Here is a 144179-nt window from a genome sequence, read left to right as displayed (position 1 = left end):
AGTTACGTCTTTGTCTGGACATGGCCCCTGCTGGCATTTTCCTTGGCACAAATGCAGTGTGACGCCGAACTGCCACAGGGAGTAGCTGGCAGAGACAGAGCGTGGCAGCCTCTGCTGCTCCACCTGAACGGTCAGGCTTCTTTAGCCATGCAATGGGATTAGGGAAACAAATGGCTCAGGTTTATGAAAATTAAGCCTCAGGTTGCTCACAGGCTTCTTGCTGGTTGCTAATGTGGCTGTCGCCTGGGTAAAGCTTGAGTGAGGATCATCACATCCTGCAGCAAAAAGTCCTGCTTTTCCTCCTGGCCAGTTTGCAGTGGGAAAGGAGCACTGGGAAACTGCAGGGAAAGGACTTGGAGGCTTTTTGTGAGGGGAAGGTGAAAGTGAAGTGGGGCATTTGGAAAAGGCCTACAAGAGATGCGTGCAGCAGCTCAATGTGGGGAACATGCTGTGCGAAATGTACCGTACCATGGTCCCAAAGCTCAGAAGAAATGATCCAGATATGGAATGACCCGGGGATACCAGTATCACCCCCCCCTTTGCAGTTTTATCAACAGACTGGTGAAAGCCAGAGTGAGGTGACTACAGAGACTGTGTGTGCACAGGTACAGGTATATATGACTCCTGGTGCTACACCTCTGGTTTTAAAACACTGTACAGCTGCTCTGACAGTAATATTTGAGTGATTTCCTCAGTTCTCTTTCCTTTTAAAAGCAAATTATTTAAAAATCATAAAATGTATTTGACATCCTTCATTGCACCCCAAATCACCAATCTGGTGAGTTAAGAGTCTGAACGACAGCTCAGGAAACCAAAGGAAATTTTGTATTGCTTGCAGATGACAACTGCCCAGAAAATGGAATGGGCACCAAGGAATAAGTGAGATGGAAAGAATCTAATCCTCCTCATTAAACTGCTCACTCTTCAACAACAGATGGTGTGTTTGCGAGTGTTTGCCTTTAAGAAAGTCAGGGCCCTGGACCAAAGGGAAAATATAAGCCACATTTAACTACTTGCATATGTTGACTTTTGGAATAATTTCCAGTCAGATATAATGTCAGATACCTATACACTGACCCCTTTGTTTTGATTGCCTGGGCTCTTTCGTTTGTTTGTCACTATGTTTGTCCTGCGACCCAACATGACAGCAAAATGTTCAGTATTGTTTTACCATAAATAGTAAACAAGCTTGGACAACTACTTAAAAGAAAGGAGAGCTGCAGCTTGTAGAAGATTTTGTATAGCAGAGAAATTTTAATATAGGGAACAATTATTATGTCTGCCTCTATTCAAACAACTATGCCAATTTGCATCACTCGAAACTTACTTTACTGTGTTGCCTGTCTGTTTCAGGCTGATGGAGGTTTTTTTAAACCTCAGCTAAAATTGTCTAAGAATGACGCTGAGCAAAAATATGTTGTTTTGCCATCCTAAAAATTCTTGCCTATGCAAACCCCTTGTGTGTGTACGATCCAGATCATATAGATACATGTGTTCACAATAAATCTACATATCTGTGCATATAGATATATGTATTTTCTTCAGTTGTGGTTATTTTTCTTCCTACCCTGCCTCATTCAAATGGCTCTGACTTGGAGAACATGTTAGGGTTGGGGAGAAAACCATCTTTATGTTTAAAGCAGCAATTCTCAGCACTGGAGAGCTGGATTTGAAATCTGTTTTTACATGGAGCTCCCACACGATGCCAGCCATGTGATGCAGCATGCTTTTCCCAGCTGGTTATCAAAACACATTTACACTGCAGCTTCTTGTCCTGAACCTGCCGGGCAGCTTCTATACTCTCCCACAGGCACCTGCAGCACAGTACAGCCTGGCACTTCCATCCAGCAGCACCCCTAGGTCTTCTTCTGTCCCCAGATCTTGCTCTGCAGACATGCAGTGCCAAGGGGAGAGGGAAATTGCCCTTTTTTCGGTCAGATCTGACCAAAGTCAGGTTATATCTGAAGCAGTGCTCTAATCACTGGGCTGTTTGATTTAAGCATGTGTGTCAAAATGGATTTTCCCCCCTGCTCTGTCAGTACATTTCATCTTATCTTTGCATTGGGAATTTCTTCTGTATATTTTCTGCTGAGCTCTCTGATTCTTCTGTCTATGCTATGATAGATTGAAACTGGTCACGATGCAGGGAGACATACTCCCCCTTCCACTCCATCCACACCTTGCATATAGATCCTCCCAAGAAATGGAGGCAACATGCAAAACGGTTGCTACCAGGTCCCGCTATAAGCACCTGTAGCTCCTCGTCCAATGTAAGTAGCACAGCAGGTCAAAGAGCATTCCTTTCCCAGAAGAGAGCTGGGCTCTTTTTGTCAAGCTGAGCTCCCCCAGCCAAATGTCGCAGCCTGGAACCCACCACCGGTGTTAGCGATGTTAATGGGCAAAACTGGTGGTGTTCCTGGTTACTTTGGTGAGGCTGTGCTAGTATAATTTCCTCTGGAGTTTGTCTCATGTACCACCTGCTGTCACCATCAAAACACATTCTTTAGTATTAGATGAATCCCAAAGGTATTCCTGAAAGATTAATTAAAAAAAAAAAAAAATCAGCCATATACTGCCTTTACTGGAAGCAGAAAAATTATTTCCCTTAAAATACAGTATTAAATCTCACTCTTCTATTCCACTGTGAAGCAATGGGAAAATTATCTCATAAGCAGGATTTTTCTAAGATTTTTTTTGAAATAGCTTCACAGCCTTACCCCTGTCACTGATACTGTCAAGTTGGCATACTGTATACCTTGAAACGCTGTGCACTGAACAGCCATAAATCCCACATGGATTTATCCAGCAGGCTTAGTGTCACTAGCCCCCGTTACAGACAGGCTGCAGTGCTGAATGAGCGCATAATTTGACAGAGGTCATACAAGGTAGCAAAGACCTCGCAAGAGAGCCCAGGTTTCATAACAGCCTCTCATTTTCAGAGCATTTCTGGGTAAGCAGCCTGGATGCAATGCTCTCTTGCTATCATTTCCTTTTGCCTTCAACCATTTCTATTGAGAATGCATCTGTGCAACATAAAAAACATTTATCAGGCATTTTGTTGTCTGTTTTCTGACCCCAAAAAAGTTACCTGTCGTTTTCCAGAGTCATTGCCAAATCTCAGTGTGGCTGATTTTAGTATTTATTGTGTTAACGTGTTTGCTGAGTGAGTGCTCCTAGCCTGTGCTGACCGCTTGGAATTCAAAATTATCACAGTAGTTATATTTCACAGGCTACTGGTCGATGGGAAATTTCACCTCACTTGTGAATTTGCATGTTCTGAAATAGGTGGGAGAAGCAGATGGTTTTGAAAGAAGAAAAAAATCAACAGGCCTGGGAGTCAGTCTCCTGTTTTGCTTATTAGATTAAGCCCTTTCTGACAGCGTGAGTGCTCACATCCAGTTAGGTGGTTCACTAGCGCTGAGTGAATCATCAAGAGTGTCTCTGGAATTTTCCTGGAGGGGATTTTCTGGGTAGCTTCCATTTAGCACAGTGCATCTGAAAGAACCAGCTTGTTACTCACCACAGCTCCATCATCAGGGAGTTGGAAAAGAGCAGCACATGAGCCTGGCATCTAGGAGTCTGAGGGCAGAGGAAGAACAGTTTTCCATTACCACAACGCTGAAGTTGTAATTAAATATAGGTGTTACCAACTGCGAGATCTGTTAGATAACTGAGCAAAAGTACCTCTGGTGAAGCAACCTTGGCTTGAGGTATTTTTCTCACTTCTGTGGACACATGGAAAAGTACCAACATTGCTCTTCAAGCCTTTCTTTGATTATCATTTCAATCCCAACCATTAAGGGTGGTCTCTGTAAGTTAAAATCCCTCAAGGAATGCAAACAGGAGCCCACCGTGTTCCTCTGGTGTTTCAGCACATTATGAGGTGTATTTTCCCACATCCTATGATGGGGTGAAAGACAAATAAAAACACTGCAGGGACACACAACCTACTTCTGTGAGTGCTTTCATGTTGTATGTTGTATGGATTTGCCTCTTTCTGGCTTTCTGGTTTCTCTTTTCCTGCCTTCCTTCCTACATACCCACAAACATTTGATTTATTTCTCAGTTTAATAACATCAACAAGAAAGAAGAGAGTCACTTTAAAGACCAGCCTTATTTTTGGAGGAAGCCAACAGTCATGCACGGATAACCTGTATGTGGAGTCTCCTGCTCAGTGAAGGGGCAGTACCATATGGAAACCTGTCATGATGCCTTTTTATGTCACCTCTTCACTACAAAACATATTCAGAACTATCGCATGGCCACAATATCACTGCAGATACAACTGCACCACCAGTCATGGATATCTGGAGACCACCTGTGGGCTCCTGGTACAAAGATGTATGTCCTTTCCACATACGCTGAAGGAACACACACTGCTGAACACAGGCCATGCTTATCGGGTGGCTGACCATGGAGTTCAGAGGTATCTAAGTATCAAAATTAAGGCTTTTAGTTCCTCTGGGCTAAATTTAACTGGATATGCTAGTGCTGTAATACCCTCTTTCCTCAAAGTCTGCAGGAGAAAAACGCTACATGATTTTTGTTTGTTGTGCTCCTGCCTGTATGTGACAGACAGAGCTCACAGGACCAACCACGTGTATGTCAAGAACTTCCTGCAAAAAGCCTAACCCAAGAATTGAGTTTTGTTTGTCAGTCAGAAAGCAAGTAGTAACACCACTGTTTTCTTCTCTTAGGAAACGAGATCCACCATCTACGTTGACTACCTGAAGCAGGTCTGAATGCAATGCTTACAGATCTCTGCCCATCATAGCACCTCAGACACACCTAAACTTAGCCAAAAGCCAGAGGCTTTTGTGTGTGCTGGTTTATCTGTGCTCTAATTTTATGCTAAGCATTGCAATAACCAAGAACTGATGGTTTATTTATAATTAGTGGGGGGTTTTCCCAAAACTAAGCAATGAATTTCGTAATGACATTCAAGTCGAGAAGAGAAGGCTGAGGGGGGACCTTATCAATCTCTACAACTACCTGAAAGGAGGTTGTAGCAAGGAGGGGGTCAGTCTGTTCTCCCTAGTAACAAGCGATAGAACAAGGGGAAATGGCCTTAAGCTGCACCAAGGCACGATATTAGGAAGAATTTCTTTACTGAAAGGGTTGTCAGGCATTGGAACAGCCTGCCCAGGGAGGTGGTGGATTCACCATCTCTGGAGGTGTTGTACTTAGGGACATGGTTTAGTGGTGTTGATAGAGCTAGGACAAAGGTTGGACTTGATGATCTTGAAGGTCTCTTCGAATTGAAGCTGTTCTATGATTCTATGATTCTATACATTGTGATGGAAATGGAGGATTCTTTTCATAAAAATATCAATAACCCTTGTTAGTGACAGCCTGGTGGCTTGCCTTGTCTGACCATCTGCTCACAGTCTGTGTTTTCTTGTTTTGTTATTTTGATTCCCATTTGAATTATGTATAGAAGAAATAGTGTATCAATGCACAAAGAATGTATCCATGTCAAATGATTAAATCATAAGATTGATATGAACTGCAGAACAATAGGATGCCTTGAGTAATTCATCTTATCATCAGCCTTGAAGAATGGATAAAAACATCTTACAAAATTCACAACAAAAGTTATCTAGGAAAAATGTGACATGATGCTGTCAGCAAAGCCATGTAAAGAAAAACTAAAAGGAGACAAAAAAAGGAAGGAAAAAACCCAAAGGTACTTGATGCTGCATCTCAGGTTCTTCTGCCCTCAAAATTGTTTCCAATGGCCTGTGACTATATTGTTCTCAAATTTGTCAAGGAGCTTAATTCTTCCATACAGCAGAAAGGCAAATAAGACTATAATAATTATTCATGCTGTAAAATCATTTCACTATATTTAACATTGTAGATAGAGCAGATCAGAAAAAATTATAGCTATGTTTTTGCCCTTTTCTTGGAGTCTGTTTTTCATGAACATGATTCCAGCTTAGTGATTTTTGGGCAGAGGCCGGGCAGGTTTTGATCTGCCACCTTACCTACAGAACCAGCCCATGACATATAACCAATCACAGCCCCAGCATCCCAACCCCTCATGGGTAACTGTCATCTCATGAGAACAGAAGATAACCTGAAGGTTTGAAGTCATATTTACATTCTTGTGATAACAAAAAGAAGAGGTTGAAAATGAGATTACCCTGAAAGATACCTGGATGCTTTGACTGTATTAAAAAGTGATGGGTATCACTGGTAGCCCTTATAGGACTTTCCTTGAGAAACCAACAAGAACTGTAAGAAGAAAGATAATACTAATTTGCAGAGATTTGCTATTTTAAGGGTGCAATCTGGAATGACTCTACGCCTGCAGCAGGGCCTGTTGGTACACTCACCCAGACTTTTGCTACAGGTCCAGAGGTCTGGCTCAAAACACACACTAGTACCATATGGACTAGCTAGAATGGGTTTCTTTAGGTGGTGAATCAAAAGCAGCTCAACGTGGTGCTATCATACCTCTAGCTGTCAGCTGCAGAAACAAGCTCACCTCAACCACTCAGCCTGAGGTATCACCAGTGTGCAGGATGTGCCTTCTCAGTGCCGTCTGTGTTCAGAATAATAACAAGAAGACAGTACAGAGAAGCTCTGAGGCATGAAGCACAGAGCCATCATAAAGCATATAAGTGCAATTGATACAGCAAATACATCCCCCAGTCTCCTATTGCAGACTTAGGGAAACACTGAGTATCTGAAGCACACCCAGCACAGTGCTCAGCTCACAAGGAGTGATCTGGTCTCATAAAATATTTGGGGAATTGAGCATATGCAAGAGGCAGGACAATAAATATCACTGCTTTTCCAAGAGAAATCCAATGCTTCACACAGGCAAAGTAACAGCAAATAGGAGCTGCTTACACTCAGCCTACTCCCCAGAATTAGAGCTATCCTTACCAAACAGTTCAGACTGCAAACAGTGAAGAAGTGGCAATGTTACAGTGTATTGAGAGAGACAAGAAGGCAGGGCCACAGTTACACAGCATTGCTTCTGCCAGGTATCAGAGTTCAAGCCACACAGACCTCTTCATCACCCAGCATTCAGCCCGAGCAAGGCTGGCATTGGTTTGTGAAGGCAAAGGGCCTCACTCTTCAGTAGCGTAATTTCTAAGGCTCCTAGCCCAGACTTTACAGACCTCCCTGTATAGCAGTAACAGTGCTAACTGCTAATTTATTATTCATATTTGGTTTTCAAATGTCATAGAGAAAGAGGGAACCAGTCAGTCAGCAAGACTGACATACAGCAAATATCTCCAGGGAAGACAGTGATCTGTGCCATTGCTATCCACTTGTCTGACTGGATTTGACAGTCTAGGCTGCTTTTTTCCCTTCTGCCTTTTGCACAAGGAGCATGAATTCATCTGGTTTCATGCAGGGTTCCATCTGATCATCCCCAAGCATGTGGTTTGAAGTGCTCTGACAGACGGGTCATGGATCCAGAGCCTTATATCCTCATTGGGAGTTGGGGCATGTTCAATGCATATCTGGAGTAGAGGTTTTGGTGCAGCTTCTTTCAAAGGAAGCCTAGTTCCCATGTGCCAAGCAATTCTGTGTACCAGAAGTGGGAATGCCCAGGGAGTTCATTTCAACACTACACTACTGTACCAAATCAAAACGCAACTGTAGATGCAGCCACAGACAAGGCATTTTGTGTTGCTAACCACACATACTAACCATGTATGTGGTCACATTGTTCAACCTTATCTATCTGAAACAAGAGCAAATAACAAAGAAGGATTCAGACTACAGACTGTGCACTTTGGAGGTGTCCTTATTTCCCTCAGGTGACACCTGTGACACGGGTGATTTGGAAATATTGTGGAGAAGCCTGAAGGAATAAAATCTAGAAAAAGCATGGAAATCACCTTAGTAATAAAGCATTCACAAAACTCTCCAGAGCCTCTTGTAGTTTATGAATATTAATGGATTTGTGAATTCTATTGTGTTTTACAGGCTGCAGCCTGTTTGTGAGAAGTCCTTGCTCTAGAGGGAGTTAAGGTTAGAGTTAGAAAGAGGCAAGTGAATGGGATATCGCCTTCCTTTGCAAGACCTCTGTCAAGGCATGTCACAGCTGCCTGTTCACAAACAGCATAGCGACTTTCTTAGCTAGGATGTGGACCAAAGAGGCATATCTCCACTCCCTCTTTCTTAAAATAAAGATATAGCCTGCTCTCATATTAGTCCAGAAGAACAAGCAAGTCACCTCCTTGCTTATGTTTGGGAGTGTCCAGAACCTACAGGAGTTGACGAATTAAGGAAAATAAAAAGCCTTTAAGGTATTTTTGTGATCGCAGAAGTTGTACACTGAGGCTCTAAACTGATTAAGAAATATTGTACTCTCCAGTGGGTTGTCATTTCAAACAGGCTTTATTCAGCAGGTCTAGGATCCCATGAGTCATTTCTCTGGCTCCTTATTCCTGACCAAGGTTTGCAAATAAGTAATTCTCCAGCTCGCCACACCAAGACAATACCCAGGAGTGCCCCAGAACTTTACAGCTACTTCTATCTGTATTTCTGAGCAGTGGTTTCCATGGGGAGAAGCAGTTCAATTGTCCTGTGCTCCTTACTTTTTTCTGTGTTCTCACTACAGCTGACCAAACTCTGAAATGTCTTGGGTTCAGCAGAAATCTTAAAAAAAAAATTCCAACCCTGAAGACTGCCATGCAGTTTTTTCCCCCCAAATTTCTCAAATCTTTGCTGAAAAGCGGGATAAGATGGGGCGGGTGTGTGTGTGTGTGTGTGTGTGTAGAAAATAATTTTATCTTTAGCAAATGAACACAAAATTTCCACCTCACAAATCATTTGGCTCTCAGATGTTTTAGAACCTCTGTAAAAATATCTGTCAATAATCAGATGCATCCTTCTTAAACTGACCTTCCTGGTATTTTAAAAATGTTTAGTTGTTTAACAAGAAACCTTCTTTTGAATTACAATTTCATCTGAGTCTTCAATCACATTTTTACTTGTATTCCATCCCAGAATAGTGGTTGGGTCTTGCAAGATATTTCAATTCTATTTCTGAGTTGGGATCTTATTTATTTTATTTCCCATGGGGATTCAGAAAGTATTGAACATAAAAGGTGTCCTGGTTTGGCTGGGACAGAATCACAGCCCAGCCATGCTAGGCAGGCTCAAGTCAGCCAGGGCAGCCGACCTGAGTTAGTTACAGGTGTAGCCCATCCCATAATGTCATGGTCATTATAAAGGGGGAAGGTTTGCTGAGGGAGGGGAGCTCCTATGGGGTTCTTGCTGGGGTTCTTCTTGTACCTCCTCCTCTGGCATCTCCTGAGGACCGCTCTCTGGTCGGTTGTGACAAATGGATATCCATTTGGCTGAGTATAACTCTGTATATCTCTGTAGTATTGGTGTTATCTCATTTAATCTGTTCTCACTTCCACCCACAGGTCTGCTCTCCTTTTTCCTGATTCCCCTCCCTGGCTGGTGAGGTGTCATTGAGTGATAGAGCCACTGTTATAGTTTGCCACTGTTATAGTTTACCCCTGTGTCCAGGCTAAACGTAGGCAAAAGGTTTAGGTTTTTTGAAGCACTGTTTATCAAAATCAAAGTGTTTCCTCAGCCTGCTCCTCGCTTAAGTGTTCAACCAGCTGGTTCCTCACTTGGCCATTTCCCCATGCAATACAGCTGAACAGGGATTATTTGGGGTGAGAGGCCTGAAGGAAATAGGGCAGGCTACACTGGCACTCAGCAGGACCTCTGCCATGCTGCAGCTGCTTACTGAAGCGAATGAGAATAGTTAACACTAGCTCATTGCCTTTGATCTGTCTTTGCAGGTAACTTATATGAGTGTTTCTGGCTTTTGTGTGCTCTTGAGCATGACACTGGTGGGCCAAGGAGCTCAGACTGCAGGCTGAATTTTATGACACAGAAGAGAAAGCTCCAAAAAAGCTCCAGGTAAAACCAACCACATAATCTAGCATGTGGAAAATGGGGAAGGATAAATGGCTGAAATCAATGACCTTTAAAACTTATTTCCAATGTTTAGCAGTTCCTGTTGTGTTTTGTTAAGAATAGAGAGTGGCAGGCAAGAGTTTGGGCAGGAGGGAGCCATGATTCAAGGCTGTGTGAACATCATGTAAATCCCGTATCCTTGTGCCTCCTCTATCAGGATCAGGCCCTGGTGCTCATAGCTAGGTCCTGAATCTGTAAACAGCCTGAATTTGATCTCATTCTTCCACAGCAAATTAATACACTTCTGTAACATTCCAGACCCGAAATACCTACCCTGGAGTTAAATTCCTGACTGCTGCTGTCCTCTTTCTCCAGAGGGCCTGACATGTCACATTGCCTTCCCTTAGGAAGACAATTAGCTTTGCAAAATGAGTATAAAATGCTGGTCCTGATACAGTTGTGGTTTATATCCACTGAGCAGCTCTGTGTGGTTGTTACGGGCATGATGCTGAACTTGGAAGTTCTGGCTTTGCCCTAATTTGCCCTTTTACTTCAGGGCAATTCCTCCCCTCAGCTTGCTGCTTTTCTTCAACTCTTTATTTCAACCCGTTTGGACTAAAAATCTTTCAGGCAAATGTTGTCTCTTATTACATGTTTGTAAAATCAGGCCCTCAGCTGAACTGCTGCCCTTATGAGCTATTACAAAAGCAGTAAGAGTAAAAATTAGAGTATTTGCACATCATGGAAACACCAGTGGTAAACCAAATTAATGAACTTTAATGCTTCTGATACCCACAATTCTGTGTTGCTTCAGTTGCATGGAGCCACCAACACCTGGACAGTTTTAATGTACTCATCCTGGCATAAGAAGTTTTCTTCCAAACTCAGCAGCCATCAGCTCTCTTCCTGTCAGGATACACCCCACTGGTACTGAGCAACATTTCCAGAGTTGCACATGACATCGACTGCCTGGGAACTAGAAAATTGCATCTATCTAATCCTCAAATCTTGCTTGAACAGATTTGCTGGCACTGTGCCTGTGCTAGAGGACAGGAACATTTAAAATCACACAATTTTTTGGCTCATTGAAACCATTCTGTTGCCCTGTTTTTCCATTGCCATTCAGCCTGATTTGCAAGCAGTTTTCTCAATGGAGCACTTCACAGAGGTTGGGAGTATGCTGTGCTCAATACTACATTCTAGCCATAAGCCTCATTGGTGTTGGTTTATTTTCTAGTGCTGTCACCTTGTGAGTAACACTTACCTTCCCAGGTTTTGACAGAAAACATTTCCTACCTAGTCATCAGATGCCTAGTGAAGCTTACTTCATTCAGACAGATTCTCTATTTTTTTTTTTATAGCTTACTTTCAGGATTCATTTCTGCTTGTTAATGCAAGCCTCCAAGCATGCTGCTGCTGTGCATTTTTAAACGCTTACACAAATGCCATCTCTTATTTCCAAACTCTCAGACTCTTTGGGGATAGCTTAGATGCAAATGAGCTGTCAAATAAAGATTACTTGAACCAACATTCAGAATGACAAAAGGCTTACAGACTGCATGCACAGCACACGGCTTCCAGCTTCCCAGTCAGCTGCTATTTGCCAAAATCAAGGGTTTATACACAGTCAAAAAAACCTGTTCAGCTTTGTTACAATGGGCACAGCTATCCTCCATCAAAAAATTTAAACCTCTTAGATCCAGGAAAATTCTGATTTCCATGGCTTCTCAGCTGTTACTCTGCTACTCATTCAACCCACATGTTCTTTGCACCTAAAAATGCACTTTAGAGCCTGCTGTCCTCTTCATGGTGGAGTTTCTTCCTGTCACATGCTTTTTGGGGTTGTTGCACAGCTGGATTAAAAAATTCCAACTGTACTCACCCTGTGCAGCAGCCTGAGAAACAGTGAGCACTCCTCTGACAGAAGAAACCAGGTCTTCTTTCAAAATGAAGGCCCACATTCAAGAGGCTCCATGGGGAGATGCAATGCAGCCTCTGAAAGCAAAGGCATCGTTTTGTGGAGTCCAGCTTTCTAACTGTAGATGGCACCCCTGATTCTGCTTCAGTGACATACGTTTTGCTGAAGAGCTGATTTCTTCAGCAGGAAAAAAGAGTGCCCCGGAGGCTGAGGGATTTAAACCAAATTCTAACCTGCTTTAACACTGTCTCAGTGTTACACACAGGAGATACATAGACCTATGAACTCATTAAAATGGGATAGCAACCCAAATTCATCTTTCGTACAACTACTGACATTAACAGAAGGCCCACTGTGTTTGAACAGTAGCTGTTCCCTGAATAATTTGTAGCCAAAGTCAAAACTGGACAGAGGCAGCAGGTATTTTGCATATATCCTGGTCTCACGACGACTATGGAGCGAGTCTTAGAAGAGCAGGGTTTGGGGACTGCACGAGATATGCTTAGTTCTGATTTACTCTGTCCGCTGAGAACTCTTCCCTCCCCATGCTGGTGGTCATAATGATGTCTTTTTCAGCAAGATAGTAAAATACAATTTTAAAAGTAAATACATACGCAGCACTCGAGAGCCTACAAAGTGCAGCTGGGCATGGATTAATCAGCACAACATCTCTGCAAGCTAAAGGAATATTTTTGTCTCCTGTGTGGAAACCTAGGCATGAGGAAGCGGAGTAGCTTATAAAAGGACAAAAAAGTTCATCACAAGAGACAAGAATTTGCCTAATCGGTGATATTTGTGGTCTAAGAAATATTCCGTGTAATTGATGAAGATGTGTTCTGTGTTTTTCCTGGTTTATTCCTGCTGAGAGGTGCTCTTTGCCCACAAACTACTGCACCAAGACTGAATGTTAATCAGCATGTCATACCCTGTTGGTGCTCAGCCCAAATCACTGCAGGTTGTATACTCTGCCAGCACATTTTTTTAGCTTTATGGTGCAAGAGCTTCAGGTTTCAAACAGCCAAGACTGTGGCCCACAGTATCTTCAGGGATAGCACCAAAGAAATATTGCAGTGTGGTCAAATTTACATGCTATACACTGCTGTCTTGCAGGACAGTATCATTCAACTGCACAAAAGGGAGTCATGTGTCAACTGCTGATGCTGTTGTTCACAGCATATGGAAAGGGAAGAGTATGGTTTTCATATGTATGTCACTATCCTTGAATGTGTGTAGCAGGGGAACTCTTCATACTTCCAAGCTCATGGATCCCTTCTCATGTCCAATATAGGGCTAGACTGGGGTGTCTACCAGAGTTGCCTCTCTGCCTGGCACCTTGCTTAGGAATCTGCCTCATTTTGAGCAGTGTCTTCCCACTGTGCCCTCACGTGTACACCTTCTGTCTCCTGACAGACTGAAATTGCTTTATTCTTTCATTTTATTCCCATCAGCAGGATGTCAGGGACAAGGATCATTGTTAGCCTTGCTGTCAATAGCAAAGCAGGGGTGTGCAGCACCCCAAGAGGATGGGGAGGGGATGGGGACTGCATCGCCCTGACTATACCAGGTGCCATGAAAGCACAAGCCTCTCCTTTGGCAGTACTAGCTGGGGAAGGGGGACTGCAGGGTAGTGACAGTTCTCTCAACTTGCCTGGTTATATTTGCTCCCTTAAGAATGATTCGTGCTGACCTAGAAAATGTAACAGGAATGGATATGTCGGTTACCAGGTTACTGCTGTGCCTTGCAAAATCATGGCAAGCTCTTTCCTAAGGTATGAACTTCCACTACCCCTCTGCAAGCACAGGGGTAACTGCAGTTTAAGTGGATTTAGTCACAGTGCAGTTGGGTGGATGGAAAAGACAGTAACATCTGTGGAAATAAAAAGACCCTTCTGCATAAAATTCAAATAAAGATTTCTGCAGGAGCTCAGACTACATCTCTCCATCTGAGCACTGGAGAAAAGTCACAGTGGGCTCTCAACAACCCCAGAAACCTCTTCAGCCATGTCACCAAATCCACAAACAAGATTCTTCTGTGTTGCGTTGAACAGAATAGCAGAATTTTATCTTTAAAGACTGAGGAAATGTGTTGGGCTCCATGGCAGTGATTATTACTGACTCCAGTATCAGATTGTCACCAGCGTAGGACGCTCTGCCTGTATTCCCAGGCAACTTGAAACAATAGCTATTAGGATTGTGAAGCTTGCCCATTTGTTTACAGAGTGGTGATAACTCCGAGACTCAAAAGGGACATTATGAATCTGTAATCTGCCGCTTGGTCCACTGCCAGTACTCCTAACCTTTTGTCCTATAATAATTTTTCTAGGGGGTTGTGTTATTTGGGTTCAAAAGGACTGCAGCATAGCAGAAATAGAAAATGTGAGAACTAGCAAAAAACAAGAGAGGGAAGAATTTTTGATCTCAAATATGTAGCACTAAAACTGCAACACTGGATGTATTTTTTCTTTCCATGCTTAAATCAATTCTAAAGAGGGATTTTCTAACTAATCTGCATTTGTTACAGAACTTCGAGGATTTCTAACATTGTGCTACAGACCTAGGAGATCATGTGGCAGAATTTAGGCTTCCATCCCTACAGAGTATACCAGTTCTTTGTTATGGTGGTGATAGAAAAAAAGGACAAAGGCAGCTGAACACAGGCCTGGAAGGGCTGTATACCCCAGGGTTGTGGAGAGTCTTTTCTGGCACAACTTTACTTGCCTTTATTCAGTTAACTTGTGCTGGCAATTGCCAGGACTGCAGGAGGTGGGGCAGCATTCAATTCAGTGACTAACCATACTATTAGCTGGACAAAACAAACACTTTTCACCTGAAATGGCATGTATCTCTCCAGTGAGCCTGGAGACTAGGGGGGAGCTGAGCTTTAAGGGTGTAACACTCCTGATTTCAGGGTTGCGAAGCATGAAAGTGACAGAAATCACCTGGGGGCGGGGGAACATGGCAGCAGAGCTCAAAATCTGGATTTTTTTTTTTTTTTCTGGTGCTACTAAAACTAGCATTACACATTCTGAGATTATATCTGAGGGGAAAAACACAGAAAAAAATGTGTAGATATAAAACAAAAGATATTTCACAAAACTGCTGGAAGTTTCTTCTCATCACTGTTGTTTTGGTTATGACTCAGAAGTTTGACTTGTAAGGCAACTTGGTATTTTGTTCACCAGAACACTTCTTAGTGCTTTGGATAATGTCTGTACAATGATTTGAGAGCTGATTTAGTAGAACTAAGTACACGGAGTCCTGCAAACAACGCATTTTCCATCACTGCTGGCAGTGTCCCAGCTGTATTTAAAGCATTAACACTATGGCTAAGAAGAGCTGGAACTGGAATGTTTGCCGGTGAACTGCCCTGTGGCATACTTGGCCTTGCACATCCCCAACCTGTGCACAGCTCACGTATAAGAACTGGCTCCTGCATGTGGGTCCTGCACGTGTGATGAGGCTCTTTCCTTGCAGGGTGCATGCTTGCATGCAAACAGTACAGACAAGAGGTAAATCCAGCCATGAGCACAGGGTCAGACTTGTGTTTCCCAGCACAGCCTGCATATCACTTGAAATATTGTAGTCCTTCACCAAGAAAGAGGCAGCACACACGTTGTCTGTGCTAAAAGACACCTAAGTTAAAACTGGCACACAGACTCTGGGGTTTGCAGATGATCAGCATGTCTGAAAACCAGGCACTTTATTTTGACACTTGTATACAACCGCCTTAGGGGTCTCATTTCAGAAATGCTATTTGCAAATTTAGTTCTAAATATTTTATCATGTCTATTCCCCTCAGAAGGAGCTGTGCAGATTAAATGCAAAATGCTTGTAGAGTCCTCGGATAAGATGCACTACTGACACAGAACGTATTGTTAATTATGATTAATTATTATTATTCTGCTGGCTGACAAGCATCTGACTGACGGATACTTTCTAATCCCTATTCTCTCCCCAGATTTTCTTCCTAATTAGTGTCCTCTAGAACCTTGTAATCACATGCCATGCAAATGAACTGTATGTTATTTAGTCAAATAGATTGCAGTAGATTGGGTGACTTCCTCTGTCACAAGCAGGCTAGAGAAAAAGAAACAGAGAAAAATTACATGACGTAAACTGTCACTTTCTCTTGTGGGAAAGCAAGACAGACATGAGCACTGCTCTGGGCCTACAATGCAGGAGTACAGCTGCCCTCTGCAGGTTACTCTGCCACACACAATACATCAAGTCACAGCATCTCAAGGGCGTCATGAAGTGGTTCAGAGATATGGGGAATAAATAGCTTCTCACTACGTTGCTGACAGATTATTTTAACCGGATTAAAAAAAAAAAAATAAATTAAAAGCCACCAAAACAGAATCTGGAAGATGTGGCATCACCATTTTCCCGTGGGAATCCCTCTGTACGTTCACACGCTGGCTCCGAGGCAAGGCCAAACGCTGGGGCCAGCTCTCAGCCTGCCCAGCCTGTGGGGTGAGGTGGGTGTCCGGCTCGGACCCCCCTGAGCCGCACAAGCCCTGTGCCCGTGAGCAGTGGTCTGCGGGCTGGTGGCAGTGGCAGAGAGCCAGAGCCGCAAGGATCTTCGCTGCAAGAGCTCACGGCTCTTCGCGTCCCGGTACAAGGGGTCAAGAAAGGAGTGTGGAGCCTCCGACACAGAGAGGGCATTTCTCAAACGGTTTCAAAGTGGCTCCTCCCCCTTCTACTTGTGCATCCCCCAGAACGGCAGCGGCTTAGTTGCTCCTGGCTGCAGAGTTGATGCTAAACCTCCCTCACCTCAGAGGAGACCAAGCTGCTGCTAACGACTGAGAAATTTGCAGTTCCCTGGCTGAGGAAAACACAGCGTACAGTCCTCTGACAGTCACTAATCCCTTCCCACTCACTGACACCCTACCTCCCAACCTGTCTAATACCACCTAACTCATCTAATATTTGCAACCACTTCTGAACCCTTCTGCAATCCCTCTAGCACACCCACAGTTCTCAGAGATGTTGTCGCGTGCATTTCTCCACCGCACTTATGCCTCCGCTTGCTCCAGTGCCTGCATCTTTCTCTGGCCCAGCCGTTCATGTCACCACACACAAAAGCAGGTCAGGGGATAAACAAAACTTCTTTTGCTGGATTATCTTTTAAGTTGAGCAGCACTTCTACTGCAGTGATTGTGCAGAGGCACAGGCAGAGGGACTTCTGCAATGAAAGGGGTGTGGGGAAGCATGGAGGAAGAAGAGGAGGAGGAAAAAAGCTGGAGGGTACTTAAGCTAGGTGGATCAATCGTGTAGCTAAACATGAAACCTGAGCCTGACACTGTGGACAAGTAAGGACTAGTCTTGTTGTGGCCATACTGCATGTAGGCCCGTTCTTTACCCTTACAAGCTCAATGTCACCAGCAGCAACACCCACCTGCCAAAACCCCTGAAGGTTTGGCTTCACAGACCTATTATATCATCACTCCTGAAGCTGTGGCATCACAGACCTGTTACAAGTTGTGCTGTCTCAGAAGTGGAGATGGCTGCTGTCTATCATTGCCCATTTGACGCCTCTACATTATGTAAGAGACTCTCCTGTCAGGTCCTGGTGAGCTTGCCCTGCTGGGTGCTTGCTAAATTGCTGTGAAAGGATCAAGTGTTCATTCCGATATGCTCTTAGGTCCACAGGTCTTGACAACATTTGATGATCTTTTCCAGGTCTTTCATGTCGAGGTATGTAGTTCATTTGCATGTGTACATCACAGAACAGAATGACTGCGGTTGGAAGGGACCTCCAGAGGTCATCTGGTCCAGCCCTCCTACTCAAGCAGCAGAGCAGGTTGCCCAGGACCAAGTCCAGATGGCTTTTAAATACCTGAGCCCTCTGTTTCCATCCAGCTGCTTAGGCACTAGAAGCAGCAATGTCTCCCTCAGGTTCCCACTTCTCCTGAAGGTCACCTCTTCAGGAACATGCACTTGTGTTGAGTGTCACAAATGTGGCACATGTCCCTCAACCATGAAGAGACTTCATGCAGAATTTTCAGCACTGCTGCATCTCCCTTAAGAGACAGAGCACAAAAGGTGACTGAGTCAGAAAACAATCAGCTTCCCAGATCTCCACCAGTCTTTTTCATCAGAGTCAGTGGGATCAGGTGTAATACCAGCTCTCTGCAGCCTGAGGCTGTAAAACTGGGTGGCCAAAATAGAATAGTGCCTGCTCTATCAAGTATGAGGACTTCTATGAGATCATTTTCAGGCTCGACAAGCACTGTCTGATAAATCTGTTCTGGGGTAGAAGCCAGCTTGTTGCCTGAAAGAAACCACCTCCAGTAGCTTCCCTGTCAGGGCAGTCTGATATCTCCAGCTCCTGAGATTCCAGCCTGCCACGGAAGAAAAACAGCAGCAGATATCCAAAATGGAGTCCAGTTCAACCTGTGGTTATGCATAAAGAGCCCCCAGTATAACAGTGAATTTATAAACTGTACATAAATAGCTTCTCCAAATCATTCCATGGGCACAGATTTTGCAGGGGAACTACATAGCTGGCACTCCAGTAGCACGTGATGTGTAACCTACACCATGTAACAAAGGAGTGACATGCAGCCATGCACTCCTGCCTCTCAAGACCTCCTGGCTCATGACAAAACAAAATACCAGACCTATATCCAGCCAGGCTAGAGCTCACCAGCCTGGCCAGCATGGTGCCCAGGGACAGAGCACATACCACGCATGCCAGAAACTTGGTTCTGACCACTCAGTCTAGATGCAGAAATTAGCAAGAATTGAAGAGACCTTTGCAAGTAAGAGGAGATGAAATTCTAGACAAGCTATAATTGGCAAACCTGAATGAGAACAAGGAGTGACTAAGATCTCCTTCACCTGATTAACTGATGCCTGGAAGTGTTTCAATGATGCAGTAGGAATTTTTAAGTAGCAGCCATATGTACTTGTCAAGATTGCTTCATGACAAAAAACAATGCCAAGATTTCTGATCTGCCTGCCACTGAAACACAATCTGACTCATTCAAAAGCAGTTGATCTATTATAAATATAGGGTCTACATCCTTCAGAAGAGCTATACCAGCTAAGGTTTAGCCTGTATTTCCCGGGAACTGGAGTCCCATTCTGTCCTTTGAATACCTACCAGTTCCTAATAATGCCCTCAGTCTGTAGGCTTACTGCAATAGGAGTATTTGTGATATATAGGTTTCGTATGTATGTGCTCTGTGTATGTCTATGTCCCTATTGCTCTCTAAAGCACAAACTTAAACCCACATTATGCTCTGGCATCAGAGGCATATAAGGGAAGAAGGCTCCATCCGTAGCATGGACAAGTTAGACAGTGTCTTGGATTTATTTGCCCTCCAGTCAAGCCCACTACCACATATCCCATCACATCCTGCAATGCTATCATGGGCCAGAGAAACCAATGTCAAGCCCCTTCCTGGAAGGGGCTGTTGCATGAGATGGCTCATTGGAAGCCAGGGGCAGCTGAGCTTTGAGTGTGTCATGGCATTTTCCCTGCCATCTGGCTTACACTCCCCATGGTAGCAGGACACAGTGCTCCTCTCTAGTGTGTTAAGTGGAATCTGCATCGCCACTTCAAAAACGTTTGGTACGCAACCCAGCCTCGCTCCATTACCCTTCTCCTCTGCCACCCAACTCAACTCCAAACGTTCATCTGATCAAATGATTTGATTTAAACCTACGGATTACTTTTTTTCATAGTCTAGAGTGACCAGGGGGACAAATAAGCTGTGTGCTCCATATTGTTGTCATTCAAGAGGGAATTAACACTGTACCCTGTTTCTCCCTTCCACCTCTCACCTGTGTGCAGCCCTGCTCAGCTGAGATTCAGAAACAGACTCAGACTCCTCTCTATTAAACACGAAAATTACCACCAACACTTTACCACTTTCTTTTCTCCAGACTTCCTGTTAGCAGCCTACAAAAGAAAGACTTGGGGTGCGGGGAGGTGAGGGGTGGGTCTTAACATTGCAGAAGCGGAAATCAGCTTTCGTAATGCCGTCCGATGGCCCAATAATTGATACAATACACTCTTGTCATGGCAATTAGATCTGTAGTCTAAGCATTTCTGGACTTTTTGCCAGGAAAGAATTGGGAAATTAATGAAGGCAAATTAATTATTTGTCCTCATGGTTTCTGATGTAAGAATACAGCTGTTCTTTATCAGCATAATTCATTATTAATGTCTCCCAAAGCTCAGCTCGGATATATACCCATGTTCTTCACATGCCACATTTCTGTTCTGATTACATATCAAATGGTTTGTAAACACCAAAATGGTTCTGCATTTCTAAGCTCTGTTCTGGTTGTGGAAAAAATGAAACAAGGACTCCTTTTACCATACACACGAGTTTTACAGTGATAACACTATTACTGGCTCCTACAGACGTAGTCCCAGTTTACACTTGTATAAGTGAGGGAAGCTAGATTCTATGCCATGGAATATACCAGTCTGCTACACCATAGACCAAATGTAGGCTTAGGAACGTAATTGCAAGTAAAGAAAGATGTCTTTTTGCCAAATTGGGCAGCAGATACAGTGATTCAAGTGGATCAGTTTCAAAGATCAGGAAACCAGATGTTTATAGCCATTTATGTATTCCTGTCTTTTCCCCCACATGACAGTGTAGCCACACACATCTCATTTAACAAATTCCACAAGACTTGTTCGCTTGGCCCCAAAGGGACACTGCAGCTCACAGATTTTCTTGACAAGTTCTTGCTCTGGTGAGCGATATATTACCACCTGACAGCAGAGTGTCAAGCATGCAAAGAAGCAGCCCGCAGTTGAATGCAAGAGGGTCCAGAAACATGGGAGCAAAGATAATGGAGTTAAAATAACGAGGAATGAAAAAGGGAGAATGTGAGGAAATGCCCTGCCATGTTCTGCGTTTACCATCTGAGCTCTCTAAGGGCAAATTGTGTGGCCTTGGGTGGGTGTCACAGCAGCACGTGAGGAAGAGCTGGGAGCAGCTCGCTGGCTCAGCTGTATTTACTGTGGGAGGGGCTGCCGCTCTCATACAGTGGGGTCAAGTAAGGGGATTGCAGGGAAGGCAAGGGGCTGCTTGCCCCATAGCTTAATGCGTCTAATTACTCCCTTTCCCACAGAGCTGGGTAGAATGGCTCAGAAAAGCAATTGTGCTTTGTCTCTTTCCTTCTGAGAAGAGAATGAGGTGCTGCTTAGGTAGCCTGGAGAATCTGATTATTGCTTTCCTCAGAGTGCCTTGCCCAAAGAGGAAGAGCCTTTGCCATCTAAACACAGTGGAAGGAAGGAAGACACAGGACTCAGAACTCAAAGAAATACCCCTACACTCGTCCTTTTTGCTCAGGATACAGGATCAGCACAGATTTTACAACGTGCTGCAGGTGAACTGACATGGCAAATGGGAAATGGGACCTGAAAGAGAACCAGAGGATTAGACCTAAGCAAGGAAACTCAAGGGAAATTGTTAGAGAAGCTACTGAGGATGATAAGAAGAAAGAGGCATTTGGTAGTAGGAGAGTCAATTGTGTGCCTGGAGAATAGCCATCCTTTTATAAGGACGGAGCTAACAGAACAGTGATTATGGCTGTGCCTGAAGCAAATGTTCATGGTATTACTGAGATGTTTGACAATTTAGTCAGGGGAGCTCAAGATGAAAGCAAAACCTATTAGCCCTGTGTGTGCTGTGGAAAAAAGGGAATGAATGGTATCTTATATTTATATCGCACCTTTCATCCTGAAGGATTCCAAAGCACTCTGCAAACCACGCGTGGAAGTGACTTCTGCCTTTGCTGAAATACGGATGACAGGGTGAAACACACCAACTCTTTTAACATCAGCAACCAGCATTGCTGCACAGCAGCTCAGGAAAAAGAGAGAGACAGGTAGGCACAAATCAAAATGCAAAATAATACTTTGCTAGATAAGGATGTGGAATAACAGATGAAAAATATGCAGTATTTTTGGAAATATTCATTATACTAATGCAAAAAGACTGTAGTCAGGATCCATGCCTTACTGACTCTGAGTGCTGCATACACACTGACAAATAACATTCTTTCTCCACAGAGTTTCCCAGCAAAGGCACTGTATACGAGACTAAAATCCAAGTAAAGATGTGATCTTGAATTTAGTCCCTTGTTCTCCTACCAGAACAAAATCTCTTAAATTCCTTTGAATTTAATGACAGAACATGACAGAATGCATATCTCTATCTATCACTTTTAAGGATTTCATTTTAGTTTACCCCTGGATATATTTTTTTAAACACATGTGTACACAGGAAGAAAAGACTAGCTAAAGACAATCTGCTTTCTTCCTAAAAAGGAGGAGGGCAATTCATGAGTTTTGATCCATCAGTTTCACATCATATTTGCCGTAATTTGATTACTGAATTATCATGGACATCCAAACTGCATGTTAGATACAAGCCAATCACTACAGATGTGCAGCTACTGTGGCCTCACATGCTAATAATCTTCACTTTTTAAACAGCCTTGCAAAACTACTGCATATTTTACAAGCTCAGGCATTAAATTTTCCCTTACCACTTTATCATAATGATATACGAGAATATTTAGCAAGGTTTTATTTGCTGTGGGAAAGAGAGGCAGCATTTTCTAGGTCATTTTAAGAATAACTTTAGGCAATGAGGAACTACGGGTAAAAAAGGCACAGCGGTGACAACTGAGTTGATGTTAATCATAATCCCTATGTAGGTGTCTAAGAAAAAGTGTGTGATAGCTGACAAATGCAGCAGCTTTTATCTACATCCCATTAAACTCTTAAAATGCAATAAAGGACCAAGCCAATCTTGTTTTCTATTTCCCCATGATAAACCAGGACAAGTTCTGCAGAAGCAAAATCTATTGGCCAACGTGTACAAGGTATTCAAAGTCGTGGGAAATGTAATTTTAAACACAAAAGGCATAACCCACTTATACTTACTGAGATTAAACTGGGAAATCTCACCGTTATTTATTAATTGCAATGATTAAAGAAAGTGCTTAATACAGTTCTAACATTTCATAACATCAACAACATGGGGGGGGGGGGGGGGTTGCCTGTAGATGGTGCAGTAGGGCAGCAAAGTTACTAAGTTTTTCTTTAAATAAAGATTAAATTGGGTTTGAAAGCTAGTCATTACCAGATGTTCATAGTTTAGAAACATTTTTCCAGTTTAAAATTTGTAGCAACACTTCCACTCAACACAAAAATGTCAAGGAAAGCCCAGAAAATAAAGAAAATGCCATTTGGTTATATAAAGGGGTTTTTTAATTAATGATGTGCTTTTCATTTCTTTCATATAGCAAGGGCAGTGCGCTTATTCAAACAGGCTTTGGGCCCCAAACCAAAAAAAAACAATTACCAGGGTTGACAGAGGCAATGTCCTGACCCTTCTCCATAAACAGCAAATGGACTTTCAGGACCTTAGTCTGTCTCACGCCCGAGGGACTGACCAAATCAATGGTGTTAAGCCCAAGAGAATTTTTTTTTTCTTTTCTGTGTTAACCACCTTGGTCCTGAGTAACACAAACTCAGGGACAAACCTACAACTCACTAATTCCACAAGAAACAGGTTTACATGAAGGAAACAGCATGTTGATAAAGGTACAATGAAAATAAAATTTTAAAAAATTGAGAGGCAGACAGCAATATTGGTATTTGCGCTGCTTCAGCAGTGCTGTGACAGCTCTATTGTATACTGCAAAATCAACTGCTGGTGAGAAAAACACTTGTGCAAAATTGCTTCTTGAATCCAGTATTATCCTCTCTTTACACGAGCAGGTTGAATTGACAATGGATTCTTGGTAGTTTCTAGGCTAGAGAGGATGGATGAAGTTCAGCTTCAAGCTTGCACCCAAATTTGAATAGACACTGCGGGGAGGAGGGGGTATGGCCAGACCCAGCAAAGCCTGGCTTGTAACATGGTGAAATTCTCATGCACTGTCATGATAGGTTATTTGCTGAAAAAAAATCATCAGCTGGGATGCAGGCAACACTAGAAGTAGCTCATTTTTGCTGAGTTGTTCTCAGCCCAAATCCTTCTCCAATTGTGCACTGTTGCTTTTATTTATTTATTTGGAAATCTAAGTCCTTATTTACTGAGGCAGTCTTGCTACCTCACTTGTATTGCTGTTTGGTCCAGCATCTTTTGGAAAATATTGCTAAATCAGCTTATGCCTAGTCAAGACAAAAGACCTCCATCCCCTCAATCTGACATGGGGAGGCCAAGTAGCCAGGCCACCTAACAATTTTAAAGGAAAACAGGTGCAAAAACATGGGCACACATGAGGCAAAACAAGACTTGGAAGGAGGAAAACATAGGTGAGGCCCTAGAGACGCCCACCCTGACCAAAAGGAGTCCAAAGAGCCAGGAATGCCACACCAAAGAACTTTTTCAGAGATGTAAGGAAAAAGAATAGACAGGGTCTGTTGTCAGAGAGCCCTTTCCCTTCTGAGCTTTGTGGTGTTGTGGATAACCACATCGGCTGCGGATAGGAAGAGGCTGATGAAGAAGTGACTTTGTGGGCCTGCAGGCAATGTGCATATGAGACAGTGACAAAAGCTCACATAAGGTGGAGCTCTGCCAGGCTGAATATACCCTGACATGAGAGTTGAGAACTGCTTTGTGATTTCAGTACCAACCCTAGGAATGACCCTCTGTATGACTTTGGCCTTGAGGGCTTACAACTCAAGGCCAAATTTCACCATGTTTTGGTAGTAACAAATTCTAAGGATGCTAATGGGAGGCAGTCCGCTGTATTTGCTGTCTGAAGTCATCTTCCTATAAATGCCAAATCAAAGTAGGCTATGGCACTTTACCTCTTGCCTCTGATAAGTTTGCTCCACAGCCTATTTCTCCCTGTGGTGGTATTAAGTAGGGACAACTCCACTGAAGTCAGTAGAGTTTTACTGCTGTAAAGCCAGTGTGAGATCATAACCAGAGTTCTGACGTTTAACTTTGATAGGATTTTGCTTCATCCCTGAATTTGTCTTTTCATGGCTTTCTCTTACGTAAATGAGCTTTAACAATGCTTATGACCATTAAACAATATATTTAATTACTGGAATTTTTAAAGCCTCTTGAGATCTTGCAAAGGAAGATACTCCATAATTACAAAGTAATGTACAGAACTACTGAATCACAGAGTGGCAGAGGTTGATAGGGACCTCTCAGGACTATGTAGTCCAACCCCTGCTCAAGCAGGTTCAGCCAAGGCAGATTGCCAGTCAGGTTTTGAATGTCTCCAAGGACAGACACTCCACAACCTCTCCAGGCAACCTGTGCCAGTGTTTCACCACCCCCACAGGAAACAAAATGTTTTCTTATGTTCGGATGGAATTTCATGTGTTTCAGTTTGCGCCCATTGCTTCTTGTTCCGCCAGCGGGCATCACTGAGGGGAGGCTGGCTTTGTACACAGAGCTCTGCAGCAGCTACAGAAGTTCCATCCTGTGAGACGGCTTAAAATTTCCACAGAGAGAATCTCACTTTCTTTTATAGTATGTGGGACTTGGATATAATTTACAGAAATATCAGGTCACAATGGATACTATACCACAGGTTTTGTCCCATTTAAATAAAATCTACAGACATTTCTCATAACAAGAAAGCCCTATAGTAAACCAAATCGTAAGCTCTACCATGCAATGGTCCATACTCTTTAATTAATATCACACTCCCTTGGACAAACTGGACAGGTAGCACTCTGCCAGGTAGTCTGAGGACAGTTCAGGGAACAAGCATCAGACTGTTTCCAATATGCAGCATGCATGAAACCCCTTGAAGCTCACATATGGCATTTAAACGGATGCTACGTGTGAGCAACACTCTGTCCCTTGCCTTGCAGGGACAGAGATTGGGCATGGTCTGTTTTATTTATCAGCACGGACAGACTCTAATCATATTTCATAAGCCAAGGAAGGTCAGACTCTCATTAATGACTAATTGCTGTGCTTACTGAAATCAAATGGGAATGGATACTGTCACTTACTCCTAAGTAAATTGTACCTTGAATGAGAGGTTGTCCTATGGAATCCAGTGTGGGCCTGGGATTCAGCTAATGATTAGTGGTCTACCAGAAGACCTTTGAATTTAATGAAAATATGAGTCTCTTCACTTCATAACAAGGGATCTTCACGCACGTGGCTGAAGTCTGCTTGACACAGCTGTGTATGTCAGGGGTGTCAGCCCCACTACTCCCATTTCTGGTGTCTATCAAGGCCAGCAAAAGCCCTAGTGTAGATGCTGCAATACTAGCGATAGTTCAGAGAAACCCCCTTATCTCCACAACCAAAAGAAATCTTCTGCTTGCATTTACAGGGTTTGCCAAGTTAGGTCTGCTGATCCATCTACTGGGAAATGCTATTCAGTGCAGACAAGGCCCAAATTCAAACAGAATAATAAAAGTGATTCAAATTTTTCATAAGGAAAACAAGGCTCTTTTCCCAAACGTACTGCTTCTCCTTAATAACGAAATATCTTTATCACACATGTCCTGCAGCATGTTGTTCTTTCCAGATATGGGATTTTGCTGGGAAGTTGTGACACACAGTTTGTGGAAGCACTTGCCAGCTGAGCAATGCTTTCACTACTGCTCACCACACTCCTTAAATACGCATGCTAATTATGTTACAGGCTGTCTGTATGGAGCTATGTGAGGCTACACTATTTTCCTAGGAACCACAGTGAAGAAGTCAGCATGTGCCTTCAGTTGTCTCAGCTGTGCATCTGCTGTGATCAGAGTCTCTGTTGATAAATAAATGACAACCTCATTAAGCATTCACCCTAGAGGTGTTTCTGGTCCTCAGAAGTGCTCATCCTTTAAGGTTATCGCTGAATGCCTTTTTCAACACCAAGGAGTTGGTGAGGAAACTGTTCTTATTTAAATTAGAAGAAATCTGAGCATGGATAAAAAGGGGTGTTTTTAATGCCATATAGAATTAACCTGGTACACCACAAATGGCTGACCTCCAGCTGGACATCATGTCACTGATCACAACCCTTTGAGCCCACAAGTTGAGTCAGTTTTCAATGCACTTCGTTGTCCTTTTCGCTAGTCCACACTTCATCATTTTGTCTATGAAAATGTTATTGGGAGCCTGTTAAAAGGCCTGCCAGAGTCAAAACAAACAACATCCATTGCTCTCTGCTCATCCACCAAACCAGTCATTTCATCGTAGAAGGTAATAAGATTAACTGAGTACGATTTTGTCTTCGTAAATTCATGCCAACTACTTCCAGTCACCTTCTTGTCCTTTGTGCATTTGGAAATGGTTTCCGGAATTATTTGCTCCATCACCTCCCCAGGCATCGAAGTGAGGCTGACTGTCCTGTAGTTACTCAGATCATTCCTCCTTCTTGCTCTCCTCAAAGACAGGACTGACATTTGCTTTTTCTAGTCCTCAGGAACTCCCCCCGCCAGCAACATGATCCTGCTCTTCTGAGCCTAAGTCATCACTGCTCCTGACCTTTCCATGGGTCTCAGGTGCCTGGAATTCCTGAGGCAAATCTTACCAGTGAAAACCAAGGTGAAGAAGCCAATGAGTATCTCTGCCTCTTCCATGTCCTTTGTTACGAGGTCCCATTTGTAAACTCATTTCTACTGTGACATACAACAGCATTTACAATTACCATAGCAGGATGAAAACCACAAGGACAACAATAACTCTTAGATAATCATAGGCTGAATTCAGATAGATATTTCTTCCTGAGACATGGTAATAGCTATTTTCATTATTACGACCACTTCTCCCTCTTCTCAAAACCACCAAGTTTAGAAAACTGTCAGAAGACCTACAAAGCTACACTAGCATTGGTCTTTTCAGCAACAGTGGCTGTTAAGTTCTCTTCCGAGTGCACTGTTCCATCTGCTTTTAAGTATAAATATAAAACAATGAAGTAGAGAAAAGAACAGCTCTGAAGGAAAGTTGCCAGAATAATTTACATATGATAACCTCTGAAATCGGTGATAGCTCATTTGCACTTAGAGGATAAATAGCAAAACTGCATACAGCCTGGCTGAACAGCTCGCTCTTCCATAGCACAAAGAGATAATATGGGATCACTGCAGGTGTAAAGAGGAATAGCAAAGATACATAACGAGATGTTCTTCATTCCTGGCTATGATATTAATGTGATTACTGATCATGTCCCTTCTGGTGTCTGTACTTCAGAAAGCTGAAAAAGACAGAGGTGGTTCAGCAAGAAACCAGAATTTTAATTACAGAAGATACATCCTGAAGTAAGCAACTAGAAGATTTTGTTAATTTTCAAGACCACCAGAGCTGATCTGACAAACCCGACTAGTCTGTTGGTACATGTATTGTCCTGGCTTGGCTGCGACAGAATCCCAGCCCAGCCGTGCTAGGCAGGCCATTAGCAGGCTCAGCCAGAGCAGCTGACCTGAGTTAGCTACAGGGGTAGCCCATACCATAATGTCATGGGCATTATAAAGGGGGAAGGTTTGCTGGGGCTTCTTCCACTCCTCCTCTGTCTTCTCCTGAGGACTACTGTTCTGTCATTTGTGACAACTGGATATTCATTTGGCTGAGTATAACTCTGTATATCTCTGTTGGTATTGGTGGTGTTTTCATTAAATCTGTTTCACTTCCACCCATGGGTCTGCTCTTCTTTTTCCCCGATTCCCCTCCCTGGCTAGTGAGGGGTTGTTCGGGGATAGAGCCACTGTTATAGTTTAGCCCTGGCTATGGGCTAAATGTAGACAACATGTACATTGGGAGAATATTGGATATTAGCAGACTGTAATCTACAGAAAAATAGCACAGTGAGTTCTGTGAGTGGAAACTAACATTAAAATACAGGAAATGAGAAACAGCACCAGGGACGACTTTCTGGGGCTTACAAGTATCACTGCTAGCCTCCATCTCCTACTCCCCATGACAGTGCTGACCTTTTGTGGTGCAGTGGCTTCCTCCTTTCTTCTCAGCATCACATGCCTGCCATGAGGGCAAAGAGAAGACATGGTGCCAGGCACAGACAGAAGGCATTTGTGTTTTTCTTCATTCTCAATCCTCTGCTACAGGCATGCCACTTTCACAGGACCCATTCTCATCAGTACTCTCTGCTCCTGAACAAAATGTTAATTTATTACTGAACAGTAAATGGAGGGAGATGTGGCTATCTGTCTGAAGGATACATTTTTAGTAGTTCTATTATACTGTTGAAGACAGTGGAGAAACCACCAAGTGAATGGCCTCTGTTACGAAGATGAGACTATTATAAAGGGTCCTGTTTCACCTGAATATTTCTGTGGAAAATACCCACAGCAGCAAGGCTTTCCTGGAACATCATGTGGCGTTCTGAAGCCTCGAGGCTTCCTGGAAACCAGGTTCAAGGCCTCTCAACTTGGACATTCAAAATGGCAAGTGTTCAAATGCCCTACCTGCTGTGTAAAGCCTGTCCTCATGCTTGGCTGTATTGAATTATCTGGGACACTTGGGCGAAGAGTTGTAAAAGAGCTCTGCTGGAGGCAGGGTGTGTGCAACTTTCAGATAAAGAAGAGAGCACTACCCCATCCTGCAATGAGTCTGAGGAAGGGAAGCCAGCCATGATCGTCCTGTGCTTCAGTTTCCAGTCACTGACAAAGCTTAGCTCATGTGTCTTCCAAAGAAGTCTGAATCTTACAACCTGCTGACTTCATAATTAAACAGATTTTTAAGGCTCAAAGCTCCTATGAAAGTCACCACATATGATATCTTGTCACCCTGTATTGATGCCTGTGCCAGCCGATATAGATGGACCCAGTATGTGCAACTTTGTTGCTATGGGGGTTTTGAACAGTGCCTAGCCGTTGAAAACAGATCATATAAAGTCACAAATCAAGCTCTGTGCTTCTCTACGTGTACTGAAACAGGAAATTATTGTGCAGAGGCAGCTCCAGGTGGCTGGTGCTGTGACCACTCTCCTGTGACCAACCAGCTGCGTGTTTCTCAACGTTTCTAACGCCGAAAACACACGCGGGCCCTCTGCTTTATAGTCAGATGGGGAACCAGCTCGGAGGGTGCCAGGAGCCAGGCAATGCGCAGTTTTACCAGAGGCTGACGGGCAGGGAGGGGGGCAGGTTTGGGCTCAGAGCCGAGGGCGCCGTAAAGTCGGGTTTCCACTGGAGACCGAAGGCTGAAAGCGCAAAATTTTGGGCCGTCCCGCAGCCGCCCGAAAAAGGCTGAGCGGCGCCGCCAGCCCCCGTCGGTGTGGCCGCCTCAGGGCCGGCCCCGTGGGGGCGGTGGCGGGTCCGCAACCGTCGCCTGCGGCGGGAGGGCGGGCAAGATGTCAGCTCATCCCCTCCGCGGCCGCCCGGCAGTGCCAGCGGCGGGCTCCCACACTCGGCGGCAGCGGCGGCGGGTCTGGCGGCCGCCCGCTCGATCACATGGAGGCGCCATTTCCTCTGCCCTTGCTTTGCCCTTAAGGCAGCTGTGCTGCCGGCGGTGCCCGCGTCTCACCCCGCACGGACGGGCGCCGCGTCTCCGTCTGCCGCCTCCACACACAGGGCGCCCAGCGCGGCGGAGAAGCAGGGCTGGCTACGGCGGGAGAAGGGGGCGGCCGGCTACTCGGCTAAAAACAACCCTCTCCTAATAAAGGGATGGGGCCCCGGCTGCGGCGCCGCGCGCCCCGCGCCCTATAAATACGCTCCGTGCGCGGCCCGCGGGCTTTGGCCGGCGCGGCTCTGCAGGCGGCGCGGCGCGGCGCAGCGGAGAGGAGCGATCGCAGCGGGGCCGCCACTGCTGGGAGAGCCCCGCAGCCCGCCGCCCCAGCAAGATGCCCCGGGTAGACGCAGACCTCAAACTGGACTTTAAAGATGTCCTGCTCAGACCTAAAAGAAGCAGCCTCAAAAGCAGATCAGAGGTGGGGGTGTTCAAACCCAGCATGCTTTTTCTCCGTTCTCAGCGTCTAACTTCCTTAACCCTCCTTCCTTCCCTGCTTTATTTTTATTCCTCAGTCTAACGTAGCAATGCCCTCCCCGATCGAAACGCCCTTTACGAAGCGGGGGGGGGAGGGGGGGGCGGTATGTGCCGCTGTTCCTGGGAGGAGGGGAGGACGGGGCCGGGGTTACGGAGCCGCGGCGCGGCGCCCCCCCCTCCGCCCGCCTTTGGCGGGGCGAGCCCCGGCCCCGGCGGAGCAGCCGGTGGCGGGCGCTGCAAGCCGGTGCCGCGCTGTCCTCCCCCTCTCCTCAGCAAAAACAAAAAAGGGGGGTGTGGGGGGGAAAGCAGCGAATCGTTTGCTCCTAACATTTGCTACTAACAGGTGCCTCTGTGGATTTCTGCAGCGCTGAGCGGGGGGTGACCTCGGGATTCCGCGGGGACTGCCGAGCCGTGAACCGACAGCTCTGCCAGCCCCTCTGCGGGGCGCGGGAGGAGGGGATCCGGTTACTCGTCCCGCAGCTTGGGCCGGCAAAAGGCGGGGGTGCGGATCGGCAGGCATGCTCGCCCTCAGCCTCGGGGGTTGTGGGGCAGTGCTGTTACCCAGTAGTTGACATGCTCTTTTTTTAAAAAAATAATAGTAGTAATAAAAAACAACCAGTGAAGATGCTGGGGAGCACTTCCTACGGGACGGGGCGCCCCGGGTTGGGATCCCATCAAGTGGAAGGCTGGGGCGGGGGGTGCATTTCATCCTCGCTTCTGTTGACCCTCACCACCTGCCTCCTGCTGCTGCGTGGCCTGTGCGGGCAGAGCCCAGCCGTCCCTGAGGCCGCAGAGGCCCGAGCTCTGTGTCCCTGCTGGCCCAGGGCCACCGTTAGCCAGGATATTGCTATAGTTACTTCTCAGCAGAGATCAGGAAAGACCCCAGGAAATCCCATGAGGATTGCCTCTACAAAAAAGATGGCTGCCTCAGGATTGAAGGTGCCTTCTCATTTACCTCGTGTAACCTCAAGGTTAACAAAGGATTTAGTTTGACTAATGAAGGAATTACATTGTGTTGGGGGGTGGAAAGAGGATTAAGCTTTTCTCCAGGGGAAGTAGGGTTGTAAGAGAGATGGAGGCAAATCAAGTGAGGCTGAAAGACAAGACTGGAAAGGGAAGCTGGGTGGTCATGATTATTATTTTGCCTATGGCCAGGGATTTTGGGGGCAACAACTAAGTGAAACTCTTTTGCCATTATGAAGGTGTAAGATTGGAGAGGGCCTCTCAGGTAAGAGAGGTAATCTCAGGCTAGTTGTTTTTAATTTACAAAGGACGGTGTCCTGCCTGAGTAACTCCTCATCGTGTGCAATTACCGCTCATAAGGCCTGTAGGCCCTTTCTGGCCATTTGCTTGGGGACCTATGTCCCCTCTTTAAAATTCACTGTGCTGGCCTGGCAAACAGGTGGAGCTGTGCTCCACTGAGTGACACATGGCTCCTTCAAGTGCAGTGCTTTGTATATTTAGCTGCGTGAAGGCTGTGGAAAGAAGGGCTGCTGGGAAGTGAAAGCGATAGGAGGAACACGAGCTGAATGGGTGGCTGTGATGAACTGTTGAAAACATTTCACATGAGAAAAAGTGCATGTCATGAGGGGGGTCAGTGAAAACCGATGAAGGTTAAGAAATTGGACACCATCACTGAGGCTATAGCAACAGGAATAAACAGTGTCTGTGAGAGCCAGATCTGAAATGGACAGCCCCAGTCTGCTTCAAAACAAGAATATAAATAAATAGTTCTGGCAGAGGAAGAGAGGCAGCATACTACAGTGCCTGTTACCCAGCAAGCTGCTGCTTTGAAGCTTATATCAGCAAGCGCCCGCTTCTCTGGTGTGAATGCCTCTTTTTGCGCAAGGGTAGCTTTTTATGCAGTAACTAGGATTAAGTCAGTTTCTTAGAGAGGCAGTTTGGGGTATTTGCAGCTCTTGTAGGTCTGCTGTGTTGGTACTTGGTTTTGATTCCTTGCACCGTCTTCATTTTCCATGATTGCTTTCTCTTTTTGAAAAGATACCAGAAAATTTGAAGCTTGAATTCAAGTGTCAAAATTGGTTAAAGCAATGATTAGAATGGAAGCAGCATTGTCTGTGGGGTCTTGGTACTCACACAGCCTGCTATTCTTGCCTTTGCTGGACTTGCCTCTGCGGGCTGCCATTTTAAGTTCACCAGGCGAGTGGCCTGTAGGAAGTCTAGTCATTAATTTAAATTTGTAAATTCAAATAAGTCCAGGGAGCTTTAACAGAACAGCCAATGTCTTAGTACTTTCATATGTTGACAGTCTAGGCAGGAATTATAAAATATATTTCATAAATTTTTCTCTAAAGAAACTTACTGTTATTGACTGATGGTGAACAATCCTAGAGTCAGAAGTTATTTTCTTGTAATGCGTAGAACAATAAGCTATAAATTAGCTGTTACCACTCAGGAAAGAGATAAAATGATTGTTAGAAGTGCTGCTAGAGGAGCTAAGGAAAAACAGTTAGCTTTGTGATGCTCCTCAGTATACTCATCTTGAGTATGCAGTTCTGGTGATCTCTTCACAAGAACAGCATAATGGTAAAATAGGTACAGAGAATGGCAGCCAGGATGATCAGCAGTATTGACTGGTTTCCACATGAGGCAAAACCTAAACATACTAGGACTATTTGGTATGGAGAAGCAGCTGTGGAGGATATGCTAGAAGTCTATGAAATGAGGAGTGGGATGGAAGAGGTGAAACTGAGAAGTGGCTGTTGATTGTCTCTCACAAAACAAGAAGTATGAAGCACTGAATGGAGTTGTCAGGCAAAGGTCATTGTTTTTATGCAACGTATAATTAATCTTTGGAATTTATTGCTATGTGTGAAGGATTAAAAAAATTAGAAGGCAAGTTCTTTGTCCTTGAGTGGGTATTCAGCACAATGGATTGGAGGAGACCTTTGGCTTAGAAGGTTTCTAAACATCAGCTTCTTGGGACCTGGGAAGGTAGGCTAGGGAAAGAATCTTTCAAAACTTGCCTTGTTCTTGTGTTTCCTTCCCAGACATCTGGTACTGGCTGTTCGAAGAACTAGGGCACTGCATAAACATCTCCAACCCAATATGCCATTTCTCCTGTTCTTATAGAGCAAAAGCTTCATTAAGGGAAGCCCTGCAATTATCCCTCATAAATGTCTGCCATTACAGTATCATCAGTTGTGTGGATAATTGCATGAGATCCGTCTGGCCGACTGGCTAGAGGAAGTCACATATGAGAAGTTAGAGTAAGTGAAGGTGAGAATCACTGAAAGAGTAGTGGCCTTGTGTTCCATGCATAGCTTTGCGTCTTGGCTCAATCTTTTCTTAAACATACTCTTCTGCTCTATTTTTTTCTTAAGTTCATTTGAAAAAAGTATTTTTCCTCTGTAAAACTGTAAGGCAGTGGTTCTGGTACTATTGTCTGGTAGAACTGGTTGTCTTTTTTTCCCTTGCTTCTACTTAATAAATTGCATTAAAAGGGAGTAATTTTCATACTTATACTTATCTACTTCATACCATTTTCTCAGGTTAGCTGCATCTGAAATTCCCATAAGAATGTTATGTCATCATTGATGGATAGAGAACTGGGCCTCTCTGATAGTAAAGGGTGAGAAGGGTGAGTCTCCATTAAGATATATCTTGGCTTGCTCACCAAAGTGACCCTTCCCTTATGAGCTTATACAAAATGAGAACTTGTTTCATGATATATCACTGAGGCACCAAGTTCTTCCTCTTATACAAACCAGTAATACCCTCCCCCCCCCCCCCCCAATTAATCAATTGGAATGTAGGTTGCAATATGACAGTGCTCAAAATATGTTGTAAATAAATAATCAAAGTCCAGTATTTTTTATATTGCTTCCTTTCTGGTGATGGATTTCAGTTCACTTCAGATCTCTCAATGTCTCAATGTTCTTTAATTAAAGCTGAAGTGAGGAGTAATGAAAACTATGCAAGAGCCTTCATTTTCACTGTTACTAAAGAGACTAACCTGATATCTTACAGTTGTGCATGTCTTAGAGGGTTTTTTTTTTTTCCCTTTTGCAAGATGCTAAGCAGACTAGTGTGAACTGATCTAGGTTTGATATCACCTCTTGCAAATGTAAGGAACAAAATGCCTGATGCTACCATGATCATTTGAGGATGCTGAAGAAGAAATCACTTTGAAGGTGAAGGCTGATGCAGTTCTAAGAAATTAACTTAGAAACTAGCAGCCTCCTCGTTTAATAAGCCAGAGTATGATCATATTGTATGGCACGTGCCAATAACAGAAGCCAAAAGTAAGAGCTTGCTTTATTGTATTGTCATTTACATTAGAGACTGGGGCAAAACCGTCTATGCCCTGGAGACAGAGCGAGTTCCAGTTCTGAATTCTGTGGAGTTAGGTCTTCAACTTGGGTTTCTCAGGCAGACAAACGAACAGCTGAGGTTACTTCTATATAAAATAATCCGCAGTCCTCATTGTCTTTTCTTTCCTTTCCAGCCAGTTCTGACTTGTTTCTTTTTATTGTGTTTTTTTTTTTTTTTTAAATTTTGATTCTCCTTTTCTTCAGCAAGAACTTTCTGTAACACAAAAAATGTTCTTTTATGTTTTCTTTCTTATTTGGAAGGCAGAAGTTGTAAGAAAATAAATAAATAAAGTGAGGTAATAGTAGAATGAAAAGAGGAAGAATAGGGAATGTGAGGAAAATTAAGAAGTGTCCAAACCTGCTGTATCTGAAGTCAGTGGCAAAACTCTTGTTAGATTGCAATCAATTACTTGAAATAACATGTGCGTATTCTTTGCAGGTCGACCTCATGCGCACCTTCACCTTCCGCAACTCCAAGCAGACCTACACAGGAATTCCCATTATAGTGGCAAACATGGACACTGTGGGAACATTTGAAATGGCTGTGGTTATGGCAAAAGTAAGTCTCAATTCTCGTTTCTGCAACGATTGGAGAGCCGCTGGGTGACCATGAGCAGCCTTTGTTAATTTTTAGCTATGTTTGTTGGAGAACAGGCGGGCATGAGTTAAAAAATCAAGAACAAGAAGTTGTGATTTCACTGTAAGGCAGCTTTGCTTTTAGAACAATACCGTTATCGGAGGCAGAGCTGCAGGTATAAGATAGTTTCAGTGGACACACTTATTGGGAAGCTTCCATCTGGGGTGTAGTTCAGCTTCAGGTGGAGCTTCTAGAGCTTAGTTTTTGAGGTCTATATTGTGCTCTCTTCCAGAAAAAAAATATTGGTTGATAACAGTTTTGAAAGTGTAGGTTACTGGATAAAGCTGCAGCAGTCAGGAGTCACTAGTTAATTAGCCTCTGGCCTCAAGGCTCACCCTAAGTTCTTGCAGTGCTTTAGCACTTCAAAATATTGACCATAATTTCATGAAACACATCAGAAACCTGATCCTGAAAGGTCGGCTAAGTTGTCTTTGAAATTACGCTGAGTTACGCTTTGAAGAGTCATTTGGAGTTGCCTGGTTATGCTAAGTTACCTTCTTTCAAGCAGGATGAGCCTATACTGAAAACGGGAATTTCTGGTATCTTGTTATTCTGCAGCTGAGGGAAAGATGACTAACTTGGAAGTTAATATCAGTTTCTTTTTTTTGCTAGCATGCAATGTTCACTGCAGTTCACAAGCATTATTCTCTGGAAGAATGGAAACTGTTTGCTGCCAATCACCCAGAATGCCTTGAGGTACATTTTCATACTGTAAATTATTATGGTTTATTGCTTTGTTCTGAACTCACATACACTGGAGTTTCTTGGGAATACTGTTGTCAAGCGAGGTTTTGGGGAATGAAGATATTTGCTGTTCTTAAATGCATCCAGGGAAGTTGCTTGTCCTGATTTAAAAAGAATAGCTATGTGAATCCATTGTGCAAGTGCTTATATTAAGATGCAAAAAAGCAAAGTTTATGTATGCCTGGAATGGAAACAGAAGTATCCTGAACAAAGAAGAAGGAAATACTTGTGCTTCTGTTGCTGTTGCGGGCTGTGGTAGTGCTGGTGAGGGAGAAGCCAAAGACCACAAATGTGAAGAGCCTTGAGTTAACCCAACTACAAGCTGGCCCTGCAGGCCCTTGCGCTAGGCAGAGTCTTTGCTATCAGGTGCACAAGCAGACCCGGGGCCTGCAGGCTGGAGGGGCACAGGTGCTGGGACCAAGCAGGGATGAGCATTGAAAGTTGTCAGAGCATGTGTCCTCTGTTTACTTCCTCGCACCAGAGCTCGCGCTGTGCTGCTACTAGCTGTGCTGCCCCACTTGTTCACAGGGTCCTAGCCTGAGCCATTACAGAGAAGTGCCATTCAGTAGATTTAAACACTGATTTAAGTTCTGGGTTTTTCATACCCAGATTTCTTCTGTGTTTGAAGAAAATTTTGAAACTTTCTTTGTATAGAAAAGTATACCACACATCGGTATTGTATCTTTACCTGTGGCACATCTTAGAATTATATCATAAAGACTATTGATTACGGGATTGTCTGCAAGCCAGCCTATCGCATAAGTTCATCAGCGTTGCTTATGTGCCATTATAGGGTAGAAAGTGGTCCAGGAATATCCTGTGTCTGAACACTTTGGCACTTAGCTCATTTGTGGTTCATAATCACTGGAATAGGATCTCCTAGTGATTAAATACTTGCTCTGTGACCTTGGATCTCTGTAGAGGTTTTGCAGGCCAACAGCTGTGGAAACTCTTTCTATATTGGGAAAAAACTCAGGAAGACAAAGGAGGAAGCAATCTGTTTTCGATGGTTGCTGACCCTGCTTGAGCGAGGCAGTTGGGCTACCCAGTCTCCAGAGGTCATTTCCAAACTCAAGTATTTTGTGATTCTGTAGATCAAGGGACTGTTTGGTGAACTTAAAGACCCAGATTCCACTCTCTTGACAGCACCCCGAATTTTGCCACTCTGCCTTCCTGGAAACATACCAAGTTAGGGCTGCTTCTGTGTTTCTGTTAATATGAGTACAGCTGAGCCTTCATCCATCTCAGGTGATTATATTTGTCTATGGGAATCCACTCGTGAATGAAGAGCTGATAAAATGCTAATTTTGCTTTATTTTAGAGCCTTTAAACAAAACAGAAGTAACACATTGATACTTCTAGGAAGGTATTTATTTCATATTATGTAGTGTGATTTTCACTAGTTTCCAGCACAGGTCCTCCCGAAACTATGCATAAAAAGTCATAAGATGTGTGTGTGTTTATCCCAGCTTTTACAAACTGCTACTCTCTTTTGTTCTCCCTGTTTTTCTAGCATGTAGCAGCAAGCTCAGGTAGTGGCAAAGCTGATTTGGACAAGTTAACAAGTATTCTAGAAGCCATTCCGCCTATCAGATACATCTGCCTGGATGTGGCAAACGGCTATTCAGAGCACTTTGTGGAGTTTGTGAAGTCTGTCCGTGCACTGTTCCCGCATCACACCATTATGGTAAGTGTTTCGAAAGGGTGGAGAGGATGTGTGGGAATTCTGTCCAGGAACAGGGCTCAGAGTTTGGTTGGTAAGCATCAGAAGCTCTGTGGTAGCTCCATCACTTTCCGAGTTGTCATTTAAAAAAAAGGAAAGCAAGAAAGCAAGCAAGCAAGACTCAAACCTCTTGTCTTCCAGACAAAATCTGAGAATATAGAGGGCAGCTCTATTCATCTACCCTTTCAGTTCAGTCAGTGATGAGTGTTTAATAACATGTTGGCATTGTCAGTCTTGCACTGCTGATAATTTCTGTGGTAATGTTTGTCGTGTGCTCTGATACAGCAGTTTGATGTTGGCATGGCAGGCTGGGTGGATCCAGTTTTTTTCCTACTCCCCTCCTCCTTTCCACACCAGATGTGACCTCTAATCATAAAGTGTGTAGGCTTGTTTTGGTGATTCCGAGCTGAGGTTTGATGTGGGAATGTGCCGATGTTTCTGGCCAATTGAGGCCGATGGCTGGTTTTGTCTATTAGATCACTATGAAGACAGCTGAATGTAGACTAATCCTTGCCTATGATAAGAATCATAGGGGTGTTGTGCAATTGTGGGTGGGGTCATCAGGGAGCAAAACAGTCAATGTCAGGGCTTTTCATCTGCCTTCCATGATGTTACTATCCCTTCTCAGAGCACTAGTGCCATACTTCCTCCAGCCCTTTTGCACTAAGAGTAGGGTGTTTGCATCGACACAGGACTCCTTGCAGCAGAGCCCTACTGCTTCTGCTTGTTTCCCAGGGCCCTTGAAGGAATGGGTCTGAATTTGTTTCCATGAGAATAGCAGAAATTCTTAAACAAGCAGCAGATTCTTCATGAGGCTCCCAGCCTTTCTTCAAGTCAGTGTGGCAAAAAATCCTGTGTTTAGGCAACACTCTCTCACTTTTTCATGCCAGACACAAAGCTTCAAACATGTAAGGCAAATGTGAAGTAAAAATGGTTATAAATGCACACTCTTGACTTGGTTCAATAGGGAACTGCATGTTCAAGCAGCTCAGGGGAGACTACATTCCTTCTTCCCATGTCACAGGAAGACAGTGTTCTTGCCTCTGAATGACAGTGGCATTGGAAAAAGGAAGTGGGCTGGAATGCCTGCGGGGTTCTGGGTTACCATAGGCTAACGAATAGGCATCCTTCAACAGCTGCCAGCAGATGTGGGAATGTTTTGGTATGACCGTATTTCCCATGGCTTTGGGGAGAGCTTTTGCAAGTAAGAAATGATAGATGTGGGCTTTTTGAGTTTCCTGCTCCACGTTCACTGCAGTGAGGGAAGGAGCTGTTTCCTTGCTTTGGATCTGAAGTATTGTCACTAGTGATGTTGTTACTCCAGTGTCTTTGGCTTGAAGAGTTGTGGGAGGGAGCTTAAACCACATCGTTAAAAAAAATCTTCCCTCTCAGGAGTGGAAAGAAAATAGTGTGTTGTCCCCTTCTCCACCTCCCCACAGACTGCTGACTTTGCTGACTGAGGAGGGAACTCAACCAAGATGAATTGCCGAGAAGGAACAGGAGGTCAATGTCAAAGTCGGGTATCAAGCCCAGATTTTAGTCCAAGGTCCTTAAGGCAGTTTCATCCACCTCCCACATCTGTTAAGCTATCTGCTTAGTTTCTCTGCTTCTGTGACTGAGGTTGTTGTTACTTCAGGTCTCAGTGTCCTGACAGCACCACCTGCTTGAGCACATATACAGCCCTGACCTTTTCAATTGCTTTCTCTGATTGTAACTCCTTTCTCCAAATATGGTTTAGTATGGCTCATGTTTTTCATCTCCGGCACAGGGATACTTTCCATTCCTAAAAGCATGCTAACAAACTTGGGGTGTTCAAAAACCTTCTGTTTTCCAAAGCCTCCAGAGTCTGTGCAGTCCTTAAAAGTCCCTGATTCAACTAGAGACACACACCTCTACCCCACTTCCAAATGAGTTTACTTTACAGTCTGTGCCAAAATGGCTTTTTAAAGCTATTCCTGGCTGAAATGCGGGAGCTTGTCTATACTTCCTTATGTAGTACTCTGGAAAACATGTCCTACTGCTCCCTGTTCTGTCTGCTTTGATGTCTCTGTGCTATGCCTGCAGTATGCTCTCTGCTCTTGTGGCTTTCAAACAAAGGGGTTAGCAGTTAAATAGAAGGTATAAAAATATAAAAAGCTTTCTCATAGCTGAAAGTGATCTCCAGGACCTTGCAGGCTGTCTTGTTTGCTTTCCTCAGCATGACCATTCATTCCACAGTCAGCTGCCATGCAGTACATAACGGTAACCCAACCCCAGGTCTCGGGGAATGTATGTTCCCAGGGGCCATGTAATAGTTTCAGCTCTGAGGCTGAAAGGTGGTGTGCAAAGCAACTGTGGTTAATGTAGTACTCTCTGTGGCCGATACTCCAGTGACAATGGAGGATATCGCTTGTGTAACAGCCTTTCAAATGCATGTTTTTGCCTTTTACAATACTTGCTTTTATAATCACATTACCTTACTTTCTTCTGCCTGGCTCTGACACAAGCTCTTTTCACTCCTGCCTTTCATAGTAGTTTACAAAGAAGATCAGTTTATGCGTGGAAGGTAGAGGATAGGGAAGACAAACAGGGACACAAAGGTACAACGTGACCAGCCTTAAATCACTCATTTGATTGAGGATGGGAGGAAGAAGTGGTATTCAAGTCTCTTGAATGTCTTACAAATGCACCACTCCCCCCCAGAATCAAGAGTAATGATCCAGTGGGGTGTTTTGCTGTAGCACAGCATCGTGTGCTTGGGTTGGGCCTACTTGCTGAAGTCTAAAGCAAAACTTCAGTTGACATTCAGGATGGAGGGTCAGAGCCTTACTTACTTACGTACTACAGTAAGCATAGTCCTTATTTATTAGTGTAATTGTAGACATTAGGGTTCTTCTGTTTCACTGTAAGTCTGTTTAGCAAGGTATGATATCTTTGCCAACAAGCTTTGCCAAGTTTTTATCCTGAATTTTTCTTTTTGTAGGGTTCTCTGTTCATTATACAGAAGAAACCCTAGGGATGGGAGCAGGGAGTGTGGCAGGAAGGAGAAGGCTGGGGCAGGAGCACCCACAGGATGTGGGCCAGAGAGGGAGGCAAGCAGAATCACAAAGCAGGAGCAGAGGGAAACAGCAGGGGCCAGGAACTGTTTCTCCCACTTCGAGTCAGTGGCAGAACTTCGCGGGGCTTTAGGGGAGGCAGAATTCAGTCAGAGAAAGCCATGCTGACTGCTCCCAGTTTATCTCTGGAATAAGCAGCAGAGTCAGCGTCATGGCGTGTCCACCAGGGCTGGGGCCTCAGCACAGGGCTAGCTGGGATCCCAGGGCAGGAGGCATGTGATGCTGCCGAGGCTGTCTTGGGTCGGTCACAATCCTGAGTGCAAAAACCCACCTGGTATAGCTCAACCTCGCAAAGGGCATCATCTCTCCATCTTATGGTAAAGCACCCCTTGCTTTGGTGGGTGGGAAGTGTCCTTTGGCAGTGTTCCTGGTAGTGTGGAGGCACAGACTGTGCTTTCCTCTAGGATACAAGAAGAAAGTTTGAGAACTGTTGTCACAGACATTTCTCCTCAGCTTGATCCATTGCCATTTACCAGCAGCTTTCAATCAGTGCAGCAGTGTTCCAGTCTTAGTGTGAGTTGGTATTTATAGCAGGCTTTTATGAGGCATGGTATCAAATGCCTGACTGAAATTCAGAGGCACTGCCCTGCAGTGTTCACTAATTTTCTATCTCTGTCAGAGAAGCTGCAGCCTTTATAATCCTGTTAGGTGAAATCTTGATCCCATTAAAGTCAGTAGTGAAACTCCCTTTGACTTTTCTGAGGCCAGGATTTCCCTCAGGATTGACCCACAGTTCAGTCATCCTGGATAGAGCCAGGGTGACGCTCACATGAAACCTCACGCTGAGTGATGGTACAGCTCAATGTCAACCAAAGTGTGTAAGGCCGGGCCCACAGCCAGGGTGGTTTGTTGTAGCCCCTAATAACTGACCGTGCTGAAAGCATGGTAGTTTATCTGACTTTCGGTTGTTACTGATGCTGTTACTGTAACTGGCAGGGGATAGTGAAGTTAGATTAGGAGTAAGGTAATTACTGGGCTATATCTCTTTAAGAAAGACAGTTCTGCAGCAGATTAGAAACGCACTGGTACATGGGCTCATCATGAAGATGAGCATGGTTTTCACTAATACAGTACTTCCACCAATTACTATGTTCCCTGACTACTTGTCCAAATACACTACAAAATGTATTGTCTGTAACGGCTTCTTTGTACAAGTTAACAATTACTTTACTTGCTTTAAATTCTTAGTTGATTTTAAGGGGGTTTCATCTCTGTAGTCTCAGTCTGTCTATATTCATCTTTTCACATTTGTTTTAGTTGAAGTGTTCTGGCTTTAACTTACAGGTGGGTTTTTCTAAATTCCTTTTGCCTCTATTCAGCTGTCGTACTGGCATCAGTGGTAAAGCAAGCATTGGTTTCAGTGGAAGTAGAGTTCAGCTGGATGTGAGAAAACAGCTTTCCCTGCTCTTCAGCTGTGATACTAGGATCTTTCCAAATACAGATAGCTGTGCCTCTCTCATAGTGTTTTTTTGTGTGCTCTCTGAAGTCTGCAAAAGGTACCTAAAAGAAGCAAGCCTGTCACTAGCAGGTTGAAGTCTGCTATGTAGAGCTCCATGTCTTCCCTGAAAATTTGTTAAGGATCTGCAGATTCAGAAAGACAGAAACCACTGATATGTGTACATGCATTCCAGGAAAAAATGTATGCTGGGGACGTAAGTGCTTTTCCCTGCTAGGATGAGCATTTTGAATCAACATATGTAGTTCCATCATTCTCTAGCAGTAACTTAACATTAAACGTCTGGTTAGCATTTCTGAAGAGACAGTTTGACAACCCACTATGCTCTGCTAATAAGAAGACACTGCTTTTTAAGTTAAATACATATTTGATCCAAAATCTTGTGGAGCCACTGACTTTAATATCCGTTCGTTCCTGTTTGTGAATCTGTCGCATGTACTCCAGTATTTCACCAAGTTGCAATGTGCTGCATGTTGTACTGCACAGGTGGTCATGTGCCTTCCAGGTGGAAACTGCTTCCTTAATGTTGTAAGCAGCATGCTCTCTGTCACCCTGCCTTGGAGTGTACAACACGTAGTATAACAGATTACCACTGAGCAAAAAGGAAGCAGCACTTAGCTGGAAACACTGTACCTGTTATATATTCTTTATTTCCTGACTGTTCTGTTTTATTTTATTTTATTTTATTTTATTTTTAATCAATATCATGCAGTTTTGAGTGAAGTTAAGTGGTCCTGTGTCATAGACCACAAATTGCCGCCTAACAGTATCATTGTTTTTATTAGTGCCTCAGGTGGTGGCTTGTCAGCTGTTTCAAGCTAATAAAAGGGAGAAGTAAAATTCATTAAAAATAAATAAACAGTGAAATAGAAGGCAAAAATCAGTAAGTGGAGAATAGGCGTTGCCCAGCATTCCCTGGGTAGTTCCTGTTGACTTCAGCAGGAGTTTTGTTTCAGTAAAAACTAAGAAAATATTAAGTAAGAATTTTAGGATTTGCCTCCTGCTCTGCCCATATCAGTACTGCCACAAACACTCACTGAGTCCTGGAATATCATTATGTAAGAAGTTTTTTGAACATCTCTAGATCCTAAATTCAGATCTCCACAAATGAATAACCAATCTCAGTACAAGCGCAAATTGGGTGATGTGGGTAACTGGACTCGTGTTTCATGCAGCTTTATTTTGTGGTTTTTCTAGTTAGGAACATGCTGTAGACATGAGACAAGCCACAGAGCTGAAATCCAAACCATACGTGGTTTTCGGATGTCTGATGGGATTCATCCCAGACTACTGAAGTAGCTAGTGGATGTTACAGCTGGACCCGTCTCAGTCACCTACCAAAGGTCTTGGGAGTCTGGGGAGGTCCCTGCTGACAGACAGCTAGCCAGCATTATTCCAATTTACAAGAAGGGTGTGAGGGAAGACCTGGGAAATTACAAGCCTGTTAGTCTAACCTCAGTAGCTGGAAGAATTAGGGAGATCATACTGGGTGCTATTGAAAGACATTTGAAGAACAGTGTGATGTTCAGATGTAGGCAACATGGGTCCTGCTTAATTTAATGCCCTTCCACAATAAGTTCACCACTCACCTAGTGGACGAAGGGAAGGTGGTGGATGTAGTTTTCTGGATTTCAGTAAGGCTTTTGGTACTGTCCCTCCAGCATCCTTCTGGACAAGTTGTCCATCTGTGGGATGAGCAGGTAGACAGTGCGCTGGGTTAAGAACTGGCTGAACGCAAGGCACAAAGGGTTGTGGTGAGGGGGGCTACATGTGGCTGGCAACTGGTCACCAGTGGTGTTCCTCAGGGCTCAATTCTGAGGCCAGTGCTGTTCAATATCTCTATCAATGATCTGGAGGCAGGAGTTGAAGCACCCTTAGCAAATTTTCTGGTGATACTGAACTGGGAGCTGCTATTGACTCTCTTGAGGGACCTTGAAGAGGGGTATAGATAGATTGGAGCATTGGGCCATCATCAGTGGCATGAAATTGAACAAGTCTAAACGTAGGATCCTGCACTTGGGACAGAGCAACACTGCACACAAGTATAAACTGGGAGAGGAGTGGCTGGAGAGCAGCCCTGCAGAAAGGGATCTAGGGGTGCTGGCTGGCAGCTGGCTCAGTGTGAGGCAGCAGTGTGCCCTGGCAGCCAAGAGGGCAAACCACATCCTAGGTGCAGCAAACACAGCATAACCAGCCAGTCAAGAGGGGTGATTATCCCACTGTATTCAGCGTTGTGCAGCCTCACCTTGAGTGCTGTGTGCAGTTTTGGGCCCCATAATTGAAGAAGGATGTGAAGGTCCTTGAATGCATCCAGAGGAGGGCAACAAAGCTGCTGAAGGGGCTGGGAGGAGAGGCTGAGGACTTTGGGCTTGTCTAGTTTGGAGAAAAGGAGGCTGAGGGGCGACCTCATCGCTCTCTACAGCTTCCTGAGGAGGGGAAGTGGAGAGGCAGGTGCTGAGCTCTTCTCCATGGGATCCAGTGACAGGACATGTGGCTCCAAGCTGCATCTGTCAGCATCCCTGATGCATCCTCTGCCATTCGGCTGACAAAGACAAACCTAGTGCTGGTCACTGTTCTCTCAGGCCATGGCAGAAACCAACCCTGCAGCGCAGAGACCACCTGTATTAGCTGTCCCCTCTCTGTGCCAGAGCTAATGTCCATGAGGCCACATAGTAAGGAGGACCAGAGACTTGATCTGGCTGGATACAAACCCTTTTCCAGGAGGGTGAGTGGGGATGATTTCAGCAGATGCAGCCTGGAGAAAAGCCAAAGTGTAACCGGAGCCGGAGGTTGGGATGGATGGTGCCAATAGACCGCCATGGAAATAAGACAGGCTTTGAAAAACAATTGAGCAGAGGTTATGCTGGTGTGGTGGAAAGGCTGATCATTTTCAGACCTAGAACATTTGGATCCTTGCCCAAAGCACAGTGAGGCAAACAATGACTCCTTCAAACTGTGAAAATAGCCCATTGCTGCTATTACTGTCGAAACCCCTTGTCCCACTGGAACCAAGCTGTGCAGCTCCTCTATTAAACACATCACTTGGACGTGTTTATACGGGATAAAAAACGCACTTCAGCCACTTTCACAGCTCATTTGTGACTTTACCGTTTCTGAGAATTATTTAGAAGAGAAGGGAATAGTTGAATTGGAAGGGACCTAAAATGATCATCTAGTCCAACTGCCTGACTGCTTCAGGGCTGACCAAAGGATAAAGCATGGTATTAAGGGCATTGTCCAAATGCCTAAAACGCTGACAGGCATGGGGCATTAATCACCTCTCTAGGAAGCCTGTTTCAGGGTTTGACCACCCTCTCGGTAAAGAAATGTTTACTCATGTTAAGTCTGAACCTTCTCTGACGGACACAGCTTTGAGTCATTCCCAGGCATCCTGTCACTGGATCCCAGGGAGTAAAGATCAGCACCTCCCTCTGCATGTCCCTTCCTCAGGAAGCTGTAGAGAGTAATGAGGTAACCCCTCAGTCTCCTTCTCTCCAAACTGGTCAAATCCAGTGTCCTCAGAGGACGTGCCTTCCAGCCCCTTCACCAGCTTTTCTACCCTCCTCTGGTTACATTCAGGGACCTTAACATCACTTTTAAATTGCATGACACAATTTATGGGATTGCATTCCATTAGTGTGTTCCTCCACAGTATGGGAATGCAGTTAGTACAGTTGTAGGAAATTGTCTCAGGATGTGCTATGTCACCATTCATTTGCCTTCAGCAGCCCTTTGCAGAGAGGAAAACATGGTCTATAGATGCACTGGCTAACAGTTTGTTTTCAAGTGTAACTCAAAGCATAGGTTTTACGTCATAAACCCCATGTCATTTGAAGTCCTTAAAGACTGTCTTTTTTCTAAAAGCCCTCTGGACAGGGGGCACTCCTGGCAAGGGAATTCATCTGTAGCCTCACTCTGCCTGTTGGTCCACCAGATCCACATTTAGGCACATGTAAGGGCCTGTCTCGTCACACTGAGTTTGCATCAAAATATTGAAATTCTTCAGCTGAATAGACATAGTCTGTCAGCTTTCTGCGCTCATTCCACCAGTTTTGCAAACTAATTAACATGTGTGTGCTAGAAGATTATTTTTCATAGTTTATTTTATTAATTAAAAAAAAGTTCCTTTGTATTTGAATAACGTCATCAGTAATTCATCACACTGACGTTCTTAGGTGGTTTCAGGTGGACATATATAAAGCAAAATCTTCAGTCCTTCTTTGCAGATGTCTTACAGGTGAATAGGGACTCTTAAAGTGAGGCAGTTGCTTTTTAGAGAGCCCACCCACACAGTGCATCTGTTCTCACCTGGCTGGTGGAGGGCTGGATCTGCTGGTCATGACTGCGTGGAGCTGGACTCCAACAGGCTACTCATGGGTGAAAGCCTCCTTAACACGTCTCTCATGCTCCACCCTTCATGCTTTGATGTCATCAAATGTATGAAACGGTGAAGTTCATGGTCAGTTCTTTTGAATTAGACTGAAAAAAAGCATTGTTCAAGATATGTAGGCTTCCTTCTCCAGAAGTGCCATGACTTTCTGCTCTGGTTTGTAGACGTGGGAGTAGGCAAATATTCGGTGTTCCTGGAAGCACGAGTAGGTCACAGAGTGACTGTGAGCCACCAGTGAGATACAGGCAAATGCATGCTTGTGTGTCAAGCAAGGTATTTCCATAGGGAAGGCAAGCATTGTGCAAAGCCGTGTTGAGAACTCACCTGTACCACTGTGGACAATTCTCATTCCTTACATTCAAGAAAGAGAAATTCAGCCTGGGGCAAAGGCAGGCAAAGACTGAGCAGCCGGTTAGGGTCATGGAGTGCCTACAGAAGAAGATGACTATAAGGAGCAAGACAAAGGCTGAGGGCTGCCATCACTTTTGAGAAAGGTATCAAGGATGTATGCCAAAGGAGGAAAAAAGCTATTGAAGTGCGAGGAAAAATACGGTAAAGAACACAAAATAATTCAGGACTTCTTTCCAAGAAGATGTCAACATAAACAGCAAGCTCTTTACATCTCTGCAAAGTTCATATAGAGGGAGCCAAATCCCTTTCCTTCACCTCTGGCATCACCACCGCCAAATGAATGTATGTGGTGTAAGTGCCCTTATTTACATAGTCTGAATGTACATACCAGTTTTGGCACCAACGTACAAAATGACAAGAATGGTACCTTCCTTACTCTTTCAGTACTCAAAATACTAAATCCTAAAGGAGAAGGAGATTAGCCAGTGTTTCAAATAAGACCTGAACATCTTCCCACAAAGTGAGGTAGGCAATGGGTTGGAGTGCTATAGGCTGTTCAGGAGGGATAGGCAGGGCAGGAGAGGTGGAGGAGTTGCACTGTATGTAAGGGAGAAGTTTGACTGTATAGCCCTTAATGGTTGGGGATGATGTGGTTGAGAGCCTCTGGGTGAGGATTAGGGAGATGGAAGACAAAGCAGATATACTGATGGGATTTTAAGGATTAGAGTTTACTGGACCAATCATGAAATTCGTTTGAGAGTATACCTGTATGATTTGTTTAATCTCTGTGGCATGCACAGTGAACAATATAGTGAACTATATTCTTCCTGACACTACATAGTTCAACTCATAAAAGCTGTAGATAAAACTCTGTCTTATTGTCATTAGTCTTTGCTACAGTAGTCTTGAAATCTCCCATGTATGTGATACTGTTCCTTCTGTCTAGGCAGGCAATGTGGTGACAGGAGAGATGGTAGAAGAACTTATTCTTTCTGGAGCAGATATTATTAAAGTGGGTATCGGACCAGGTAAGTCAAATCCAGTCAAATACGGGTGACTTAGGGTAACATTGGTGGAGGATTTGTCCAGCTGGAACCAGTGTATAATGCTGTTTGCTCGCCCATTAGGATGCCTAGACCCACTCAGGTCAATAAAGTAACAGTGCCCTTGCACATAGTGTATTTAAGAAATACATGGGCAGGGTGCTAGTGTTTTGTACTGCGAAGTGTTACATCTTCTGGCAGTGAAGATGTCTGTTATTGGAAGCACTGAGTTGCTGACATTATCACTGATAAGATGTGTTGTGTTTAGGGACACTTTTTCTAGCCTGTTGAAAAGAGGCTGAGTCATCCCAGCTAAAGCTCAAAGGATACTGTGTTCAGGTATTCGCTTGTGTCAAGGAAAGATAGGTTTCTAAATAGCCTTACGATTTGTGTTCTGTTAAGCTGAGGATGCCCATTTTGTCAGTGTCTTCAAAGATGAAATGATATTGATTAAGTGTGGTTAACATTGACTCTACCTGTTCCTATTGCCTGGGAGCTAAAACTTAGAGTGATACACTTACGTTACCTACCACTGTAATATTCCCATTGATAAATGGGAGGACCCTAAACTTTTTACAGTGTTTTTCCTACCTTCCCTTCTCTAATTTGTTGTTTGGCTTATACTGCCATATTGTCTTCCCTTTTTTCTTTCCCTCCCTTGTGCATGTCTTCATGTGCTCCTTCCTCTTGTGATTTTTCTTCCTAGATTGCAGCTGGCATCACCATACTGGGTAGATTTTAAACTGGCTAACACCAGTGCCACTGACAATATAGCTGTAATCGGCCAGTGCAGTGCAGGCAGATTGTTTACTGTACAATGCCAAATAGTTATGGTCCATGAATGGATAATTTGAGCAGAACAAATGATGTAATAAAGGTTGCAGTTGGCCCAGGAAGAGAGCAAACGACAATAAATACTGCAAAATAATTGAAGAATAAACAACAGAGATGTCATAGTGCAATTGTCACATGCAAGTTCAGATATAAAAGAGGAATTACTGCAGTTTGTAGCCTCGAAGTGGAAAAAGGAGTAAATACTGTGTAGCCCTTCCTGAAGATCTTCCTGAACAGATCTGTACGAGTTGACCACCCAAACCCACAAGTAACATGTTGCTCACAGATCAGATCTTGAGGCTGTTTTCCAGATGATAGTCCATCTTGTGGAAAATGCAGTGATTCATTATAAAATATTGCATATATAAGTACATACCCTGTGGAGATTATTTTAAAACTAATTTTCTTCCTACTTTGCAGAAATATTTCTCAGTGTTTTCACCTTGTCAGTTCTTTGGAAACTTTTACTTTACTGGTACGTCGAGTATGCCTGGATATCAGCTGGGTGAAAGGATCTAGATTTCACTGCATTTGGTTTAGAATCTGTTTTGAAATTCTTGTGATGATGAAGACCTTTATGGTCTGTATCCTAAATTATAAGACCTGGAAGACCTGGGCTGGCAAAAAGCGGTCCTCATTTTGACTCTTAATTTGAGGAGAAAAACAGAGGAGGTATTCCAGAAGATCTGTAGCCATGTTACCATGTTGAGCTATCATTGAAGTGGGTTTTTCATATATATATCTCTCTCTCTATATATCTATCTCTCCCTTTATTTTTACATATACGTATATACATACACCATGTATAAATAATATAGTTTAATAATCAGATATAATTAGTATATTTCCTATCATATTACACTATACAGCTTTCTAATGATTACTTACCTCACTTTTTAAATGCTGTGTGCTGATTTTCTCATATTCCCAACTATTGCGGTCAACCAAATATTTCTGCTTTAACTATTAGGTAAAAGATGGGGTTTTATCCCTTGTGGAAAAGGGCCACAAAAAAAAGAAAATAAAAGCACAGATTTTCCTTGAGAATGATTTTTAAAAATATATGTAGGAAAGAGAGAAATATTTATTGGAAGAAGTATTCACATATTAAATGCTGCTGCTGAGTCTCATGAGTTGTGACTCTGGTCCTTTTGTCCCCCTTCCCTTCAGGCACCTCAGTCAGATTTACTTTCTCATGATCCAGTAGTTCCTTCACTGGGAAGCATTACTGATGAGACCTAAACTGGGAATTGTGGCCCTGGAGAAGAAAAGGGGGGATATTAGTCACCTCCGTCACAGCTCCCATGAAGTGCTGTGATAGCATTTCAAAACTCAAGTTCCTATGTGTGCCTTTTATCCATGAGAAGCCAACATTGGCAACAGAGACTTCTTGAGGGGAAAAAATAATACAGATAGAAACACATTTTTTTCCACAAGAAAAAGAAAACAATCTGTATCTTTTCTGTCAGCCTAATGGGCTATGTTTTTTCCTCTCATCCTTTTTTCTAGGTTCTGTGTGTACCACTCGGATTAAGACGGGGGTGGGCTATCCACAGCTAAGTGCTGTGATTGAGTGTGCAGACTCAGCACATGGCTTGAAAGGACATATCATCTCTGTAAGTAAATATCATTTACTCTCAGATTCCCACTGTGAAAATTATTGTGGAATAGGAGAATCAAACAGTCCAGTACCCTGCGTGTTAAAGGCTATTCTTCTGTCATCTCCAGCTGACCCCTATACTAGCTCCTCGGGTCGTCAGTGGAGATGTAAATGTAAAGAGACCAACTCCCTCTTAAACTCCCTGTTTAAAAAGACTTGGGCACCTCACTCCTGTTGGTGCATTTGGAAAGCTGCTTCTTGCTCCCCGAATGGGTAGGCTGTTATGTGAACAGAATGGGAAGCTTGATAGTGTTTTTATGTCGAAGCAAACAGTAATTCGTACAAAACATTTCTGAAAAATGAATGAAATGTAAATAAACGTGGCTTTCCCCAGAGAGTGGGACTGAGAGACAGGCAGGCAGTAGAGAGGAGTACAAGGTAAAATTATGTGAGTCCATCTGTCCCCTAGTAGCTGGATTGATTCGGATAGCATCCACACAGAGCTCTCTGTGCAGGGGCAGGACTGTTTCAGAGGTGGCTCTGTTGAGCACAGCTGCACGTGAGCCACTTTATTTCCCCATAGCTTTGTGAGAACATATGAGCCTGTGGAGAAAAAAAGAGCATGTGTCTGTATTGCCTGCTAATGGCAGCTTCCACTCTACCAGCAAGGTCAGATTCACCTCACGTAGCAGAAGTAAACCTGTAAGCATGGCCTCAGACTGAGCTAGACTGCAGCCTACAGCACCCAAGGTCCTGTGTCCTTAGGCATGCCCAGCCGGTCAGTGTGCCTCTGACTGTGTCAGGCTTGCACAGTCTCTGCAGGCTGTCTGTGAGGCAGCTGGTGACAGGAAGGCTTAGGGGCTAACCAGTGTGCTGTGCTCACACGTGCCCTCACAGCCGACAGTCTCCTGTGGCCCTAGAAGAGACCACACACTGAATTTTAGATCTACTGCCAAGTGAAATCACTGATTTGTTTGACCCAGTCGTGACCAGCATCCGTGTGAGGAAGGGGGTGTGTTGTGTTGTTGAGGAAGGAGGGGAGAGGAGAACAAACTGACTGTGGATGGGCAAAGGGCTTGACTGTATTTCTTGGAGCTGTGGGTATAATGGAGCAGGAAAACAAGTATGCGTTACAGTCAAATCTGTCTTGCTCTTTATCGTTAATGCACATGCATTCCATCCTCTCCATGGTTCCCCTATGTGAATTTTGAAGAAAACAAGAAAAGCAGTCTGTGATTTTATGACTTGGGCAGTATTACAAATGCTTATGTCTGTCACAGACAGCAGAACATGTGTGCAATAGTGCATGAAAGACTGACTCATTACTATGAAGTCTGGATAACTATAGGTGTCATACCAGCAGTGGTGCTCAGAGACCCTCCTAGTTTTGCAATAATTATTTTCTGCTAGCAACCCTCAGAAGAACGTTATTATACTGATTTTACAAGAAAAAGGGGAGTGTGTATTTAGACTGTTGAAAAATGAGATCGTTCTGTACTATTCCTCCTTTGCTGCTTTGGGGATGGATCAGTTCCTGACATGCTTAGGTCAGTGAGCCCACACCTGTCAGCCCCGTAGCCATTACAGAAGCAATTCAATACCTGTCTGCTACAACACCTGGGCCAAGACTTCACCTCTAACTGGGGTCTCTAACACTACTGCAGCTCCACTCTGTCACCCAAACTAAGGAGGCTAAAGCAAGTGTGAGGATATTATGCCTGAATTCTGCAGCATCCAGATAGGCATTGCTGTGTTTATTGGGGAAAGAAATGACTGAACTGCATGGTCATTACTGGAGCTCTGGCAAGAGTATCACAAAAGAGAGATATCCTCCTGAGGGAAAAACACCATATGGGAGCAAGCCTAAGTATATAATTTGGTCTAGTGGCAACAAGTATACATGGCATCCCTTAAAACTCATCACTGTCATTATGTAGATTCAGGGAGGGGCACACCCTGCCTGAGCTGAAGGAGACCATTACAGTCAGAGTATTACCACAGCTATTCTCCATCAATTCAGCAGGAGAAAGTATGTCCAGCAGTTTTTGTTATATTGGTATGGAAGTAGCAGGAAGAATGTATAAAGACTGAAAGCCTATCAGCTATCTTCATGTAGATTACAGCTGATGGTATGGTAAGGATAGTCCCTTGGGGCACTTTCTTGCATCTGCTTCTCTCTTCAGTACCTTCATTGCACTGCTCCTCTTTCTTGTTACATTGCCTCAGCTTACATATGAAGGGAAAGAAGTCCCAGTTACGGAATGAGAAAGTGAGGGTGCAGAGCACGGTACAGGCACTGCAAGGAACACAGCATACTTGAAGCCCATTCTGCAGTACCTCTGCTAGGATGGCAGCACAAACTGAGTTTTTAAATGTTTGTGTTACTGAAGTGATCATGTATGATTTTTGGAGCTGATATGTTGACGAAGAAGGTGACAATTTTTAGGCAAACGTCATAGTCCAAGTGAACGCCTGGTGTCTCTCTAGAGTCACTTACACAGAGAAGAGGGAGGTGAAATTGCACCAGATACTTTCCTCATGCTAAATTATCTTTAAGACTCAAAGCTCACCTCAGAAATTAATCTTTCATGACTCACTGAAAGAAGAGAGGAAACCCTGCCTGAGATAGAGGCACTGTTTCTGTCGTGTGCTATTTGTCTGGGAGCCAGTAGTCTCAATTTTCATTCTCGCTAATCCATTGGCCTTGAGAAAGTGCAGCAGTGAGTTACAGTGGAGGGGCCATTTAGCAGGAGAGCTCCTTCAGAAACGTCCTACTTGAGATAAAGTTTCTGTTTCTTGTAGGTCAAAGAGCTACTCTGCTGGATAGAGAGGCAGTCACATATTCTAGTAAGCCAGCAATGTGGGGAATGGAGAGCAGTCTGCATGTGTCCTCTCTCATTTGGCTATCATTTGATAGAGATCTCTCTTTCCCCTTCACCCTGCCTGGGTGATGGGCTACCAGTGTTCAGTGAAAAGGATGACTAAGGGGTTCTTCACCCAGCTACTGCCATACCATCTCTTCCTCCACACAGGACACTTTCCACAGAGAAATATGCCCAGCGTATGTAGTTCAGAATAAAGACCATGTGTATTGTTTCTACTGCTGTATATGCCACTTACTTTATATATCTTCTGCATAATAAATAGCTATCTGTTTGCTGATACTGTAGGAAGGGCTGGTTATACAGTTTATTATAAAGGTTGCTTGAAACATAGAAATCATAGTTATAAACTTATTATAAATTACATATAATACTAAATATTCAACTAGTTCATACTGTTTTTCCGTACTATATTTCTTTTCCTCAGGCTAAATCTTGTTATTGTAAAATGGTTTATCTGTTCAGAGAACAACACAGGGGAAAATAACATTATTTTAGCCACGTTAAAATAATTCTGTTGACTGGAAATCTGTTTTCTTTTAGCTTAGCACCTGGTTGTCTCAGGATTATGCCCTCTACAATCTCCATGGCCACCCTTTCCAGTAGGCTTACTTCAGAAAAATGCCAGTTCTCCTGAATTCACAGGGGTATTTGTACAGATACATTTCCCTAGGGCTCTGAAGTAGAGGCTGAGCCTGCAACAAGCTCTGTGACTGAAGCCCAGCAGTTCTAAAAGTCATCTTGAGTCCAGAGCCCAGCCCCTGTTGGGTTGAGCTGAACTGCAAGGGGAAGCTTCCCAGACAATGCAGCAGAAGCACAGTCTTATTTTCTAAACAGAGTGCTTTTTTTTTTTCACGTGGAATGAAGTGGTTTAATGTCTATAGCTTTATTGTATAGCGTCTTCTGGCATAACTGCTTAGCCTGTCCCCTTTTTGTTTCCCTTTCTGTGAATCATTAAATCTACCTGCTTATGTGAAGTAAGTGGAGACATCTACAGATAAAGAAGTGCTGTGAATCATCATCATCAGTTCCTTTTATCTTAAATGGTAACTTAGGAGCTCAGCATTTTGTAGTTTGACATTCAAGTGGTATTTTTTGAAGCTGATAATGAACACAGTAAGGCCCCCATCCCTGTGGTACTTCCGAAAGCATAAACCCTCCATCATTGCCACTACTGGCTTAAGTATGAAAGTCAGACACTGAGCCACCCAACAAGAACAGACTGAAACCATCTACCAGAGAGCATTCATATCCAGCCTGTCTCAGTCAGACAGTAAGTCAGGCAAATTCCTGACACTACTCTTTGAAGATTATTAGACCCCTCTTTCTGCCTTAGTTCTTCCTCCCCTGGCACATGCACACACACTCACACCCTCCTCCAGGCTCTGACAGACTTTTCAGAGGTAAAGAATTGCACAAGCAGAGCCCTTAACAGGAGAGAAAGATTCAGCTGTCAGCCCAGCACTCCTTTCCGGGGCTGACAGCAAGAGTGTCTAGCTCAATAAAAGGCATAATGTGCTAGAGGTTATCAGCAAATGGAATAAAAGCCTTTAAAGTTCTACCAGGCGCTGTTTGCAGTGGGATGCCCTTTGAAAAGTGACTGACTTTCGGATCCACCTGCTCAGTTTGTGTCTGAATCCTTTTCTGCGCACAGAGAGGTTCTAACACTCAGCCCCACTGCCAGCTACCCGTGAAAGCCAGCTCTAAAATGGCTGATGGTGGGGGTGTCTGGCTGTGCTCAGCCGCAGGTCATACACAGGCATGCATTTCTGCCAACAGCGAGGTGAAACAAAATGAAGTAATCGTACAGCCTGGGGAGTAGCTTCAAAAGCAGGAAAACTGTTGGCAGTCTGCAGCAGATCCTGATCATCAAAGGAATGGGGAGCCCTCTTGGTACAATGAGCAGAAGGAGCTTTCGTCTGATGCTCAGACCTTTATAGAACCTAAAGAACCATAGCACATGATGAGCTCTGCTATCTGCCATTTCTTTTTTACAGCCCTATCACACATACATAACTTCCCTCAGCCGAAACACCCTCATCAGCCACTTCTTTGCCGTGTGCTGAAACTGAAACTCATAGGTCTAAAATGCCAAAGATCTCAAAGTATTGTTGTTTCTTTACCAAACCCATAGGAAACAGTGAGGAGTATGAGGAGAGATCAATTTTCACTTACCAAAGATTAGATTACACAATTTGTTTAGAGATTATCAGATCAAAATCCAACATAGCTGATGGTGTATTTCCTCACCCCTCCCACTCTGACCTTTTAATGTATTGTAAACTGCTGAGAAAGAGATTTTAAATGTCTTTGGAGGTTTAAGGTAGGGGGTTGTGGTACCTCTGCATCACACAGCCTTTCATTAAAATGGCAGGGAATGGTTCAGATCATCAGAGGAAATTTTGTTTTCTAGTTTCTGGGATTTAGGAAATTGCAGTCAGGAGTTTGCATTGCTGCTGTTATCAGTAGTATTAGCTGGAGATTCATGAAGTGAGCCTAACAAAGGAAAGCAATAGAAAGGATTGTATGGATTCCCTAAAAACTCAGCTAAGTTGATGTATACCAATGGTGGACAGTCAGCTCTTGACACGCCCTTCTTGAGCAGGGGCCATTCTGCTGCATGTTGCAGAGTGCCAGTGCTCACTGCGCCCCTGAGTGAGCTCACTGCCACTCATTGTACTCTTTTGCTCACTGGGCCCGTGAGTGAGGTCACTGCGACTCACTGTCCTCTCCTCTTGCTCACTGGGGCCTGAGTGAACTCACTGCTACTCACTGTCCTCTTTTCTTTATGCAGGACGGAGGATGCAGCTGCCCAGGAGATGTCGCCAAAGCGTTTGGTAAGGACAGCGTGTAGTGATACCTATCACACCCCGTGTGTCTCTGCACCGTCAGCAGGGATGCAGGAGTCAATTTGATCCTCAGTGTGTAATCAGCAGTAGGTTACATTCGTTCCTGTGGGTGACTCCAGTGAAACTAGTACACCAGATGTGAATTTGCTCTTTGGAGCAGACAGTGCAAATTCTACAGTGCAAAACGTACCTTGGTTGAAGTCCTGTTTAGAAACTATCTGCCAGGTGTGCATGGGATACAGCCACTGGGACAGTAGTACAAAGAAAACTGATAAGGGTTTCTTCTGGGTAGGGTTCAAAGATGCCTGTAACATCACCAGATCTGGCTGCCCTGGACCTTGAATGGATGAAGTGATGGTGGAATGTGTGTTGGACAGAAGAACAAAACAAAAAGGCAGGCCAGATCCCTGGAGATGTTCTTGGGATCAGCTGTCCGCTTGAAGAGATGAGATTTTATTTATACTGTATCCCCTAGAGCTGAGCAGATGTCTAAAACATCTAAGTTAATAATTAACAGATTTTGCTCTTATGCTATTAGCTTCAGTGCTCTTGCTGACAGAAAGAGAATTTAATCTGTGAGTGTTTTCTGTTGGGCATCAAAGTTACGTCGGGGTGGGGGGTCAAGGTCTGGATCGTCACTTAGCCATAACCTTGCTGCAGCAGCATATGTGAACCTGATGCTAAATGCATCCTGGGCTGACAAGACACTTAAAGACACTCCCTCACCCCTGCAAAATACCAGACCTTTTGGAGATGTCACAGTGGGGTAATACCCAGAATAGAGTGAGACAGCACAGTCTCTCATTGGGATTTCAGGGTGATGCTGAACCAAGAGCTAGGATGCTACAATACAGATTACCTGCTTGGCAGGAAGCTTTGCAAGTATGGAAAGCAGGGGCAGGCCTAAACTCAGATTACAGACCTTCCAAGAAATACTCTGGGCCTCCTGGAAAGGTTGAAACAGAAATCTGTCTTCCAAGTTTGCAGACAGCTTCTGTTTTTATACAGGTCAGATGACAAGGAAGACTTAATTAGAGAATTTTAAGCACAGCCATGGAGTGGTTGCTACCAGCAAGGAATCTGCTCAGTCACAGGATTTCACAGCACCCTTGTGTTACCCAGTGGGTGATGTGACATAGGGAATAGATAGTTCCAGTTGGGTGATTCTGACATAGCTGAACAGTGGCATCCACCCACTTTGACAGCAAGATTGTATTAAAAAAACCCGCCCAAGCTCTCCTCAGCCCAGTCCACTCTGACTTCATGCTGCCTGCAGTGAGGCCTTTGTTCTGCCTCGCTTTCTCTGGCTCTGCAGCTCACCCGGTTCTTGCTGGCATTGTCATGGGGAGCTTGTGAACTGGGATTGCGACCTCACTGCATTCCCAGCTGCCTGCACAGAAACCTGGCCCATGGAAAAGGTCTTTTTTCAGCAAGAGCATTGCCAGAAGTTAGAACAACAGGAAGCAACTTCAAAGTGTTTAAAATGTTTTCTTTTGTGATGTTTATAGCAAGTCTGAAGGGTCCTTATGGTTTCTTTGGGCTAACTGAGCACAAACTTGCTTAAAACCCGTGAAAGGGCAGATTCCGGCCTTGCTGATTGTCAGGAGGTGCTGGGATTCACAGTGGTACGTGTTTGAAGGCTACCACGGGTTGTCACTGGGAGAGAGGAACATCAGAAAGCTAAAAGTGTAGCGGCATTGGTACTACTCTGACAACAGGCCAGACAGATCAGTCTGACCTGTGTGTCACAGGGCTGGAACTGACAGAGATTACCCTGAGGCAATACATTTACCGTATCTGGTTACGTATAATTGAGGTAGACACACTGTAGACATCTGACTAGCTGGAGCCAGGTGTGCATTTGTCAAAGGTGGGTGCCAAAATAAGCTTCTAGATAATGTTAGTTATCTAGAAGTTAGTTATCTAGTAGTTAGTAACTAGGGAGGAGTTACATAAATATATTGGATAGCAGAGACCAGGTGCTAAAACATACAGATGTTCAGTTTCACCTCGGGCTGGAGGCCTGGACAAAGCATGGACAAGAGACCCAAAGAGGACTTTGGGTTAAAGTGATTATACTATTTCCTTTTGGCAGATCATTGTAAAGTCTTCATGACGGGATGTTGAGGTGTTTATTATAAAGCAGTGACAAAGCAGCCATTTGAATCATAAAAAGTGTGAAGGAGTCCCAGATGTGAAGACTAGCATTGAAAAATAGCTGAAGATGTGACTGGAGGAGCAAGTTCATGGGAACAGAAGTAGGGTGATGTGAGTGCAAGTGAAGAGCTGTGGAGAACCATGAAGTAGATGATGAGAAACTTTACAGGTGGAAAGTGACACTATTTACTGGTGGCAGATGGCATTTTGACAGAGGGGAAACAAGGTAGAAGCCTATTTAAAAAAAGCCAGACGCAGAAGCACTGAAGTCGGGGAGAAAAAATGCCAGGAGTGACAGATACTTGGGGATAGACTGCTGGAATTCTGGAACTGCTGGATGGGAACCTTGTATGGATTTAGGAAAGTGAAGATGTTACTGCCATCTAGATATTGGAGATGATAATGGAAAAGATGTAGGTTGATCAGGAGGAAAAGAGGTGTTTTGATACAGAAATGAGAGAAAGCATGAAAGAGCTTTGTATTGGGCTCTCAGATGGTTCACATAACTGCACCCTTGGAAAGGCTGATAATGCAAACACATTTCTCAGAATGCCCCAGGGAGGCACTACTGTCTCCTTTTTTAAAGATGCGAAGCCAAAGCACAAAAATGCTAAGTCAAAGCACAGAATTACTAAGTTCAGTTGCCTGAGGTCACATATATTTTTGTGACACAGCCAGGAACAGAATGTGCCTTTTGAATCCTGTGCCAGCATCTTTTAACGCAATACTGCTGTTTCTTACAGCATTTGTAAGAAGAGATAAAGGAGCAGGGAAGGAAAAGGAAGGAAAAATCATGTGGAAAAGTCAACTGGGGACATTATACTGGTTCCAAAATCTACCCGACAGATCATACTGAGGGGTTTTTTCCTTGTTTTCAATAGCTCTGTGTGTATACCTACTGTTGCAAAGGCTCGCTGGCTCAGCTGGAGCACAGGTGAATGTTGATTCCAGGGCCAGCTGTGGTCCAGGCAAACTTACACTGCATCTGCCTGGAGCGCTGCCCAGGCTACAAATCCGGGCTGACTCCAGCTGAATTTGTGCAGAGCCAATCTGGTTATCAGTAACTTGTATTATCAGGCATACAAAAGACATCTGAGGGACTCCATCCAGATCCAGCAGAACTGTGTGAGCGCTGCAAGATTGGGCTGGCGTCAGCACACATGTTCTGTAATGGCTTGAAAGAGGAGGCACTGTGAAATGTGAATGGGATACAGCGTTGGCCTCAGGGGGGAAGTCAGTGCATTGAAGTGGCATTGTGTAGAAACAAGACGGGTCTAGCAAACTCTGGGAGAGCTACTGGGATGCTTGTATGCAACGCACACCATCACATCCTGTATTTTCTAGGGGGTTGTTGCCACGTGTTCCCAGTCCTCCCCAACCTAAAATAATGGCACGCTGTCTATCTGTACTGGAAAACAAAAGACTGCAGCTGGGTGTTGCAAACATCACCAGTGCTTCTGCTCATACGAAAAACCATCCATAAGTTAACAAAGACAGTGGTAAAAACTACATCCTCCTGGTTGGATGTTAAGTGATACACAAGTAGTGGAACAGACTTCAACTTTCAGACATCTTTGCAGCCACTGAAGCAGGGTGGAAAGTTCTAGAGAGCATTGGAAAAGTATATTTAATATGGGCTTGTCACTCCTGGAGCTGCAGGGCAGTAAGCACTTGTCATTCCAGTGTTGAGACGTGCTGCATCTGCTGTAACACAGCTTCTCTCTTCTGGAAGAGCTTGATGAATTATATTGTAGTTTACAAAAGTTGCTCAAATTGGATGAGTTTCAATCCTGTAATTCAAACATACTTGCTTTCCTCACAAAATACACAGACAAAAGAAAAATGATAAATAGATACTTAAGTGCACAGGAACCAAAATTCTGTGATTCTGAGGTGTAGATTTCATGTGACTGTTTTGCATTAAATTTGGAGGCTGTGAGACCCACAACCAGGGACAGGACTAGAATTTGGGATCAGGGGATAGTATTGACAAGGCAGAGTCCAGAGTGTCCTTTGGCACGCCTTTGACTTGTTTAAGCACCCTCTTTGAAACCTTGACCCCAAGTCTGTCCCTCCTTCCTCTTGTTGTTTTCTTCCACCCATGAAGAAGACATCAACTAGATTTCCCAGGGTACTTATTTTTTGCAAAGGCGGAGCAAGATTGGCCAGGTAACAACAGGAACTCCCCACCAGTAATTGAGAATGTCTTAAAGGATAAGTGTTCCCTTTGTTTTTGTCAGGTTAATAGTAGTATCAGACATGAGCCAAACTGAGGTTTTTAGAACTCGGCCATCTGAAACAAGAGAGCTCAGGAAAAATCTGCCAGGTAGCTGGCTATAAATATTGCTTGTGATGTGCTTAATGGTTTTGCACAAGCCTCATTTTAATATCTCTTTGCCATGGACATACTGTTCCTGTCAAACAATAACCAGGCAGAGGGAGGTGAGGTCAGCAGAGCAGCTGGGTGCTCTGCTCCCAGGCATTGCTGCCAGGTCTGCTCTTTGGCAAAGGGGTGGAGGGAGGGAACTGGCTTTTGTATGGTATTCTAAGATCAAAATATTCCCAAATTCAGGTTTATCTACAGAACTTTTAAACAGATGGCAGAAGTTGAGCAGATTTGATAATGATTTCACTCTTCGGATTGCAAGGTCCAGTGCCATTGTTTGGATAGTAACAGAGATCACAGCAAATTCTAATGCCAGACGTACCTAGCCTGGGGTCTCCCCAGAGTTTGGACATGTTCATAATGGGGCGGGGCATAGCTCAGGCTTGTCTGCTTTCTATGAAGTTAGGTTTATAGCCCTGTTCTTTTGCCAGTTCTGGGAAGAATCTGGGCAGAGGGGAGACCTGTCCTGACACATACACATTAAAAAAGCAGAGAGTCTGAACAGGAAAATGCTTTGTTTCAGGGATGGGTCATCACAAGCTCATGAAAGAGTAAAAGCCAAACTTTTCCAAGCAAGACTAGATATGCCAAAATATCACAGGAGAAGCTGCTGGTAGAATCGTTCCAGCCCAGCTGGAAATACTGGAAATCACAGTAGAAAATCAAAGAGTGATTCCAAAAACCTTCTTCCTGATCTTACTCCCAGTGGAACTGATTTCACGGTTTACAAAGCCAGGGAAGATGGACAGTCTTAAAGGCATGATTAAGTATTCAGTATCTGGAATATATTTAGGAGTTGTAGCTATGGGTTAGACCTCCTCTGTGGTGCATGCTCAGTACACAGAACAAGGTACTCCTTGGCCCAGAGTTTTTAAACAACAGGAAGCAAATACAACCCCATTGAGATCTTTGACAAGGGATCACCCAGATCTACACTGAACACATATGGCTGACGGACTTGAAAAATCCATCATTTCATTAAAAAATCTGCTTGTTTTATGTCAGTGTTGGGAGAAGTACATTACATTCATGAGTATGCCTTCTTTCAGGGGACATTCCCACACAGAGCTTGTAGCCTAGAAAGGTCTTGAAGTAGGAGCTGTCTTCCTCTCTATACAGCATTGAGCTCAAAAGGTCCCAGCCCTGTGATTAGGGCTTCTGAGTACTCCAGTCACAATAGTAGTTAATAAGGAACCGTGCTCAGATACTATTATGAAGAAAAGGATTAAACTGAATTTTATAATAAAGACTGTGTGGGGTGGAGTAGAATAATCTACATCTTTGCCATCACTACAGAAAAGGATTCTTTCTATTTAAAATAACAGAGAAATAAAAATCAGCATTTCTTCCAAGTTTGCTGCGTCTGTTACAGAAGGGGACTGTCTGTACCAAACTATTTAGGGTTGGCTATTGTTTTTGGAGGCCACTGTGTTCTTGCTTTGTCTTTCACCCTCTTCTCCCTTCCCTGCTTGCTTACGTGTCATTTTGCTGATCACAGGAGCCGGTGCTGATTTTGTCATGCTTGGAGGAATGTTTGCAGGCCATGACCAGTGTGCTGGAGAAATTATGGAAAAGAACGGCAAAAAGGTGAAACTCTTCTATGGAATGAGCTCTGATACAGCCATGAAGAAGCATGCAGGAGGAGTCGCTGAATACAGGTACGAATTCCATGCAGGAGCAATTGCAGTGAGCCAGCCATCCAGTAACTTCTGGAGTGGAACTGTGCAAAAGGCATCTCTTGGGAACAGGCCCATGCCTCCATTCCTGTTTAGGAAGCTGTTACCAACATTTATGGCGGCAGATCTGAGGGAGGGATGACGTCAAGGCGGAGACAGGGAGAAGGAGCTGGGAGTGGCTAGCTGAGAGCAACCAGGTTCACTCAATTGCAGTCAGTGCAGTGTGCTGTCACTGCAGCACCACCTGTGTGGTCTGGGAAGTCATTAGGCACCGTTCTGCTTTACGGTTCTCTTGGGATGTGTATGAATGAAATGCTGGAACGTGGCATACAAGGCTGCAGTTTCTGGCCCTCTGCTTGTCCAGGTTGGGTGTCCTGTTGGGAGTATGGGTTCCCGGCTGGCTGACACACTCCCTTCTGTTTGCAAAAAGTGGGTGCCTGGTGAATCAGCAAAGCTCTGCTGGGATTTCCCCAGTATAGAGTTGAGTTACAGCTGTCACACTAATGAGGGCCCAGGACCTCCAAAGCACTCAGAGTCACGGGCGGTAGCCCCAGGTCTCACTCCTGCATTTTTTGGGCAGTCTTCTTAAGCAGCAGAATTCTGCTGTACAGATTTCCCACCCCTTTTTGGGTAATAGAGCACCAGAGTAGGCCCAAATCGTGCAGCATGCGGGAGCTTGGGTTTTGAGCTAAAATCCTCAGGGGAGAGGAAAGGGAGACGGGCTTTGCAAAGGAATCAGTTGTCTATTGCTGTTTTTCTCCAGAAAGTACGGAGAATTTTGACTTTTTGAAAAAGCAGGTGACTCCAGAAAACCTCTGTATCCTTTCTCTCATGAGTGGCAGGTATACTCACTGCCTTTAGACAACATGGTTCTTGCATACTTTGTTAGAGAATGTTTCCCATCTTACAGTATACACTGGTTTATTGAGGGGTCCCCTTTGATTCTTCTCCACTGCTGGGATAGGTTCAGGTTCTGGTGCTATCTGGTAGACTGCTGTTTGTAAAAGTCTCAGAGCCAGTGACCTTACCTACTGTTCCAGACATTCAGGATTGATGGGTTTTGTTGGCCTCGTCTGCTACAACTATAGCTCCAACACGTGAGTTTTTCCCAATGTGTCCAGCTGCTATCATGGGTAACAGTTGCAGCACTGTGAAGGTGACAGTGCAGAACGTAAAGCAGAATGGGATCCACAGAACAAAATGGAATTCACGCTTTGATACAGAGACACGCTGACAGGACCATGTCAATCGCAGACATCACGCTAGATAGAAGGCATCTTTGATCCTACCTCCTGTCCTCCACCCCAACATTGGCTTTTGTGGTGGTTTTTGTCTGCTACTTCTGAAGAGTTAAAATGTGCCATACCAGTGTGCACTAGTTCTCCTAGCACTTCACAAAGTCGTAAGACACAGCCTACTTCAGAGCATTTACATCTGTTTCCTTTGGCCTAAATCATAGAATCATAGCATGACACAACAGTTTGGGTTGGAAGGGACCTTTAAAGGCCATCTAATCCAATCTCCTGCCGTAAGCAGAGACATCTTTCGCTAAATCAGGTCGCTCAGAGCCCTGTCCAACCTGACCTTGAATGTTTCCAGGGATGGTGCTTCTATCACCTCTCTGGGCAGCCTGTGCCAGTGTTTCACCACCCTCATTGTCAAAAATTTCTTCCTTATATCTAGTCTAAATCTGCCCTCTTTCAGTTGAAAGCCCTTGCTCCTTGTCCTATCGCAACAGGCCCTGCTAAAAATTTTGTCCCCATCCATCTTTTATAAGCCCCCTTTAAGTACCGAAAGGCTGCAGTAAGGTCTCCCCAGAGCCTTCTCCAGGCTGAACAACCCCAACTCTCAGCCTTTCTTCACAGGAGAGGTGCTCCAGTCCTTTGATGATTTTTGTGGCCCTCCTCTGCACCTGCTCCAACAGGCCCATGTCTGTCTTGTGCTGGGGACCCCAGAGCTGGACATAGCACTCTAGGTGGGGTCTCACCAGAGCGGAGTAGAGGGGGAGAACCCCCCCCTCGACCTGCTGGCCACGCTGCTTGTGATGCAGCCTGGGATACAATTGGCCTTTGGGCTGCGAGCGCACATTGCCGGCTCGTGTCCAGCGTTTCGTCCACCAGTACCCACAAGTCCTTCTCGGCAGGGCTGCTTTCAATTCTTTCATCCCCCAGCCTGTATTGATACTGGGGGTTGCGCCGACTTATGTGCAGCACCTTGCACTTCACTTTATTGAACCTCATGGGGTTCACATAGGCCCATTTCTCAAGCTTGTCCAGGTCCCTCTGGATGGCATCTTGTCCCTCAGGCATGTTGATGGCACCACTCAGCTTGGTGTCATCTGCAGACTTGCTGAGGGTGAACTCGATCCCACTGTCTATGGCACTGATGAAGATACTAGCTCCTAGACTGCAATAATAATGGAGACTAAGGAAGGCTCGTGGTAGACATTGTGCAGGAGAGACCTGGAGACAAATGAAGCCATTAGCTTTCCTGGTCTGGCAGAAAACCCGGGCTCTTTAAAAGAGAAGCCTATGTGAAAATGGGGAAGCAGCTTGTGGATGCTGCACTTTTACCTGATAGTCTGTGCTGACTAGACAGTTCAGTGCTACTTCCTGAAGAAGACTTACGAAGAGAAGAAAATCGATTGGACAAAAGGATGAGATATGATAGTAAAGAGTTTTCCAAGGGTAAAAAAGCTTGTGATGAGTTTTGGCAAGTTCCAAGGGCATTTGTTTTTGCAGGGGAAAAAAAAAAAAAAAAGATATTTCTTAACAAGCAAATGTATACAGTGAATACTGTAGTTTGAGAAGAACATGTATATCCTGACAGATTTTTAAAGCCAGGATTTTTCTGCATCTAATAGGATGAAAAGGGGACAGGGATACCTCTACCTTCTGCCTGAGGAGGATGTACATGTCTTTGAGTGACATATACCCTTCCTACTTTACCTGAGCTTGTGTGCCTCTTTCTGGGGTTCAGCTCAGAAGCTAGTGAGAAATGTGCAAGGTTTGGGTTTTTTTTAATCTCATATGGGGCTGCATCTGGAGCAGTTAAAAGCACACCTGTCTGCAGGGATCTGGCTACCCTGAGGACAGCCAGTGGATTGCTTAGGGGAGCAATGTGACTGGCTTTCCACCAGGTTTACCTGCAAGACTCTTTTGGCACTGGAGATTCAGCATGCTTTTGCTTTCAATATCACAACTGTTTATTTGCAGAAGAAAGAGCTGCACAAGACTTCATCTACATATGAGACAAGCTGAAATGATGCACCAGAAAGATGTGCTGCATACCTCTGAGCTTTGATTCACTCTGGGTTCATATACCAGTTCCCAGAAGCAGTGTACAGTTTTGGGGCTTTTTTTGTCCACCAGTGAATCTGCTTGTTATTGAAGCCTCTGAACAAATGGTCTGAGTGGACAGCACTAGTAATTATATCATAATTTAAAAGTGGCAGCTGCCAGTTAGACAGAGGTGCTGGCAACCTTTTATCTGAACTACTCTAACTTATCATCCTTTGTTACCCTGTGCGTGTGTCAGCCAGAGTGTGGGAAAGGCCTGATGCTGGTCAGGCACATAGTTAGTGGCAGTCCCCTGAGAGATCGCAGAGCAGCCCAAGCGTGCTGCCTGGATCTCAGTGCAACATAGTCATTTAGGGCCTGGCCACCACAGAGCTGGTGAAAGTTGCAGGAAAAGTTTGAGAAAGCTTATTGTACCAGTGGGCCAAAGGACTAAGGTGGCAGCTGTCAAATTCTGCTCCACAGCTCAGTGTGCTCGCTGCAGAATCAGACTACTTGTCACTTCATCTTCTCAAAATTACACATTTTGGCTGGAGAACCTGAGCCTCCAGCAAACAGTTAAAATTGACAGGTAAGGTGAGATGGGCTGTAGCAGGGAATACAGTCATGAGAGTAATTGTTTTTGTAATGAATATGTCAAGTTGGTCCCATTTTTGTATGAAATCTGTGTACTCAGTTTCATTACTTTTATGTTATTTATATATTGGTTTATTTTTACATTTTTACCTACTTTCATGAGGAACATGGATCAGAGCTGTGGATTTCTGAAAGGCAATTATTAAGTTTCTTTTATGGGAGAAAAGAAATAAGGCAAGCAGGAACAGAGACCTCACACAATATTGTTCACTTATGGCCAATTTGCTTTTGTTAACCCTTTTGAGATTTCACAGGTTTTGTGTGAACGCTGCAGTTCTACTGTGGTCACTCAGCAGTTCACAGCTGCTACTAAGCTGGGTTTTGGCATTTCACACTAACTGTAGGGTGGAATTTGGGCCACAGAGACAGAACAGCACTGGCAGCTGGCTGCTACTTCGGCTTTTTTCTGTATCCTGAATGATAGCCTGGAAGACCTGCCCCCAGTTCCTGCCATTTCTTAAATGCTCCACTCATAAGGTTGCCACGTGCCGGGGCAGCCTGAGCCCTTTCTCCTGACCCACGTTTTGCTGGGCTGACAGGGCACCATCACATGTTCTTCTCCCCATCCATCCTGCCAGGATTCCCACCCACCGTGCACATCCCTCCATGCCTGTAGCAGGCTTGAGCTGGCTGGGAGTTATGCGGCGCACCGCAGATGGGACTCTGTGCAAAGAGTCTAAAGCAAATAGTCCTGCCTTTCTATTCACTGTTCAAGGGCTGAGAGAGGCAGAGTCTCTGCTGAGAAGACCTGAGCACACCTTTCCCAGCTGTTGAGAGTCCCAATTGCTCCATCTTCACCTTTCTTTTTAGAGAAAGGGTTATTTCGGGTCATACTCCAGGAGAGATGTCAGAGCTGCAAATCCCTCAGCAGTCCTGCTGACTTGCTTATGAAGCTCTCTGCCAAGTGTGCCAGCTTTTGTGACACCCCTTGTAATCCCTGCATGGCCTCTGCCCAGGCATTTGTTGCTGGCAAAGGTCTCAACTTGGGGATTTTTTTTTTTTACTTGGTTTCATTTATGGCCAGCTAATAGAAACTTCTGATCACTGTTGGGTAATTAAACACATAAGTAAACACCTTTCCTCCCCCTTTTCCAGACTCCACTTAAACCAGACACTTCTTTTTGCCCCACCATGTCTCAATTCTCCTTGCTTTCACCACAGATCACACTCTGTCAACACTCAGGGTGACACAGGACATTGTGGTAATGTGTGTAATGGTTTCTGTCTGCCACTCCTTCTTACTGTGCCTTCTCCCTCATGGGCTATCCACAGGCCACAATCCCTCTGCTGCTGTCCCTTCCCTGGCATAGGTCACCCGGGGACTACAGTCCCTTTGGGAGTGCACACCTTTGGCATGGAGCATCTCCTTCTGGGAACACATCTTTAGCTGCCTGTCTCCTTAGGCATGGCGAGGTGTGCCTCCTCTCCCAGTGGCTGCTGCTGGTTCTTAAATACACTTGAGCAAAGGTGGCATGTGCTCCCTCGACTGGCTGAAGTTTCAGTGGCTCACACCATTTCAGAGCCAGGTGGAACCATCTCTGTGACTGGCAAGAAGCAGATCATGGCCTTCTCCCACACAGGTCACACCGGCAGCTCTTGCTACCCAACCTCTACCGTCTTTGCCCAGCACAGTACCCATGTGTGTGACAATTGGGCACTCATGTAAAGTAAATGCATGCTTATGCCTGTATTAACGAGGTGCTTGGGCAGAAATTATTTGGGCATGCATGCATGCATGAATTGGACACTTATGCAAAAATTAATTGGGAATTCATGCATAAATTAATTGGGCACTCATGCATTAATTTATTCAGTGCTCCTGCACTTGTGTGGCGTGCACACAAGAACACAGCAAGCCCAGAAATTTACAGCACTCCTCACCTCTGCAGGGCCCATGTCAAAGAACTCTTTGAATGTGAATGCATTATGAACTCTTTCAGCGCCACCACACTCTTAATGTACAGCAGTTACAAACTCCACTCTTCCTGCCTTTGGACCAGACAGTAGGGATCGGTACTGTAACAGTACACTTACTAAAATACCACTCCTCCATCCTGAGGACCACGTTAGAGGGGCTAACATCACAGTTTGGTTATATACCCATCACAGGCTCCACCCCTGGACCAGACTACAGCAGTTAATAGTGCAGCAGCTTACTAAAATTCCACCCACTCTCCCTTGGGAACCTGAAGACAGGACTCATCACCATAGTCTGAGCAACATGTTATCTGTTACAACCTCTTCCCTTCTCCCTAGAGGACTGGAGTATCGGGGTTAACAGTAACATGGCCTGAATACATACTCCTCAAAACCTCCCCTCCTCATCCCTGTGGACAAGACTACGGAGGTCAATATTAAACAGTCTGACCATGTGCTTATTACAAACTTCACACTTTGTTTCTGCAAAACACGTAACTAAGAAAGCCCCAACAGTTTGAGTATATACGCACTGCCAACTCCACCTCTCACCCCTGTGGACCCCTGTCAGGGCTAACACCATCATCATCTGAATACTTGCTACAAACTTTAGGACTTGTCCCTTCAAAACAACCAACTGGGAACATAACGGCAGTTCAGGTTACTCACTTTAGCATAAGATTGTACAAGCAAAAATTACCACCACTGTTGAAGGTACCAGTAGGGCCATGAGTTCAGTAGCTGTAGGTCTTCATTTACAGCCAAAAGTGGGGGTGCGTGGACCATGTTCACATGTGGCAGTGTGGGCATTTCCCCATTTGGGGAGTAAGATGGCACACCAGACAGCTTCGCTGTCCTAGGGCTTGCTCCACAGCCGTAACAACAGCAACTGAGCTCTGACCTTTTTACTGCGCTTGCAGTTGCTTAACTCACAGCTCTAGATTTCTGTCCCACTTCAGCCTATACTCATTTTCCTTCTGGAACATCTGTTATTCCTAGTGTGTAGGGTAGGAGCATGGAGAATTTCCAGACGTTTTGGACACTTTTTTACAAGGATGAACATGAATCTGGACTCCAGGCATTTTCTGTGGAGCTAATCTTACACCTTTCTTTCAGCATGCTTCCCCTAGTATGGTATCTATAGGTTACTCCTTGATCAACCAGTCATCCCACCAGCTTATCAGCCAGTACTAGCGGAGCAGTCTAGCTGTTAGGGCTTTGGGGCTGTGACATTAGGTGTTCACCACTTTTGTAGGTTTTGGACTCCAAAGCCAAAAGTGGCATCCCGCAAGCTCCAGCTTCCTACCACCACCATAACGACTGCAGGGGCATCCCCCCAAGGGCAGTGTCTGTAAGTGTCCCACATCTCTGTAATTTTGCTCTGAAAAAAGGACTGCCAAGTGCTCACGCTCTCGGGAGCAATGTTCCCATCTCTGCAGGGCTGTAGCTGGGGCTGCGTTCGCAATCAGCTCTCTGCTATCAAAACTTTGCAACTTACGGCACAGATGATGCTCAAGCATGAACTAACAGGGCAGTCGTGTTTGAACTGATGGGGCATTCATGCATAAATTAATTGGACTCTCATGCATGAACTAATTGGGCAGCCATGGATGAATGCAGAAAACCCTGCATTTCTTGCCCAGTACAGTCTGCAGAGCTCTTCAGACAGCAGGGTCTGGTAGGTAAAATTCACACTGGTTTCCCCAAATTCCAGACATACACTCTCACAGTCTCGTAGGAAGCTCCCTGGAGCCCGAGCTGAACCTGACTGTGACTGGAGGAGGTGGGCATGGCCAAAAACCAAGCTGCAGAATGGCAGCATGACAACTGTTGTGTTTGGTGGGCCAGGCCTTCTCTTCCTCCTGGCACTGGAGCTGAAAATAAAAGCCTGTGAACTCCCAGCAGCGCAGGCCCTACAACACACCACTGAGCCCCATGGAGTCTGCTAGGTGGCAGCGGTACATACATTTTCCATTGGCTGTTTATTACAGGGTTTATTTAAGAGTTTCAAGAAAGAGTCAATTACTCATCAGATGTAGGGAGATTAATCATAGTTCCTTATTCACATGGCATATTAACACTTCTCCTTTATTGTCTCCCTAGGGCTTTGACCTCACATTTAAACTAGCAGAATGAAATATAGCCAGGCTCACACTGAAGTATCTTGTTGTACTGAGGTAGCCTGAAGTAGCCGCGTTGCTGTTGTTAATGATTTACAAATGGAGCCTCCAAACAGGCATGTCCTTTCTTTCTTGCACTATCCCCTAGACAACTTGTTTAAGGGAGAAGTAAATAAAGACACATTTACAATGACAGCTCCCAGCCGCAACTTCTGTCTCCATTTTGTAGGAGATAAGGAGAGCAATCCTCTCCCCCTTCCGCATTTCTCTTAGACCCCCCTCTTCCTGAGGCCTACCTCTCCAGAGGAGCTAGTGTGCTGTGCAGAACAAGCTTGCTGTAGAGCCAAGTGAGATCAGCTGGTGATTGGGGAACTCTGCTGCAGCAGGAATTGCTGAGCATGAGTCTGGAGAAAGCTGAAGGACTGAAGGATTCTTCCATCGTGCAGCTCTTCAGATGCGCTTTTGGGAACGGCGCAGTCTGCACTGGCACGTGCCTGTATGTGACCATATTTTCTGGCCTTTTTGCCTGGCTCTGAACTGCGCTAGCTCACCGTGTAGTTTCAGGAGACAGCTCTGCAGGGGGATTCTGTGACAGGTTTCCTACTGTGGGCTCTGGAGACTCAGGCTGGTAGGAGACAGACGGAGCATTTCTGTCTGCATCTGGTCAGTGACATGGGCCAGCGCCCAGGGGCTGTGAAGCCGATGTAGAGCTGTGCTGAGGGGTGCCTGCTGAGAAGCAGCTCCAACACTTCTGTAAGGTGCCTGAGCCTGGCCGTTCCTTATACTTTAAAGCTTGCAGCTCTCAAGATCAGATTTACCTTTCAGTAAACCTGGAGGCTTCACTTCCTTCTAGGCAGATGGTGGAGGGGAGGAAGGGGCAGAGCCGTAAAGACGCTTGTGGGATATTGGGGCATCTACAAGATTTGTCTGCTTCTAGTTCCCAGTATTGGTGGTGGCTGGAGCTGAGGCATTTCCATGCTTGAGAGCACAAAGCAGCACCAGGCAAGCAAGCAATGATGCTGAGGGGAACATTTGTAAGCTGCAGCATGCAGCGTATTAAGCTACACATTGCTCCGGTAAACACAGTACTATGTTTTGCACCTAGACATAAGTGCAGTGACTGATCTCTTCTCCAGGGCTTCAGAGGGCAGAACTGTGGAGGTGCCGTACAGAGGGGACGTGGAACTCACCATCCTGGACATCCTTGGGGGGCTGCGCTCCACCTGCACCTACGTGGGAGCTGCCAAACTCAAGGAACTGAGCAGGAGAACAACGTTCATCCGGGTCACCCAGCAGCACAGCCAGGTCTTCTCTTAGCCGAGGATGGGGGGGCTGGAGAGAGAGGGGTGGGGAGAGGAGCAGGAAGGGCTGCTGTTTTGTTTTGCTTTCTCCTCCATGTTGTGTTGGTGGCAAACTCTCCTCTCTGTCTCAGAATGGCAGTGTCATAGCCATCGGAGGGGCTGTGGCAGGGCTTTGGAAGGGGAAGGTCGTGCTGTCAACACAGTGCCATTGGTTCAAAATGTAACAGCCTCATCTTTTATCGTTGTGCCTATTTTATTTTTTAATGAACAGTTCTTCACCTGTTCTTTCCCCCTTCTGATAAATAGCTGCTGAAACCTCAATTAATAAGGAATTGGCTTGTACAGACATGGCTGTTAGGCCTGCACACATACACACGTTCCCTTTTTTAAGACTGACCTGTCACCTGCCACCGCTTCTGACAGTGCACCCTCCAGAAACTGCAGGCTGGGAGAGAAAAAGATGCAAGGAATTGCATGGAAAAAATCAAAAATAACATTCTCTTGGTCTTTGTTCTGGCAAAAGAATGGATGTTTGTGGCACGGCTGCCAGCCTGCAGAACGGCAGAGGTGGATGCTGGATGAGGCCTGGCTGCTGGTGACTTCTTACTGTGGTGATCAAAATGCCACATCTCCTCCACGGTCAGTTCACAGGGCTGGTACTGCCGTTCTCACTTAAATCTCCCTATTCAATGGGCTTGCCTTTTCAGAGAAGCTGGCATTGAATGTAGCAATCCTGTGCTGTCCCCCTGCCCCCGTCTGTGGGGATCATTCAGGAGAAAACCTCTCAGAGCTTGCCTGCTTTTTCGTGCATGTACTTACTGAATTACCTGGGTTCCTGCTTTTACCTGCTCTCTGTGAACCGATTGGTAAGACACTGAAACTCAGCAACAGTAACCCAAGGGGCGGGTTTTCTCTGCAGCCCGCCCTGTTCCCATCCATTTAGCAAAGATGTGAAAATGCTGCGCTGTGCATTGGCTGGGGCTGGGTGAATGAGGCCAGAGAGATCAAATCCACACTTGGTTATTTGGTACCGCTCCTTTGCGGTCCTTGACACCATGAAAAGCAAAAGAGCTTTTGGCAGAACAGCCCGCTTGCAAGACACTGGTTAGCTGAGATGGAGTTAAAGCATTTGCTCTAAAGGCAGTAATGAATGTTTAAGACTCTGGGTAACACTTTAATAAACTGTAATGGCCCGCTAATTAATTGATAAATCACAATGAAATTTCTTTGGAAATACACATCATGCAGCCACATGAATACCACAGTAGCTCATTATGATAAACGATGTAAAAGTGAGCACCAATGAATTAATAATGCTGTGCCACTTACTTTAAAGTGCTGCTGAAACTGCAATATAGCTGCTGTTACTTCAGAGTCTTACTTTCCTCTCTTGTAGACATCTGTGGAAAGAGGCAGGCTTCCTTCCTTTGAAAAGCAAAAGAGCAATCTGTAGGAAGAGGAGTAGCAAAGAGAAACTCTAGAATTCAACTCGTGTGCTGGACTGCTCAAAAAGCCATGCACAAGGATTGGTACCATTGACCATGCTGAGGAGCCAATCTAGGCCAGAAGCTGATCCCCGGTGATTCTGAAGTGTGTTGTGCATGTTAGAAGAAGCACGGAGTATCTTCTAAATAGCCTGGTGTTTTAAATGTCTTCCATTTAACATGTAGGGCATAATTCTTAATTGTGGTATGACCCCTTCCTCTGCTTTGGATGTGAATGTGAGTGCAAGTTACGCTTGTGCTGGCTTTAAGGACCGTTCGTCCTGCCCACATACCATAAAGGAAGCTGAATGCAGAAGAGAAGCAGGCCCTGTGAACAAAGGAGCTGATCTCTATTCCCTCCAGCCTGAAAGCACCACGTTAAGAGGATGCCAGGCTTCTTTCCTGCAAACCCTTCCGTGGACCACATGCTGCTCTTACCTGCAGGAAGCCCGGAGCACAGGCAGGATTCCTGCTTCTCCGTATGGCTGTAGGAGGGCACCGTTCCTTTAGTTATGCGATGTGAAGGGTCGGGGTACAAAGGGGTACAAAAAGGACAAGAACACCTCCGTCAGGAGTGGGATTAAGCCTGGCCGCAGGTGTGTCTCCACACTCGTGCCTTCATACGTGGGAAGCGCAGCAGCCTGCTGGTCTCGGCCTAGGCTCGCTAATGCTTTTCTACTTTTTTTTTTTTTTAGCTACATTTCTAAATGGAATTTAAGAAAGACATATACATATAAAAATATATATATTTGTAAACATTTTTTAAAAAGACCATAGACATGCTGAGCAGAATAGCTTCATGTTTTTGGCACAGTTTCTTCTCCAAAGGGCGAGGGGTGGGGGCTGCCACTCTGCAGGTGTGGTGAGTGTGGGGCCTCCTCCCCGGGCAGGCTGCACACTCCCACAGCCAGCCTGTTAAACCCGCTTTCCTCCTCCTTCTGTACATCCCTCTGACTGGCCAGTGACTAACAGGAAGGGACGGGAATAGGCTAATCTTAAATTGTCCCAGGCTGTGAGTGACAGTGACACTAAGAATAGTTACTGATGAAGCTTTGACTTAGGGTAGGTATTTAATTTTCTACAGAGCAGCTCTTACCATCATTTTGATAAGCAGCATGTTTTCTGTTTCATTTTCTCCTTCTCTCTCCAAAGTGAGTGGGAGAGAGAAATTGGCTGCAGAAAGGCTGAACTGGTGGCATGTCTGTGTCTCACCCACAGTTATATACAAGTTTTGTTCAGGGATTAACCCTCAACTATGCCCAGCGCTCACCATTCACACGGTACATGTCCAGCTCTCGGACAGGCTGCAAAATGGAAAAAAAGACGAGCTTGAGCCCTGCCTTAACACCCAGTCCTGTGCTCTCGTAGTTGCCCTGATCTTCACTTAGCCCCAGGTCCTGCGCCCTGCTCAAGCCCGCTGCCACTCTTGCAAGGAACTGGGGCAGAGCAGGAGCCAAGGGCACGCTATGCCTGGCAGGGTGGTGCGAGCAGAGACCACAACCACTGACAGCTGCCATGTGCCATATGTGGATCTACCTCACCTGCACATTCAGCTGGGTTCCGTGTCACTTGGTGTCCTCCTGTGGGAAGCATCATTCGTGAGTGCTCAAGTGTTGGGTGATTGTGCATAATGGTCTTCTTTAACCCTCCCACCCCAACCCCATCCTGTGTAGAGGAATGCTGCACGTGCGATAAGCTGTGCCACAGGCCTAGTTCAAGCCTGCTTCCCCCAGCCGGCCAACTGTTGAGCACCCAAGAGCAATGCTGAGGTCCGGCCTGCTGGCTCCACAGTGATCTAGTTTAACACACCAAAGATCTATGAGCAGGGATGCCAAAAAAGGCAACATTAAAGCAACCCCTGCTGAGCGTGTCCGTCTCTGGCTTCTTGAAACGTCAGGAGATGTAAGACACCCCCACCGCTCCCAGCCATATTGTGGGGTGGCCTTGCTGCAGCATGTTTGGCCGGGCAGGCCAGCTCACCGCGCTTACCTGAGCTCTCCTTGGGGACGATGGTCCTGGCACAGCAACAGCCTTGCTCGCGCCCAAGTGACTGTGTGGTGGCTGCGGGGAGCATGGGTGTAGACCTCCCCATAGGTGGGAGGCCAGCCTGTTAGAGCGGCGGGCCTTGAGCCAGCATCCTGCCAGATGCAAAACAGCCACCCAGGTCTCCTTTTGCTGAAAGAAATGAGTGCTCACGCCCAGGGGGTGCACATTCCCCCTCCCCGCCATTGGCACAGCTGCTTGCCCCTATCTGCCATGGGGCAGGGGCTTTGGCTGGGCTCTTCTGTGCAGCTTTCTTCTCACCTGGCGTGGCAGGGGGGGCATTGAATGTAAGATGGGGCCACCCTGTAAATACAAAGAGTTGTAGGCAGGGCAGGAGGAGCCTCTGCTTGCATTTGGAGGGGCTTTTCCCACACAAAGTGCACTTGTGTCTTCCTTTCAGCTAGTCAGGGGGAGAAAGAATGGGGGTGAGCGAGAAGCACAGCAGCAATTAGCCAAGCCCCACCATGCTGGGACAGGGGCTGGTGTTTTTCAGTCATGGACACGATGAGTTTGAAGCCTTTTCTGAACCAAGCACCCCCTAGTTTATGCCTGTTGAGCTCCACCAGCTTGAACAGACTTGCTGCTACAGCTTTCTGCCAGCGTGCGTGCAGCGTCCGTCTCTTGCTGCCTCCCACCCCTCTGCCTGGGGGATGCTTTTTAGTTGCTAATACTAGTTTTATACCAGAAGTTCTTTGTTGGAGCCAGGAGGGCTTTTGCAACCAGTGCCATGTTCAGCCTTGCTTGTGTAGAAGAGAGAAAAAACCAAACGAGGCAAGGCCCAAGAACAGTAGTCTGCCTTCTGCAGCAGCCAGGGCTGGCTAGCAGGAGAGGGCAGGGCCCTTGCCCGTGGGCTGGGAGCTGCCGGGGGGGCGGAGGGGCCGAAGCATGGCTCTGTTAGATGCTGGCACAGCGGTGTGCTCCTGAACACACCACAGACCACCCCCCTGCAGCCCTCGCTTCGCTTGTGGGCATTCGGATATTGAAGCGAGCCCTCCTCAGGATCTACTTGACACACTGTTTACTGGTTGACATTTTCATACATAAATAAGTAATTCAGAGCCCAAAACTCCTCGGTGTTGCCTATGATAACTGAAACGCTTCTGCATAATCGGCCAAGAAGAGCCGATGAGCGCTTGGCCTGTTCTTGCCCCACTTGGCCCTGCTGAGATGGCGACGACGAACACTGCCTCCCCTCCCCAGCGTGTGCAACGCCTCCAGCGCACATGGCTCCATCAGTTAAAGCGTTCAAAAGTTGTAAATGGGAAGTTTTTGTTACGCAATAAAGAGCTTCACTCTGATGGCCTGGAAAGGGTTTTACGGCCGTGGACGGTTTGAGGCATTGTTTCTGCGTCATCGCGAATGAAAGCAAAAAAAGCAAGCGCTCCCAAATGCGTTGCTGGGGGGGAAAACTAAATCGGGCAGATGACTTCCCTCGGAAAGCTCTTTCCCATTCAGGCATAACTCATAAAGACGAAACATGCATTTGCAATTGGCACTGTTATTTTATTAGTACGAGTATACTGAAACAATAAACTTGTACTGGTATACAGACAATTTCTTTAAAACAATTTTGTTCAAATTTTGAATCAAACATTGTTTTATTATAATAATGAAATAATTTCTACCTAGAAAACCTGCAAGCACCATCAAAGAAAGGGACCATAAAATTCAATAAACAGACGCGAGTGTATCCTACAAATAGACACACCACCATTAGAAAATAGAATATGAATTCTTCCATTTTTTTAATATTTGTTTTAAAAAAGCTAGTGCAAGTACAATATTTTACACTGGAATTACAGAGAGTATGCACGCATATGGAAAAAAGTTCTCCTGTCACAATAAAAGCTCTTAACTATGTCTGTATGCACTTAAAATCTTCTCCTCTTTTCAGTAAGGTGCAAAACGTTATTCCCTCCCTATTTCTCCTTTGTACTGGCCATGTCAGCTCAATTTCTCCCCAACACAAAGCTGCGATATCCCTTTTACTGGGCCTACACTAGGAACTACACTGGAAGTGTGATTTGCAACAACCCTCATTAGTAATAGCGACAATTTAAAGAATAAAACAAAAAAACAACAAAACACCTTAAAATCTACTGCGGTAGAATGGCTAAACCTCACCCCGGCATGGCCAAGCGCCGCTGCCGGCTGCCGGGAGTGGTGACATAGCTAGTACAAAATGGTTTTCAGTAGCTCACCCGAACTGAAAAAGGTTGGGAAATCCCCCTCCCCCGCTTTTGTAACACTGTGAAAAGAACAGTGTTCAACAAGTTAATATATTATTCCAACAAAAACAAACAAAAAAAAAAAGAGCAAATACATACATTAGTGAGTTTCAACATTAGCTGACTGTCGTGAAGAGTCGTATCTATGCCCTAACAGATTAGTAACTTCGCTAAGAGGCCGGTCAATGGCCAGACACAGGCTGAGCCACCTGCAGCCGGCCGTGGCCCGCTTTTGCCCTTGGCTACCCAGATCCAAACCCGACTGCCTTGGAGAGGAGTTCTGCAGAGCATGTTCAAGGGGAGAGTGCGTGGGTCCTGGATTTTAAAGCCAGCACCAGGGTGGGATCCCCTCACCGGCTGGTGGGGAAGGGGCAGGGCGGTGCTGCCCAGGCAGCCGGCGGTCCCACACCGGCTCCATGCCAGCTGAGAATCTGGGCCCTGAAGTTTCTGCTCGTCAGCAATCCCGTAGTAGTACAGCAACGACAGCTTCAACGAGTGACTAACGCTCGCTGCAAACAACACTTCCAATGCATACCTACTGCGTGGTCGAGGGAAAGGGCACAGGAGCTTTGACTGCTCAAAATAGAAACGAACAAAAAAGAAACAACCTTGGATGAAGCCTCCATAAAATCCTCAGTGGAAGACTTGAGTCCTTTCAGCTAACGACAAGAAAAAACTACAGAAACCTTAGAGACTGTTATTGTATAAATACTACCTGTTGGCTGAATGCACTTCACTGTAACACAGCTGGGGCTGGTTTGCTGAGCGCCCAGGGCTCACCTGGACAGGGCGAGTTTTTCTGCCCCATGTGCCTGCGGGAGCCAAAGCCTCGGTTACCCTGGAGGGAGGGGGACGGCAGCAGCCTGAAACTTCACCCGCTCCGCCCTGCTGCCGGCTCCCAGCTGCCCAGCTCAATCTTTGGACAGGAAAAGGACCTGCCTCAGGATCCTCTCCTTTTGGCTTCTGAAAAACACCGGTCTCGCCATTGGTCAAGACCATCACTGGAAACGTGCTCTGTGTGACTAACTGCTCCCCGGTGGCTCTGACAGCAGAGGTGGGGGAGAGGGGCAGTGCCAGGGGTGGGAAGGCCGGGTCGCCTTGGGTATCGCTCTGCTGTGAGCACTGGGCTAGGATCCCTTGTTATAAGCACTTCTTGCTCAGGGTTATACTCTTTGGGTTTCGTCTGGAACAGGAAGTGCTGAAAAAACGTGGAACAGCATCCCAGAGAGAGAAGAAAACGGGACCGAAAGGCTTCAGGCGGGAACTAGGCAGGTCGCACTCAGCTGGCTGCAGCTCTCCACCCGAGGGCTTCTGCCGGCCCCGGCAGGGGTGCGACACCTGCGAAGGGCATGGCCGAGGCCTCCCCCAAACCCGGCCTTGCCCTGTGGGTGGGCTGCCGGGGGCTCCCTCGGCACAGGCAGCAGAGACTTAAAGCCGAAATACAGCTGGAGAGTGAGACTCTGGTTTTGCACAGTCGCCACCCTTTGAAGTGCCCAGTAGCTGCACTTGAGAATTGCTGCTCCAAGGTGTATTTTCAGCACAGGAATAAACAGTGTGAAGCGTGACTCCATTCCCCAGAAATGGGACCCATGTAATACGAACAGAAAATTAAGCACAGTTGTTCTTTAAGAGCCTTTTAAGTAATAATTCTTCTGGCCAAAGCCAATACAAATCAGATCATCTAGACATGACATTTTCTATATACAAAAAACATGTAACTTTCAACCTTTCTCTGCTTTTGTATTTAAAAATTTTTTTTTTTTTTTTTTACAAACAAGGTATGAAACTCACTGTTCAAACAGAGCCATCTCTTTTTCAAACACTGAATGAATCATTCCAACATTCATTTTTCTTTTGTGCAATTTTTTAAAACATTACCTGTACTCCTCAATGTGAGTGCTTCAAAAAAAGTTTCTATTTTTAATAAGCTTCTCAAATTAGGTTTACATCAAAAAATATTCCCACAAGGTATAGTGCTACAAGAAAAGATCCTATCAGTAAAGGTAACACATCTGAAGCGAGGTCGTCTATGTAAAAGAAATTGAACTCTGGAGTAGAGGTGTGCAACGTGTTTGGAATTTCCCTACGGACACAAAGCAAGGCTGCCCTCAGGACAGGGAATCAAGTGGACGTGTAAGCATACGCGCCAAAGAAAAATTCACACATACTTATTCGTGTGCAAACAGACACTCCTGTCTGGGGGTGTGTACGCACGTATGCATATCTGCATCAACAAATTCTCATTTTTCTAGGTGTTTCAGCGGGGGTGTGTGTGTGTGTGTGTGTGGATAAACCAGAGGAAAAGGAATTACTGCCTGCACCCTGGTGGTGCAGTCCTTCCCCTTGCTTTTCACATCAGCACTGGCCAGAGCCCAGAGCGGACTCTGCTGTCACCTGTGGTGATGGGGAGGGAGGAGCTGGAATGTCCCGTTTTGCCATTTGTTGAGTTCCTGGGACTGCAGAAGTGTTTAACGGGCCAAATCCCCAGCCTCCCCACCCTGCCTGCCTGGGGCTTCTGCCCTGGCGAACCTGGACAAACCCCAAGATTTTTCCAGCTGCCTGATTAAGGTCAGGATCTGGCCCTGACTAAACCAAGCTTCAGTTCACAAAGATTTATGCTCGTGCTTCACCACAAGCTCCCGAGCGGCCTTCGCTGGCCAGCCCGGGCCTCCCGTAAGCACGTGCATAAGTGTTTGTGGAATTGGGTCCCAGGCCACGCAGAGCACTGTGCCAAGAGCCCCCCTCTTTGAAATGACACCATTAGTGTTTAAAAATACTGACTCGCTCTCCTTGACACAGGCTTTTTTTTTTTTTTAGCAGTTTCAAGTATTAACAGAATTCCCCATTTCCTTTTTACTATTGGCAACACACTTTAAAGTAAAATCAATCTCTGCAGAGAGTGAATTTTCCTGACAACCAACAGCTACAGGTCGCGCTGAGCCTGCTGCCTTTGTATTGCAATCTAAGTGAGATCTACAAAGTTCAAACCACGAGATGCAGGAAATCCAAACTTGTCTGTAACATTGTACATCCCTACTCCGGAGCAGTAAAAGTGCTGCTTCTGGTCACATCAGTGTACCACACATATGCCAGCCCCATCCCTGAGTAATACGTGTGAAAGGTTTCTAAATGTTCCTTGATTTAAGGGAAATGAGAGTAGTGATGTCACTTCCCCATGCTGAGAAAATGACGGGAACGACAAGTCAAACGAAGTGACAGCGGGATGAAGGGATCAGAGGAATAAAAAAAAGGAACGCGTGTCCCCCCCTCCTCCCGAGGTCTGCGTCTCTGAGGGAAAGCGAGCCTGAGGGCAGCGTGCGAAATGGTGAGACAGGTCAACAGCGACCCCAATTTGGGTCTCGACCAGAGGACTCGAGGTAAGTGACATCAAACTCAAATTCCCCGTGATGTGGCCCAGACAAACTGAAACAATGCCTAAGTTAAACACTATAAGGAACAGTCATTTTATATATATAGATATATAGATAGATTAGATAGATAGATAGATAGATAGACAGATAGATAGATATTTTTTTTTTAGAAATTCCTATAAAGAGGTTCTTATTTTTCTTTGCCCTGACTAATTTCTTGGTGATTGTATGCATTTCGTTGTAAACTAAACAGGCCTGCTACAAAAAGAAAAAAAAAAACCAACAAAACCACAACTCCTGTCAGTTACTATTGCAAAGTGGACGCTGCGCAGAAGCAGCGGCTAAACCTCCTCCTGCGGCTTCGCCTCAGCATTCCTGTGCCTGCGAGTGGCATTTTTGCAGGCGCCTGGGGATCGATGGCACTGCCCGGGCGTGGAGACTCGCTGCAAAGGATGCTCGGTGCCAGTGGGAGAGGCAAAGCCCCCCCTTTGCAAAGGACTTGGTCCCAGGGGGGATTTTTCTCTCCCCCGTGGGAGTCAGGTCTCCTCCGTATGCTGTCCTGGTGGAGGGCTGTCCGGCCAAGTGCCACCCTCCGCCTGGACAGCACGCAGGCATTAATACATCTGGGTTTTTTCATTTATTTTTTTTTTCTTCCTGGATCGTTTTTAACATGAAATACAAGGGTTTGTGTTTCCCGGGGCAAGGGATGCTTGACCCTTAATCTGTTTTTTTTTTTTTAGGGGGGAGGGGGAGGATAGGGAGTGAGTTATTAATTGGGGAAAAAAAAAGGCAGAAAGAAAGAAACAATTCAAAAAAGAACAAAACCAGGGGAAACCAGAAGTGGGTATGAGATCTAGCTAACACCGCACGGGTGAGTCTAAGTTGGCACGTAAAGTATTGCACATCCTACAAAAGCCAAAGCATGGAAAGGGACAATTGTTTGGAAAGAACCAGTTATTTCAGAGTTCCTCAGTCTGAAATATAAGCACAGAACTAATACATTCCTATTGCTCCAAACGTATTCTTTTATTATTTTTTTTTTTTTTTAGTGTTAGTTGAATAGATCCAGTCAGTTTAACAGCCCCTGTTTCCTTATTAACCACAAATGTGTATGCGCATGGTTTCACTTGAGACTTTTTTTTTTCCCGAGTACATGTGAAGTATGGAAAGAGTGGTATGACTGTGAACTAAAATCTGTAATTCCTTCTATTCCTTTACCATCAAAGCTTAAAAACAAAACAGGAAACAAAATGAAACAATAAATTGCAAGTGCCCTGAGCAGAGTATATGGAAGATTAAGCAACATCTCTGAGCAGAAATATTAACAAATAAGCACTAACTAAGCAGTGTGACTGTGAGAAGAAACCCACTCAGCTATTTGGTAGCCCGATGAGAGGTTAATAAAATTCAAGGAAATTCAAGAAAAGTTTCAAGCTATTTTAAACGTATTTCAACTTTTTGGTGCACCCCAGAATATGGTATAAAAACAATTAGTTCTGGTGTGAGCTAAATTTCAAGTAACAAATAACAGAGTCAAAGCTGGGGTTTGGGGTTAACATTTCTTCTCTTAAATAAAAGCACTGTATTTTAGGGGAGAGGGAAAACAAGATTTTAAATACATTTGTTCACTTCAGGTTACCGCGTCTCTAATGATGGACTTTTATTTCCTTTTCTCCCTATCAGTACAGATTCTTCAAAACTACCTGAAGGACATGAACTCGCCGACCAAACCCGACAGAAACGCTTGCTCACAGAGGGCCCAAGCACAACCCCACCGAAAGCAACGGGATCTTTCTAGTGGCAGCAACAGGCCGCAGCGCTTAGCCCTGAAGTACTTCACACTTGCACCTCCCCGAGGCTTGTGCAGGAGGCTGGGTGCACAGCACCTCCAAGGATCTGTCCCTACCTGGGGAAAGTAAAGACTGAACGGCATGAGTCCCCCCCGCCCTACTTGGTTTGTACCAAACTCTTGAAATCTCACCTTTCCAATGGAAAATAATGCAATTAAAATAACAAATAATAATAATAATAAAATAACAACAGGTTTGTTTTCAAAACAAACGAACACCTTGCTTACATATAGAAATGTTTCTTGTGGAAAACTCTCTCAGCAAGTCTGAAGAAAAATTCTCAGAGCTGTCCTGGTAGGACCTGGTTCTGTGTGGCAGATATGGTAGAAAGACCAAAAATGAACTTTGAAAGGAACGTAACCCTATGAAATGGCCTAGAGCGTAGGCAGGTTAGTGAGTAATTGCTACATTTGTTTATGCTCTTTCAGACCCGCCCCCCCCCCCGCCCCAACCCACAACGTTATTAGGTAAAAACTGCAGGAATACCACACAAATGATAAACTCAAGATGTGCAAATTGCAAGATTCTTTAAAGTCCATCTATTTCAAAAACACTGGACAATGATTTTTTTTTTCCTCTTTCCTTTTTCCTTTCTCTTATTTTTTTATTATCTGTCAGCTCGCATATGCCTTTAACTCTTTCTCAAGCATTAAAGTTTAAAAAGTGCCTCCTATTAAGTAGTCCTTGTGGACAATGACTGTCACATACTAGTTCAATAATTCACATTCATCCCTTTGAAACCACATTGAAACTTTCAGCATCTTGCCTGTGAGAAATCTTTACATAGTTGCATGTAGTTACAGTGTTGAAGAGATTTGTTTGTTTGCTGTTGTTGCTTTCCGAGCAGATTAAAGTGAGATACAGTACTTACTGAGTGTTAGACCAGGATGCTCAGCAATAAAGTGTGAACAGCATTTTAAGTGCTTAAAGACATTCTAGGTTCATCTTCAACAGCGGATTCCTGTGTCACATCGAAATTTGAAAAAAGTGGCACCAGTTGTCCATAATTATGAACTAAAAACAGTACTAGAGTTAAAGACAAAGATCTGCAACCTAACTGCGAACAATGGATGCCTGTGATCTCCAAGGGGCAGTACGCATCTACCTTGTGGAAGCAAATGTCAATGGCGTAACCCGGTCGATTTGTCTAACACTGCACAGAAACAGGAGTGAGCCTGAGCCAGGCGCATCCACGGAGCCGGAGGCCTCCTCGCGCACACCCGCGCACACCCACGCACACCCACCACACACGCACGCACCCACCCACCCACCCCACTGCCACGAAGGAAAACCTTGCAGGGCGACTGGTGCAAGAGCCTGTACAGCCTCCCCGTCTGCTGGCTCCGGGCAATGGAACTGCACTGGCAAGCAGAAAGGAAATGTTGGTGTGGCAGTCGCTTTAGGAATAAAAATCAGTGCAGTCAGACCCCATGGGGGGAAAAAATATATATATACATATACACACACACAATTTTATTTTTATATATATATATATACATACATATATATATATATATATATATATATATACACTGTAGAGCCTTGAGTAAGAGTTGGCTTGTTGTTGAAAACGTCAGAGACTGTCTGATCATTTTCAAGAACACCCATGGGTTGTGTCCTCAGCATCCACCTGGGGTGAGGAAACCTCTTCACCAACCTGCCACAGAGCCGCAGCCCCTCCTCGGGACTGGCGTGCACACACAAACACGCACACATCCCACGCATGACATACACCTCTGCTACAGTTCCCTTCTCCTCACCCCCCCCCCCCCCCCCGCCCCCCCCCCCCCCCGCCAACTAGAACAGGAACTGAAACAACAAAACAAAATAAAAAAAACGACAACGAAAAGAAAACAAAATCACAGCTGGACCCTGTCCTACACGAGGTGTTAGAAAACAGGAGCCATGACAACACATTCATTTCCACTAAGGGTGTGTGAAGCAGATACTGCCCCTTCTGTAGCTCTCGATAAACCTAGTCACTGACAAACACTTGTGGAAAAACATATGCACCAGTCTCCTGCATAATACCAGCTGCAACTATAACAACAAGGTTATAACATAAACCTAAAATAAGATGATAACATGTAAATACTGGGTTATTTAGTCTACAGTACAGTAATCTGGATAAAAATGACAAGGGATAGCCTAATTTTCTTTCCCCAAACAACTTTTACTTTCCTAGGTTGGATCGACCTTCGATGCAAATCTTAACCTCCTGAGGAATAAAAGAAGGCTTGGGAAGAGTCAAAGGTGGTTCCTCTTCTGATTTCTCTAGTTTTCGTGTTTCAGGGGCTGACCACCTCCTCTTCCTTGTTGCCGGGGGCTTGCTGGGTTCTGTTTTGGTGAGCAAAGGTGCTGCAGGCAATCCTATTTTGTCTGGAAACTTCAGTTCACCGTTCTCAGCTAACATCTGTGCGCTTCCCTGATTAATTCCATTTTCCTGCTCCGCATACCTGTGTCTACTTCCAGCTAGACTGTCATTCTTTGAATGCTTCAGCAAGATACTAGCTGAGTCCATGGGCTGGCCCTTTTTAATAGAGCCGTTCTTCAGGTTCTTGAGCGTGAGCGATATGCAGACATCCCCCACCGAGAGTTTGGAGCATGGCAAATCAAAGAGCTGGTTGGTTCTCTCGGGGCAGCAGGATGACCAGCCTTGTCCAAATACAAAAAAAGGGTATTCTACCAAGACTTCCACGCTGACCTGCAGAAAGAGAGGGGACAACAGAGAGAGACAGAGGGAGAGAGAGGGGAGAGCATGAGATCACCCATGTGCTCTCACGCACGTGCACGGCAGCAGCGCTTGCTGTCGGGGAGAGGGATACAGCTGAAGTTGCAAAAGTGCTGTTCAGTTGCTGCAAAATCAGTACATTGACCACCAGACTTCACGCCTGTCATTGTCACATGGGTGTTAATAGTTTCTCTGAGCTCAGCTCTTCTTAGTGCACGACCTCGGCAGGAATTGAGCTTTACCTTTGTCAAGCCGCTCAGAGAGGCCGAAGAGGCAAAACAGCTGCGGCATCTGGGAAACACTGTTCCCCACCATCCCCTTGTGGTACCTAGAGCCTGTCACCCACATCTAAAGATGCTTTCCAACCAGAGGACAGCTCAAGGGAAGCTTTCTGTTCTGACACACAATTTCCTAAACAACCATGGGAATATCATCCTCACCTCTGCCCAAACAAGCATATACTTACCAACATGAAAAGGTTGAAGGCATGCCGATTTCCAAGGGAAGGCCATGAGTACGTACAGAGTTGTGGCCGTAAGAGCAGTGAGCTTGTACCTGCCTTCCCCGAGCAGTCCTGTTACCAGGCCAATTCCTATCATTCTCACACCTGCTCTCTCACTCTTTGAGCTGAGTTCACTCACACACTCCCTCAGGGAGAGGATCGTCTCTCCTCCTCCTGCAGCTCCTGCACTGGGTCTCCTTTTCTGCACCGTGTCCCCTTTACCCCCCAGTTTTAAAACACATCTGGTCACAAATCCTATCTAACCATCTTACAGGGAGCTGCCATAGCCACAACAGAACAGCAACAGGTGTTCACCGCTCCTTGACGTTGCAAATGCTGGGCCTTGAGGTCCCAGCATGATAAAGCACCTAAACACAGAACCACGGAATGGCAAGAGTTGGAAGGCACCTCTGGAGATCACCTAGTTCAACCCCATTGCTAAAGCACGTTCACCTACAGCAGGTTGCAGAGGACTGTCTCCAGGCGAGTTTTGAGTATTCCCAGAGAAAGAGACTCCACAACCTCCCTGGCAGCCTGTTCCAGTGCTCTGTCATCCATAATGTAAAGAAGTTTTTCCTCATGTTGAGGCAGAACTTCCTGTGCTCCAGTTTGTGCCCGTTGCCCCTTGTCCAGTCACTGGGCACCACTGAAAAGAGCCTGGCCCCATCCCTTTGACACCTGCCCTTTAGATATTTGTAAGTGTTGATAAGGTCTCCTCTTGTCTTCTCCTCTCCAGGCTAAAGAGCCCCAGTTCTCTCAGCCTTTCCTCACAGGAGAGATGCTCCAGACCCGCCATCATCTTCGTAGCCCTCTGCTGGACTCTCTCCAGTAGTTCCCTGTCCCACTTGAACTGGGGGGCCCAGACCTAGACACAGCACTCCAGATGTGGCCGCAGCAGCCCTGTCGCTTCCCTGCTAGTGCTGCTTACCCTCAGAGGTGCCCTCCCTGCAAGCAGGGCCCAAGGTAGCTCCTCTCGCGCCCCACCGGCTCCACATCCCTTTTGGGCAGGAATGTCTCACAGCTCAGAGACAGAGGCTCCAGAACCAGGAAACCAAAGATTCTCATCAGATGTTGACTGTGCCTCTGACCGGTTAAGCCCATGCCATGCACTAGCAGTCAACTGCAGTTTATGAGACAGTTGATTCTCCTGGAAAAAACTTTATAAATATACCTATGTACTTCTGCAACTAGGCCAACGAATAACACTGCATGTATTATCCCGCCACTCCATCTGCCCAACATAGCAAGCCACTGTACAAGGAATTTCAAAAGGAGCATCACAAGATACCCCCCATTACCTCAATTTCTGTCATATTAAACCTTTTCTGACCAGAACTGTCTGCCAGAAGTCAACTATACACACAGCAATAGTAGCCAGGGACTTGACTGTAGGCCTGGTTTATGCTCTGAACTGCAGAGAAAAGTGGGGCAAGGTAACCATGAAAGTCCCGCACCCCCATGTCACTGAAACACTCCAGAGCCAGGCTGTGCAAAAATACCTGCCTAGGGTTTGGGATCCTGTTCCACACATATGCATCTCAGTAAGGGGTCTGACTGGGAGAAGCAGTGAATATCCAGTATCTCCCATGGATTTAAATGGAAACTGCTGTCTACACAGAGCTGCAGGCTTCTCTCCAGGCATGGATCATCTGGTGGACACAGCTTTCTCCTCTATATTGCTATGTCTCTCCTCTTTCTTTCCTTCTTCCTTCCTGCCTGCTGTACTTTTTTTCCCTTTCTTTTTCTAATTTCCCATCTTTGTCAAAAGCTGTTTGTATCTGCAGGGATCATACATGCTTGTGTGCATCATCCCCACCAACACACAAGGTTCTCTTCATGTGAACATGCTTCCACTGCACATTACACTTTTTTTTTAATCATGGCATCCAAAGCACTTGTCTGAGCCATCAATCACTGAAACAAATCCCAGAATTGGTGGTGGTGATCATGAACAACACCAAACAATAAAGATGGTGAAATGCCAGAATTTCCCCAATCTGGTCACGGTGTGTGTGTACCACTATCGACTTGGAATGGGTTCCCTCATGGATTATCAAGGTCAGTTTTAGCTGGTTGCTTCTGGATTCAGCAAACTTGGGATTTAGGGTAACCATTCTCTACAAGCAATAGTAGTCAAAGAACTTTAAGTGTGAAAGTTCAGTAAAAAAAAAATGCTCTTTTTTTTTTTTTCTGGCCACTGCACTGAAACACAAAAAATCCATTTTAAAAGCTCCCTCCCCTAGTATCTTGCCATGATTATTGTAGGAGACAAAGAAATTTGGAAGAGAAAGGAATATGGAACTTGTTTTCCAACTACTAAGACGATAAAGCAAGAAACCAAAATGCTGGTCCCTCTTCAAGCACACCGAGGCTCTACTGCAAGCTACATTTCTATTTCTATTTTATAAGACTGACTAGTGAAAACACCCAAAACTCTTCAGTACAGCTGCTAATATCTGCAATTTGCTATAACCCTTTATAATTTCATTCTCAGCCAAACTTGGTAGGTAAGGCAGGCAATTCGGACTGCTCTCCACAGCCATCTGATCCCACCATTTCTCAAGAGAAGCCACCTCTGTCCACCAGACCACTGGCTGACAAATTTATCACATAAGCTTCTATCTGCTGCACTCCCAGAATTCAATAACACGCACCCAAAGACAGACCACGGCCGCCCCACCACTCAAGAGGAACAAGGACTTACAGACCCCATGACCAGGGGACCCAGAGATCACAGGAAGGGAAAGCTGTGAGAGATCTCCATCTGCGGCAGTGAACAGAGTCAACATCTTTCTTTCCTTCTGAGTCTGTTACGGTGCCAAAGATAATGAAAAGGAGAGCATGGAGCAAAAGAAAAAGTAACTGGTTTGTGTGCACGCAGAAATGTAAGGGGAAAATGAAACTAAATGATGGCCTAAAAAAATACACACTAAACTAAACCAGTTAGGGCCTCTAACTAGATGCTCTAACAGGACTTTTCCATCTCTAGAGTCTATGATTCTGTCTTTTTAAAAAAAGGAAAATGAAGAACTCTAAGTTCATCTTTTGTTTTTAAGCTATACTTTAGGAATGATTAGCAACTGAAATGCAGGGATGAAATCAAGCATTTCAGAGAACTTATTTTGCATCTCCTGTGTGTTTTGAGCTTAACATCAATGGAGGCGAATTATGGGCTTCCGCTTGCTCCTGGCAGCAAAAGAAAGGACAGGTAATAACGAGAAAAGCGTTATTACAAGAATAATATGTAGAATTGCAAAGAGATGCAGATCAGTAGGTCTTTTCTCTTAGGCAACTTGAATGCAGAAGAGTAATGGCTGGACTTTGGGTTCTGGTCCAGTCGACATTAACTTGACTTCTTCCTAATCCACAGCAGGGATGCTGGGAAATGGAAACCCAGCATCCCTCCAGGGCTAAGTTATTTCACTGAAAAGGCACGTAGCTTTAGGACGGTTATGTTTCCTCGAGGTTTCCACACCTGGAAGAGGGTTGGATTTGCCAGGTGACTGGAAGACGGGGAAAGGAGGGAGGATGGCCTCTTTCTGCCTAAGTGCTGTGCTGCGGAGGGGCAGACGCGGGCTGGCAGTGATAGGATACAATAGCAGCTGCATGGTGCCTCCCTATTTATATTACAGTTGTGTATGCTCAGCTAAAAATAACCTCCTACCTATGTCCCTCAATAGGTGAGAAAATTAGCTAATGTTTGCACAGTGTCTGAAAATACAAATTCATCAATATTATAATGATTTCCCATAGATCCCTGGGAGGAGTACGTAAGTGAGCCAAAGCTAATAACAACGCTATTTTAGTATGGCACTTACTCTTTAGAACTTACACTCCCTTGTTAATACCATTCTAAGAGCTCCCTCCTTCTAGAATTATGTGTGCAACAGAAACTACATTGTAATGAAATACTTTGCAAAGCTACCCTACACACAGACATATTCCTTTCACTATACTCCACAGTCAAGATATATTTAAGTGCAGCAGCACCACAGTGCCACTGCTCAAAGCAGTGCAACTAAATACTGTTCTTTCAACGAGAAGACTAAGCCCTCTTCACGCAGGCAATTTTCTAACGAGTAATGACTGCCACATGCCTGCTAATAAGGCTAAATGCTTTCATATAGCCACGTCGGGCTGAGGGTGAGGTCACAGAGACTTCAAGCACATAGGCATGGTCTCTCTCTCTCTCTCCCCAGGCAAGGGAAAACCAGCACAGCCATCCCCGCTACGCAGGGACACAGCTGATCTGGGAAGAGACCCAAGTCCTGGAATCTGCAGGAAACCTAAATTAACCCCCCCATTTCTAATCATATCTCGCCCTCCATTCTGGAAGCATCCCCGGTGGGAAACACAGCTGGGGAGTATTTCGGCTATGATGATGTCAGCCTGCTCCTGATAGGCTTCTCCCTAAGGTGACACTTTGCTGGCAAGACCTGTGTGCCAGCCCCGGATTCTTACAGCCTCAGACTTGGCTTGCTTTCTGCCAGAGGATGGCACTCCACCCCCTGCAAAGGCACTCTTCCCCGCACCCGGGACTACAACACATTGCCTGCGTTGACAGATCTGCGAACAAGATGTGACACAAATGCTACCTGCTAATTTGTACCTCTTCAGCTGGTGCAGAGACCGGTGGCCTGGCTGCAGGGAGAGAAATGAGAGCAAGATGAAAATTGCAGATGGGATATTGCTACTTTTGAAATCTCATTATTCAAGGCACCAGGGCAAATTATAGTAACTGGTCCTGAGCCAAGGACAGTTCCTCTAATCACGAAGCCTGCGATGCACCAGAATACAGTTGAGCGGTGGGGAAAAAAATCCCATCTTTTTACTGAAAGCACCAGAGGCCCAGCTTCTACCAGCTGTGCAGATGCACGCACATATGTGAACAAAACCATACAGGGAATCTGCACGTTTGACATGAGAAAGGGGATGGGTCCTACGTAGCGATTTACTAGGTACGCACAATTGGGGAAGGATGGGCCGCAGACTGCTGCAACTGCAAGAAATTTTTCATGTAATCTGCTCCTTGGTATTGTCGCTGTTTGTTCTTCTCCCAAGTGTCAGCCTGAGGTGCTTTATTGCAGGTGTCCACGTTGAGCTCCTCTCTCCCCCTCTCTCCTCCTGATGGTGCAGCATCAGGGTTGCAGATGCTGCAGTTCACAGCACTCAAACCAAACCAGTAAGATTTGCAACAAGCCTATTTAAACTGAGTACCTCTAGGAAGCAAAACGCTATCCAGCATACCTGAACTGCTCCAGCCTCAACACAGCAGAATCTAAATTGCTCAGAAAATGGACAGCATCAGGGTAACACTTTATAATCAACAGATACTCATTCTCAACCTAAAAAAAAACCTTTGGAAAGTTACAGGTTTTCTTCCTCCATTGTGAACCAATGAGAAACAAAGGTCGGAAGCACAGCCTGCCCAGCCACCTAGATGGGGTTTTTTTCCAAATTTTCCTTGAACACACAGTTTATGTGAGCCATGCAGTGTTTAAATCACCCAAAGCCGAAGCCTCGGTAAAACTCTGTAGTGTGTTTCAATAACTTACATGTGTGATGGAGCCATTCCCAGGCAGCTCCAAGTTTTCAAGCCATGGGAATTCACTGCTTTGTGCCCCAGGTAGGGGTAGGATTTGAGCTGAATCTAACCTGAGCTTTCTGGTATGGAAGGTAAAAATGACCTATTGAAAAGCAAAATATACCCTCTCGTACTGCTTACACCATTTTATATTTTAATCAAAACCCATGAAGATCATGTAATTCTTCCTGTGGGTTCTCCAGCTATAAGAAAGACCCATTTTATATCCAAGAGACCACATTTAGCATCACTGTGACCCTGATGGCTCCCCCAGCAAGGCAAGGCGGATGATTTTTGGACCAGAGCTGGTCTCACAGATCACAGAATCACAGAGTGGCAGGGGTTGGAAGGGACCTCAAAAGATCATCTAGTCCAACTCCCCTGCCAGAGCAGGACCACCTAGAGTAGGTCACACAGGAACACATGAACGATGAAGAATCAACCCCGCACTGATCCAAAGCAACAGATGTCCTGAGGAAAGCTGCACTCATAGGTCCACGGCGTGCACCCCAGTCCAACCCCCCCACACCACCATGCATTGCCATTACCTGTGCTCGATGCTCCCCAACTGCAAACTGTATCACGGCAATGCCTGGGCTATGGCTGTCTTCAATCCTCTCCACAGTGCTGGAGTCTATTTTCAGGTCATTGCTAATTTCTGCACTCTGTATGAAGTCTTCTGTTTTCAAGTCCTCTACTTTCTTCAGTTCCCCGTTGGCCAGCTGAATGATCGACCCCTTCATGAAGTAGGGGGGCAGCGTGGGAGGTGCGGTGGCAGGGGAAGCGATGGACTGCACCACGGGCAGGTGGATCTGTGCCTGCACCATGGTGGCCTGGTAGGCAGGCTGGGTGGTGAGGGGCTCCGCGCTGAAGTTCTCGCTCTTGGGGACAGCGGTGGTGACGAACGTGTGAGGCACTGCTGCAAACTGAGGAGATGATGTGACGATTGCAGGCGCGACTCCTGACGGCTCAACGTCCGCACTGCCGACTGGTATCAGCAGGGACTGGGTGCCAGGGATCACCAGGTGCTGTGGCAGGCTGCTGGGGTACCCGATGGCTTGCTGCTGACCACTTAGGTAGCCAATCACCGGTGGCTGGGTCCCAGCGTAGAAGGCCGTCGCTGGCAGCCCCACGGGGAGATGCTCGGAGGCGCTGTGGGTGGTCTGAATGACAGTGTGAGGGGACAGTGTGGCCACCGCCTTCACCCCCTCGTGGCCCAAAGCCTGCTGTGGAGACAAGGCATACGACCGGTGGGCTGGCTTTCCTAAGTGCAAGCTTCCCTTGTCGTTGAGGGTTGAGGGAGAGGTCTCACGGTTGGTGGCTTGCTGCACCTCCATGTCTGCTGTGGGCGTGCTGCTGTTTGGGACCACCATGACGGAGGCTCGGACACCTGAGGAATCCCGTGCACCGTACTCAGCGGGGCTTGAGTGGACCACCACGTGCCTGGTCTCATAATGATGGGGAGCTGGTTTATTGCCTGCTTTGACCAGACCCATGTCGGCAGAGGGTGAAATGCCGTACCTCCGGCTCTTCTCTATCTCACCATTCAGAACCTCCTTGGCCTGCATTGCCTGTAGCCGGCTGCTCTCAGGCTTCTTGGGGGGATCCCTGGTGACAAAGTGGCCCCCTGAGTCGGTGTACTGCACCACCACTTGGGAGGAAGGGCCGAGAGTAAGGGTGTGTGGGAGCACTGTCTGATGGGGGTGCAGGGGGACCGGGATGGTTGGAGGAGAGACATTTCTGACAGTGCTCTGGGAAGAGCTGGAAATGTGGACGTACTGGTTCTGCTGGGTGGGTGGAGGAGACCCGGCGGCGATCAGCCCAGGTGTCCTGACCAGGTGTGGCTCAACTTTGTGCCCCTGCTGGCTTAGGCCGCTCATGCTGGCCAACAAAGTGGAATAAGCCTCCAGCTGGGAGCGCTGGGATGGAGTGGTTGCAACAGCCGTGGCTGCCGCCACGGCGCCGGTTGCAGAATTGGCTGTTGGGGAAATCAGCTGCGAGGGGATGAATCCGGTGTATGATCCACTGTACTGGGGCCCGACGAACTGGAAGGTGTGTTGCAGGTGTGTATACTGCACGGGGGAAACAGGGGTCCCTGACTGGGAGAGGGCGGGCGAATACACCGTGGGAAGAGTGGTGGAGGCCGGAACAGACCTGGGCGCGCTCGGCGGGGAGTAGTCCAGCCCTGCAGACAGCGACTTGTGCAAACCCTGCTGCAAACCCGCCTCCACTGACGACGTTCCCCCGGGCCGGTGCCGCCCTCCCAGGCCACCCTGGCCACTGGGTGTGCCGGGGAGCCATGCTAGGTTATCTGCACGGTGGTTTTCGTTTGGTAGGACTGGCTTGACCTCTGAAGGCAGGCTGGTGGCAGGGATTTCTCGCTTCTTGGGCGGCAGGCATTCATTGCTCCGCTCTTGGTTGGATTTCATCTTTCGCCGTCCCCCCTCCACTGTGCTTGCTTCACTGTCTGGCTGGCTCTGATTTCAGTCTGATAAATGGAAAGTCACATTTGATTTCTGCAAGGGATCCACTGACTTCATGAGGAATCATCTCCCCGTGAGCACGATCCTCTGACAGCTCCTCTGGATTCTGCAACGAGAGGGGGCAAGGGAGGAGGGAGTCACATCATCAGCTCTGGGAAATGTGAACAAATGAGCAGACACCCCAAAACAGCAAGCGAGAAAAAGAAAAACCTCTGAAGAACAAAAAAAAGGTCAAGCATTGCTGCTCTCGTGTCGAGGAGCAGCTGATAGCTGTGCTGTAAACAGCAGTGAAAATCCTGGGCATGTCTGCTAATCCAACACGAAAATGATTAAAACTCAAGGCAAATCAGAAACTCTGTCCATAACTTGCCACATTTAGCGTCGGTCACTGATTTCCCGAGGCTTATTTTCTCCTTCCTCTGGGAAAACCCTTCGTGTCTCTAAGGTACGTTGTTCACTCTTCCAGCCTCTCCTTTCCCTGCAACGACGACGTTGCCTTCACCCTGCCATGGCCTAAAAAGCATGGGGGCGCAGTAGGGAGCCCCGAGGAACATGCATGCACAGAATATTTACATTAGCAACAAGTAGCTGTTAGCAGTGCAGAGGGAAGGTGGTGGGTCACTCCTGAACCCCTGAACCCCAGAGTCACCCACAGGGTGACTTCACGTCACACTGGGCAGGGCTGCCCCCCTGCCCCATGACTCCTTACAGGTACACATGCCCTTCATCTACCAGTCTGGCAATGAACCTTAGCCACGTGACGTGTTTACAGCAGCAGATCAGAGCCAGAGATGGCTCCGAGCCAGGTTTTTAATGTGTGCGGGTTTTTTTTTCCCCCAGTGCTTTGAAATCTCTCTGCTACTGTCACCTCTTGCCCAGGTGCTGGCATCATCTCCATCTCCACTGGGATCCGATCCTCCTGTTTCTTAACAACTGCCAGACCAGGGGTACTGCACTCGTGGCCATGGCCACAGGTCCAAACCCTGAGCAAACTCGGCCCTGGGGATGCCCTGCTAAAACCGCTTAGAAAACCATCTTTGGGTTTCCTGATCCAAACCAGGAGCCCCCACCACTGCAAAAGCTCATGATTTTATATTGGGCTAATTTTGCTGTTGGAGCAAAACAGTTGCTTTCTCTGCTCTGCATCTTAATTCAGTGACTTCAGCCATCCAAAGGCAGCTAAGACAAGTCTTCCTAACCCTTTCATTATCTGCTAAGGAAAATATCATTAACTATAACATCACACTTTGAAAAAAAACAAAAGGAGCTGAACAGCCTCCCCCTACCTTCCTGAAATCTGCCTTGCTTTGTCCCATAACAAACTTTACAGAAAGTGAAACCCCTCCCCAGCCCCTGTCCAGCCACTGCTTGTTATCTGCATTTCTGGCTGTTTTGAAAGATATGCAAGAATGGGTGCTGAGAAATCATGCACCTCACGCAATCAGTATCCTAACAAGAACAGCATGCATTATATGAAACAAAAATGGAGAGAGGAAGAATTAAGAGTGGATGTGAAAGAAGATGGAAATAGGATATAGCCCACTTTAAAGGGAATGCGAGCAGCAATAATGATACTTATCTTATGGCAAGTACTATTCCTTTGGGGGATTTCTTTCCCTGCTGCCTCGCTCCTAATGAACAATAAGCCTGATGTTTATATGCTTATACAGTACTTTGAAGACATACTAGACTAAGATTAAACCTATCTTTAAGAGCACTCTTTATGTTTATGGTCCTCCAAGCTGCTGTAAGCCTGCAGGAAAAGTCCAAACCTTCTAATGGTTTGATACAATCAGTCTTAAGTTAATTATTCTGTTGTTTAAATATTGATAAACAGTAATGAAACACCAACAGCCACAGAGCCAAGGGTGATAAAGCACTAACATTTTGGGGTGGATTCCCTGGCTTTGAGGTGAGAGAGGACAAAAGGACTTGGGGCAGCTTCAAAAGAGCAAGGGTCAGCAACACCTTGAGCACAACAGCTCAGGGGCAGCGGCCCTGGCTGAGTGGTGGCTCGGCACCACTACCCTGACCTGTCCCGAGCTGCTGGCACCGCCACCTCGGCGCTGCAACCACGACCAGACCAGGACAGCCAGGAGACAGAGTGCCTGCTGTATCAGCATGGGTCTTCCCCCCTCCTCCTAACAGTTGCTCAGCATGCCTTGGCAACAGCTAAAATTATTATATTACACATGACTTACAGATTTTTATTTTTAAGTTCAACTAAAAATAAAATTGCCAAGCTCACATTTGCGGAGTCATCCTTGGTTAACTTTAGCTCACTGTAGCCTTCTGCCCCGGGCAGTTGGCTTTGGCAGGTAAGTCAGCAGCTCCTGGCTGAGTCGGCTGCCTGGGGACGCCCTCGACGTGGGGCGCTCGTCCCGTCCTTTGAACTCTCGAGGAGATGGATATGAGCTGCAAACCCAGAATTTAAAAACACTCCTATGGGGAAAAGCTGGAAGGCAGAGGGCTGGCCCCACTGCCTCCAACACAGCAAGAAGCTTCTACATGGGACTGGACAGGGCCAGTCTCTTTTGCTGGACCAGGCTCCCCAAAATTAGTTGTTCCAAAAGCCCGAGGTGTCTGGATTCAGCTTCTCTGCATCGAAAATACTATCGTGAAGCTGTACGAAACCTGGTGAGGCTTCACTCTGCAGAAGCTGAAGCAAAAGTTTTCTTCTGCTATTTAGCATTGAACCACTGATCTTTTGGTAGCCTCCAACGTCAAAGCTAACATCCTTTAAAAATACCAAATACTACATCTTTTGGGTTTTGTTTTTTTTTGGTGTAAATCTTTCATATGGCTGACTTCATCATCACCGGTAACAAAAGGGCTGCCCAATTCTCCTGGAGAGCACAGAAGGAATGGATAAGCTTAATGAAGACAAAAGATGAGACAGCTGTAGAGCAGTGTAGACTGCCCCACTTTTCCAAGCCCAAGTAGTTCACGTTGAGACTTTGAACTCTAAGACACAGGACTGGATTTGCAAAAATGCAAACATGCAGCATAAACCAGCCTACTTCTACTCCAAGACTTAAAAGTAAAATGGTAATTTTTCAGCATAATTCAAGTTCCAGGGACAGGAAAGGTAAGACAAGACTGATTTTGCTCGGAAAGCAATGAAAGAGAGACAACCCAAACAGCATGTCCCAAAGGCAAGAGGTACAAGACCTGGTTAAACTGTTCTTAGCTGGCTGCCCTAGAAAGATGAATGCCTGCCTTCTGCGGTATGCCACAGGGTTTGTTATTTGTATGCCTTTTTTTTTTCTTTGGAGCCAAGTAATTTTTCTGGCTCTCGAGATTTCCTTTCTCTTTAACTTCAGAGCTGTTGATCACGATCTGCAAGATGTGCAAACAAGCAGCAACCACCAAGTGATTTTTTGCACCCACTTTGTACGTGTGTGTGTCACACAAGTGTGTGCGTGCATGCACGCCTATGTAATTATGGCTAGGAAGGTAAAGGGGACAAAGAGATCAGGGACAGCAGCTGGACTTTGGTATCTCTGGCAGTGAGTACACATGGAACATTGCTAAAGTGTCTGGACAGCCAGTGTCCGCTGGCAGCCTGCCCACACTCAAATTCCTGGAAAGGCTTAAGGCAGAAAAATAATCGCTTGGAGTAGTCACCATCTGGGCTTGCTCTGGGCCCAAAGGGATTGCTCACTGGAGCTCAGGATGTACACTTTTCATGCAAAACTCCAGCATCTCTCTGCAAGGCACTTTAAACCTCACTATGTCTCCCAAAACAGTATTTTTCTGTTTATTTCATCTAATAAATTTAAAACTCATGACAGGATACTGGGTTATAGCTTGAGGGCCTGACCTTCTTTGTTTATCCAGAGTTCATTGCAGCAAAGGTAAAAACCAGCAACACAAGCCTCCAAACACACCGTGACCACACGCTGTATCCCACCACTCAGGACTGAGTGGTGGGATACAGAGAAGCTGGGGCCAGACACACAAACCACAGCAGCACCTGGCTATGGAAATGGTGGGACTTTCACTGCCTTCAGAAAGCAGGCACTTTTTGCAGTCCCATGATGTAGCTAACATAGCTAACATAATTTTTAGGTATCTAAAATGCCTTCAGAAATCTGTCCCTCATTCTCTCTGGTCCCTGACCTTTCTGCAGCTGGTGACAAGCTCACACCGACATGTCCCACCAGGACCACCTGCTCATTTGCCTTATTGTGTGGAGCAACTACCCACGGGGGGCAGCCGTCAGCCTCCAACTTCAGGGGTACTGAACTCAAAGCAGTCGCTTATTGTCCAAAAAAGCTCCTTTGATCCCAAACATTAATAACACACAGATTATTATGACTTTTCAACTTTCACCTTCTGGCTCCAGGTATGACTGGTAAATTCCCACATTTATCTGTGCAATAAAAAAACTGGGTCTCCTCTCTGTCAGACACTGTTGTCCTGCCTGGCAAGTAGGCATCAATGCAATATTTAAAGAGTACACCAAAAAAAAATTCCTTTGAATCGAGCGTGACACACGGCTCTTTATGTCTGGGGTGTTACCAAGCAGAAGCAGAAGCAGCAGCGCAGTCTGATGCTCCTGCCTCAAATCGCCTGCCCATCCTGTCATGATAGGAGAAGTGGGTAATTTCAGCAGCACTGGACACCAATGGGACAGAGGGCACTTTGTCCCACCTCTCCCCTCCCCTCCAAGGAGGCTGGCACCTTGCAGCAGCAGGTTCAGAGAGATGAAGAGACAGACACATTACAGAGGGCTCCGCAGCTGCATTCTGGCTCTCAGATCTATATGGCAGCTTTCCCCCCGCCGCTCTACACCCTGCCCGCTGCCAGCTACACAGTTGTAGTTGTAACTGCTACAGAGTTCATTAGCCTTGCCATGTGCAGCTCAGTGCATGCCAACGGTAGCTATAGGAGTTTATTGTCCAATCCAACCAATTTCACAGCTCTCTGGCAGATTTCCCAGGAGAGCCAACTGTAGAGATCCATTAATAAGAAACATGAAAACCTCTAACAAAATTTGAAATTCTCCTCCCAAAACAAAAGGATTCCCGATCAGCACTGCATCTGCAAGACAGATAGTCCATTGCAGTGTTAGCTCTTATACTTCTGGGAATCCGCCACAGCAAATTGCTACAGGTTTCTGCAGAGCAAGCAGCTATTCTGCACATCCCTCCTCTCCCTGGTCAGATCAGACAGCCTCCACGCAACATAAAAAGCAAGCAGTATGAGCAAACCTCAGCAAGCACATCACTGAATGTGAGGTACCAGCATTAAGAGAGGATGATTTAGGAGGAAAAAATAGTGTAAGATATACTCCCAAAAGGATGGACAGATGATGCAGTTCCAGGACAGCCATTTACACGACGACATTCACAAATGCAGGTGATACAAACTGATTATTAGAAAGCTACTCCAGTAATTAATTATTCATTCCTGCTACTTAGCTCCAAAATTTTGAGGAGAAGGGGAGATCTGCAAGTTCTAAGCAGGGCATGTGCCTCCTGCAGTCCTGTTTTACTAGAGTTACACTGTAGTTAGGTACACACACAGCTGTTTTCTGTGGTGGGTGCTGGTGAGCTGCACAAGAGCGACAGCTTCTCACAGTGCTAGTATAGCTTAGGTTTCAGTTAGGCTAACTGCTGAATTAGCCAAGAGCTGGAATTAACTTCTGGAAGTTTGCAGGTTTCTGCCACCAGTTTATCTGTGTGCCATCACCTGGTTCTGCAACAGAAAAGGTGCCTGGATTTTCAACATCTCATGCCATGCTCCGGACATGTGGCATACCTTGCCGTGCACATCTATAGCGACGCAGCTACATGTACGCCCACACCCTGTAGGACTGCAGGTGTCATGGGTGATTTGAGTTATTTCTCAGCTGCCTACTCATTTATTCCATGTTTTTTTTACCAAGAAAGTTATTAAAGTGATCCCTTCTTTTCCAGCACACTAGGCAGAGAGGTGGTACCACAGAGCGCAGCAGGCAGGCAGGCAGGCTGGAAGCAAGGAAGCACTTGCTCCAAGAGCCACAAGCCAGCCCCGTGGCAGGGCTGCCATCAGAGGGCTGGGCACGTCGGCTGGATCGCCCCTCTCCCAGCCCACCCCATGGGCAGCATCCTCGCTCCTTGGCGCAGAAAACCCCTGTCTCACTGTGCCAAACCTGGGTGCTCAAACGGAATGAGTCAGGCCCTGCTTCTTGCCTCTGAAACACATGATACTGGTTTACAAATAGATGTCTTGAAATTATAATGGTGGAGGTTATTTGCTTTTAAATTATTTTTTCTTTTAACTTGCCCTGTGAGGCCTTTCAGGCTCGTGGTCTTTAGCTTTTCTCTGCAACTGACAAGACCAGCAACTTACTATTTCAGCTGAAAGTGGAATTTCCCATCTCATCATTTGACATCAGGAACTGGAGTTTTGTGAAACTGAGTAAGATATCTAAAGACTAGTGATAAAAATGCAAGAGCTGACAATGCTGATTACAGTAAAATTTCTTTGAGGGTGAAGCGCTGGAGTCCAGAGCCCTCTGCCCCCACAGAAGAAGGGAGAGAAGGATTTAACTGCTAAGTAAGGGCCTGAGCCCTGGGGCAAAGCCACGTGAGCATGCACAACTTGACGCATGGCTTTCTCTCTCAGCTGCACAGCAGAAAGTGCACCTCAGCTGACCCTATGAGAAGTGCCTCTATCTGCAGCCATGAAGGAACGACCTGGGGCTGCTTGGACCTGGGGTTTCAGCTCAGGCTGGCTGCGGACCGCATGGTCCCGCAGGCAAAGCCGACCCAGATGTGATGCTGGAGCACATTCCAGCAGCATGACATTTTACCATGACACTGCACTGATGCCTTTACAACCTGACAGAGGTCTGCCAAACCCCTCCAAAGCTCTGCTCTCAAAGCCTTGGAGATGGCTGTGCCTCCTGATGGAGGAGCATCAGGACCACCAACCCAAGATGCTTAGCAAGGCAGCATTCCCCTTCACACGCACCCAGCGCCTTTGGTGGCAGCGCGGACACCAGACACATTTTGAAGCGTTCCTTCAACCCCATTGACAGCAGGACAGAAAGGTGGATCCTACATTGCTCTGCAAGGGGCCCGATGCAGCATCTAAGGTTTTATCTCCTGCACCGTACTGACTGCTGCCAGTGCAGGACAGCAGGTTTACAGGACCAGCTTGTCTGACACTGCACAGCAACATCCTTCACTTACACCCATCCCCTAGAGGCACTTCTGCAGCTTAAATGAGTGAATAGAGTTCATTTATAAACAAGTATAATACTCAAATTACTTTGTTGATGTTTTTCATTTATCTAAAATGTGCCCGGCTACAATGGGAGCTGCCTACACAATTTTCCATTGAAAATTTCACGAGTGACTATAAATGTAGCGACACCCACTCACCGCTCATTTTAACTTGTGACAGAAACTGTCATGCCTGTACGAACACATTTGCACCGCAGATATGTCACACAGGTCTCCTTCCATGTGTCTGAAAATGCTCGCTAACATTCTCTCCCTCTGCAGCAAAACAAATTAGAGAGATGCCTGGCTTCACTGCCAGGAGAGATGAATACAACCCCCATGAAAAATTACAGAAACTGGGGGCGTTTCACCCCTTTGAAGATCCAACCAGCAACGCCAGCAAGCAGCAGCCAACTTGGAGCAGCCATTTTGCAGATAAGCACAGGCACTCATGGCAAGAAATGCACCTTTAAGCCTGGCTGACAAGGGGATGGTGTGAGAGCATGGCTTTAACGGCAGATTTGGAAAGGTCAGCTGCATGCTCGATGCCCTTCCTTGGAAGTCCTCCCTGCAGATTGCTTCTCCAGTAGATTCCACATGCTAGCAAATTAGACTATAATTAGTCCATCTGTAAAGTGCGAAATGTGAAGTGATGTTAAATTCTCCTTGAAATGGATTCCAACACCTCACCTTCTCTCTGGCTTCATTCAGCAAAGCTTTAAATTAAGGCAATTTTGCACAAGCCCTTGCTCATAGCCCCAGCACACACTCGGTGCCTCAATGAATCAGGATCACTGACCATCACCACCCACAAATCCGAAATGCTAGCAGCTCACCCCAGCCACAAGGCACGCAGCACACTCCGCCAGCGCTGCAGGAGGCTGAGAGTGCGTTCAACCTCCGCTCCCCCCGGCACGTCTCTGGTCTTTCTCTAATTCATTCATTTTTTTCTTCTTCGTTCAGCATCAGCTACGTTTCAGTGTGCCCTGCAGCACTGCCCGCTCATTCTGCCCAGACCCACAAGCCAGCAATCTCAACACAGGCAGCGTCGTAGGGGTCAGCGCACATACGAATGCATGTGGGCAAAAAAAAAAAAGGTGGACCAACTCTTTTGCACTTCCTCTCCCCATACAATGCCTCTTCTGGCCCTGCAGCCCACAAACCCAAGTGATTGGTTACTCTTCCTGACTCAGATTTGTAAGGAGCCTCTCTCCTGCTCCATGGGGAGTGCGACAGGCAAATAAAATGGGCACGAAGAGACAAATCCATCACGCGTGTCACTTGACTGAGGCCAGTGCAGCGAGAGTAAGATTGCCCCGACAGTTCTGAGAAGGCAATGCAGAAAATAATTAAAAAGAAAATGAAATAATGCAGGTTTATAACAACTTAGCAGTCCACAGTCACAGGCTCCAGTTACAATTAACCCACCCATTCCAACTAAGAATGCAAATCATCAGCGTCTCAAGCAGGGAAAGTTGACAAATGAAGGCAGTGTGCTACCAGGCAGTGCCAGTACTTTAAGTATGTGAGTAACAAAGGTATGTACCATCCAGGATTGCCAGAAAGAACTCGCTTTAAAGAGCAATCGGAAAGAACTGGAAGGGTTTAAAAATTACTTTTCTTACAAAAAACAGATATAAGAAAACCCTTTGCTCCCCTTCTCCCAGCCTACTGAAGAAGGAATGAGAAAATAAAAATCACACAGCTCCCATAAATGTTATTTATATAGGAGTTTTGAACTCAGGAACTAAAAACATTCCTCCATCGGACATGTGGGTCCAGTGAATCACAGCTTGGAAATCTGAATGGATCTTTCATTAAAGCCACTGAGCCACAAACATGCTTTCTCACCACTGTGATCACTTCTGTGAAAGCATCTTACCCATCTGCCACTGGAAATCCACGGCGCAGAGACAAGTGACTCCCCAACACCAGTGAAATGGACAAAAGGATGACTAGCTACCTGCAGCTGGTTTCAATCGAAAAGCAGAGTAATTATTGCAGCCCTCTCCTGTGGCTCATATGGAGCACAGCATGGAGCTGTAAAGCATTATGCAAGTCTAATGTGCTGCCAGATCTCTTAGAGCAGGCAGCAGCCAAGTCACTCCCTCCCACCGTTGGCTCAGCTTCATTAACTTAATCAGGTATTCATTCATTCATTCACTCATTCAAAAAAAAACCAACACCCCCCCCCCCCCCCCCCCCAAATTACGCTAAACCTGGCAAATAGCCAGTGCCAGGCATGCAAGGAGCATGCTCACATCAGCCACCGGGGCTGGAAGAAAAAGGGTAATCTCACAACCCTCATGCTTGGAGAGGGGCGTTAGTTTTGCACGCAGCCCCGGCGCACACGCATCTTTGGCACAGCCTCCCCAAAAGCACGGAGGGCTCAGGAGCTGCGGTGGGGGCAGACGCCAGTGCTGGAGACTGAGAGCAGCCCTGTAAGTCAGTGCAGACAGCAGGCAGCAGAGTAGAGTACATCCCCAGAGCAACCAACTAATCAATTACTTTGATTATTTAGGGGAAAAAAGGGAATTGTGATAGGATCAAATCAACTCACTTTGCTGCAAGACTGCTACCCTTTCCTTTACACATACCACATACGTTGCACAGCTTAATCCAGACAGAAGGGAACAAAGCAAAACAGAAAGCAAAGAAAAAAGAGGGGAAGCATCGGATAACCAACACTAAGAGCAATTGGCAATGGAAATCTATTTGACCCCTGTATCTGTAAACATAAGACTTCCCACAGGCATGTAACATTCAAGCATCAAATAAAGAGTCCCCTCCCTTGCACTGCTCTTGCACTTGTTTTTCTTAGTCTTTACATGTAAGTTTGCAAAGAACGTTTTTTCTTCCCTCTATCTGTCATCAGAATGACTTTCACTGCATCTTTTTTTCAGCAAGCTACAAGAAAGCTGCTTTATGACTATTCCAAGAAGCAGGCCTTGAGAGTCAGCTCTGACTTCACTGTGAAGCGTTTCATGCGGTAAGCCAGGCTGGGCATTAAGGAAAGGGGAGAGGTGTTCTAGTTCCCACAGCGTGAAAGCAGTCAGCATCTCTCCTCCTCATCTTGTTCTGCCCTGTGCAAAAAAATACTGGATGGCAGGTTACTCCGAGCAAGTCCATAAAAGTAACATGGAAATACAAAGCACTAAGACCATTTCAAAATAGTGTTTATAGTTATATGATGAAAATAATACACCCTGGTGCAAATCCTTGGTCGCAGACCTGGCCAACATGCCCCAAGAGCATCCACGCTCCCCACCTTCCTCCAGTGATGCAAATCAGATCTCACAACCCTCCATGTTCTGGTATCATGGAGAGCACAAATCTTCCCTGTAGGAACTTCAACTGCCTCTCTAGCTAGCCTCCAAGTCGCTACTTCTCTTCAGACAAAAAACCTCTCAGATCTTCTATGGCCACCACCACAAGCCACGATACAAACGGCAAATCAGACGGAGACATTCAAAAAAGGCTATTAAAATAAGGCCAACATTAGGTCTGAAGTTCAAATACACTTGGCAAAAGCATGTAAAAGACCCCAAACTAACACCCATTAGTTGGATCCTGACTCTTCCTCTGACCATACTGCAGAAGCCCATGGTTAACTCCTGGATTCCTTCTTGAATTTTTCTGTAGGTGGACCTGAAGGGCACCTAAGTACCTAGTAGACAAGCAAATACATGGCTTCTGGGAAACCACCTGTTGATATGTGTAAGGGCTACGAGTGAACATTACGTATTGCAGCTCATCAGTGAGTGAACAGTGAAGCATGCCTGAACATTGCTTCTTCGACTGCTACACGACAGCACATACGATTTGTCAACTAGAAAACAAAAACTACTCAAGATGCTTTTACTACATCAACAGAATTAAAAAAGAGAAAGAGATGGAAAGGTGTCTGAAGGTGACAGCTTTCTTAGTCGATGGCCTTCTGCACTCCAAAGTGTGTAGGACACCAGCCAAACAGCCTCAAAGTACTCTACACTCAAGTCAGCCCCCTTCAAGAGGAGTTCAGTCTCTAGCTAAGGACCTTTGAATTATCCATTTCAGCACTGTGCCTCTTTCATTACCTTTGTCCCCACCTCTAACCCTTCTCTAAAGCTGTCTGAAGCTTGGAGGTTCCTCCTTTTCGCTTCATCTCCCTTCTCTTGCATCCCTGACATAACTACTTCATTCAAGACACAATGTGAATCCCTCCTCCTCTGCCCATGCCTAGCTTCCATTCTTCTGCTTGAACAGTGGCCCAAGGCTTCTTCGTGGCAGCAGCCTCCTTTCCTGGCACCAGAGCAACAAACCACCATGAGATTCCACCTCCTGAACCTCTCCTCCATACATGGGAGCATCCAGCAAGATGTGATTTCTGACACCAGAAGTAGCCACACTAGTTCTAAAGCAGGCTATCAGAAGGACAGGAACATAAGGGAGCATGAGAAGAAAACCACCCCAGGAACACTACGAGTATTTTATCCCAAATGATCCGAATGTGGGCAGAGTTTCTACTTTGGTCTAGGCAAATAAAAGGGATGTGGTTTGAGCAATTTTGGTTCTATACATGAATCATTTCACTTCTCCCTCTGAAAGAATCATTAGAAGAATGTGGCGTTTCATTATTCAAGATAGGAGAACGAGAAGGCAATATTTCAGCACTGTGAAATGAGGCTTGCGTGTCTAACCACACTACCAGCTCAGAGTTCACTTCTCACAAGTGTCAAGTATATTTTCTCTTCTGTACCTTTGCAAGCCCCAGTTCTGTCTGTTGTCATCACTCATGGGATTTACCTAATCCCTGAAACGGCAGAAAAAAACATCATCTTTTTTGCTGCAGAAACAGAATCATGTCTCAAGCACACACTGAAAAATTCAAATTGTACATATCATTTATTGTAGCTCCATTCATCCACCTAGCGTCAACAGTACAAATACAAAAGACGCCCATAACAAAATGCTGAGCTGCAGTCCAATATATTAGTGGTATTTCTTAGAGATTTCCACTCGCTTTTGCTGTTTCGCTGCTCACATTCCTCACAATTCAGCATATTCAAGCAGCTGCCTGTTTATATAAACACAGCCTGAAACAGAAATGTTGATTCTCTTCTTCATCAAAGCTGGTGCTTTCAGCTGTATCCACTGGTCTGAACTAGAAAGTGGTGTAGAGGCAATCAAATGCTACCAGTTCATTTAAAATCCATTATCTCACAATTCAGCTACGAAGGGGGACTTCACAACTTTGTAAGCACAGAAATTCACCTTTCCGGAGTTTTATTTTTAATACTGGAGGACTGGGATGTTGACCTTTTAAATCCATTATATCACATTATACACGGCAGGCACAACTTGCTGCACAGCTCCTTTCATACACAAATACATGACGGTGCAGTTCCAGATTTTGCTGGCACTCCTTGGACCCAGGCCAGCAAATCCAGCTCATGACTGTGCATCCTCTACTGACAAAGCTCTCCTACCAGCTAGGACAGCCTTTTGCACAGTGCCCAGCAAACCTGCATTAGTCCTTTCATAGCGACAGGCGTGTCCAATTGCAGTTTGCCAATGCATGTCAGTGGGTACTACCTCCAGGGCTTTGAAGTGCTCACTCCAGACGGGGGCTAAGGGAAGACCTAGTGTGAAAGCTTGTTCTCTAACCAATGATACCTCGCTAATGACAGGATTTCAGTTTCTGCATCGGCTAAGGACCTTTCAGAAGCACTCTAACTGAATCAGGAGAAGGGAAGAAGATTCAGCCTGGGATCTGAGTGCTCAAAACCTTTGTGTGTTCCTCTTCAAACCAGCGTTTAAGTGCTGTTCTCCCAGAGACAAAAATAGTTAAAACAGGCTCAGATCCTCCCGTTGCAAAGCAGAACTCAACAGGGAGACTTTCTTGGGAGAAGAAACCTCCCGGGGGAGTCCCTTGCAAAAACTAACTCATCTCACCAAGACATCTGCTCCAACCAGCAGAAACAGGGAACACCAACAGTCAGTCAAGTCTGCTCATAGAGGCACCCTGTGTGCAATTTGTGAACTTCAGAAGCGACAGCTGCGTGACAGGCGTGATGCATCCCAATGCTCTGCAGCTTCCCCTGTGGCCAACAGTGACATTACTGACCATCGCCATTCCTACGGCAAAATGGAAAAGAGATTTTTTTTTCCTGGTTGTATTTACACTTGTTTAGTCCTGGACCGAATGATTCTCCAGCATCTGATCTATTTACCACTCTCTCTCTCTGCCTACTCTGATTTTTTCTTCTGAATGCATAATGATTTTACATCTGTTAATCTGGTTCGGTTTCTTTTTCATGTGTGGTTTTTTACTTGTAGACTCCTTACGGTAGATACGGAATATAATGCTGTTTCTTCTGTCTTTTGTTCTCCTTGTGCTTATGAATGAATGTTACGTTCTTTTAGAAATGTGAACTAACTACTGCAATGGATTATCTCTTTGGTACAACGGATGAAAAGTACGGAATAACCATGAGATTGTACAACCAGGGTGACTAAAATAACAAGATCATCGGTCACAACTTATTCAGCTCCTGAGGAGGAAAAACCTTGACAACACTCTGCTATAAGGCTAGTGAAACTAAAATCGAAATAAGGTACAGGTCTCTGCTGCCCTTGGGCTAAAATTAAGTAGGAACTAATGGTTTCCAACAGAAGTGGCAGGAATTTTTCAAGGAAAATTTGCATGAGAAAATGCATGTTTTCTAACCTGAATCTGTTGGAGGCAAAAATATTTTACTACATTTACAGTTGGGGAAAACTGCTGGAATTTCTTTGTAAATATTTTCCCAGTAATACTAAAAAAAAAAAAAATAAATAAAAAATATCCATTTGCTGGGCCCCAAACAAATGTTTGTATTTAAGCATTTAATGAAGGTGTAATTAAAAAATGCAGTAACTGAAAGAGAAATTTGGTTTGAAATGAAACTATGTTCTAGATAGAATGCAGAGCTACAGGCCTTGCTGTAGTTTTGTAGAAGATTTTTATCTATTATCTGATCTTCACTATATCTCAGCTTTTCATGTTTTCCTCCCATTACAGCATGAGACATTTCTTTGAGATCCTGGAAATTCTCATGGGCAGAAACATCATTTCCTCCTAGCTCTGATTTCTAATTAGATTTAAATCTTTCCTAGCTGGGGCAAGACCTACCCAAGCATTTTGAAACATTGCCAGGTTGATTACCCACGTATATGAAAATTCACATCCTCGCTCTTGCCTGGCAAAAACCTCTGAACTGCACTGGAAAAAGAGTCTGTCTTCTTCTGTGATGGCATCATTCAACTCACCCCCCAAGGGTCCGATTCTGCCTCAGACTGCTGCTGAAACAGCACAGTATCTTCTCTGATGTACAGCTGGGTTGAGATGACAGCTACCACACTGGTTTAATGAGAGGGAAAAGAAGAAAGAGAGGGAAGGGAGCTGCTGGCCTGTCTGGTGCATTGGGGTTGAAGGAGCTGCAGCATCTCAGCAGAAGCCACAGTTGCTTGTCCATCCCATTCAGTGGGGAAGGAGGGAGAGAGAAGACACATCTCCTACATATACGCTGCCCGAGCTGCTGCTGCAAGTTGCTGGCATGGCTAATAGAAGGGACACTGCGGAATTTCTTGGCTCTCAGGGTGAGGCTGCCTTGGCTTTTTGCTGTTTGGAGAAGTGGGCTAATGAGGAGACCTTCTGGTGGTCCAAACTGCGTTTCTCACACGGCTCTGTTGCTACAGCTTTATCAGTGAAACCTCATACAATTTCAGTTCAATAGTGGGTTGCTGGCAAGGATGGGAATATGCTTGTTACACCTATCCACTGAAAACGTTGGAAGACTCTCAAAAATTACAGATTTTAGCAGGTGATTTTGACAGCTATGCTTTGTGATGCCACTCAGCATAACTGTGCTGAAACCACTCCAGTGAGGAGCTATGAAGGTGGGGGTGACATAACGAGTGACTCATCCGTATTACCCAGGTCTACATCTTGCCCAGGACCCCCACTGAGGTCCATGGTAGCTGCTACTCAAAAGCCTACATCATGTGAGAGCCCAAGGGGAGCAAAACACTCTGAAAACACTGTAAGCTGCAGCACGGCCACACTGCACCAGCACGTAATGGCTCTTCCACGCAGCTGCACTACCTACATCTATCAAAACCCCATATATGTCACAGATAAACTACCAGCTGACAGTAAACCAACAAAAATCACCTGCGTACCACCTACTGCACAGACCTAATGCTCCGATTAGACTAGGTGCCTCCTCACACAGTTTACTTTGTTTATGGAAATATTTCCAGTGGAACAGGCAGACAAATCAGCCCTGGGATCACTACCAGCAGCTGCTGCTTTCTGCACACAGAGTGTTGAGCAAATCAACAGAGATGAGCTCCTGCTCACATCAAAATCTCAAAGATGTCGATGACAACCCTGGCTAATTAAAAGACACAGGATCAGACTGGAGGAAAACCGTCGTTCAGCAGCTTAGACTCAAAATCAAGCTGGTCTGACAAAAAATAGCAGTTTTCCCAATATTCAGTCTGTGGTCAAGTACTGTTTCTACAGTTCTGGTCTAAAATTATTCCCTGCCCCCCGCCCTGTTCTTTTCTGAACTACTGTTTTAGCATTTTTCTTCTTTATTCTCCTCATCTTAGCATTTCTGTCATTCTTGCTTGCTCTTAAATGTTAGTTTCTGTCCTTGCTGCAGTATCAGTTAAAATGCCACTATCACTAACAGCATGAGACTGAGTCAGAATTGAGACTGCACACTCACCCATTTCTGACACTAGGAAAAAATTACTAAAAGCCAAAAAAAGTACTGTGGATTACATCCCCTCTCACTGATGCCCAGAACAACAGAAATGCACTAGTACAGTTTTTCATGAAAAATGTATATGAATGCTACAAAGTGTTTAATTGTGTCACTTGCTATTAAAAAGTTTTTCTCTGTCCTGTATGTTCCCACCCCCCAACTTTAAGCCTATAGAAAACATGCTGAGAAGGTTGGCAGGCTCATACAGGCATTAATTCATATCTTCAACATGATCTCAAGGTTGATTGTTTTTGCGTTACTGCCATTTTAACCACATAAACCAGTGGTGAAAGAGCCTTCCTGAGAGGGCTTTCTTGCACCCTTGAAAGGGGCGGTTATTCTATTCATATTCATTGCAGAGAATTCACACTTCACAGGCAGGTGAGTACAAAATTTCTGTAAAAACTCACACTGCTGATCTCAAACAGGGATTAAACAATGTTAAATGCAAATGTGAATTGCCATTTGTTTTGGATTTAATGGTATTTAAGTATAATTTTTAAAGAGAAGAGACAATGCAAGGCAACCTCTCCTTTTTCTTCATTTCCCACCTGCAGAATGTGGCCTGGAAGACACTGGATGCAGAGGAGCTAACACAATCAGGATGATTCTGGTCAGATAATAAAACTAATAAAACATTTTTTGAGAGTTACTACATAAAGTCTTACTCCTTTACTGCTAGAATTTGTTCACTGCAATGGGAACAAGATCAGGCCTCCCTTGTACCAGGAATTTATTAATAAGCCAAACCACAGCACTAGCACACAAGCGATGCACCTATGAAAACAGCTACAAGAGCAAACCAGACTTTTAGAGATTTCCCTTATAAAACAATATGTCAAAGATTTCAGTAAGTGCAGGTCTAATTTTGCCTCCATAACATCTCTAAAACATCCAAGAACCTCAAGTCCAAAATTATTTAAGTATGTTATTGTATCAGTTGTTTCCATGTCAAAAGGACAACCTGAGCCAGTGTCCAAATCAAACCTGTGCCCTCCCTGTAGAGCAGCCTCTCTCTTCCTGGAAGCTCCACCACCCCAAGCTATGCTGTGCAGGCCATATATGCTCTTCCAAATACCCTTGACATGAGGGTAACCGAGAGCCCTGCAGTAAGATCAGAACTGGGATGGGCTGAAAGCAATTAAATGAGCAGAAACAAATTCCCTCCATGAGCACAGGGTTTATTCATGCAGTGGCAGCGCCTGCAAAACAGTGAAGACAAAGTCTGTCCTTCGCCATCAAAAAAGAAAGTGCGAGTGATGAACAACAGTCTTTAAAAATCAGTTTGGCAGTTACAGGAGATTATCTAATTACCATCATATTTAATATTATATGGCTTTAATAATTCTCTCTTATCATCAAGCTGCTAGCACTAAAAGAAAATGGGAAATTGGCTCTGATGCCTTGTGGGATAGATAATGGGAAGGAGAGGCTCTGCCCTCTGGGTCCTCGGTTTGGAGCCAGCTCAGGTTGGAAGTGGAAAGTCATTCCTGCTGGGCAGCCTCTCTGAAGTGAGCTGCTGTTGTCAGGCTCGGTCCAGTTCCACATTCAGAGAATAAAACCCACCACCACAGCAATGGGGTGTGCTGGAGATGAGAATTCTTGAACACACTTTGTCTCTAGCTTTTTGCCAACATACAAATAGATCTTAGCCTGGAATGAGGACATTTATACTGGGATATTTACTCCAAAGGAAATCTCACCAAGGGTGAAGGAAACTTGCATGCACTTCACATGCGTTTAAAACTAGAATGACTTGCCTTGGAATAACAGGAGCGTTTTTACCCCTGTGCAACCCTGTTACTTCGGTGTGGAGCAGCAAACCTAGAGACCACCAGGACTGCCAAGCCTTCAGTAACACTGACTGTGTTTTCTGGCTGAATGTGCATCTTAGTATTACTATTGCTCTCATTCCTAAAATATCTGAGCAAGGCTCAGCCTCAAGGCACATCCTGGGTTAGGCTGAATCTGGAAGACCTACACTAGCAGACAAATTTATAGGGGGATCGTGTTGCCCAGTAGGTCACCTTAAACCCCACTAAATGAACAGTTAAACCCAGTTGAATAAATGCAGGTGCAGGTCGATAAAGAGCTGAACAACTCTTTTTATTTGGAGGTTGGACACTGCAAAGTCTAAGCTAACACCACATCCCTTGGGACTACCCCTTTCTCAGCAAAAGCTGCAGCACGTTAACAGGGCAGAGCAGCTTGGATTGTAGTTGCTGTGCCTGCTCAGTGGATTAATAGAGACTTTGTCCTCTGGGGCGCTCAGTCCCAAACCTTTCAGGAGAAATGAAATCTCCAAGAGAAAAAAAAAACTAGTACTACAATTACAAATAAGTGTCTTTCTGACTTTCAAATGAGACCTGAAGCAGCTTCATTTACAATTTAATATTTTAGTAAGCACTTTATTGGAAGAGACTATGTAATGGGTTAATTTCCAAATGTCATTTATCTTTACTCACTGGGGATGACTTTCTGTAATTCACTTGAGGCTGCAACACTCATGGATTAATACATCATCCTCCAACTTGAGAAGATAAAAGCCTAACAAGCTCTAACCTGCTACACAGGCTATATTTAAGCAGTACAGGGTAATGATAAATATCTCCCATAAAATGTGTTCTCTTCACACTTCCTGCAAAAACTGCTGAGTGAGCCAGCTGGCGAGATGGAGCCGACAGTCCTTGCTCAGAGCCCCACCATCCACACGCCATGAAACTGGAGCACTCCCTTTCCCAGTGTCCCCCCCCGATCCCGGGCTGCCCACCAGCCTCTAGAGGTGAGGCCGGTTTTGTCACTGGTTGCCGGCACTCATGGCTTGTGGCTCTGCCCACAGCCCATCAGAGCCTCTCCCTCCCGCCTAGCAGGCAGGGAAAGGCTGGGGGGTGCACAGTTTGGTTTTCCTTAAACGCCTTCCATTTCCCGAGTTGGACTAAACATTTTGCAGAACAAAATGAAGATTGGGTGTCTCCCCAGAAGCGCTGGTAAAAACCACAGGGGATAACTGTGGCAGGCAGAGCGGGAGCGATGCAGGAACCAGGAGGGGGGGAGACCATGCAGTTGCACCTGCTGCTTGTGGGGCCCAGATGCAAACTGAATCGCTTCTCGCTTCCTTCTTTCGTGTACGAGTGGTGGATGTACAGACAGTCAGGCTGCGCTCCTGCATCCGGAAGCTAGAGGAGGTCCAGGCCAGTCCAACCACAGCCTTTTCAGTTTGCATTGTCTCCTGTTGACCAGATGTTACCCCAACGCTTTCCAGGACTGCTTTTAACATCACAAAGATTTAACTGCAGCCAAGTACAACGACCTCCAGCTAGAGTTAGCCTTCCTGCCCAGGACCTGAAGCCTGAGTGACCTAAACGCAGCATCAGGACATTAACCTAGCTCCTTACCGTATGTGGGAACAACCTTGTACCTACAAGCAATGCTGGTATCGGCATCCTGCCAGCACCACCTTCATCAAGACCTCTCCTTACTTTTGTCACTGCTTTACACAGACTGATGCTCACATAACTCCCTAGAGGGACAGATGAGCACTATAGCCCTCCATTTAGTTTGGAGAAACAGAGAGCAGAGCAAGCAGCCTGCCCTTCTGACGTGCTGAGGAGTCGTCCTTGGCTACAGCTGTGTTTCCCAGCCATCAGAACCTGGATGCGTGCCACTGGGAACCAGAAGGGTAAACCATTATAGTTAAAAATTATACTTACCTTCTACAGACGTAACACATATCCTACCACAAACTTCCTCATCTAATTAAAGTGGGAAAAGAAGCCATCCTTCCATCCACTTGGCCATTTTGACAGGCTGAACACATACACCATAGGACTGTTTCAAAACAGCCTTTTAGGATAAAAGGTAATTTCTTTTGTTATGTTAAAGGATCCCTAGGCCTTCACTAAGCCTGACTCTGTGGGAGCTGCAGAAGTCTCACTGTCCTCTCCTAGGGATGTGTCTTCTTCCAGGGCAGCCAAGATTAAAATCTGGTCTAGAAAAAATGAACTCACACTGGCCTTGCCCTAGGGCTCCAGGCTTTAATGAAGTCCTCTCACCACGGCCAGCTGTCCACAATGCATTCACGTTTATGCTTCCCTCTGTCTCTCATGAGTTAGAAGAGTATCAGCTCAGAAACAACACAGTCACATCAAGCCAGTTCCATCTTTCCTGCTAATTCTACCTACGTTTTATTTAGACAGTGCATTTGATTCCCAAGGACATTTCTTCTCAGATCATCATGATCTCATGGTAGGTTACTGTTTAAACACATCCTTGACAACACACCATGGACCACTTTTTTCCCAAAACGACTTCGCAGAGATGAGCTTTTCAGCAATGGCAGAAACACGGCAAAATACTTGTTGCAATCATGAGCTACTAGCATGAACTATCCTTAGCATTGTTTTATCTTTGTCTAAATTTTAAAACACAAAGATGCAGTAAGAAATGAAGGTATATGAATGAATGCAAAGAAGAAATCTGTAGTACTTGTCACATGCCTATTTCCATTTTCTGATTTTAAATGAAAAACTACTGAGCCAAACAGTGACAAACAGCTTTTTTACCCATTCTATAAATAGCTTTCTTTGAAGACAGAAGGATACACTGGGCCACAAGCCTATGAACCTAGCATATCTTCCCTGCAACTTTATGCTGTATCAGTTTCGGCTTCCTTTTCTTGCCCTATCCATTCAGACCATAAGTGTTTGGTGAAATGATCTGGCACTCGTTCTGCACAACAACTCCAGCAAAACAAAGCAAACACATTCTCGGTCAATTCTTAAAGTGCTTCCACGACGACAGCAGATCGGCCTCTGAGGCTGCCAATGGTGGCAACACCCAGTACCTCACAGAAAGGCAAAAAACTGTGAAAACAATAATAATAATGGAACCAGGCAGCCATAAACTGTGTAAAGCAACAGAAAACCAGACTTAATCTGACCTCTGCTCTTGACTGCTGAATTGCACTGCTGACACGAGTGGCAGCTGCTGCAGTGCACACTACTGCAGATCTGGGCTGCGCAGCTTCGTGGGATTTAGAAATATGGATGAAATCCTGGCCCCAAGGGAACGAAAGGTAAAACCTCTGTAAAATTTGTCAGGTTCAGGATTTTGCCACATGCCATCTGGCCTACTGCCATCGACACTGCTATGCAAATGGAAGTTGTCCAATGATACCCTGGGAGATTTTCCCCCCCAAAAAGCTTTTTTAGGCACAGAATGAAGACACCGCGAGCTGCCGGGCCACTAACATGGTTCTCCAGAAGAACATACCAGTTTTACACAAACTACATAACCAGAACAATTCTCAATCTTAATTTTGAGATCTTTTCCTTACCTAGTAATGATATTTTTTTCCTAGTAGAAACCTTCACCCATGTCCAAACACAATGTTTCTAATATAGACCCAGTCACCGGATATCGGTGTGCACAAAACAGCTCTGCCAGTGACTTAAAACTCATTTGAGCAGAGATCAAACGCAGTGTTTCTCTAGGTCTGGACCTTGCAAACCACTTGAGTGCCTATTAGCTTGAAACCATGGGGAACCAGCCTGCTTAAAGTCCCATCACTGAGAAAATTTAGTGACTTAGCTTGAAGGACAGGCTTAAGTTCTCTGCTGAACCAGACCACTGGGACTCCAGAGCTGCCTGCCACTGTGCCCTCCAGGGCTATCTGAGGGAGGGCAGAGGCAAAAATCCCATTTAAGCAGATGAAGACTGTGAATCCACTGCTTTGCACAGTGAACAGGTGCAATGCAGTGCAGTGTTTATTGCGCTATGTAACTGATCTTCATGCAATCAAGCAACTTCATACAAGCTTGAGCCCAAGTTACTTACAGTGTGCATTACTACAACAGCAAAGCAACAGACCCACTTCCTGGGAAGCAAGTGAAGTTGTGACTGATGGATGTTGTAAACTTGCTGGAAAGAGTAAACTTTAGTTGTTTCTTTTTAAGTGAACAAACATATGCAACAAATACATCTTTTCCTTAGCACTAGCTCATACAATCCAGCACTGCAGATTTGGTTTCCAGAGAAAACCATTCTTTCCAGAGAAAGGGCAGAAATAAACAAAAATGTTTACAGAACCTTGACAGCTCTACAGGATAGTTTTTGCTTTACTTGCTGGTATTTGCTATTTATATATATCTGGTCACACATATGTTGTTTTTTTAAAAATTTAATCCCTGCACTTAAAATACTTTCTCTTCGGAAGGAATGGCTTAGTGGTTAGACTCTGGATGCTCAGATCCTGTTTCCAGCTCTCCATTTGCTCACCAGGTAACAATTTGTATATGTATCTTTAATCACAAGGAACCTATTCCAAATTTTAATGGCATAACCTCATCACATCCCAGTGGAGTGACAACTCTTCTTATTACTTCCACTTCACAGATGGGAACAAACATGTTGAGTTCTTCAGGGGATACTGCAAACTGGCACTGGCAGTAGGCTGCATTAAGAAGTCACACTGAAAACTGCAGTGTTGAGGAAAAGGCACATATATGTCCTCTTCAAAACACCAGCAAAAGGGGCAGAGGGGAGAGGAGGGAGGTGAGGTGGGGACAGCTGGAAGTTGCTGCCAGTTCAGTTACCACCACTGAATTTCAGTCAATACCCTCATCACTACTCCATTTTATGTTCTTGCAAGTTTTTCAGTGCATGAGCCATCCATCCAGCCAACCACAAAAAAAATGAAACACACCTTCATGCAAAGTAACAGAAAGTGTTAAGTTTCAACCATCATCAAAATTCATCATTTTAAAAAAAAAAGTGTTCCTTTGCACATCATTTAATGTCATTATTCAATTGACTTTAATAGGGAAGTGAGGTATTTTAAACCCCTAAAACTGAAAAATAATTGCTGATACTCTGTTTTCTCGTAATATTGATGCCTATGTCACTGAAAAAGTCACTCAGTAGAAAACTACAGCAGTTTCTGATCGACTCATTACTACTTTCAGGGCAATGCTATCTTTCAGATTCATTAACAACAGATTTTACTCCTGAACCTTGTCCCCTGATGTTTGTGAAATAACCCCAGTTGCAAAGGTTATTTCCCCAGTCCTGGCAAATCATCCTGACTTCAGTTTGTTTTAACACTGCGTTTCTCTCATCTTCCACTTCGGGTAAGCTGTCCTTATGTCACCCTGAAGAGCAACCAAGGAATTAAGAGGGATTCTTGGGGAGAGCAGAGATAAAACAGGAGGATAAAGGCAAGAAACTATTTGTCTGCAATCCCGTTAGTGAGAAAATGCTTTACAAGGTTACCTTGTGGGGAACATGCCCTGTCCAATAGTAAAAAATTCTCCATGTAGCTGCTCTGTAAAATCCCAAAGTATAAAACACTTCTTTAAAGCCAAACTAATGACCCACAGCACGTTGGAAAGCATTTCTTCTGACATTTCCATAGACATAATGTTCGTTCACCCTTCTGCCTTTCAGCAGAGCCTCAGGAACAGACTTTCTCAGATTGCTAAAATGTGGGAATAGAAAACACTGGCACCGATTGCTACAATGGAAACTACAATGAAGAATACAGGGTGTATATTGTGCACACAGCTATTCTTTCTAAGTAACTCTAGGCTGAACACTTGGGGATATAAAGGAGGTATTATGCGTCCATTCTAATATGAGTTAAGAATAGAAACGACAAAAAATGTAATTATCTTAATCTGTTCTTTTTTTTAATGCTTCCTCTTGGTTTTATCTGGTTAGTTTCCCTTTTGTTTAGTAGTAAAGTTTTAATTTGTACAATTTGGTCTGTGGAGAACTAAAAGATGGCCTGCATTTATAAACTCCTAAACACCATCATCAAAATCTTCTGCAAGACCTGGATGATGACCTTGGAAACAGTGGGATTTCTGCAGGTCAAATCTTGCTCCTCTCAGTAAAATAAAATTAAGGAAAACAAAATGAGAAAGGCTAAAGAATAAGAGATAATTTATAAGAAAGCCTATTCAGGGACCTGAAGGGGTACAAAGGCTCTCAGTCCTTCAGCAGAAGCCTCTAAATACCAGTGAAAACTTGGGCCTCCCAGGCAATTTGTAGGTCCTGGAGACAATTCCCACCCTGCAGCCCGTTGCTTGCTCTGCACTGGCTATGCCTTTCCCTCTGGATCCATGCACTGCCGATGGCAATGCCAATAGGATCACCAGTAATTTATGCATAAAATTCTTCACAACTCTGTATGCATTAGCAGATGGAGTGCATCAAACAACTTTCTCCCAGTTTCTTCACATCTTACTTGACTCAGTACCCTAAATAGACCGAGCCCCAAATATTGCTGTCCTGTGGGAAGGAGTTGGTTGCATATTCTGCTCTCCCTTTCCTACCTACCCATTTACAACTGCTCTGGTCCCTTTAGGGGGTGGATCACATCCAGGAGGCATGTATAGGCTTCTCCCCAGTTATTGTTTCAGATAGAAATGGCTTTCCAATTTACAGCTACTACTTCTCTAAGGTGCCCAGATTAAACAGCTAGGACATTCCTTCTCTTCTTTTCTGCAAGGTCAACTCATAGCAGTTTCTCTAGGGTATAAAGCACAGCGGCTCTACACTCTGCTCTGCAAAAGGAAATCCATGAAAGATCAGTTCTGCGAAATCTGTGTCTAAGAACATCTGAGACCCAAGGGATACTATAATGCCCAAATGCCACTGAAGGAGGGTAAGTCACCGCTTTAGATGTACTAGGGGTTGCTTTCAGCGCCTCTTAACGGTGAGCAAAGTTTGGCTTATGTTGCTTCACAGCATGCACACTAGGACAAGCCTTCATGCCCTTGAGCTACTTGCCCAGTGCCTGAGGATATGATAATTTTTAAACAACCTCAGAGAAGCTTTAGTTAAAATCCATTTCTGTCCTACAAAATGGGTGAGAGCAATTGCAACAGTGGCTTCAGACTTGCAGATACAGGGAACTGTGGAACAAAACGTTATTTATCGGTGCACCTCGCAGAGGAGAGCCGTACACACCACAGGACAAACGCTAAACTCAGTTGCTAGGAGACTTTCCATTTACCTTATCACGACTGCCAGATTTAGACGAGAACAGGTAACAGCCTCAGCTCCTTGACTTGCCCTGAGCATATGAATCCAGCCAGCAGACTTGAAAAGTCTGGATGGCTCCCCACCCACAGCCCCTTTTGGCCTAGTAAAACCCCTTCCCTCCCTCCCCAACACAGGCTGGAGCCTGCAGAAAGCAGTAAAGCATCACTGGTGACCCTGAACAACCTCAACAGGTGCACTGCTCTTGCGGAAAACACATGTTGCTCTGTCACTATTAATACACTGGGAGTGTGAATGGCATATGCATGTTTGTTTGTGCAGGGAGCATAAATTACGGAGCTCCCAGGTCTGCAGTCATCACCTCTTGCAGCTATAATGGTGCTGTTTCTGGGGACAGCCTGGGCACAGGACCACAGGCTTTTGGGCTAAGTGAGGAGTGAAGTCCTGGGGATCAGGCAATCACAGGGAAGTGTGCGAGGGCAGACCCAGGATGCCATACAGCTGAAGGTCTCAATGCTCCGGTGACCAAGAGGGTTCACAGATCAGGGAAGAAAATAAATGAATTGCACGGCCTCCAGACTGCCTGGCTGAAGAAATCCTTCCACCAATAGCCTCCCACACTGCTGCGTGGACAAGGTGCTTGCTCCCCGCACTATTAAGTACAAGGCAGAAGCTGTTTATTGTTTCAGGTTTAAGAATTCAAAATGGCAAGTCAAATTGATTTCCTGGGAAGTGAGAAGTACAGTCAAACAGTCCCTCTACTCAGCATCAGCTCTGTATTCACCATAGCAAAGGCTAACAGCCGTAGGGTGACATGTCCCAACAACTGTATTTTTCCTTCACATAGCTCTGGAGCCACGCACGGAAGAAAAATAAGGTCTACTTTTGTAGCAAGAAAAAAAGAACACAGATGATCAACCTGTGGACAGAAATCAGGTTACCTGCAGAAGGCACAAAACCCCATTCCCTTCCAGCTCTTAGCCTGACCACAGCTGCCATTTCCACACCATGCCGGATGAGAAAAGGGGAGAGCTGATAAAAGTAAAGCACTCTATGCTCATTTATCTCAGGACCTCGCAGTTTTGTGCACAGATAGAGGAAACGGTGCCCCTGAAACCTCTCCCTCATGGCTAGAAGATCTCTAGAAGGTGAGAAAGGCATTGATTCAAACTTCCCTGTGATCTTATCAACCTATGTTTTCATTGATCAGACTCACATGAAAGCCTGGGATGAGCAGTGCAGAATGAAAATTGAAAACATGAGGCAGGTAGCACAATTTTTTTCCTCCTGAATTCACACAGCTGTGCTACAAACCTGTACCTTCGCTAAATTACTGATGCAACAGAGAAGCCAGAAGAAATATACACACGCCCCACACACCAAGTGTACAGGGACTAAAGTGGAGAAAGCCTGCATCCTCTACATCCATGGAGAAAACAATGATAAAGCAAACTAAACAGAAAAAAAACCCCCACTGCTCACAGCTTAAGGGAAGGAAGACCAGCTTTTCACCGCCCCAAAGGTGTCATGCCTATGCATGGTGAAACCGTGGCCATTAGCAACAGAGAATAGATGTAGGAAGTGTCACCACCCATGACATCCTTTGCAGCCACTGGGGAGTCCAGACCTCACACAGGGGTAACTTTTTTTTCTGCAAAGTGCGCAGCTGAAGAGGGCGTTCCCACACCCCTGCCCATTCCCCTCCCTCCCTTTTCAAAGGGATAGTTCATAGTGCTTCAGGCAAACAAGGCAAGAACCACCCTCGACCATAACCTCCCACTGGTGACACAACACAAACGCTATTGGCCCCAATGCAAGAAGTCAATGAAATCAGGTCTCTGTGCAGCCAACTGGCCCTTGGCTGATGAGACCACCTTTGTAGTCTTAGGGCAGTCCCGTATCTCCCATCGCAGCTTTTGTGCCCCCTAGCTAGGTCCTTTTCTCTTGGGCTCACACTGCTCCTGCCGGCCAGTCAGTACTGTAGACAGACTGCACCTGATACTTTGGCAGCAGATCAGGGAAAACCTCTGCTGTCTTCTGCCGCATCAGACCTCTTCCAGATTTGCTTCCCTTTCACCTGTTTCTCATCCAAAACTTACCTCCCAAAGCCCAGCAAAGGGCAAATCTAAGGAGGTGCCCACCCTGCTGCACAGAGCTGCAATTCCCCAACACCTCTCGTTCTGGCTGTATGGGCCAAGGCAAGCCTGGGAGGGCACAGATCAAGCTGCTCCTCACCTGAGGTGGCACTAAACGATTTTTTTCTTTTTGAAAGCACGTATTATGATCAAGCAAAAATAAAAGAGAACTTGACTTTTATAGGTCTTTGGAAAAGTAACTATTAGAGCAAACAACGCAAGAACTTGACGTTGCTGGGGCAGGGCTCCCTGGTTCTCTACCCGCAGGCAGCCTGCCCTGCCTCTCTTCCTGCCTTCTCAGCAGGGTCTCCCACGGAAGCAGTCTACAGGCCCCGGAGTTACCATCCATGGCATGGCATCCAGCAGCATGTTGATTCACAACCAGCGGCTGCACCTGCTTCCCACAAGAACATCCACAATGTAATATACAGGGAAGGCACAGACCCAATGGGCCCAAGCAATACACCAGAGCATCATATTGATGCCTATCAATCGACTCATCCCCTACATGGAGGAAAAGATGCTCAAAGCAAACCGTCTTTTGCAGGCATGACAGCTGTTTCACCGCTTTTTGGCAGGAGCTGCAGTTCATACTGCAGCCTTGTCACTCTCCACCCCTTTCCTGCAGCTCCTTTTCCTCATGGACCACCTTCACGGAGAAAGCAACTTGGGAAGGCTGATGGCAGCCCCACAACATCTTAGTATGACTGCATAGGGTTGTTTCCCTGCTCCATTTTTCTGATGCCTTCTGCCTATTGGCCTTTTTTTTCTGGGCCACCTTTAAGAAAGGGCAATGAAAAAAAAGGAAAGGATCTAGAAACACTGGACTGGGATATAGTCTTTAACTGCTCATTAATGGCATTACAATAGAAACAGGTAGCAACTGTGGCTCTCCAGCTCTCACCATCCAACTTGCTAAGGCTTACTCCCTGTTTCCACACAACTGATTAGTTTAAAAAACTGTTTATCGCAAAGGCACTCATTTAATTTAACTATCCACAGAGGCCTCAGATAACAGGCTTCACATGTCCCCTTCTTGGGCTCATAATGATCAGCTCAATCCCCTGCAGCCTCAAATCCCTTATTTAACAAGCACCTTCGGATCCCAGCACAATATTACACAGCCGACAAAGCAGCAATTAAAGAGAAATATTTTTAAAAGGTAGGGATGGTGAGAGAATAATCAGAGATACAATTGCCAGATCCTTGTGTTAACTAAGGACACCAGAGAAGTACGGCTGATCCAGCCTCCTCACCACTTAACGTGAATAAACAGCTTACGAGTGGGAGAGACTGAAAGGGGAGCAGCCTCCTTCCCTCTCACAGGAGAGGGAATGTGATGATCACCAACTACCAGAAAAGCTCCCGTTTGTGAAACCCGTGAAGGCAAGGAGCCTGCCACTCCTCCCCACAGCTTCGTAGCAGTGATTGTGAGCTCCTGGCACACAGTGTCTCTCATCACGCCATCTCACGGCAAGGCTCACGTCACCTTCATGATGCAGAAACACAACAAAGTTAAAAGACAAAAGCTTCCTGATAGCCTGTTCTTTCGGATGCCTCTACTGCTGGATGTACAACCAAAGCCCTTATGCTTGTGTTTTCTGAAAAGCAGCCTTGAACCTAAACCAGTGCCATCAGCCTTTCCCAGAGTCACGCAGACAAGCTTTTACATCCTCAGAAAATACAAAACAGTCCCCGCAGCTCAGGGAGGAGAAGGACCTTCAGGGAACAGCGCAGGGTATCACTGTAGAGCGGCTCCTCTCCCATGACAGGAGGTTTCTTCAGTGGGCATAGGTGCACAGCTAAGTCCCAGGTCTCCTCGCATGGCAGCTCCCCTCCAGCCACCAGCCGACCACAAGCTGTTTGCGAGCAAGGGGTCAATAGCCTTGAATGTACAGCAAACTGCTGGAAGGAAGGGCTGACTGACTGTACCCTTTACGCTGTTTGCCTAACAGCTGGCATCACGTAAATTAGAACACTGACCATTAAGTTTGGTCCCTGGCAGGTTGCAGCAAAGCAAGGCTGTATTTTTCATTTAGCTGAGAAGCAAAATAAACAGCACAGTCTTGGCCTCACAGTCCTCTTGCCAACAAAGCCTAGCCAGGGAGCAGAACGGACAGAAGAAATAATGACGGAGTGCAATCTTCTCCCTCCAGCATGCATGGGGCTGGCTCTTCCCCTGCAGGACTGCTACCACGCACCTCCACCACCAAGCTCTCCATGGCACAAACAGATGCACCCCAATGCATCTGCCATATAAAGGTCTATACCTCACAATTACAGGAAAGAGCTGCACTGCTGTCCCTAGAGGTTTCCCTACAAAGGACAATTTTACAACAACTGGACTCTGGAGAATGGCTTTTACCAGTTCAGCAAAGCAGTTCCTATTGCCTAGGTTTCATAAACAGTTTTTGTCTCAAAAAGTGTCCTGAGGCAAAGCCTCTAAATGACACCTGCAGAATAGTTTTGAGTTAAGTTGCTATCCTTCTGATAAAAGCAAACTGAAAAGATACATATGATGATGGCACAAATATCTTACGCTAAACGACTCCTAAATAGCAAAATCCAAGCTCTCCCAGGAAGGGTTCAAGATTGGACTGGTCTCCAGATCTGAAGTTTGTAATAGCTTCCCTCTGCATTCCTGTGAGCACAAGAGCATCATGGTCACTCAGCTCAGCCCTCCCCTGGGTTACTGGCCTGTGAATACAGCCCTCCTTTAGGTTGGCATCAACTGCCCTAGCTTCTGCAAACAAACTTATCGCATGTTTAAAAGCAAAACTGAAGGGAACTGGGCCAGGAAATTATCCAGTATGGTTCTGAATGAGCATTTCAAGTGGCAGAGACCTCAGGAATCCCATAGCTACTGCTGCTGCAAAATGATCCCCAGATAACAAAGACATAAAAAGACCCACCCAAGTAGGAGAAGGGCTGCAAAGCTAAGGAATTAGGAGAAGCCATGAAAGAAAATACATTATTAAGGAAAAAGAAAAAAATCAAAGCAAGAACACCAAAGAGAAAGAAATAAGTCTCCAGGATTAGCAGGGAGAAGTACAGATTTAAGAGAGATCCATTGTGTAAGTACAGCTTTATAAAAGCTTACAACACAACGACCTTTAAAAATAGCTTTATTCCTATTGCCAAAGCACCACCACAACCTGCATCAAATGAAGTCACAATCCGTCAAGAAGCTGAATGCACTGGCTTTAATGGGATTTCATGGTGCTCAGTAACTTGCAGTATTAGGTCTCTGCCATAAAGCGCTAAATTGTCTAGGAAAACACACAGGATGAAACAGTAAAACAACCCTAGAGAGCTACAATGTGCACAATCTTTTACATATAACTGAATACTATCAGCTGTTACAAACACATTCAATACCCCAAACTGGAATTGCTACACCGATGCAGGTGCTTTTGAAAAATGCATTGTTTTCCTTAGCTGTTTCATGTGAGATTACAGCAACCAACCAGGCTCTTTCTTGTGTGCTTTGGGGTGAGGGGGTTACCCTTTTTTGGAGTGACTTATTGCTTATAAAAGCCAGGAAAGGTTGCTTACAGCAATAGTTAGGTCACCTCCTATCCCAAACCATCCCTCTCAATCACCACCTTGCAAAGCCTGCAAGTCCAAAGCACTGGCTACTCCAAACTGCTGGGGGATGAGGTTGGTGAGGTTGCAGTTACATTCCTTGTGCCACACTCACATTTAAACATGTTTTTAAACCTGGGACTGTCAGCTTCTTAGAGTAAAGGCCTGGCACCAAGTGAGACAGGCTGCGGGGCAACCATGGCATGGCTCCCAAGGTACTGCCCCCTTCACTGGGAAGACTCAACCAGAGGGAACAGCACAGCCTCCAGCAGTATCTCTGCATGAGAAGGCTTCAGCAGGGAAGGGGTGGTTGGCACCATGCTGTGCTAGGCAGTGCCACTGAGCAAACCCGGGACAGGTGCTCATGAGAACTGTATCCTTTGTGAACGAAGGAGGGACCGAAGTTAAGCATCCACGGGCAGCTGACATTTGACATACCTAGAGGTTTCCAGAGTTTCTTTTGGTGACCAGGAGAATCTCTAAACCATTATTGGTAAGAAAAGCACACTGACACTCCAGGAACAGGGAGATGCCATCCATGGCATTTTCCTGCACCCCCTTCTTTCAGGGGTTGACTTAGAAAGGTAATTTACAGAAAAGCAGCATTACACTTTTCATTATTATAATTTTTTTATGGTTTCTTCAAAGCACACGCTAACAACCAGAGGACTTATGCTCTAAATATTCACCTGGAGGAACAACTGAGTGTACAACTTGCACAACACCAGGTGAAGGGATGCCAGGAGGAAGTGAACAGCCTAGAGAGTGAGCAGGCTTTGGACCAGGGGCAACACAAACAGCCTCCAGGAAAAAAAAAAAAAAAAAAAAAAAAAAAAAAAGAGGAGTTGCTTGCAATAGAAAAGATGGAGTCACTTGCAATAGTTAGGGAAGAAAAGACCTTGTAGGTCGCTTGCTGCTGCTCAGCCGGCTGCCCATGTTCAAGCTAAGCCTGCAGTCCCACCAGTGAGGACTGTGGAGCCGAGCTGAGTTCAAACTCACTGGCAGTAAGGTTGTACAAGCAGATCAACCCGGTAGCCTTGAGGGCACGAGTGTTCGTCACAAGGCTGACAATCCATGCTCAAGGGACTTGAGACCAGGACCGAAAGGGATGCTTGTAGGTCAGGTTTAATCCTCAAGAGCCTGTGGGTGGGTGAACAAAGAAGGGGTGGGCGTGTATGTAAAAATAAAAGACCACAAGACACCTGGTACTGAGTACTGCTACTAGCCTGTTCCTTCCAACACCATTAATAGCATGCCAGACTTCACAGAAACAAAGGCAAGCAGGCAGGCTCTTCCTCCCTCAAAAAATAAAATAGAATAGTAAAACAGAAGCAAAGATGGATTCAATCAGCCCAAGATCTTTTTTGATAAAGGTTACTCAAATAAACCATGTACAGGAGCTCTCTGCATCTACAACATTTCTGTACCGTTATTTGTAATAATATGACACCTCAGCTTGCAGAAGGTGCCACACTGGATACTAATAGCACACTTATTATTAGATTTTCTGCATGGTTACATAAGCCTGAAAAAGGGGAAAAATGTAAATGATTCAAGAAGATATTCTTCTTGTGGTTCTCACGAAGCCTTTAGTATCTAAGATTGACGATGATCCCTCCTGGCAAGAAACAATCAATTTTTACGCTTAATTAAAAAAGTTTCTTTTAAGAAAATGCTCAAAGGCAAGTCAAGCAAAGAATATATATTTTTTTTAATCTAAACATTCTGAGCCAAATTCTACTCTCAGATCTTCCAAACTCTTCTCCTAAAATAAAATTAAGCTGTAGATGCAACTTCGTGCTTATTTCTTCCTCGTAATCTAACTATGATCTGAGGACATTTCACCCTGTCTAAACCCAGTTGCATGAGCAGGCATGAATTTCAAAAACCGACATAATAAGGGCAAAAGCAAAGGAGGTATGCACGCTATCTGGTAACACTGAGGCAAGAAGACTCCAGCCTTAATACAAGCACATAAGTCAACATCAGCCCAGCCATGTCAATATAATGGCAGTAGGTGCTCAAGAACCTGACCAAGAGCACATCTCTCCATTACTCAGAAATGCACAGGCCATAGCAGTGTTCTTTTAAGTGTGTTGTGACTGTATAATCCCCAGAGGACCTTTTCCTTGAAATCAATCAGTGGCAGACACTCATGCCCAAAGTCCACTTCTGCACCCACTGGATCTACACCTGCTGCCCTCCCTCTGGAAATATTGTCTAACATGACACATGCCCAAAGGAATGGTGGGCTAAGCCACTGCTATCAACCAAATTCACCCGCTATGAGTTTACAGGTCACTTAGCCACATCACGACACTGCACATAGCATCCTACAAAGCAGCAGATGCACAAAGGATTTACTACACACTACAGCATCTGTCCTTATCTATCAATGAGCAGAACACTAATTTAAGTGTCATGTTGCCTCGTACTTCAATGCTGTGCAAATGGCATATAAATGTTGCCGTTACTGGTGCATAGGGTCTGCTCGCAGCTTAGATAAGTGAGATAAATCTAACACAAGTTCAGAGGGCTGGCTGACAAGTCGCTGTGAGAAGGAATCACCGTCCTTCTCTCTTTAAACGAAAATGGTATCTAGCAAACTTACTTTTTGGAGGACCCAGTGGTCTTGCCTTCATGCATACAGAACAGTCCCCAGCCCAGGGCAAGCCTCTGGCAGCAGCAGGGAACTAGGTAGACATCACCAACACAGCAGAAGGTTTTGCCACTGCACTATCAGTTCATCTAACCTACTTCTAGCTCACTAAGACAGCACGACAGCTGCCTCATCTTATCTCTGGTAAATGTATTACTGCCACAACTCATATGCAAATACACGTAGTGCCTTCTGAGACAATCATTGAATTTCCCACGAGGGAAATTTTAGGGTACTGTGTCACTGTACCTTCATCTACTGCAAAAGATTTAAAAAAATAAAAATCAACTATTGCAAAATTGCTAAGCCTTTGCAGACAGAGTAAACTGTGGTAAGGATTTTTTAGATCCTGCCACCGGATCGTGATACAGGAGGCCAATTTCAACCTGTTTTCTTCACCTGAACTATGGCTGGAAGGAGGTATGTTCTACCTCTACACCCCTGGTAAGATGACCCACGCTACCATAGCAAAGCCAGGATGCAAAAGAGTGCTGGTAATGGGCAAGCATTATGCTCTGGAGAAGCAAAAGTGCTTTTTTTCAGTCCTCAAAGACCACAATTTGGGGCTTCTACCTCATGACCTCTGTTAGCAAGACGCAAAATGATTTTGGGTACTGTGGGTCCTTAAATCCCCTCATGAATTCCTGCAACTCTGTGAACACAGTATTTTGTAGAAAGCCTCTTCCATCCCACACTGCTCCACAAAGGGCTTACTGCAATGACGACAGGTAGCTCTGCACAAACATCGGAGTGCATCTGCATCCCTGCTCAGTTCATCACTGAAAACTGACTCTGTGTGGACCAGTATTTTGAACCTTGTATTCTTAAGTTAGTCTTCTTAATTCATTTTTAGGAACCCAAAAAAATGCTTGATTTTTAGATGGGCTGAGCAGCTGCATCTCCTTGTTACTTAAACACAAATCACAGTTGTTCAGCACCTTTGAGTATCAGATCAGCTTTATTTAGGTCCCTATCCGCAGTCACCTGTAGAAGAGCAAAGTCAAGTGAGATGCGTATCCTTCTCAAAGCGTCATGCTTTGTATACATGCAAGCGATAAATCTGCCTGTAATAGTGAACAGAAAACCTGAAATGGCGTACTTTGAGCCACTTGTACCACTGACATCCCACATCCAAGTCATTCCATTCAAATGTAAATAAGAGGCACTGCAATTTCAGGATTATTTACGACATTTGTTTAGTACAATCACCTTGCAAGAAGTCTTTAAGCGCTTTATTTGCAAAGAGCTGCAAAAATTGCCCCTAGGAACGTAGATACGATGCGTCACATTTTATTTTTTTGAAAACACTGAAAAATCTGAATAGAAAACAAAAAAAAAAAGCCCTAGAAAAACACGCTTGGAAACCTGGAAGAGTGGTGTAAGATCCTTTTGAAAATGCAGCTTTCAAACCAGAAGCAAAAATGCTTGCTTGCTCTTCACACAGGTGGAAGCTACCTGCATTCACAGGGATACAGAAAGCAAAACAAGTAAAAAAAGAAGAGGACCGATCTGAAATGTCTTGCGTAATTTAATATACCTAGATTGAACTTGTAAGGAGGTTATCATATTAATTATTTACAGTCTTGCCTTAAGAGGATGTAAATTTTTGTGTGTGCATGCACATTTGGATTTTTTTATACATTTGTAACTGCTGATATAAAGAGTTTTGTTCTTCACCTAAGAAGAAACGATCTGATTTGCCTTCATTTACACTGATCTAACTCTTAAATCCAACAGTTACATTGCTGTAAAATTACTATTATCAAGGGGAAGAACATTCTAAAATTATCCCTTCGGCAGGGAGCACGAAGCCTGAAACTCTCAGTGCTTTCAACACCATTTTATCGGGACTGTGATCTCAGCACGGCTGGTAATGCAGCCAGTTGAAACCATGAAAGGGAGCTTTGTGCCCGGCTACACACCAGGTCCTGTAAGACGCCCAGCTTCTTGACTGGCTGGCAGGGATGTTGCTCTTAGTAACACGGCAAGATTGATTAGGTACAACAGAAAAAAAAAAGGATTTAGAAAGACAGTAGTGGAATAAAGTTCCTCCTCTATGACAGCTGCTACAGCGTGTGCAAGTGAAAAATGCCAAGTTGTCAAAAAAGGCAAAAGTGCTCAAATATCCAGACACTCAACTAGTACGGAGATTCAGAGGTTTGTTTATAATAGGAGAAACGTCAGCTCCATCTGATCCAGAACGAATGCAGTGTGATACCGCTGGTGAACCACACACAAACCTGCAACTGTATCTCCAGCGTATGACCCTGCAAAGGAAAACCCAACTACTCTCACTATTGTTGTGACACTTGCCCTCGAGATCTGACTTCTGCTGGTACTTTGCTCCCATTGGTGGAGGCTGGCCAGCAAAAAGAGAGAGATCTTCCCTGGAAAGCTGCTCTCCTTCAGGAGGCTCTAGCAGACATCTAGCCAGGATGCCAGGGAGCAGAGATGTGGCTGCAGTGAACCAGCCCTGTCTCTGATGATCCCATGTTCCACCTCTTCCCCTTTGGGGCTGTTTCAGGGGATCTAGGCTTAGAAACTGTCTTTTTCCTGGGAAGACATGGGTGGAGGAGAACAGTCCTGCCAGCCAGCTGAAAATCACAGAGGTGGCTCCTTCACAGGGTGCTCCCACGGCAGAAGAAATGGGTTAGGACCCAGCATTTCTGTTGTATGCTGTGTATGGCAATGCTGCATACTCGAGAACACTTTGTTGACTTTCCCATCACAGACCTCTGCACCAGGTGAGAACTGCGCTCAACATCTAACCCGGATCCATACATAACTGTAGAATTTAACCTGACACACTACACCGTAGCAAAAATTTCACCAACAAATGCGCTAGTTCCAAAAGGACCCAAACCTATCAGCTCGTCTTTCCCCAAGATGATTAAGAATTAGTATCACAGCACTGATGTTTTATTTATCTGTCAAAAAGTATGACTCACCATGGGCAGGTTGTGAGCACCCTGCACCATGATTGGTGCACAGGAGGGCTTCCTGACTCCTTTGGGCTGAGCTGACAAACAAGTAGCTGTCACACCCTGCTACTTCCACTCTGCCTCCCCATGCAAAGCCTAAGCATGGCATAGTTGGTCCTGGCTTCCTTCCTGGCTCCTGCCTGCTCTTCAAACTGGGCAGGTAGCTGCCTGCCACAGGAAGTGAGGAGAAAGATGCTGGTCTCAAAGTAGGGAGGTGGTGGTGATTCAATGCTCCCAGTGCTCCCTTAGCCCATTGAGATGGCTTTTAGATGACCTCCTTCTGCACGTCATTGCTCCCTGTCACCTTCATGGCATTCAAATTACATTTTGGGTTGGGTAACCCCTCTTTGTTCCTTGGATGTTTCCCCTTTGCCAATATTCCTAATCCATGTGCCTGTTTCTTAGCATTTATATAGCTACCCACAAATACATACTCAAATTGTATACACAAAGAGACGCAGACTGGACTAGCTTTACTGCAAGTCCTCACAGAGACAAGCCAAGCCCAGCTAGTCTCTCCTAGTGCTATAAAGTTTGCAGAGCTGCTTTAAATATCTCTCTTCTTCAGAACACAGATTGGCTTGGTGAGGTGGTATATACACATTACTCTGTATACTGTGTATGTGTGAACATATGTTTGATAGCTAGATCACTCTATTCCAATACATAAAACCGCGTATACACTTGTTCTTTTAAAACCTCGCTGCTGGTGCTGCCTTTAGCAGAGTGTCCCTCCAGGAATCTCACTCCCCTCTGCCACTCTTGCTCCTGGGAAGGTTTTCCTCCAGCCATCAGCAGGACTTTGCAGCTGGCTCCAGAGCAGAGCAACGATGCTGCAAGCATCAGCCAGAGGGGGCTGCGAGAGTGTGCTGTGAGATGCAACTGCCTGGAAGGGCTGAGCCTGCCGACTGTGCTAGAGGCTCTTCTCACTTGCGTAAATCATTTCTTGAAATAATAATGCTTAAAATAGTTCAGCAAGTCTCCAGGTTTCTCACTTTTTTAAGCACGCAGAATTAGGCAGCCAGGATTGAAGATGTACATCTGCACACCGGCTGGCTGTCAGAGCCGGATACCTGTCTCTGAGACCGTATGCAAAATGCAGTCAGATTCTGATGCCACCAAACTCACAGAGATGGTGCCATGCGTTCATTTGCCAAACCACCGTCACCTACAGTTTGTTAGCACGGTCTCTGTCATTCAATGTTTTCTTACCAGCTAGATGTTAACAGTAAAGAAAGGGGCCAGACTTCTTGGGATAATGCATTTGACGGTGATAAAAATGTTTCCATGGAGCTTTACAGCAAAACAAAAATTGCTGCCCTTTATCTCATGTGCACACATTTCATACTTGCAATATGTCTAAAGTGATTTTATGACTAAATCCTGGGAAAAATGCAAAGAATGCTTGGCTAGAAGCATACTTTTCCAGTAAAAACACAACATGGCTTATTAACTGCAGCACTTGGAGGAGGCTATTCAACATGAAGTGCATTTTTTTTTAGCTCAAGACCAAAAACGTGTTCAGATATACGTTTTCTTTGGCTTCAGGCACCAATTTGAGTGACTACATTAGAGGGGGTCTCTGAGCCCTTTTAGCACACACTAGCTTCAGTACAACTGAAGTGGTATTCTATTAAACATGCCAGGGTATTGCAGCTGAAGGCAAGGTTAAAACCTCCTGACTTTTTCAGAATATATTAAGCAGAAATAATGGAAACAAAAAGCTCCATTAGGTACCTCGTTAAGATTTCTGTAGTTGCTGATCAGCAACCTTGTTATGGCAACACTTTTCAAAGTCACTGCAAGAAATGTTAATTGTGGCAATGGCAGGGACAACGCACAATGAACTGCGGGAGCAGTACTATTAGTGTTACCGTGAGAACAGATTATGCCATTCCCATTCTATCTTTGAATTCTGGTGGGTGTAGGGTGATGTGACTCCAAATGATGTCAGATTACCCAGCCTACATTTTTCTTGGAAAGAAGCTCCTTCCTCCACTTCTCTAGCAGAAGGGCTTGAAAATACTGCACTTAAGAAATCTCAGCTTCATCAAGACTCTTGAAATGAACCCTGCACTATCTGGAATTTCTTTAATTGGACAACTGGAAGGTGTACGCTCCTTGAATACCTGGAAACACCAGAATATGCTCACTTGGGCTTGTGGAATGTTGAGAACTGATAACAAGGGCTGGTTTTCTGGACTAATCCCCAGGAAACAGGACTTCACTCTCCCCAATGTGGGCTGAAATCCAGCAGATCTCAGGCACATTTGTAAGCAGGTCACAATGTCACTCCTCTTCTCTCCCATTAAAATACTAATTGTAAAAGCTTTTGTCTCTAATCTGCAGCTAACAAACCAGCAACACTGCACAAAGGGGAAGAGTGCAACTCAGTCCAACACGCCTGAATGGTACACTATCTCCATGGCATGCAGCTACAATATATGAAACTGCCCAAGGGAGAGCTTGGCAGGAAATGCAATAAAATACTGGGATTTGCTTTCAAACAGCCCTGGATTTGCACACCTCTGCTCCTGCTCCCTTCCCCCATCTACCACAAAAAACCATGAAGTAGAGGGGTGTGTCGGGCAGTGGGGCCAGCCCAGCACACCAGCCAGGGCTGTCTGAACAGCACCAGGCCCTAACCCTCATAGAAGGTTGGCAGCAAGCAGCCATCTTCCAAGCTGCACCATTAAATGCAAAAAGAGTGAGCAAATTTCCACCCTCCCTGCCCCAACACACACACACAGAGGCTTCAGGAGACGGGCAGCCAAACCATGAGGATTACTCAGTTTAGGTTTCAGCCAAAGATAAAAGACTTGAAACCCCAGTCAGGGGCAAAAAATGCTCCCTCCTCTCAGTCCCAAGGTGCTTTTCCCAATCATGTAGATAGGTCATGCTGACACTGACCCTGCTCAACCAGGTGATTTTTTTCTTTCCTTTTCTATCAGGAGGCTGTGGACTGTGCTCCTGTGAGAGAATAGATCGGGACAGACTTTTTATGACCTCTTTTTGTTGTGCTGTCATGGGTGGGGAGGCAGGGAGATGCTGGTCCACTTCAGTTTATCACAATATACCGAGAGACAGAAGTTTCTCCCCACTTCGGCAGCACATATGAGGGTGGGGATGCTCCTCGCCCTCCCCCTTCCATATCAGGGAGCCACTCCAGCAACAGTCAAACCAGTATAAGCCATCTGGCAACAGACCCAGGATCAAGTCCAGAAAGAAAACGAACATCAAAACTCTGCTTATATCCTCTGCTGCTGGACTCATGAAGGACACAGCCAGGGTGAATTACAAAGATCATCTCCTTTCACGCACAACACTTCTCTTCATACCACATCAAGCTCCCAGTGATACTAAAAAGGCAGAGATCTGCTGATGCCAGAGCTATGAGATGGTGTCTACATTCATCATTTCACTTTTTAAATGCTTGAAAAACTGCACATGCCATGTTCAGAAGCATTCGTTTCTTTTCTGGAAGTAAATATGGGAACTGATTTATTCTCTTCCCTACAGACAAGTACAATGCAGTGTTTTGGTTTTTTTTTTTTCCCTTGGGTTAAGGCAAAAAGAAAAAAAACACAGTTGAAATCAAGACTTTTTAAACTTTTTAAATGTCTTTTCAATGTGCACCAAAGCTTTAAAAATTAATTCTGAAACTCACTGGAAAAAAAAAAAAAAAAAGTAGTTTTCAGGTTTGACGATTCTTCCCGTACACATATACCCTCACAGAAGCACACACGCCAAACTTTTCTATTAGAAAAGTCGTGCATAGAGAGAAAGAAGTCTGTCCCTGGGTGTGCACAGAAGTCTGAATCGTGCTACTGGAAGGTGGAGGGATGGAGAGACTGGCTAAAGCAGCCTTCAGTGTACAGCTATGCCAAGGAAACACAGAACTCCTCAGCTCTTCTCACAAATCTGAATATTTAAATATGATGGGAAAGTAAGAGCAACACCATCTTCTTTGAGGTGAGTCTGCTGGTAATTACAGATGTGTTAATGCATGTGCATGTAAAAGGCAAAGGCTGTTTACGATACACTGAAACATGTATTTTTATTCATCACAAGACTGGGGTACAGGGTTTTCCCTCTGCTGAATAATTCCACCCCTCACAATCGTCCCTTGACTTCTTACATTTTTGCCTGCTTCTCCTATAACCTTTTGGTGCCTGCTCCTTGCTCTCAAAATACAGTTACTGCTGAACCATTTAAATCTCGCCCAAGATGCTCATCTCACACTTGGCACAGCTCCTGAGTCCTAAAGAGAGCTGCTGCCATGTGAGGCTGATTCGCTCTACACTTAGTGCCACCTCATCCATATCAGTGTCCCATTTACCTTTACAGTTACAACCCAGACTGGCTGATATGCCGTCTGCAAATGTCAGGCCAAGCTCTGAGTTGTCTGTTGCTCACTTCCTTTGCCTCTTAAATCTGCGAGGGAATCTCTACGACAATATTCTGCTGACCCACTGCAATTTTTTCTGGGGCTTCTTAATTTTTGCATGCTTACCCTGATCTGCAAAACAGCACTTTGCACATTACGGTTTGTTAGTGAAACACAGGCAGTTCTTCTCCAAGCGTCTTTCTCACTCCTTTATTCCTCTCTATTTTAAGCAACTTTCAGCTGAGAACAATGTCAGCCTGACAGCTCTGGAGCCCAAGGTATTAGGGAGAAGAGCCAAGCACAACTCCCTTCCTCTATCAAAACCTAAAGGCGAGCTCTGTATACTCTTTGCTGTAGTGTAAAGAACTGCATTCTCTTTCAGTTTGCCTCATTCACTGAAAAGTCCCTGTTAACCACAGTGATGTGTTGGGCAGGTACAAGACCAAACCTGTCTACACAAATCTCTTTGAAGGACCAGGACTCAAATCCGCAGCCGAGGAGGATGAGTTGTACTGGTGAAGGCGGTTGCTCTCCACTTCTGTACAGTCCCACACCTTCGCGGATGATGAACAGAGGCAGTCCCAGGCAATGTGTCTGTACAGGAAGGCTTCGGCAGAGAGCCGTAGGCAGCCTGGAAACACAAACTCCTCTACTGCAGGCCAGGGGCAGGCAGAGCCTTCCCAGCCATCAGTCCAAGCAGTCACACCAGCAGAAGGTCCCTGGGTGAATCGTGCCCACACAGCCAAGATGGCTGGTGAGAGTGAGCACCACGCTTCTCACATGCCCTCTGGGGGTGCAAGAGTGTCTAGCCCTCGAAGGGGAAAAAATTTGGATCTTGGCTTTCCAGTTCTGCTGTAAGCAGTGCTGAATGCCAAAATCAATGTCTGCCTCCTTAGGGTGAAGAAGATGGCACTAAAGGAGCGAGAAGGGCAGCAGTAACAGGAAGAAGCTACGACCCAGAAACACCCAACCACTCTTACCAGTTAAATGATTTCTCCACCCCAGAAACTAGTTTCGCTGAGCGAACTAAAGTATTGCCATACCCTAAAAAACATTCACTTGTTCAGAGATGAACAGGCTGGTGGCTGCTGAAGAGAAAGTTAAGCATGTGCCACAGAAATGTACCATGCCCTCTGTAATGGCTGCTGAGGAAGGCAACACTGCAGTTGAGCCATCAGGTTAAAATTAGTTCACCAAAGGACAGGGGACACAGGCATTTCATAGATTATTCTGCCATGGTTTAAACCCAGCTGGCAACTGAGCACCACACAGCTGCTTGCTCACTCCCCTCCAGTGGGATGGGGCAGAAAATGGGAAGGATAAAAGTGAGAAAACTCGTGGGCTGAGATAAAGACAGTTTAACAGGTAAAGCAAAAGCCGCCCACTCAAGCAAAGCAAAAGGAATTCATTCACCACTTCCCATGGCCAGGCAGGTGTTCAGCCATCTCCAGGACAGCAGGGCTCCATCACGCATAATGGAGACTTGGCAAGACAAATACTGTCACTCCAAATGTCCCCCCTTCCTTCTTCTGTCCCCAGCTTTATATGCTGAGCGTGACATCATATGGTCTGGGACATCCCTCTGGTCAGTTGGGGTCAGCTGTCCCAGCTGTGTCCCCTCCCAACTCCCTGTGCACCTCCAAGCCCACTCACTGGTGGGGCGGGGTGAGGAGCAGAAAAGGCCTTGACGCTGGGTGAGCACTACTCAGCCATAGCTAAGACATCCCTGTGTTATCAACACTGTTTTCAGCACAAATCCAGAACATGGCCCCATACCAGCTACTATGAAGAAAATTAACTCTATCCCAGCCAAAACCAACACAATTCTTCTCAGAATCGAACCATAATGACAGACAGGTCCATTCAAAAACTATCTCAGAATCTGAGCCTAGTAGGACTATTTATAGAAAAGCTCAAGATAATATAAGCAAGATCACATTTTCTGTTGAATTCTACAAGGCTTAGCAGAAACATGGCTTCTGTTTCTGTCCTTCTTTACCACTGCTGCAATTCAGCTGTTTCTTGACTGAATTATGAATTTAAAAAGCAAAGAACACCTCACAAACATGGCTGAACAAAATCACTACTTTCCTTACAGATCTGGAACATGGGTTTTAATGCAAAAGGTTCCCAACCATTTTTGAATCATTGTTGTTTTCTACAAGCATACACTTAGGAAGATACGATGCTGTCTGAGATGACCCCGACTGCTCCTTTGAAACAGGCTTACAAACAATGACAACAACAAAAGCACATTAACAAGCAAAGACACGGTTCATTATTTGCAGGCATTACTCAGTGTCAATAAATGCTGCTAAAAAAATTAGTCAATTAGGCAACCAAAGCCCAGTGTACTACTGAGTGACAAAATAAACCTTTAAAACCTCAATTTTCAGGCAAAACCCTATTTTTGGGTTGTTGAAAGAAGCCAACCAGCCAGCAGCAGACTAAGATGTGCACGGTAACCAACTGCTACATTGGTTCACCAACATCCATCACACAAATTGATTAAGCATAGTCTGCATCAGTCATTTAATATAGGAGAAATAAAGCCATTGTTAATAGAATATAGTTTGCAGGATCGATACTTCCTGCTAAGGAAATAAATGTTTCAACAACACCTTGACATCTATTTCTCTCCAGTACCCCATCTGTGTTCTGGTACTTAGGCAGCAGTGGGAAATCATTAACCTTGCTTTTCAGAGACTCTGAAAACTGTAAAAAACCCAGCTGTGACACCTAAGCCTGTATGAAACCACACAAATCCTCTTTGCCAGAGAGAGAAAACACAGTACTGCAACACCAGGCAGCTACAGATGCAGGACGCTGCCAGCCTGGTCTGCACACTCATCGCAGAGCTCTGCATGGGGAACACTGTGTGGGAGCGTGCACCCGCTCCCCTATCTTCCCAAGAGAAAGCATCCAAGGCCATCTCAGCATCAGACTTTTCTCCCTTTAAAATTTCATAGCATGGACTTGACCTGAAGGAAGGAGGTGATAGGTTTATCTCCTTAGATCATCCATGGAGCAGCAATCCAAAGGCCCATCACCACAGCAGCATCGGCAGGGGAAGGTAAATATTTGCATTGCATGCCATCTTTTTAAAGAGAAACTAGTGGTAAGAAAAATCTATGGTGGACACGGTGCCACAGACGTAAGTAACAGAAAAAAACTCTACAGGCTTACTGAATAATAATAATAAAAATCCCTAGATTTTCATCATGCACATTGCAGCTTTCTAGCCATGCACTGGAAAATCAGCTTTATGTCCAAAACACCCCCAAAAAGAAATATAACTGTGGAGACCAAGTCCGTACACGAAAATTGGAGTTTAAGAAGTTATGACTTGCTTGGACACAGCAGAAAAGTGAATGAGTACAACAGGCCTGTTCTGTTCAGTCATTCTCGCTTGTAATGGCTGTATGCAGCTTGCCAACAGCTATTCCTCAGCCTTCGAGAACAGCCCGATGAGCCTGTTCCAAGTGAAGTATAAAAAAGTTTATCACTAGGTAAACTTCTGCTCTCTTTCTTTTTTCTTTTTTTTTTTTTTTTTGGTTTGGCTTTTTTCTTTTTGAAGAAGTACAACAAGCAGACACAGTTACAGGGCAGAAAGTTGAACAGAGGGATTTTTGTGTTTCCACAAGGAAATTGCTATTCAAATATATGCTAAAAAACAGTGCTCGTAGAAAATCCTGTGCAATTTCCAGCCATTGTCAGTGCTGGTACCACCCACAGATAACACAGGGAGGAGGGAGGGATGCCTCAAAGGTGATGCTTGGACCCCTCCCCTGCGCAGGACCTTTTCCGTGCTATATTCAGGAGCTCTGCCTTTGCTTGGGCTAGCTCAAATGGCTTGAGTGATGTAACTTCCACGCCGTCCTGCTGGGGACTATTCCACAGTCTAACAGATCTTACTAGCTGGAAGTGGTTCTGGATTTCAACCTACATTTTCCACATTGAATATTATCCCACTACTCCTAGTCATACTGCTTGGACCATCCAAAACAATTCTTCTCCAAACTCAGATATCTACACCCCTCAAGTGCAGGACTCGTAGTCTTAATATAATCCTGTTCCCTCACCCTCTTTCTCTCTCATTCAGAAAAACCATACGTGTTTAATTCTTAATCTTTCTTGTCTTCTCTAGTCCATTAATCACTTTTGTTGCAGCTGTCTCAATTCCCTGCAATTTGGCAAAGTCTTTCTGGTAATGAAAGACCCACACACATATGAACTTTGTATCTCCTAAAGCTCTGTCTGACAGAAGACACGCACAGAGAAACAAACCAGACGTTTTCCAAATTAATTCTTTTTATAGAAAGAGCTTAGCTTCTTTAAGGCAGGAAGCAAAAGGCATTTATCTTTTTAAGTCCCCTAACAGAGGTAGAAAAATAACATACTGTACTTTTTTTCAGATAAGAAACTACCTGATTCCCAACAGTTTTCCACGATTGCCCATTCTGCCTCGCAAAAGCAATGTATTTATCAATGCCTTCCTCTTCCAGTTATTTAAGGAAGCTCACGTGGAAACTTCATGTTCTGGTTTTCAGAAATCATTCGACTCACCTTCAAAAACAGTTCAGTGAGCTGCTTAACAGTACCCTGTACTTGCCCCTCACTTACTCCTTTGCCTCCTTTTTGCTACAAAAACTGGGCCCGGAGACAGGTCGCAGATACAAACAGGAAAACCGAATTTGACATTCCCAAATCCTTAGGATTTCAGAACTTCACTTTGCTGTGAACAATAAAATAATGCAGAGAAGGAGAAATCTTCTTTGGGGCCCAGCAAGAATTGGAAAAAACGGGAAAAATGCTCATATGACATCCAAATGCACTTTAAAGTGAATACTCATTCACTGCAAGGCAGGGCAGAGGGAGAAAAGTCCTTGCAGGTTGATGCCACTTACCCACAGGCAAGTTCTCTCCTCTAGCAAGACAACAGTGAGTATCTAGCATTAGAAGTCATTTTACTTCTTGCAAGCATCTAGGGTATTTTCGTAGCAACAGAGAGTTGCAAAAAAAAATAAGCACGCTCAAATAGCCACTGAAAACCTGACTATTTATTTCCCTTTTCTAGTTTATTTCTATGCTTACAATACCCAACACACATTGTTGTTCAGAAGTTTAAAAAGTCACTCAAAACTCTTCTTTACTCACTGTTTCATACCAACAAAACATGTACATGCAAATATCATGAGCATAAAGAGAAACTCCTAAAGTCATTATGACGTTATTTGTACCCCGAAGCAAGTCATAATTTGTATGCACCCCGCCAAGTACTTTCTGTCAAAGCTAAAGTCATTATTAGGAAGTATGAAAGCAGGTGTCACTTCTGGCAAGTTGTAAGATGGCTTTATATTCTCAGTTGCAATGGGATAAAAATGATCCCTAAAAAGAGCATAGCAGGCTATTACTTTACATCCAGTATATATGTGAAACATAACAGTTGCCGCCTGTACTTTTTTTTTCTCTTTGGCATTTTAATTAAAGATTCAAGCTCCTAAAAGACAAAACCTAAAAATATGTGCAAAATCAATCCCATTTTGCATCATTTCTATTTAGTTTCATAACCAACTGTCAAGCCATCTGACCCTCATCTGCATGTGCTATAAGGCAGGCAGCCGAGCTTGCTTCCACTGCAGTGAGACACATACTCTGTCCCTGCTCACTCCCACATACGAACCTCCAACTTCGCAGATGAATCTCTGCTACCACACTTCAGGACAGAGGGGACAGTGATTGTTGTGACTACAGGGCCAACTTTTCCAACTTGGGTGCCTAAATTTAAACACCTAACTCCATCTTTAGGCATCAGAATAAGCTGCTAGTGTTTCAAAGGTGCTGGGCACCCAGCATTTCCTACTTGCTTCTGTCAAACTTGCCAAAAAGAACATCTGCTTTTAATTAATTCACTGAGAGCTGCAGGCATGCAGGACCTTTGAAAGCCATCCCACTTACTTCAGTCCCTAAATATAAATCCAGGTGCCTACCTCTAGGCAGTCAACTTTTAAAATGCTGAAAAAGAAAAAACAGCATTATTAAATACAGAAATATTAAAAAAACACACAGAGATATACTCAAGGCCTTTGGAGTCTTGTTCCATAGTTGACGTATGACGCAATGTAAAAGAAAGCAGATCTGATTTTGTCAGAAATCAGCATTTCATGCTGTAACTGGAGTATAGACATTGCTAATAGTTAACATAATTATAATAAAGAAAGGCATTCAGGGAAACTTTCTTCAAAAGCTGCTCCTCTTCCTTGGATAAGCAACCAAGCAAACCAAACCCCCCAAAGTGGTTGTATTTATGCTAAGAGTTTAGGGAAACTGCAAATTTACTAGTGTATTTATTATGCAAGTTTATTTTATTTTTCTTTCATTCAACCAGACACCCACATTCTTGACAGTGTAGAACTTGGGAAAAAAAAATTTTTATTTAAAAACTGCAAATGGAAAAAAAGTACAGGCTACCACCTGCCTCTGCAAATCTTCGCATATGCATTTCTGCTTCTGAGCACGAAGCAACTGACTACTCTGTAAAGAATAATATTCAAACACAGCAGCAATATTTCACCCTACAAAAGGGCACTGACTCAAAAGGCGACATGACAACACAGGTCTGCATGTATATAAAATGCTGTCCTGCATCAGGGACCAGGGATACCACACTGCAAGACTGAGAGATGCTCTCCCCAGGGCTGAACAGAGAAGCTCCTGGCTCCAGAAAGGAGCGCTGCCTGACAGAGTCGATCGAGAGACTCACTGGTCTGGGGCTGCGTGATTTCTAACAGGGACTTGTCAGGGAAGTGCATGCACGTATGTGCGTACGTTGTGAGCATGCAGGATCACACCTATGCTTTGGATAAAAAAAACTTTGAACAAATCAGGCCTACAGTACACAACATGCAGTTAGTCTGTACCTGTGCAGGAGAAAGGCTGCTATTGCCACACCTAAAATCCACACAGTTTCAGTCATTGTACTATGGCTTCAACTGAGCCACCGGAGGCACAAAAACCTCAGAAAAAACTAAAAAAAAAAAAAAAAAAAACACTACATTATTACCATTATTTTTATTTTTTTATTTTGTAAAAAGAAAAAGCCTCAGAGTCCAAGCAAGCTAAGGCAAGGGCAAGGGCAAGGCAGGAAAGGGAAAAGGAAAGGAAAGGAAAGGAAAGGGAAAAGGAAAGGAAAGGGAAAAGGAAAGGAAAGGGAAAAGGAAAGGAAAGGGAAAAGGAAAGGAAAGGGAAAAGGAAAGGAAAGGGAAAAGGAAAGGAAAGGGAAAAGGAAAGGAAAGGGAAAAGGAAAGGAAAGGGAAAAGGAAAGGAAAGGGAAAAGGAAAGGAAAGGGAAAAGGAAAGGAAAGGGAAGGAAAGGAAAGGAAAGGAAAGGAAAGGAAAGGAAAGGAAAGGAAAGGAAAGGAAAGGAAAGGAAAGGAAAGGAAAGGAAAGGAAAGGAAAGGAAAGGAAAGGAAAGGAAAGGAAAGGAAAGGAAAGGAAAGGAAAGGAAAGGAAAGGAAAGGAAAGGAAAGGAAAGGAAAGGAAAGGAAAGGAAAGGAAAGGAAAGGAAAGGAAAGGAAAGGAAAGGGAAAAGGAAAAGGAAAAAGGAAAAGGAAAAAGGAAAAAGAAAGGGAAAAGGAAAGGGAAAAGAAAAAGGAAAAAGGGAAAAGGAAAGGGAAAAGGAAAGGGAAAAGGAAAGGGAAAAGGAAAGGGAAAAGGAAAGGGAAAAGGAAAGGGAAAAGGAAAGGGAAAAGGAAAGGGAAAAGGAAAGGGGAAAGGAAAGGGGAAAGGAAAGGGGAAAGGAAAGGGGAAAGGAAAGGGGAAAGGAAAGGGGAAAGGAAAGGGGAAAGGAAAGGGGGAAAGGAAAGGGGAAAGGAAAGGGGAAAGGAAAGGGCAGGGCAGGAAAGGGCAGGGCAGGAAAGGGCAGGAAAGGAAAGGGCAGGAAAGGGAAGGAAAGGAAAGGAAAGGGAAGGAAAGGAAAGGAAAAGGAAAAGGAAAAGGAAAAGGAAAAGGAAAAGGAAAAGGAAAAGGAAAAGGAAAAGGAAAAGGAAAAGGAAAAGGAAAAGGAAAAGGAAAAGGAAAAGGAAAAGGAAAATGCCTGCAAAAATCCAGAAATATATTTATGGAAGTTCTACATAAGGCTTATGTAATGACAAGGGACAGGACAGTCCTCCACAAAGGTCTGGTTTCTGCCAGGACCAGGACGGCGCCTGGACCTGCCCTGTGTGCAAGCACCCCAAAGGAGCTGCAGTTTGCTTCACCAAGCAAGCTGTTACCCTTGCTGTCATTTCCAAACTGCTCCCACCGCAAGCCCTGCTGGCACAGTGACCATGTGGGCCTCCACTTCCCCACCACGTCACATCCCTAGAGCCAGCGCTGCCCCAGGCCTCGGTGTGCTGACTCTCCACAGCCAGGGTGGCACTGGAGGACTTGTCCCATCAATCTTCCAGCCTACTCACAGGCATGCAGGCGACCACCACCACCTCCTCACTCACAGGAGCCTCAGCAGGCTGCAACCGAGCTCGCTTTGCGGCTGTGCCGAGGCAGGCTAATCCCTGCACCTGCTCCAGCGGCACACTGAAAATTGGTTTTTACTCTTTGCAGACAGGCAGTTCTTCCCTGCATCCATTAGCAGCAGCCACATCTTGCTGCCACTTGCATCAAGGCAGGGAAGAAACACCGGAGCTGCTGCCCAGCTGTTGTTGCCAGGTGCAGCTACAGGGAAAACTGACCTGATGAAGCAGCCAAAGCCACCGAGCTCCAGCAGCATACTGAGCAGATGCTCCTTCAACTCCTCCTCCTGCCAATCTCTGTGCCTCTTGTGGTGCACATGGGAAAAGGGAGCCGAGTACAAAGCACATCTACCACAACTCCCTCTGCTCACTGCAACAGGATCTGTCTTGCCCTGCTCTTCTCACGGTGTGAGTGACCTGCCAGAAGCAAAAAGGGGCTACAGGTGTGGTTTAGGGGGGAGAGAGGCTGGTCTTTCCTTGAAACT

At 45.2% G+C, this 144179-nt stretch overlaps 2 protein-coding genes across 2 annotated transcripts; one reads left to right on the top strand and one right to left on the bottom strand.

The window, feature by feature from the left end:
- The first annotated feature begins 30577 nt into the window (after positions 1-30577).
- On the top strand, positions 30578-72163 carry GMPR (guanosine monophosphate reductase). The gene is made up of 9 exons (XM_086469347.1): positions 30578-30664; positions 35494-35613; positions 36304-36387; positions 37949-38122; positions 48397-48478; positions 50837-50943; positions 56604-56646; positions 62700-62859; positions 71983-72163. The coding sequence occupies exons 1-9, from the start codon at positions 30578-30580 to the stop codon at positions 72161-72163; spliced, it is 1038 nt and encodes a 345-aa protein (XP_086325473.1).
- A 13133-nt stretch (positions 72164-85296) lies between these two features.
- ATXN1 (ataxin 1) lies at positions 85297-94369 on the bottom strand. Its single transcript, XM_009947994.2, has 2 exons — positions 92489-94369; positions 85297-85827 (listed from the first exon to the last, which is right to left on the bottom strand). The coding sequence occupies exons 1-2, from the start codon at positions 94367-94369 to the stop codon at positions 85297-85299; spliced, it is 2412 nt and encodes an 803-aa protein (XP_009946296.2).
- Positions 94370-144179: the final 49810 nt, after the last annotated feature.

The sequence above is a fragment of the Leptosomus discolor genome, chromosome 8 (assembly GCF_034619465.1).
Source record: "Leptosomus discolor isolate bLepDis1 chromosome 8, bLepDis1.hap2, whole genome shotgun sequence".
Lineage (NCBI taxonomy): Eukaryota > Metazoa > Chordata > Aves > Leptosomiformes > Leptosomidae > Leptosomus > Leptosomus discolor.
The sequence above is the reverse complement of the archived record's forward strand: the minus strand, read 5'-3'. Positions and strand labels throughout refer to the sequence as shown.

Excerpts from the sequence above, each read along its gene's own strand:
- ATXN1 (XM_009947994.2), bottom strand. The coding sequence starts at position 94,369 with ATGAAATCCAACCAAGAGCGGAGCAATGAATGCCTGCCGCCCAAGAAG. Across the intron at positions 85,828-92,488 it reads TTGGGGAGCATCGAGCACAG|GTCAGCGTGGAAGTCTTGGT; the intron begins GTAATGGCAATG and ends CTCTTTCTGCAG.
- GMPR (XM_086469347.1), top strand. The coding sequence starts at position 30,578 with ATGCCCCGGGTAGACGCAGACCTCAAACTGGACTTTAAAGATGTCCTG. Across the intron at positions 56,647-62,699 it reads AGATGTCGCCAAAGCGTTTG|GAGCCGGTGCTGATTTTGTC; the intron begins GTAAGGACAGCG and ends TGCTGATCACAG. Across the intron at positions 62,860-71,982 it reads GGAGGAGTCGCTGAATACAG|GGCTTCAGAGGGCAGAACTG; the intron begins GTACGAATTCCA and ends TCTCTTCTCCAG.